Consider the following 144,179-nt stretch of genomic DNA (forward strand, 5'->3'; position numbering starts at 1 on the left):
AGATTAAACATACAAGACAGAAAGGTGTTACTTATGTTACAAATACATATTACATAGAGTTGTATCCAGTGCTGTTTTTCTAGAAAAAGAGGTGCTGGAATTCACCATGAACGCCTCCCTTGTTCTCTTCTAATGGCAATGGCACTCACCTGAGAGGTGCCAGAACTGAGTTCTGGTGAGATCCAGATGGGAAAAAAGGCCTGATTATATCTAAGACAAAAACTGTTAGACCAACCAACTCTGAGGCAGGCAGCAGCACAACAGAACAGATATACTGCTCAGCTGCTCTAACACAAAAGACTGTTAATACCTGCTCTGACTGTACCAACGGACATAACTGCCTCTGGCAGGAGCTGTATGACATCATTGTGAGCATTAACCCTTTGATTGGTATTTTGGATGCTTTCATCCCATAAAGGAGGTGTCAACTTGGCCCTATCCAGAGCTTTTCTCCAGTGGGAACTCACTAGAACTCAGTTCCGGCACATCTCAGATGGGCACCATTGCCATTCTAATAGCACTGGCCCTATCCATAAATTATTCTCCACATGCAGGGCTAACGTGCAGGACCATACCCTTTTGGCCATGCATGCAGTAATGTGACCGAACCTGTCATCCACATTGTGGACATGGATGCCTCCAAATGGGCCACCATACATTTTTATTGTACACATTTCTTTTGCCTAAAGCCTCACTTTCACTGGCTCCTGGAAAGATCATCCTTCCTTATAAAACTTGATGGACAGATGTTCATGCAGCTGGATTGATGCAAGTATGCAGTAAGGAATGCTTATCAGATTATGCTGACACCAAGAGGGATTTCAGTCCATGCTGTGATAGCAACACCACTTCAGCAAATATTCAAAATCTGGCTTTTGTTATACCACTTTCCTTGCATCCTCCTTTTCTATACTTAATTTTGTCCGGTCAGTGGGCAGGGTGGAGGCCAAGATGCATATGAATCAACTCAAAACTGATCCCTCCCCCAAATATATTTGCCATTATATGAGGAATATAGGCAAAAGGATAATGGACACTGAGTACACTCTGGCCTCAATTCACTGTTTGGGGATTTACTCTCCCTTTAGGATTTCCTCCCCTCTCCCACCCCAGGGATGGGCAACAACCAGGGGAAAGAAAGGCATAACATCTTACAAGGACAGGAAGAAACATTGCAGACAGAATAATTGCCACATACAGGAAGAAAAAGGATATCGTTTGAGTTACGCACTTGTAGTCTTATAAATCATTAAATGTGTCAGCACAAATAGAAGTTATCAATATTGCAGTTGTTGTATAAGGGATTATTATTATGACCGGAATGTAATGGAAAATAGTAAGATTTTGGGACGCAGAAATTAAGCAAATAATCAAGGCATTACATTTCCTTTGCTTCACTTCCTTTATCCGTCAGGAGGAAAGAAGTAACAATGTGTGAGGTGACAAAGTAATTCTGGGCATTGCCCTGAAATATTCGCTATTTACAGGTGTCTGCACAAACAAGAAGATTCCAATGACTTGTGACTTTCATAACATACACCATGCCTTACAGGAGTCCTTCTTATCACGGCTTATCACTCGCTGGATCATCACCTTGTTGTGGTGAGTGGGCTTGCATGCTACGTCCCTTGTAAGAGAAGCGGTCCAGAATCTCGCACTCCCAGCAGGGTCACCCAAGGCGGTAAGGTCAAAGGGAAGGAGCTAGACAAAGAATGATCCAAGAAGTCCTCAATGGCAGAACAAGCGGATGATAACAAGCGGTATGTTAAAATGGCTGTGAAGGCAGATGAAGGCTGCAGCAGATAAGAATCTACTGGTCATCGTGACTACTCATCCCACTGGAACAGAGCCTTACTGTGAAAACTGTGTGTTGGTCAGCGTGCACTGATCTACACACATAAAACAAATTCACGCACAGGTGTCTTCCAAAAACCCATCCCAAACCCAAACCACAATACAATGTTACCCGGCTATGAGTGATTGCCAAAGAAGATGATCACGGCTTATTCCTCATCCCCATAGCCCAAACTCATGTGATTCATCTCTCTCTCTCTGTTTCTTCCCCTCACGTTTGAAATATAATTGTGAGCTCCTTGGAGCAGAGGCCTCATGTTTGCTCATGCGACTATTTTTTTAAAAAAAATGTTTTTACAGAACTAATGAAATAAGATATAGTAGAATACAGTTAATGTCATTCAAGTATATGGAACTATATGTATACCTAAGTGTCACACACACAAACACACACAAACACACACACACACACACACACACACACACACACACTCTTAATGGTTTTCGTTTTCCCAAGTGCAACCAAACTGTTAGGACACTTTGCCTTGGAGGAATCAAAAGTTTGTGAAATTAAGCTTTATAGATTTCATTGCTTTTATTGCATCATGTGGAGTGTAATGTGGTGAGAGCTGCTTTGTAAATAAATATCATAAATATGTTGGGAGAGAGGGAGTTAAGCTTCAAATCACCAAAATGCTGTGAGTTGTTATTTTTAATCCCCAAAGCATTTGAAAATGGTGCATGTGGTTGACTCCACTTCGATCTCAGGCTAACAAATGCATTTCACATTGCCCTTGTTCCAGTCTTACATCCCTCCAGGATAGGCAGGTATTGAGGTTGTGAAGAATGAATGAGCAATATCGAGAAGCCAAAGGAGCCCATTGTACGAGCCAGAAGGTTCTTTATTCATTTACCAGTGGCTCATTCAGTAACTGTTTGTCCATTCTGGTGTTTCTGCAGTTCTCCTCCTCTCATATCCCATTCTCTTGCAGCTAGACCAGAAAATACCCAGATCCATGCCCATTCCCATGCCCAGTCCCTTGTATTTTCACTGCATTGCAAAGCAAATAATTGCACAGCAGCTACAGGATTCAAGACTGCACAGCAGCTGCTCAGCGTGTTTCCATAAGACAACGCTGGATTTATACTTCTCTCCCCCCTCCCTTTTACTGGAATTCTTTGTTGTTTGCTGATGATGATGGCTTTCATTTGCTTTTATTAGCTGCAGGTGTTTTCTGTTCTTCAGCTGCAAGCGCTTTCCCTTTTTCCCTGCCAATTCCAACCCCGGTTTGTGCCTTGGTCACCTTTTGGAATATGATGTGGAGAATGATGGAGATTTTTGCGGCTTCAGCAGATGCGCTCAACCTGCCTCGCTTTTGCCTCTCCCAGCCCCTCCCCACCAGTCGAAAACATAAGGAGGGAAAAGGAGGGGGAGATTAGGGATGGGACTCTGCACTGTGGCTCTGCTTGTTTAGCGCTCATGGTTCTCGTGCCACCATCTAAGTTTATTAATCTGCTTTAGCAGTATGGGCTTGGTCCACAGCAGGTATATTGACTGCAAACTTGACCTTGCTGCTGAGCGATCCAAAAATGTCAGGCTTTAGCTCAAAAATATAGTGACTGATTTTGACTCTAACGCAACCCCAGGGGACACTAGAATGGCACAGAGGCAAATGGTGTGTGTTTTTAAATTTTCATTCTATATTGTATATTCTATAATATGATATTGAGTTACTTTAAGGCTGTTAATATCCCCTCCACAAAAATGAATTGTATTGTTTTATTGTCACCCACACACTATCATCTATCTATCTATCTATCTATCTATCTATCTATCTATCTATCTAATCTATCATCTATCTATCTAATGTTATTTATTTGTTAATAATCACAAAAGTGAAAACCAAACAAAAAGAAAGAAAACAAAGAATCAAAAATTTAAACCATAAAGCACCACAACCTGGAAGGACAAATGTACAGTGCAGATCCAAAGGGATAATAAAGTATTATATTATATTATATTATATTATATTATATTATATTATATTATATTATATTATATTATATTATATTATATTATAAAAAGATTTCCTTTACAAATAATAAAGATTTATAAAATTTAAAGTATTCTCCACCTGTGAGTTCCATCATTATAGAGAATAAAGATTCTATACATCCTTAAATGAGCCAGACATTTGCATATACTGATAGCACCAAGTGATCATGTGACTCAATATTTGTATATTATTTTTATTCCCTGCCTCTCCAGTCCCCTTCACCTCAGCCAGCCATCTCACCAGTAGATCCTTCCTTTGCCTACTGGGCACAGACATCAGAGCAAAGAGCATTCATAGTTCCTCAATTTTGCCTTTTCTTCTTTGATAGGATTACATGGCAAATCAACCCCACCCACTGCCCCTACCCTATCTCCCCTGCTCAGACAAATTGCTTATCTCATTTATTTTCCGTCTTTAACAATGCATGCTGCTGATTGCTGACAGTCACATCACCAGTGGAGAGATCTGCATTTAAAAAATGCCAGTGTAATGCCAGTGCAAGGCACAGGATAATAAATCATCACCTAAATGTAACAGGCTGAGCACAGACAGTCCCAATACACATTTAATCACATCGTATTGTACAGGAACAGCAGAAACCGACAGTGAGTCAAGAGGAGTTACAAGCTTAAACCTGGAGATTGAGAACAGTGACAAGAATTTGGGGGTGAAAAGTTTATCAAACAAATCTATGTCAAAAATTGCTCACAAGTTCTCACATGTGAGACAAGTGAACAGTTTATGCACAAACGTACAAGGTCCATGGAAGCTCAGTCTTCTACTCACTTTTAATGAACTTTGTTACCATCCCTAGTGGAGATACAGATAAGCACAAAACAATTTCCCCGTGTGTGTGTGTGTGTGTGTGTGTGTGTGTGTTTTAGCGAAGTGCCTTGAAAAGGAGACAGGATTGCAACACAGTTGCACCCCAAATTCAATGTGTGTGTGTGTGTTTTAGCGAAGTGCCTTGAAAAGGAGACAGGATTGCAACACAGTTGCACCCCAAATTCAATCTCCAGTATCCTGAAGTAGGGCTGGAAAAGGCCCCCTTCTGAAAATATGGAGAGCCACTGCTGATCACTGTAAACTGGATGCCTCCCTGTCCCCCACCCAAATCTGTCAAGTGAGCAGAGCCACCCACCCATCAGTCACCTGACATAATAATATCAAGTGAAATCATTTTTTACATACGTGGTTGAAATCAAACTGTGTAGGCAAATGCACAGCCCACAAAACACCTTTCAAAGCACTCCACAATACCCAGGTGCTTGCCGTTTCTTACAAAGCACTAGCAAGGGACTTACGGTAATAAGTTGACCATTCGGGTCCTGTAAAGTCCATTGCAAAGCAGTCTGTAAGATGTGACAATCAGCCGGTTGCTGAGTGTTGCAAAGCCTTTGGTAGAAAGGTTTGCAAGCACTGACCAGCCGATTGGCAGAGCCTACAAATTCCTTTCTGCTGAGTCAGGTCTTTGCCTGCCCCGTACCTGACATCATATATTATGTCTGGTGTAAAGCAGGTGGGCGTGGCTGAGCTGAAATGGCCTCTCCGGCCAAATGGGGAGGCCTGGTGGGCCTAATTGGGCCAATGGGCCAGTAGCTCTTCATTCCTGGTGGAGATGATAATAAGCTAAATCAGAGTTGGGGAACCTGTGGTCTGGAAAAGAGACTGAGAACAGATATGACAGGCATCTTCAAAGTTCTGAAGGGCTTGGAGGAAGCTTGTTTTCTCCTGCTCTGGAGGGTACGGCTTAAAGCAAAATTACAAGAAAGGAGATTCTTACTAAACATTGGGAGGAACTAAGTAAAACTTAGTTGTCTACCACCCTTTGTGTTTGAGCATGATTTGATTCCCTTGCACAGTAAAGGCAGCACTGTAACATAATATTGGGAATAGGTGTGTTGAACAAGAAAAGATGGGTATTCTCTTTTCTCAATGAAGCATACCGTTACTTCTCACATTCTACCAACAGAGCACTGGGTCAGAAGAATCCCAATTTCCTATCTTTTGTTCTAAGAATGAGTTAAAAGAGAAATCAAATAACTCCCACTGATTTGCTTGTTTTATTTACTTGCGTGAGTGTCCAAACTGCACAGTGAACAGCGGGTGAAGTGATCCCATGGTGCAAGTAAGCACAAACATCAGTGAGTACACATTGATCGAATATTGGAGGAATCTAATTATGCATGTAGCAATAAAGCTGATACCTCTCAGGAGACACATTAAGTAACCCAAGCACTGTTGCTGTCTTCATCACAGCTTGCTCTGCTGCGTCTGCTTGTAGCCATGCAGAACACAGCTTTGTGGAGACCTAATTGGATTTACCATAGTGCAGAGAGGTTGAAGGAGAACTGGGCTGCAGCTGCAGCAGTTGTGAATCCACTATGCCCCCTAGCTCTCAGCATCACCATTGCACTAAGAAAGTCCTATTCATGCTCCAGTGTTGCAAAGGGAAGGCTTGCAGAAGGCAGATATTTTCAAGTTTGCTTCAAGCATATAATAAGAAGGGGGGGGGACAGTGAAAGGCACTGTCCTTTCTAGAATGCAAGAATGCTTTATGCTCTTTTAAACAGCAAGCAAAATGTGTATGGTCAGGGAAATTGCATGCTGCTTTTTCAACCAGGGTGTAAAGAGGATTATTGGAGACATCTTTGCAATTGTTTAATTGATCCCATATCTAAATTGTAGAGCTATCTCTTTTTTTTCCTCTGCAAAGAACAGGCTCGTTCCTGATGATAGTTTTAGGAGATGTTTGTACCAAGCCTGCAGGTTGGTACCTACATAAGGGCACAATATGTGGACCCAGAGCTCCAAAGAAGCAGAAGCAGAAGCAGCTCCCCTCACTCAGGATGCAGATCAAAGGGTTATCCCTGCACACCTGGAGCACCATGCACATATCAGAAAACCTCTTCAGCTTTGCATCACAGCCCATATAAATTGCTCTGTGCATCTGTGCAATTCAAAGAATGCATTTTAAGACCTTTCTAGACAATCAATAAATGCAAAGGTGTTAACCATCTGTATGTCTAGAGGTCTTTCCCTCTGAGCTATGTTTCTGTTGCATTGACACTCCAGTTTCCCAGGACTGGATGCGTAATATTTGCATACCTGGGAAATGCAGCTCTTCCCTGAGTTACTATCCCATGCTATTGGCAGCAAGACTCTCACCTCCCCACATTCCCATCCCGTTACTCCTCCTAGAACAGGACTAGCTATTCACTCTTAATCAGATGGCTTAGCCTGAAGCATTTTCAGAGATCTGGACACAGCGTTGCAAAGCAGTCGTTGCCAATAGCACACATTCATTTGTGTGTATAAATCCCATTATAATCTCTGGTCAAACCAGTTTTTGTGGCGCTTGAAGCAATAACCAGAAAGTCAAAAGTAGCCCCTAAGAAGCATGGCCTTGCAATAGACATGTGTACACTGCGGTAAGACATTATTCACATATTGACGCAAGCCTCAAGTTAACCCTTTCAGGTGGTCCATATAAAACAATGCAAAGCTACCTTTCATTTTCAGCCACGCTCCAATCTGCTGTTGTCCCTGTTAGATTTTCATTTAGGAGTTCAACTGGACTAGGCCAGAAGCTGCTTGTGTGATCTGGTCCAAATATCTTCACCATTCCCTTGACTTGCAAGAGACATGGGGAAGTGGCTGCAATCAGGGAAATTATATAATTTCCTCACCCTTTCCATGGCTCTTGTATAGTTATAAACAACTGTTAATGCTGGATCACAGCAATCAGTGTAGTGATAAGGAGGAAATTGCTCCCATTGCTTCGTATAAATAACTGTCTGCATACACTTCTGATGACCTTCAAAACAATACATGATTTGTGTTCCTTAGTTTGCAGGTGGGGGGGTGTGTGTCACATTAATTTGATATCCTTTAAATGTGACCTGGACTGAATGACTACATTTTGGCTACATCTCTCACAACACGCATTCACTGGTAAGAACAAGAGTGGCCGTCGTGATGCTCTACAGATGTTGTTAGACTCCAACTCCCATCAGCCATTGCCAGCATGGCCAGTGGTCAGGGATACTAGCCAACACACTGCCTTCCAGCTGTTGCTCATCTCTGGGTAAAAGGAGGATGCTCTATATATGAAACACCTTAAAACATTCATTAAACATCCCAAAAGGAAAGAAATTAAATACCATTTTGCTTGCTTTCTTTTTGCCCATTCATCAAGCTTAGCTAACTGATTCCAGTTGGCCAAGCCATTTTCTTATTTATTTTCTCCTGTCCTCATCCCCTCTTTCACCAGCACACACTGGCATTCTGCTCTGGCATTTCAGGGTGGAGAAATATAAATCCCCAGGGAACTTTAATCCTTGCCATTCTTTCTAATTGCATGAAAACTTATTCTTTCTTTTTCTTTGAGCTTGTAAAATTTAAGTTTCCTTAGCAAAACCTTTTAAAATATGGATTTATTATTATTTTTTCCATTTACCAAGCTAACTGGACAGAATCCCTTCCAGATAAAGCCAGTTCTTTATCCGTGAGTCATCCATTGGCCTGTCTGGGTGCCCCGCAATGAGTGTGATGTGTCCAGTGGCAGCAGAGTACACAAACCAGGCCAAACGGTCTAGAAGACATATGCTCTAGCCCTTCATCTCAAGTTTGGAAAGCTGACACTTTCATGCATTACAGCCTGGAGTTAGTTGTGGAGCCCAGAGCAGATGAGGTGTACTGAACATCAGCCATTTACCCATAGCTACAGCAATGAACAGACCATCTGTGATACAGAGTATGGTGAATGTGATATCAAATGCAGAATCTCATACCTTGTCCCAGGAACCTCACGAATCTACCTTTTTATGGTCACAAGAGGAATAAATTGTTGTCATGGGGAAAATAATGGTGAACGGAGGCCACATTCTCATGTCACTATAGCCTTGTGTTGCTGGCTTATCGCCATTTATGAGGAAAGAGCAGCGTACTGATGGTTGCAGCCTGCTTACTCCAGATTTGTTCCTTCCGCAGAGTGAATGGGGGAAGCAAAATGAGAAGCAGCAATTAAATGTGGCTTGTTGTGACATCCCAGCCCAGGATCCTGGGTTGTTTCTCCCTAACAAGTCTAGGTCACCATGGTTTGTTGCTGGCTTATGGATCCTGGCTTGTTTGACAAGCACAAGCCCTCCTTTGGATATCACAGCAAGCTGAGCTTAATTGTGGCTTTCTAGCTTGTTTCTTCTGCTCAGGAAGGTCGAAGTGGAAACTATGGGGCTGTGCACCCTGGACCAGCAGTCTTGGGTTTCATTACTTGTGTATGCAGCCCATATTAGCAGTTTCAACTTTCTATAAACTGGAAACAGTCAATGGACAATAGGTGCTTCAACAAACAGGATATCTCTCACTTCCTTCCCAGTTCCTAGATAGATAGATAGATAGATAGATAGATGATAGATGATAGTGAGAGAGTGAGTTCAGAGCTGTATTTAGGTACACAGCATCTGGACTTATGACCTAGGTGGTGGAGCTCAGGCATCTGGGTGGAAGAATGGGCTCGCAGTTAGGATTTCAAAATTGAACCGATTTAAAATGAGACAAATTTTGGATTGGTCTGTAGCCCTCTGCACTGTGCACCCATTCCACCACCACCACCTCAACATTCCCTCTGGTCCCTTGCAGAGAGAGTCCTGCCTTCCTTGCTCATGCTTGTCAAGGTGGCAAGCAAGTTTAAGAATTGTGGAAGCATCTAGGCTGCACTTGAAGCCTGTGGCTAATTTGAACGCAAACTCCATATGCTCTCCCCTGGGAAATTAGATAGAGATAGAGAGGGGCGCAGGGAATATAACAAAAGTAGGAGCCAAGGTTACCTTTGGATTGTATCCAGTGGTGGTTTTGCCTTAGTGGAAAGTGCTTCTGCTTATACAAGTCAGGGCACACACACACACCTTCTTCTTCTTTTTAGCATTCACTGATCCATGAGTCATCCATTAGCCTTTCTGGATACCTGACATAACTGTGATGTGTCAAGTGGCACCAGAATACACATGTCAAGCTAAACTGCTTGGAAGATATATGCTCTATCCCTACTGCTGCCGTCCATGCCATATCCATGCTATTCTGGAGGGAGACACACACAGCCCAACCTCAGCAGAGTGACCATGTGTCCTTCCCACTTTATGGAGAACAGTCTTCAGTTTGAAAGGTGGGCTGGTCCAAATCTGGTATAAAGAACTCTCAGAAAAGGAGAGGCAGGACCTTTCAGACCAAATGATGGTAACAATGACAGTGGCATATCCATGGTTTCTGAGCCATGAGGTGACTCACTCCATCCCTGCTGGGGTTCAGCTGCTTGGGTGGGCTAAGGAGGGGAGGGTCTCATAGCACAAAAGTGGGTCATTGTCAGGGTGGCCCTGTGTCCTCCTTTGGAAAGCAGCCCTCCATTCTGAAAGGCTGTCTGGTCAAAGTCTGGTTTAAAGATAAAAGTGCAGGGGCCTTGAAGTTCCCCATCCATAGATGGTACTTAGACAGAGGACTGAGCAGGTATGTGGGTCACCCAGCCACAGTCTTCCCCCACTATGGTGAGAAGTGGTGCATTTCTATTTACAGCATGGTGGTGGTGTGTGTTTTTATTTAAAAAATATACTGCTTAATACGTTTTTTTAAAAAATCTCTGTGGTTTACATAAAAACAATAAAAACACAACATTCAGTACAATTTCCTAAATACCCAACCAAAAATGAGATTAAAAACAAAATCCAACATTATATTGTAAACTAAAGCAAAAACTAAAAATCCATTAAAATTAAGAGTCAGAGTACAGGGGGGGAAATGAGTTTTTCAGAGGTATTTAAATGTCATTACTGTCTCTGCCTCACAAGTTACAACGGCGGAGGCATCCCCGAAGGTGGGTGCTATTGCTGAGAAGGCCCGCTTCTGCACTGTCATTGGCTGGTCCTGCTGGGACAACCTGTGAGGCCTCCTGCGAAGAGTTTAGATCGGCTTGTTCTGTACTGGGAAACAGCCTGCTGGGCATCTTGGTCTGAAACTGTATACAGATTTAAATATAAACAAAAACATTGATCTTCACTTGGTAGCTAATAGGCAGCCACTGCACCTCTTTAGAGGGAGGTGATGTTTAAGTGACCACCCAAAGCTCAGGAGCAGCTTTTGCAGCAGGGGGAGGGGGCTAATTGCAAAATATTGGGTGCCCTAAATTGCATCCAATTTGGCTGCTGTCTGCTAAGACCAAGCTGCCATGGCATACAGTGATTCTATGAATGTAAGTGCCTATCTTACAACAAGAACAAACAAACAAAAAACCCACCCATCATCTTTTATTTTTAAAAACCATATGGGCAACGTTTCTATTAAAAGAAATGCTTGAAGCAGCGTGCAATTAAAACAAAATATTAAAAGACAACAGTGCACTAGCATGGTATATATAGTCATATTAGAAGCCAGCTGTAGCAGAACGCCGATTTAAAACATACTGGCTATCCACAACATGGGCATTTCATCTATCTGCCTATGTCATCAAAATATTTCTGTTCTAAATTCTCACTTAAAATGTGACCATATTAGCTAGCAGAAGCCAAACATTCAAATCACAGAAGTAGAATATACCAATCAGAAATATAATAAATGAAAACACAGAAATATAAAGCAGCAAACAACCTCTGAAAGCCATTTATCTGCTGCCTCCTTCAAAGGCAGTTGCATAAACAAGATATCTGGCACTTTTTCCTACAGAAAAAGAAGAAGAGAATGTGGCTCCCTTTGCAGAGAGAATCCCAAAACCCAGGCACCATTATGTATTTATGGAGAATATTTGTTGGCTGCCAAATTAACCAAGACCTCTGAGTGGTTCATGGTACATTATGGTTTATTTATATACCTCTTTTTGGACCAAAGGCCACTGAAGAGTGAAAAAGGATGGAGGAAAAATTAGACTAACTTCACATTTATAGGCAAACTCACCTAATTTGTGTTTATCGAAACAATATGTGAAAACAGGGACTATATCTGGTGAATAAAGAATCTTAGTGAAGGCACCAAGTGGGTATCATTGGGAAAGGCATTCCATTATGAGGGTGCCACCACCAAAAAAGTCTTCTCTTTAGTAACCACCTGCTTTACACCTGGAGAAGGACTTCATCTCATGGTCTGGGCAGATATATACAGATGGACAGGCAATCTTTCAGGTATCCTACCCCCAAGCCAGTATGGAAAAATCCCTATTATGAGTGGAAGAACCTAGAACAGGTATGACTCCTGATGGTGATCTCAGCAGATTAGAGTATTCATATTCAAGCAGACTATCCTGTAGGCATCCTGAATTGCACCCAGAAAGCAAATGGAATTCAGTGATGTTCTTAATCACAGACATATTGTGTTCATTGAAATAAGCCGCAGGTAGCTATCTGGTTGCCTCACACTGGATGAGCTGTAGTTTCTGAACACTTTTCAAAGAGAGTCCCATGGAAAGCCTACTCTCTGTTATGGATGCATGGATGTTGGCAAATGATCATCCTTCTGCAGGTATGGGCTCAACTGGAACACTTACCAAAGCAGATTGTGGATCATGCTGCTTCTGATCATGGGTGGCACCTGAGAATCTAGGAGCAGAGCCAAAAGGAACGCCTAGGCTGCCCACCTGATCTCTAGAGGAAGCGGAGTGCACTTCCACCTAGGACAAGCCAAGCACCAACTCCAGAGTCAACTGCAGCAACAACACCTCAATCTTCTCTGGAATGCATTTCAGTTTGTTAGCCCTCGCCCTATCTATTACTGTTCATTTCCAGAACATATAACTCCTCACCTTGATTAGATGGGGATGGTGCTGAGGATCACTGATGAGCTTCCCTCAGTGGTTGGATATAAATCTCAAACAGCATGGGAGGCAAAGTGAAACCATGTGGGCACAGCCACATAGCAATTGCTGTCAGGTGAAGCCAAAAAATTTCAGCATTGCATTCTGAAAAATCCCCTAGGTACTAGAAACAGAACCAACACAATATGGTGCCTTCAGTTCTAAGCCCAGACAACCATCCCAGAAAGCTGTCCACAGATGCCACGGACAGTGCTGTTGAAAGCGGGAGCATGAAGAGTGTCACGTTTCCCATGCCTTTCTGCTGCCTTAGGTCATTCACTGGGTGTCAGGGACTGTGCTGAGGAGGGCTGCACTGAGGAGGAATGGTGGGAGCCTCCCTCTCCCCCTGCTCCTGGATCAGGATCCTAAATCTTCCCAGGAGCAGGAAGACAGTGTAGATTTGGAACAGTGGTTTGCAGAGGACGTAGTTCAGAAGGCAGAAGCTGGGAAGTACTGGATGGGGAAGAGAAGAACTGGGAGAGAGAGAGTTAACAGACTCACTTTCTCTGGAAAGTGTCCATCCACTGAGCCCAAGGTCAAGAAGAGCAGATAAGGTGGCAACATAGAAAGCACAGTGGTTGCAGATCAGGTTGCAAAATGTGGAAGTGACGTGGGTGACTAGGGAGGAAGTGGGTGGAACCCTTAATTGGGAGCACCTTCATTCCGAGGAAATGGATTCTTTGTTCTCTCACTGTGATCATTAAAGTTTCTAACTGGTAAGAGGACCCCTTTCCCTTTGTTCTGCATATTTACTGCCAAAGCAGGGAGGAAACCAATTCCCTGAAGCCTGACACTGGGGCAACCAAGACAGTCCTTCAAGCTGGTTGGAACCCAGGCTAAAATGTATCCAGATGCTCAGGGTCATCCAGGAGGTTCTGAATCTGGACCACACCAGAGGCTTCTGTAACTTACCCGAGGAAGAAATTTGAAAACAAAGTGGTAGCTGGATAGTTCCTCTCCGTTGCTCCCCCCTCCCTTTTGGAAATGGCATGAGAGAGAACTTAAGACAATCATTTAGCAGCTGGTACGAAGAGAATACAAGCAATGCCAGAAAAATAAGATCCTTGTTAGGAGTAAATTCTATTACAGCTAACAGAAGCTAATTGGTTGCAAACCAGTTTCTGGTTTCTGCTGTTTTAAAGTAAAACTGCTTCTTTGCTACTGGTGAGAGAAGCAAATTTGACAAAGAGAGCAGATGGGCACTGATGGGCTCGTTTCCATCACTAGTGGTGAGCAGGGGCACTTAGCCACAAATTGTACTCAAGTCTGTTTCTTCCAGTCCATCTCAATTTCACCTGTGTGATATTCTCAAGTCTGTTCTGTCGTTCGTGTGTGTGTGTGTTTTAAAAAAGCTCTGTATGAGAAGTCAGACTGAAATATATATTTAGAGTTGTACATAAACACACACACATATACACACACATATACAGTGGTACCTTGGTTTAAGAACAGCTTAGTTTATGAACAACTTGGATTAAGAAAGCTGCAAACCCAGAAGTTGGTGTTTTGGTCTGTGAACTTTGCCTTGGAATAAGAATATGTTTCGCTTCCTGTTGAGTGTGTTCCATTTGTAAATTGAGTCCCCCGCTGCTATGGGAAAGTGTGTCTTGGTTTAAGAACACTTTGGTTTAAGAACGGACTTCTGGAACGGATTAAGTTCATAAACCAAGGTACCACTGTATAACTCAAAATAATATGCATTTTAAAACATATTTTATCTCAATGCACACATTTCTGAATGTATTCTATCCTAAGATGCAGATTTTTAGGGCAAGAGTCATGACACAAAATTTGGAGAAGCATGAAATCCAAGGAATAGTTACATTCCAATCCATTTATTAGAAGTGCAAATTAAGGTCACTTTGTTTTAAAAACATGGGTCAAGTCAATTGCAAAAGCCTAGGCCCAGGGCAGGACTGCCAACTTTTAAAATAGCCCCTGCTCCTGTGCCTTTCTCAAGCAGCTTGATTTGCAGACATTAGAAAATGGTCGTGTTACCCTTGTGCCATGAAACGTTTCTTTTGCTGGTTTCTGCATTAGAGACACAAGAGCAGACCAGGCTGTCCTTCCTAGTGCCAGGCAAAGGGAGGGCTTTTTCAAATCTCTACTCATCCAGGAACTCTTTTGCTGGCTTTGAAAAAGTTACAGTCAGCCACATCTGCAAATAATGGAATATGAATAATCTTCCAGGATTTTATGAGGATAAATGAAGCTTCAAGTCCAAACACACTTCCCGAGAAGTAAGCTCTGTTGGTCACATCCACAACATACATCTAAAGTACATGGCTTCCGTCAAAGAATCCAGGAAGCTGCAGTTTGTCAAGAATGCTGGGAACTGGAGCTCTGTGAGGAGTGAACTACAGTTCCCAGGATCCTTTGTGGGAGACAGTGTGATTTAAGTGTGCATTAAGTGTGCTTTCAACGTATGGTGTAGATCTGCCCACAAGTGGGGCATATGTCTGAGGAGACAGCACCTGGTGCACAGCAGAACTACTAGTGTCACCAGTGGAGCATGTGTAGAGGGAGGGATTGCATACTATAAATTAGGGGGTGAAATTAGGGGTTGTAAAATAAGCTCTGTAGGAGATTTGTTAGTGAGAACTAACCCAGCCAATGTCCAGGGTGAAGGGTGCATTTTGCACCCAATACAGTTCCCATACACAAACATTGCAATGCATCCTTGGAGAAAGTTGTATCTGATGGATTTCCACCTGTCACACAGTGGCTAAAGACTCACCAGCTCTGCCAGCAGAGAAAAAAGGCTGTGAATCCCATATTTAAGTTAACCATCAACGGGGAGAGTATTCAATGAGCTTCTGCAAATTTCCCAGCATTCAGATTCTTTACTTAAAAGAGTATTTTGTGATGCTGGCAGCTCTTGGACATGTGAGAAACAGATCTCTCTAGGGTCTCTCTCTCTCTTTCTGTCTCTGGACTCCAATCGTCCCTCTGTTTGGTGTCAAGAAAGAAAATGTAAGACATTAAGTAGCCAGCACTAAAAACATTCAAGCAACGCCAGAAAGGGGTTAATATTTTTTTTAAGAAGAGGCCCAAGGACTTATCATAGATAAGGGTGCATTCTAGTGGCAAAAGCAATGCAATGCAGGCATTTTCAGCACAGTCAGGAGAACTGAAATCCACCTGGAAGAGGAAGAGGAGAGGCCCGGCCGCTCCTTGAGAATCTCCAATAAAAATTGATGGGTTGCTCTCAGACATAGCCCCCTCTCCCACCCACCCTACCCTGCTGCTTTCCTTTGTTGGAAGGAAACACCGACTTCTTAGTGGTTACTATATGCAGAAGGGGGAATTTCAGAACACCAGGCGGTGGTTCCATATCTCCTGTGTTTTCTTCAGAAGCCATGTTTGCATTTGAGCCACTGGGAAGGGTGGTGGTAGACATGCCCATCCCAACTACTGGCATCTTGACAGTTTGTGGCCTTTCAGCACCCATGAAAATAAGAGAAGGTCATTGGTTCTATAGCACGCAAGAGAAAAAAACCTTTTCTTTCCAGACATGGTTTTTTTTAATGTGTTTCAAGGTAACAGGTCAGAAGAGCACTGGGAAGGGTAGAAGAAATAAGGATGCTTATTTGATGTGGCTCTTTGATGTGGCAAAAGCCCTCTGATGATACAGCTAACTTTGTTTCTGGTTTCTGTTTAGGTTCCCTGCTTTTGCTGGTTTGTTTGGCTTTGCTCATGCTCTGGGTTTGCTTAAGCAATTGGTATTTGAGAGGTAAGGAGCTTTTGTCAGACACACACACACACATACACGCTGGCGGAGAGCCTCGCTGAACAAACCAAGCGCTGCAACTCCACACAGGTTATCGCCCTGCAGCGGTGATGTCATGCAAATGGGCACCTGCCATGTTAAAACCTGCAGGCGCGGTGCACGGTAACGGAATTGTCAGCCTAATCCTGCAAACAGCTCCTGGGGCCTGGAACGATGCCTCTCAACTGTGAAATGTCAGATTATACACAAAAGGAGCCACACCAGGCTGCGATAACCCACATTCTGTATACAAGCCTGATTTCATGAACACTCTTTGGCATGGAGCAGACCATGGCGATTAAGGTGATGGGAGCTACCACAAGGCAACACTTGCGTAGTGAGTGTTGCCAGCTGAGCGGAAACGATGCCTGGCCGGCTACCATTCAGCAATCACCAGGTAAAGATTTTTGACAGGGTCTGCTAGGCAGCAGCAATTCCACACTGAGCTGCTGTTAAGTGCACAGGAGCAGGGATCAATAAAAAAAGTTGGCAACTCCACAGGTACCCTTGTGCCTATGCAGAGTTACTCAGATCCGAAACCCCACTGAGGCTTGCTCCCAAATCATGGTGCACACACATAAGTCTAGCCTTGGGCATTTAATAAAACAAAAACATGACACCAATTTAGCCCAGAAACGCTGAGCTTTTTCCACTTTTCCCTGCAGTCTGGAGCATAGAGAACTTTATTCCTTCTTGTCCGGTATAAATGAGGCAATTGGATGCCTTTGGGGTGGCGTGTGTGTGTGTGTGTGTGTGTGTCTGCGAACAATAATGTGGCTGATCATTGCCAAGGGCTTTGGAAGCCTAGAAGTCAGAAGCTGCACAGCCCACCCCCACACACATTTGGAGTGTGCACTGATCTTGCCCTGGTTCCTGGCACCCATTCAGGCTGAGGTGTCATTGGGATCTCAGATTGCAGCGAGGGGCTGGCAGGCAGCCAGGGGCAGTCTATTTAAAAGACATGCCTGCTCGGCACTATTCAGTCTCTTTAGAAACTTCTCCAGGGGAAAAGTGTTGGGAGATCTACAAAGTGGAATTCTTTTTTTTTTCTCCTTCTTTTTTTCCCCCCTCCTCCCTCCTTCGTTCTCTTTCTACTGCCGACTTTGTAGAAATCCTCCAACTTTTACAGAAAACCTCTTTGTTGTTCTTAACCCAATCTAGGAAGAGGAGGATAAGGGGGGAGGAAAAAAATTGCAGCCAGTCCCATGCTAAATCTCTTCTTGACAAAGCCCAGCTCTACCTGCTTTAATGCTACTTCTCTCCAGGCGTTTTTTCATTTGCTGCAGATAATATCAGGACAGTCGAAAAGAAGCTGATTCCCTTCTCTGCTTCCTCCTCAGCCTCTCTTGCAGACGTTGCTTTTTTGAGTGAAGCCTGTGGATTATTATTATTATTTTTGTACCTCTCGGTGTGCAGCTTCACCAAAGCTCTCCTGGCTCTTCTCTTCCCCCCCTCCTTGACTCCCCTCCCCACCCTCCCCATTTCCAACCTGTTGCATGCGTAATTCTTGCAACTGCAGATTTTGACAGCCAGGTTTTGTTTTTGCATTCCGATCCTGAATCATTTCTGAGGTGGAAAAGCTCTTTTGGAATCTAAGGAAGGAGACACTTTTTTTCGTTCTTTCTTTTTGAAAAAGATTATTTTCCTATTTTTTTATATAGAAAAAAATTTTTTTGCAAAAAAAATTAAAAGAGGACAATCGATATTGCCTTGGGTGCCTGCCACGCTGCATGCCTGCCTGTGCCTTGAAGATGCTCCTGACCCAAGTTTTGCTCCTCTGCCTCTGCCTGGGGCTGTCCCAAGGGCTGGGCTCCTTTGTGCACTGTGAACTTTGCGATGAAAAAGCCCTTTCCATGTGCCCTCCCAGCCCGGTGGGCTGCGAGTTGGTGAAGGAGCCCGGCTGCGGATGCTGCATGACCTGCGCCCTGGCTGAAGGGCAGTCTTGCGGGGTGTACACCGAGCGCTGTGCCCAGGGCATGCGCTGCCTGCCGCGCCAAGGTGAGGAGAAGCCCTTGCACGCCCTGCTGCACGGCCGAGGGGTCTGCCTCAACGAGAAGAGCTACAGGGAGCAAGCCAAGAACGGTGAGTCCTGCCCCTGGGCCTTGGCTCTCGAGGGGGGGGGTGTCACGGGGCACCTCTTCATTTCGTTCCACTCTCTTGCCTCCGCGCATCCCTGTCCGCCACCTGCCATGCTCTCTAAGCGCCCTCTGAACATCTTTCCCTGCTGTCTCCTCGGATGCACCACCTATCCCATCAGGTCACCTTTCCAATCCGATTACGCCCAGGTCACCCCCACCCCACCCCGCTCACTTGCACCTCCCTTACCTTCCATGACACATAAACCTGTGCAACCTCCCCAGTGCTGCCCTATGTTCCTCCCTTGCAGCGCATCTTAACCTTGCTTCACCTGCAAGTGTGTTTTCCTTCTTTACCCAACTCTCACCTGGTCACTCTTCCCCTCCCCAAGCCTGGGCTCCTTATCTCCCATTGCATAACTTTCCCCCCATCCTTATTATTACATGCCTGGTTTCTCACTCAGATGAATTTTCCACCCCACCTGTTGCCTCCTCGACCATCGCTTCACACTTCCACCTTTCACACTCCCACCTCCTCCTTTGGTCCCTCCACGATCCCGTCACATTTTAGTAGCAGTCTATCTTCTCTGGTTTTTATTTTTAAAGCTCTGCATCTATTTGGCAAGAGCACTCAGACAGATACACCCCATCAAGTCCCGTTCAGTTCATGCTTCATACCTTGTGAGTGCAGCCCAGTCCCATCTCTGTCCAAACTTGAGAGTGGCTTTTTCCTTGTGATGCATCTGAATGTTTTGATGGGACATAGAAAGGAGCAGGTGCAAAAAAATGCCGAAGAAAAGATTACTTTTGAACAGGGAACTTTAATATACGTTTTAGGGGGGTGAAGATGCCAGCATTTCCTAACCTGTATTCCATTTGAGCCATTTCTTCTTTTTTGCACACCTGGATGCAAAAGAGAGCAACTCCCAAAGCAGCCATTGATTTGCCCCCCTTCTCTTTCCATCTTCTGCAAAAAAAAACAACACCACCAAAACAAACCAGGCATCTGCTTTCTGCCAGCACGCCTGTTGCATCCATACAGTGAAGATTTGCAGTTACAACTTCTCCTTCCCAACACCCCATAAATCTTCCTGCTTTTATGACAACTCCCCCCCTCTCCCCCCCCCAGAGCCTTTTCCTTTTCCTGCTGCTGCTTGAAAGCATTTGCTGGCTTTGGGTTGTCATCTCATCCAGCGGAGTGAAAATATCCTTAAGAAAACAAAAACAAGTTTCCAAAATGTCAGGTGCTTCATTTGGAAGAGGTGAAAGGCGAAGGCATTTTGCTTGGATCATTCCATAAAGAGGAACTAGTCTGTTAGGCGAGGAGGAGGAGGAGGAGGAGGAGGAGGAGGAGGAGGAGATACAACTTGATTTCCTGTCTTGGAACCCAGTAAACTCTGTAACAATCCACTCACACTAAAACTATGTGGAATATCCCCATTGCACGTCATCTACAGTGTGTGTGTGTGTGTGTGTGTGTGTGTGTGTGTGTGTTTGGTCAGTAATAGGAACAATATGGTTCAGTGCAAATACGACAGCATGCAGAGCAATACACTCTCCTCTTCCTTTGGAGTTGCAACAGTGCCACTTACAGACAGATGAGACCAGCAACAGTTTGACTTTTTCATTTAGTTTGAACGTGCCTGAGCGTTTTTCTCTTTCCATCCCCCTTTCTCACCCCTCCCCTTTCTCTCACGCTTTCGGATCCAGCTGTACAGCAGGTGCTCCAAAATTGTCTGTAAGAGGAATAGCCAACTTCTTAATTCTTGGGGGCCACTCTGCTCTTCAGACAGCAGTCCTGGGGCTCAAAGTATGTAGCTTGATGCACAAATAAACCAGGGGTTGTTGGGCATTGTTATAAAGTCTCAGATAAGCCATCAGCAGCACAAAAACCCAAACAGTGTTGAATCTAAATGTGGCCTCTCCCTCTCATGCATGCAGCCATTATATAATTATTTTTGTTTCCTGGGGAGGGCTAAAGTCCTTGCCATCCAGCAGTTGATCTCCTGGAGACCAGCAAGGAAGCATGATGATTGGTGGGTTGTGTCCAGTCTGCACATTTATAGCAGGCCATTCCTAGTCAATATGAATGGACTACTGTTTTTTAAAACTTTTCTTAAAGTTTCTTGCAAATTTTGTCTCTAAAAATGGGTGGAATCAAAAGGAGAAGAGAAAAAGGGAGAGAGAGGTCTAAAAATGGCAGCTCAACTACTCCCAGTGGATTGGCCATGAACCTATTTATTAGGCTGCTGGAGGCTTGTAGGTTAAAGGGTGAGAGTTTTTGAGGACTTTGGGGTCAGAAGGTGGACACTGATCAGAAACAGACCTTTGTTAGTTCTCAGTAAAATCAGTGCTATTTTTCTGGAAAAAGAGGTGCCAGAACTCACTATGAACACCTCCCTTGTTCTCTAATAATGGCAATGGCACCTACCTGAGAGGTGCCAGAACTGAGTTCTGGTGAGTTCTGGCTGGGGGGAAAAGCCCTGAGTAAAATTATCAGGAACTGTTGGCATGACTGCTAAACTGTATTTTTGCCGTTAAGTTAAAAGTTTCAGACATGGTGGATGCTGTGGATCCTAGGTGTGTGTCGTACTGCGGAAGTGTTGCTCTAGCACTCTGATGGGGCTGCAATGACATTTTCTTGCTGTCCACCTCATTCCTGTTTCCAAGACCTGCCAGTGAATTTCAAGGAGCCTCGTTTTGCTCCTTAGTTAAACTTTAATCCAATAAATGTAAAAAGCAGCCGTTGAAAATAATACCAAAGTCACCTTTTTCTGGAGATGGGCATGTGCTGGGAACAGATGACTTGCAGGCATAACTTTGTGGCTGCAGGAGCTTCATATATATATATATATATATATATATATACATACATACATACAGGAATTTCTGAGGGCAAGGCATAGGGAAAATAAAAGCTCTTGGCACCAGAACAGTAGAGTGTGAGAACGGAGAAGTATATTTTCATAGGCATGTTTCTAAGCAACTGGTGAAAAGGAAAAATGAAGTTTGACTTGAACTTGAAGGCTTCTGCCAGGTTGGCCAGAAATCCAAGGAGCAATCGCTTAGGAAGCCAGTCCCAGCAATGACCAAAATTGGCCCACAGCTGGAAACTGAAGAGAGTGGGGGGGAGTCAGGCCTGTATACAATAAATTAAACACTGGTGGGGAGAGATGGTTGATTCTTCCCTGTTCTTAAATGTTCTTCTGCCCATATTGGTTTTAAAGTAGGGTTTTCTCTCTCTCTCTCTCTCTCTCTCTCTCTCTCTCTCTCTCTCTCTCTCCCCCCCTCCCCCCCTGACTGTTTCCTCTTCTAGATGGGCTACAGTCGTCTAATAGACATCCTTTTGGAAACAGGAGCTAATCACTATACCTCTGCTTGTCCTTGCCCACTGATAAAATTGCATGACTAGCAAGTCAGGTAGAGTGAAGCAGTGGTCAAGCCCACTGAAAGTGGCTGCTCATTCTAATTGGCACTGCATGCCATGGGATGCTGTTGTTAATTACCCACACACCTGGTCCAGGGTAGTGCAGGGTAGTATGATGCTTTTATTTAGTTATTTGTTTTTTGGGCAGTCATTTCCCAGCTACCTTTCTAATCATTTGGTTATATGCTTATGCTTATGCTTCCATCATCTGTAAGCATCCAGTCATAGGAGCAGTCATAGGGAGCTCCCATATGCCAGGTCAGACCATTGGTCTATCTAGCTCTGTATTGTCTATATATCTATATTGACTGGCTGTGACTCTCTAAGATTTCAGATGCAGGTCTTTCTCAGCCCTACTTGGAGATGTGAACCTTCCTGCATACAAAGCAGATGCTCTGAGCAGATGCCTTCCCCCCCCCCCCAAAGTAGGCAGGTAGGCGCTGGCAGACCGCAGAATGAGGTTGGTGGGGCAGAGTCCTTCCAGAAAATCATGCAGCAGAAACATCATAGGGCCCATTCTTCCTGGGACCAAACCAAATTGGAATGCGGGGGCTTCATATAATTGAATACTTATCCATGTTCTGTTTAGTTTCAAAGGCCTTTCCTGCATGCAGAACATTGGCAGATCAGGAAGAAGACTGAGTTATACACCTTCTTCCTGACATGCTATCCTTTGCGGTTCCTCTTTTAAGATGGGAGAGCATTCAATCATTTGATCCCCTACCTGTGTTTTGAATGGTACACTAACCTGCTAGAAGTTCTTGAGAAGGGCATTCAGTCATCTCATTCCCTGCCAGCTTTTTGAAGTAGTATAATTCCCACCGAGCTTCCTTGTGTCATTCCAATGAACACAGTTGCTAACCTCAGACACCAGCCACACCCTCACAGCCCTACCTGAGTAATGAAGGCTTGCAGAGCAATATCCAGCTGCCACAGAAGCATCCCCTGGTGGCCACATGCAGAAACAACAGCGGCATTGTAGAAAATAATGACTAACAGAAAGATGGGTTGTGTGATAACAATTATATTGTTGGTGTGATTTCTTAAGGAACCAAGCAACAGGAACAAAATGGCCAAGGTATTTTCTGTTTTTATTTCTCAATTAAAGTCAATGTTTTTGAGAATAGAATGCCAGCAGATATGCTTCTTGGTCACCGAGAAAATATGGTGGTCACTTGGGGTGAACAGGCTACTGGATATTTGCATGCCTAGTTCAGAAACCTACAGCCAACCAACATGAATTCATTTTCTCAAAGAGGCCAATGAAATCACCTACAAAGAGAAAATGAGAAGTGTTGTTTATTATTCATGCCAGCATCACACATATATTCCTAGGATCAGTATATCCTTCATATACAGATGAGTGATCATATTCCTAGCAAATATTTGACTCATAGAATTGTAGAGTTGGAAGGGATCCCAGGGGACATCTAGTCCAACCCCCTGCAATGTAGGAATGTCCACTAAAGCATCCTTGACAGAGGGCCATCCAACCTCTGCTTAAAATCTTCCTAGGAAGGAGTGTCCACAACCTGCCAAGGGAGACTTTGGCCCTGTGACTTACTTGCAGGGGAATTGATGCAACAGTGAAGAAATGAAATGGCAATCATATTTAATATGGCTGTTCCAGATTTATCTGTTTTTATTTTAGAAATGTGACCACTTTTTTCCACCACTTTTTTCCCTCACCACATCACACAGGCATTTTTATTTTTCTGAGAGAAGGCAATTAGCAGCCCACTCTTTCCTAGGCATGTTTCTCCACCAGAAGACCCACTGTGGGCTCCTTTTGCACATTACATTTCCCCCACTTTTTTATTAATTGCTATTTAATGCAACACAAAAGTGGCACTCATTCACTTATAATTTTCCAGACAATTTGCACATTACATTTTTCATATGTGCATGCACATCAAAAGAGAAGGGACTGTGGCTCTGGGCCTGAGTACATCCTTGGCATGTAGAAGGTCACGTGGTCAGTTAATTCTCTCCCTGCTCCCTGCATCTTCACCCAAAGAAAGATGTCAGGCAGCACAGGGTTGCAAAGGGGCCTGCCTGTATCCTTGGAGAGGTCACCATAGCCTCAGATTAGACCGTGCAGAGTTAGAGGGATCTGACTCAGTCTTTGCTCAAGACTCCACACCACATCTTCTGACTTCATGTATTTGGTGCCTGCGATGTGTGAAGCATCCCAGAGAGGAATAGGACTCATGATTTGAAAAGCACGCAAGGGATTGCAGAGTTCAGGGGGCCCAAATAGTGTTTGCTACCCACATCCCCAAACCCGCTGGAAGGTGACACATTTCCTAGAACCCAAATGAAAGAAGAAGTACTTCTTCTTCACATATTGCATAGTAAAACTATAACATTTGCCCCCACAAGAGTAGTGATGGTCGCCAACTTGGATGGCTTTAAAAGAAGATTAGACAAATCCATGGGACTGGTTTCAACTACTTGATTCCATTAGTGGAAGCAGGATGCTGGACCAGTTGATATTTTGGCCGGATCCAGCCCAGCATGCCCTCCAACATTTCTCTGATGAAAATAGGGACATCCTAAGGAAAAGCGGGACATTCCAGGATCAAATCAGAAACCGGCATGACTGTAAATCCGGAACTGTCCCTGGAAAATAGGGGCATTTGGAGGGTCTGGCAGGGGTCTTCTAATGTCCTTATGTTGCTCTTCTAATGTTGCTCCAAAGTTCTCTGTTCTTCCCTTCCCTCATGCCCGTTTAAAAAAATCTGTGCTGAAGTAATGAGGAATGAGTTTATAAACTACTGATAGGCTTTCTTATGAGACCATGAGCCAATGACAGCTGTTACTAGGGAGGAGGAGAGAGTCTCGGAGGCTGGATTTTTTTAAAAAAACAAAAAGTTTTTGCTGTATCAGCTTTCACAAGACAGGAGAGAAGCGTCGACTTGAGCTTAAGTTTCCTGCGGCTAGTAGTAGATTTAATATTTTATCATTCCTTTGACATGCTTTCCCTTGCACTCCCCACTCAAATGAGTTTAACATGGGGCTGGGTATATAACAGACACACAACAGCTGCAGCAGGGTGTCTGGGATATAAAAGGGGGGCAGGTGCACAGCTAGGAATGGAGGAGGGAGGCCCTGGGTGAACTGGGGTTAGGGGGGTGAGGGTTGGGGCAAGGGTCATGGGAGCAGCCAGCTGTGTGTGCCTTTGACAATTGCCAGGATGCGCTGTCCATCCCAGGGTGTAACTGGCAACCCTTGGTGAACTGTTCTCTCCCTCTCTTCCTTTCCCTGCATGAAGCCAAGACAACATAAAAAAAAAACCCTCCAGACGTTAAAGCCAAGGCTAGTAGCAACAGGTCTGTGGCTCGCTCAGAAACTGGAAAAACGCCATTCTTTTTTCTTGCCCCCCCCCCATCTACAGGGATAGGGGGAAAGGGTGGGGGGAGAGCAAGATGTTTAAACTGTCAGTTCCAAGCAAGAAAGCTGAGTTTCTGTGAACTTTGGGGAAGACGGCAGACTGCTCCAGAGGGAAAAGGTGGCATGTGGATTTTGAAGTGGGAATGGGTTTAAGGAAGAGAAGCAAGTCAAACTCCAGAGAAACTCAGATTTGCAAAAGGGTGTGCGTGAAAAAGAGGAGTACAGGAAGCTTACTTTATGAAGTCAGGTTACCTTCTCATCTAACCTGACTTTATCTCCTCTGGCAGGCTTTGACTGGTGTTGAGCAGAGGACTTTTACATCACCTTCTGTCTGATCCTTTTTCTCTTGAGAAGCCAGGGTTTGGACCTGGGATCTTCCTGATTGTCTCTACCACTGAGCCATGGCCCCTTCCTGAGAAGAAGGATCTGTACAATGGAGGCAGAATTTTATCCGCAAAACTGATCAGTCAAAATTAGCTGATTCATGTGTTGGATTTTACATACATAAAGCTGTTTTCTAACACCACACCCCCACAGGAACATCAAGGGACACTGGAGGCAGGATAGGTGCACTGAATGAGCAGAGGTGACAGGCATGTCACCTTGCTCCCTTCCATATAATATGGGCCAGTATTATCTGACCTGGCCCCATACATGTATAGTGTTTACTGAATTGAAGCTGAGTATTATTTGTCCATGTGCTTTATGTTTGATGCTCCCCCCATCATTTGTATGACGATGTGTCCCAATTGTCCACATATGATAACATGCTTAAAAGGCAGGGCCATCAAAAAAGGAGACCATAGGCTGGAAGGGACACCAAGCATCATCCAGACTGACCCCCACCCCTGCAAAACCCACAAAAATATAGAATCATAGAATTGTAGAGTTGGAAGAGACCATGAGGGTCATCTGGTCCAACCCCTCACATTTGCCCAATGTGGAACCCACGACCCTGAGATCAAGAGTCTCATGCTCTACCGACTGAGCTATCCTTTGGTCTACATGTGATTTGATCCACTACAGCATTGCAGGATTTTGACACAATTTATGAAAGGCAGTCCTAGCAATTACCATTTACTCTGGCTTCAGTGCACTCCCGCTGCTAACTTTTGTATCCATTTGCACCAGTTACCCACAATGCAGAGCTAGTAGGTGGTTTTTTTCTTTGAGAAATACAGTAGACGCTTGGGTTGCAAACGTGATCTGTGCAGGAGGCACGTTCGCAACCTGCAGCGTTCGCAACCCGCAGCGCCATATCTGCGCACGCACAGGTTGTGATTCAGCACTTATGCGCAAAGCGTGATTTAGCGCTTCTGCACATGCGTGACTGCCGAATCCCAGAAGTAACCTGTTCCAGTACTTCCGGGTTTCGGTGTGTCCATAACCCAAAGAAACGCAATCTGAAGCGTCTTTAACTCAAGGTATGACTGTACCGCTATTTGGAGCATGTCCCCTTGAACCAGCATAAGCCACATTCACTTCAGAGTTAAGTGGAGGTGTGTACATTTGAGACAGCCATTGCACATGTGCAGATGACAGTTTCATGAACAGGAGGTGCTGGGGTAGCAGGGGCAGGGAAGCCAAGCAGGTAATGCACATCAGGTGAAGCTATTGTCTCTGTTGTGTACAACAGCATGCAAATGGAACTTAAAATGCAGCAGGGGAGGAAACAACCTCATTGTGTTTTAAACCCCCAAAGTGTATATAGCCTTGGAAAGCATTCCTTGACTGCAGCAATAGGTTGCTTAGTAAGTACATAGGGATGTCGGCATTCCTCTTGACCCTCTCTTTTGTTGCCTTCCGAAGAAGCAGAGCAGCAGAACATGAGCAGCTTTCTTTTCAAGTAGAGCCTGGGGATTTTGGCAGCATCCTCCTGGCCATGCTTAGCTTATCCAGAAGTAAGCCCTATTGAGGCCTGCTCTGTACATGTGGCAAAATAGGGTGGCAGAATACTGAAGGGACAGAATGGACGTTACCATTTCAGGCTACAAGAGAAGTACGTCACTTTAGAATGCTCACACATTCCATTCTGAGTAAAATTGTGACATAGCCAAGAAAAAGTTACAGTACTTTCTGGAATGCTCCTCACTCTGCTACTTTTCTACTTTCAGTTTTTCAAACCTGTGACGCCAACCCTTCTGCAGTCTGGAGTGATCCAGGGGTGGGGGACCTTTTTTCAGCCATGCATGGCTGATGGACAGTGACTTAAACTGTGCTTTCCATAGGGATCACCTGCACAATCAAGTTCTCCATGGGGAACTCAGTCGCGTGGCCAACTCAGCCGCACTTTCACCTGCCCTGTTGCATATGTTATCAGGTGTGGAGCAGGTGATCTTGGCCTCACAGGCCGAATTGGGACTTGTGGTGGGACACATTTGGCAATTCCCCATCCTTGTTGAGTGAAGACAGAATTCTGCCTCCTCCTTGCCGCATGAGTAGCAGATCTGGATTCAACAAGACTTAGTAAGAGGGTTTAGGATTACAGCCCAATCCTGTGCAGGCTCAGTTAAAATTAAATACCCATTGATTTCAATAGGGCATGCTACCAAGGATGTGTGCTAAGGCTGTAGCCTTAAACCAGGCTTCCTCAACCTCGACCCTCCAGATGTTTTGAGACTACAATTCCCATCATCCCTGACCACTGGTCCTGCTAGCTAGGGATCATGGGAGTTGTAGGCCAAAAACATCTGGAGGGCCGAGATTGAGGAATCCTGCCTTAAACATGTTTCCTTCTCTTCAAGTAGAAGCTGCTAAGGAATCACTAAAGAGAGATGCAAACTTCTACCCCCACTTTGTTTGCACCTTCTGTGTTTTTAATACCAGTATGACTTGGACATATTGGTCAATGATGAGGCTCATCTCCAAGCTCAACTTCCATCCTCCTCTGTTCCTTGGCTGTTGATGTTTTAAATAAGGACCATATAACACTTAAAGAGGTCTATATATGTAGTGCATACATGCCCACAAAGAGGGTCTGACAGTTGTTACATACGGATTCACAGCATTAATGTTTAGTATTAACTGAAGACCACCAACACTGAGAAGTTGACCTATATAAGGAATCCTTCCCACTCGGATGGGTGTGTGCGTGTATGCTCATTGGAATATCCTAGGAATTGCCTTTCCTTAATTTCATTGTACACAGGTTGTACATTGACAATAAAGGTATTATTATTAGCCCATCCTCTGCATGCAAAATCCACCTGCATTGTCTCTACTAAACTTAATCATTGTAATCCAAGCATCTCTGGCATTTCCACTGTTTGCAAGCCTTTGAATCATCCTAGGCTGTATTTTTCTGCATGATTATTGTTCTGGGTGGGGTTGATCTGATAGTTAAGAATGGCTGCTGGGGGTCCTGGCTTAGTGCAGAACCTTAGAAGAATAGTTGGCCATCATCAGAGGTTTCCCAGTCCCATAGTTTCCATGATTGCTGCTATCATTTCTGTGATTCTGTCATTCTGCCTGAACAAACTGAGATTCACAATTTCTCTTTGCAGAAGTTGTGATTAGCAAAACTTTAAAAAAAAAGAAAGGGAAAAAAAGCAAAAGGCTAGGTGAGGTTCCCTGAAACCCAGCAGTGTCTGTGCAGCAGTGAACCTGATCAGCTTTGCTATGGCAGAAGAGTTCACATCGAGAGTTTCAGTGACCAGGTTCCTTGCCAACTCTTGAAGCAGCTCCTGTAGCTCTCCCTTTAAAAACAGTCTTATCTACAGCAATTAGCAGCTGATAGTGCTTGACTCCATGCTCTGAAAAGCCTCACTGCTGATTCCTACAGATCAAACCTCTGCCAGAAGAGCAGGCCAGGCTGTTTGGTTTTCTGGATAGTTATTGAAGGTGGCATAAAAAGGCGGAGGTGTCATGTTCAGCCAGCAAAGGCAGACCTAGAAGATGTCTAATGCTCTTAACCATTGCAAAAAATATAAAAATATAAAAAATGTGAGGGTCCCCACCTGTCTTAGGGGCCTTCTGGGTCAAATCTAGACCTTTGAGGGGTACTCTTTGGCCTCATGGTTACCAACACTGGACAACAGATAAGCATACCAGAGCTGTTCTATATGGCCAATGGACTGAATAGCAGGCTCTTAGGGTGGGCAGGCTTGCTGCTCCCTGCCCCCTCACCAATTTCCTTGCTGGCAGCAGTCTTCTTCCAAAATTAATTGCTGATCAAAGTGATATGGCCTTGAAGACAAAAGGAAGAAATTGAGTAATTTCTCATTTTTCAATTTCCTCTCCTAACCTGTCAGAATATCACCTTGTTCACTTGCCAGAGAGAGAGAAAAAGTCTGGCAATTACTCTGGTGCTCTGACAGATGATAAAAGGACCCCTACCCCCATGAGCTGTGTCCCATATATTGCCCTTCCACTACATCACTGGGGGCAGCAGGAGGTGGAACTCTGGGAATTTTGAGCCTGGCTTTTGATCTGCATGTGGTTCCTGTTTTTGAGAGGAGGGAGCCAAGTGTCAGCACCACTGACAGCACTACTCATCAGCTGTGCAGTGGAGGTGGCTCTTTTTCTGACTCCTGAGCATAAGCAAATGGGCAGTTGTACTGGTACTTCTTTGCACAGCACACTGTGTTATGGAATGACAGCACAAATGACCATGGGAAGAAGGGAAATTAAGATTCCATTTCCTTTGCAGGGCACTATATGTATGGGGAAAGAAATAGCTTCCTTCTGCACAATATCCCTGGAAGGAAAGTGGAAATGTGCATTTCACAAATTTATTTTATTTTATTTTATTGCATTGCATTGCATTTCTATCCCACCTTTTCCTCCATGGAACTCAAGGTGGTGTGCATTGTTTTCCTTTTTCCATGTTATCCTCACTACAACCCTGTGAGGTAGATTGGGCTAAGAGAGAGTGCCAATGTGGAGAGCAGGGGCAGATCAGCTCTTGGCTTTTAAAGTAACTCTGCCACCACCCCAAAAGAAAGAGCATCACCAGCAACCTTGTCTCATATTTTTTAATTTAGAAAGGGTAATGTTGATGTGATAAATAAGTGGGAGCAGCTGGAGAGAAGCCGATTTTTAGAGCATGACTTGGATCGTCTGGGTGGGAAGTTAATTGGGAGTTATGGGTAAAATTCATGGAACTGAACTGAGTGGGGAGCAGATGAATTCAAAAAATTATTTGGGGTAGTTTGAAGAAGAAACTGATTGGCTTGCCTTCTGGGAAATGTAAATTTGAGTCGTTTTAAATTCGCACTTCTGCATCTAAATTAGCATATGTAAATTTGTGTGTTTCAACAGCGCCTCCTGTTGTAAAAATATTTAAGTACACTAGGTTGCAAGGGAGTCATATTAATTGTCAGGATTAGAAGTGAATAAAAGCCAAGCAGCTCACACAGGCATTAGAAGAACAGAATGCAACAAAATGTTTCACTATGAAATGCCAGCCAACCTTGCCTGCTTTGAGGGTATTCCATTCTGTTTTTCCCCTTCCCCTCACCCTGTTTGTTTGTATTCCCCCCCAACAGCACTCAGGACTCTTCATTGTGCTGTTTTGGGGTCCCTCGCAATAATTTCCCCCCTAAAATTGTTTTCCTCCCTTTGCTCTTGCATAAACCTTGGGGTTCCCCTAAGCCAAATGTGGGGAACCTCTGGCCCTCAGGATGCTTGGCCCATTGGCTGGTGCTGATGGGAGTTGCAGTTCATCAGCAGGGTTCCCAACTGCTGCCAGACCTAAGCCTTCCCTTTTGTGCCTAATGGTGTTGTTCTGAATACATACCAGATCAGCAATCAGAGAAGGCATTCACTATTGGTATAGGTAGGATCTGCCCACCAACATACTGCAAAAGTTCACTCTCCAAGGCTCCCCAATTTGCATCTAGGCGCTCCAGTTTGTGTATGCAAGCTGCAGGTGTTTGCATGTGCAAATAAGTACCACCCTAGACTTTCCAAAGGATGCAGGTGCCGGTGGGTGGCTTGAGAATTTAACCCCTTAGGAACTGGACTCTGTTAGACAATCCCTCCCATCTACCCACTGTGTGTTTTGTTTTGATTCTTTCTTTTCCTTCAGTTATACCTTGCAGCCCAGTGTGGTGTTCCCAAGGGGTCACCCATCCAAGCACTGACTTTAGCAAGATTCAGTACCATGTCCCTACAAACCATCTCCCCACCCATAATAGCAGCTACGGGGGGGGGGGGAGGATTAAACAGGATTAGACAGGATCACAACAGAGTGGGAGGAAAATTAACCCCCTTTCCCCCTTGTGCCATTTTGCTGATTAAAATCCCACCCCCCCAAGCTGCTGTTCACCCTAGGAGGGAGGGACTGCTTCCAGGTGTCACTTGGGTACCAATAAATTTTCCTCTGTAGGCTAAACACTGACTTTGGCATCAAGTGTGGGCAGGATTAGACTGCCCTTCTCCAGCACCAGTTAAGGGGCCCTAGAGCACAGTAGGTGTGGGGTGTTTTAAAGGAGACCCTAAACATAGATCTCCCACATCATGTCTAGCTTGATCCTGCATGAGTGTGGTCTTGGTCAGTCGCCTGGATGGGAAGCAATTGTGAGTGAGCTATAAGTACAATCAGTTAAAAATCCATCGAAAAACATGGAAATCCAATGGTGCCTGTTTCCCGGCTGCCGTGTGAACTGTTCAAGGTGCAGAACCTTCATCTGTGAGTGGGAATAATGCTGGCAACATGGCCCTTACAATTTGTGAGGACTCTTTTTGTGAGTTCTCCTCCTGGAGGAAGAAGGAAGGCTTCTGCAGAATGTGACACCTGGTTGTGAACCCTGCCAGGGCAAATTATTCAACAGCACTTTGTGGCTTTGTCGGGCCAGTCTATCCAGAGGCGGAGAGAAGGGTGGGGTTAGAGAAGAATTTGGAAAAGGGTGGGTGGGAAACAGGGTCCAGGAAAAACAATTTATTTGTTTGGCAAGCTTCTGAAGATGCTCCAAAGAATCCAGAGTTTCTGTTCCCTTACATTTTTCTAATTGCAAACACAAGCCAAAGGAGTTGATGTTGGGAGGTTTGGCAACTGCTTATTTCTAATGAGTAATCTCTAGGCTGTGGACCAATTACATACTAAAAGCAGATTTAGATGTTGTTTTCTCTTATTTATTTGTGCTCAAAAATACTACAATGTGAACACACACACACAAGTTCAATTCACCACTCTCAAGGGAGATCACTTGAGCTACTCTTTACTTAAGTTTACACTACTGTAAGCCTCCTCTAGTTCCTGGCAATGGTGCTCAGAGCAAAAGTAATATGAAGCACATAATTCTGGGACATGTGCAGACATCCAGTTGAACTGAGCATCTTGGTAACAGCAAGTACCATCATTCCTGGCCATTGGCTGGGGCTGGTGGGAGTTGAAGTCCAATGTGTAGTGTGTGTGTGTGTGTGTGTGTGTGTGTGTGTGTGTGTGTCTGTCTGTCTGTCTGTCTCTCTCTCTCTGTGTGTAGGGCTCACCTACAAAACTGATTAATGCTGCTTGGCTGGAGGGCTCCCAAAGTTGAATGAGCTTAAAACAGGGTCAGAGTTCAAAATTTTTACCAAAATTACCCAAGGGGAAACATCCACAATAGATAGTGTTTTTTTCTGTGTGTGCTCACTTGTCCTAACTAACACACATACACCTCGGTAGTCAATTCTTACCATATACACCAGGGATATTGTGCAGAAGAAGCTACCAGCCTTGCTGGTAGAGTGACCAGATGGCTCTGGCAAATCCAACCAATATTTTTAATTAATTGCCCCTGATCCATTGATAGGTTAATTGTGCTGATTAATCAAAGTAATGCTTTTAGACCTGGCAATTTCTGATTGATGGATGGCTTGGAAACCTCTCTGGCTCCCCCTCTGCCACCCCACCCACCTCCCTCCCCCTCCCCCAGCCAATCGAGGCAATTCTTCAGCTTTCAGTTGGGTAAAGGAGAAGGAAATAATGATTCTGCTATTCCTTTGAGACCAGGCCACGCTTTCTAAGGAGCTTACTGTTTCAAGTACCCACCTATCCATCACTCAACTCCCCCACCCCCCCACCCCTTTCCAGTGTTATGCCTTTCAGGGATCTTGTTGAAATCCCCCCTTTCAGCCAAAACACAAGGACAGAAATACATTGTGTAAACAAACAGAGCAAATAACATTGTGAATGGGTTTCCCTAAGTCACCAGGTGTTTGTCCTCCAAGCAGCTGCCCTGGGGGACCAATCCTGCTGAGCACTGAGAAGCAATGTTAAGAAGCGGGGGGGGGGGCATTGAGGGAGCTCAGAAACCTTGTGTGATTGAGATGTTGTTATGTTGGATCCTGGGCTGCCTTGTTTGATTTGTTTTAGCTGTAGGGCTGTTGATGGAGACAGCCAGTCTGTGTTTGCCATTGAAGGTAGCAAAGCAACCCAGGTGGAGGTTATCAAGGGAGCTGCTAATGTAGGGGTGGGCACTGGTTTAAAAGAGCCTTTTCTGCTTGCGATGGGAGGTTTCTTATAAAAACAGCTGAAATGGATGTCACGTTTTACATCCTCCCCATTTTCAAATCCAACATACTGTATCTATTTCAGAAATAATGTTACAAGAGTACAAGCTTCAACTTTTGGTGCAACAGTGTAATCCCACATGCACACCATATATTTAAAGTGCTAGTATGTGACTTTAAACAGCACCGGCCTCCCCCAAATAATTCTGGAAGCTGTAGCCTGCTAAGAGTGCTGAAAATTATTAGGAGACCCTTATTCCCTGCAAAGAGTTCCAGTTCTCAGGGTGCTTTAACAATCAATCCCTCTTCACAGAGAAATTGTAACTGTGAGGAGAATAGGGGCCTCCTCTCAGCACCCTTAACCAACTGCAAACTAGAACTTTTTGGGAGAGAGAAACCATGACTGTCTATTGTGGTATCATAGTGCTTTGAATGCATGGTGTGAATATGGTCTAAATCTAGGACAGCCTTCTCCAACCTACTGACCCAACCACAGATATTTTGGACAACAACTGCCATCAGCCCCAGCCAGCATGGGTACTTGTCAAGGAGGATGGGAAGTGCAATTCAAAAACATTTGGAAGGCACTTGGTTGGAGAAGACTGACTGAACAGTTTGTCTCAGAAGTGAGACCTATAGAGTCCAATGCAGGGCCAACCTACAAGGTGGGCTGAAGCAGACACCTCAGGCAGCAGAACCACAGCAGGCAGCACCCCACCCCACCCACGTCCTCCACTAGTGGAGAAGCAGCAGTAGCAACAACTTCCAACAAGATCTTGCTGCAATCTCATGTGTTCCCTAAGATCTTACAACAGCTCCACAAGGTCTCACTGAACCTTCTGCCTTTGACATTTCTTCACAGGTGCTGCCACATGACCCTGTGACCCTTAAGGTGTTGTTGGACTCCAACTCCCATCAGCCCCAGCCATCATGCTCAATAGTCAAGAATGATGAGGGCTGGAGTCCCACAACATCTAGACGGCCACAGGTTCCCCATCCCTGGTGTAGACAGTACTGAGGTGAAGGGACCAATGGTCTAACTTAATATAGGGCAGCTGCCTATGTTTCTATGTTTCTGGGCAGTGGTGCAGATTGGACCCAAAAGGATGGCGCAAGCAAGTGGCCTGTAGTGTCTGTGGCAAGGGAGAGAGGCTCAGTAAGGGTATCTTGCCTGAACACACACACACACACACACACACACACGTACACTGCCATCACCAAATAAAAATATGGAGTCAGTATTGTTGAAGTATAATCTGTAGCAAGAGACACTGGAGGAAAAGCAATCAATATGCAAGTGAGCAATCCTGTTTCATGGGCTGAGTGCTTGCCCACCTATTTAACAGATGGTTGGCATCGCTTGGTTTGTCACCATTGACTTGAGAGTGATAGACCCATAACATTCATAACACATGGTGCAACTTTATGGCTGTAAGATTCTGCTGTATCATCTACTGCTGGCAATTAAAATACTACCTTGTACAGCAAGCAAAGAGCAAACTTTGCAGAGGGACGGGAGTTGTGGTGAGGTCAAAAGGGAATTGCAGTTGTTGGCACCCTTCACTTGCCAGAGAGTATGTGTTGTTTGCTGAGTGTTTTGTCAGCTAAATTGTACTTCACATTTTTACTTCATTTTGGAATGTGGTGTGTGTGTAGAGTGAGAGCTATGTATTATTGCTTCAGGCATGGAAAAATGTACTTTTTCTGGTGCTGTGAGGAGCATGTGTGTGTGTGTGTAATCTCCCCAAGCTTTCTACAAAGTATTCAAGGCATCTAACAAGGACAAAATTAAAATAACATGATATATGTACATATGTATATATAAGTATATAAAGTATGGCAATAATGCAAACCCATAATGCGGCAGAATTAAACAAATCAAAACAAACAAAACAAAATCCTGAAGCAGTGGTGGAGATAAGCTACATTTCTGCTTGTCACACAGCTGTCAGGAGTCACCGGGGCTCTGCCAAATGAGAGAGAGAGAGAAGTTGGCAACCCTACACTTCACATACTGCATTCTTCACAACACGCCGGAGTGACTCAGCATAAACCAAGCAGATTCTTCAGAGCCTAAGTGGTCCCGTTAGAATGTCAGGAACGCTTTTGGTACTCAATATAGCACAGCACAGGCAGTGAAGTGCATTGTGGGATTTGTTTGGCTGGCTTTGAATTATTATAAAGTGGGTCACCGCTTCCCCAAGCTCACATCCCAGCAGAATCTGTGTCTTTAACAGCTGTATTATGGTCAAAGCTCAACAGGTACATATTTTTCCCATGTAGGGGAACTACACTTGTTGAATTTCTGCTTTTCAAGCAGCTGTTAAAGGCACAAGACTTCTGACTAGAAAATGGGGAGGGGCGAACCTGAGTTGTGTCAGTTACTTGATTGGTGCCATAATGTTTTCAAACTTTGCTATGCGATGGGTCTATCACATTGTCCGGTAGTGGCCACTAAAACCTCACAAAACACAGTATGAGGAAGTGGGTCTCATAGGTTTTTATAAAGTCAAGATGAGAAGATCAAAATCTGAAATGGAGGGCAATCCCAGACATAAGAGGTAAACCAGGAGAAATAGGCTAACTCGGTGCTCAAATTATAGATGGCTAGTGGGGCTGGCCATGCCCTTTTGGGGTCTTTTTATAATGGCTCCTACAGCTGCTGTTTTTAAGGATCGCAGAAGTAGCATGGTTTGGCAAAAATGGGGAGGGGTGTCAGAGGGTGGGGCTTGTAGATTTAATAAAGAGTTAATAGGTTAAGTCTTTATATAGCTTTATATTATGGAAAAGTGAGGAACCTCTGGCCCTCCAGATGTGGATGGATTAAAACTTCCATCATCTGGTGCTGATGAGCATTGAGAGTCCAGCAATATCTGGCCATTGCAGATAACTGCATTACAGTGCTATCTAGATTTAATAGCACTATCTATTCTGGAAGTGGGAGCAAAGTTTGAGAGTTCCAGGTGAACTTTGCTTGGATTCTCTCCAATCCTATCCTGTGTGCGGTTGTTATTACAAGACAGTATATTATCTTTCAGTGTACATGGAAACAATGCTTTCCTCGATTGAGATTTGCGGTTCTTGACTTACTTACTTTTAAAAAATCTTCTACGCGAGTATGATTTTGCATTGCTTTCCATTTTTAAGGATTTTTTTGAATGGGTTGGAGTTTAGGAACAGATGACTAGATCTGTGGTGGGATAAGCAGCCTACAGGGAAAATAGAATCTTAATCAGTTGGAGGGTTGGCATTCATCAGCGAGGCATCAATCAAAGGATGCTTTTAGGTGTGGGATATTCTGCCCTTGGGTAGAGACCCAACAGTGTCTCTTCCAGCTCTCTGATTCTAAGAACATTTTGCTTCACAGACATTGTCAAGTGTAGCGTGTGTCTTCCCTCCTTTAGATTCTTCTTTCAGACATTGCTATGCTGAATTTCCACTTGTGTGCATAGCAAATCCTCATGGCAGTGCCTCCTTTTGTAAAGTTTCAGCTCCTTCTCCTCCCCCTTCTATTGCATAAATCCTTCTTAATTCCACTTTGCAGGTCAAGAGGTATTTGCATGACTGGCCTTTTTCGGTCTGATAACCTGGGGATCAATATCTGCTGTTACATAGGGTCTCTGTGGTATGAGGACTGCAGAGGACAGGTCCTGTAAAATCAGCATATCGGAGCCCCGGCCCAGAAGGGATTTTGTCTTCACTCTTTTGTGCTTCTCCCTCGATCAGGAGACGCAGCATTTTCTTAAGATCACATCTCTTGTCTCCCGTGTGCACCTAGAAGGTATAAGCAGAGAGGGGGTGCAGTTTGCTACACAGACACTTGACCTCTAGGAACTGAACTGTGATGAATTCCCATACCCTTTTCCCCTTAGCTGGACACCAAACAGCTGTCCCCCGATAACAGCTTTCACTCACCACTCGCATGGCTGGGAGCCCAAGCCAGAGCCTTAGAAGAAAAAGATCCCTATCCAATTACCACCCCTTGGAGCTGATTCTAAACATGCATGTCTTCTCCTCCTCCCCTCACCCAGCCATTTTTAGCTAGCAGAGAGATACTTCTGGTGGGGATCCCATTCCATGGAATACATGCTTTCAAGTCTAGAGCATTGTTGATAATCTATACTGAAAATCCTAACAGGGAAAGTGGGGTTGTTGTTCTTTTTCCTTTCTGGGGAGCATACATAGGACATTATTGCAGTACCATGGAAGCACTGAGGCAGCATGGAGATCACAGGGGAGGGTCGTAGTGATGTAATCTCGTCAAGCTGGCCTGGCAGTTCCCAGGAGGAGGAGGAGGAGGGATACTGAATTCAAGAACAAGAGAGCATGATAATGACAGGTAGCTGAGCTGTGGAATGCAAGAATGCAATCCTAACATGTCCTTCCCCAAACTGGTGCCCTCCCAACATTGTTGGACTACAACTCCCAGCATTCCTGCGCATCAGGCCAAGCTGGCTGAGGCTGATGGGAGTCCAAAAAACATCTGGAGGGTTCCAGGTGCAGTCTTAAGCAATTATTAAATGTCAACACTGAGTCTCCAATAGGACTGCCAACCAACAGCGGGTGGGGAGGAGAAAGCTACCTGGCTAGATTTATTTTCAGACCAGTGAAAGTTAGTTGCAAGGCCAGCCTCCCCTGCCTCCTCCTTCAGTCCTTTTCTCTTAGAAGAAGTGGGACACATGTGAACAGGCAACTTTTGTGTTATGCTCCACCACCCGCAGGTTGGCTCTGCTGCTAGAATTGCTCAGGGTTCCACCCCCAGGTCTCACCCAGTAACAGAATTTTTGATTTTAAGAGTTGGCAACCCTAATCTCTGGAGCTTGCCAAGAACACATTAAGCAGTCAGCGAAGGCAGTTGCAACCTTACAATGGCCACACCAGATCTATGGGGTTATTATTAAACTAATCTAGACCAACCAGCATTTCGGATAGACTGAACAAGACAGGGGACATCATGTATATGAACAAGTTGACTTTAGATAATTTGAAGAAAGTATAGGCCTGAGGAAATCCTTTTGTTAGTAACTGGAACACTGGCTTTGCAGAACCTATCAATTAATGGTGTGCATTTTGATCTAATGACTGGAGTCCATTGATGAATGACTATCTTTATTTATTTCAATATTACAACAGTAAAGGATTCTTAAAATTAAAGATGAAAACAATAGAACAATATATTAGACTGGTACATGTTGCTCCTGCTGGGTGGGGCCCAGATCCTGAGAGATACCCAGGAGCAAGTTAAGGCTGAAATTCAAAACTCATTTACTAGGAAGCTAGTGAAGGAAAGAATCAAAATTCTACAAGCCCAGTTTGCTATAATAATAAATAGAGAGGTGGAATGGAACATTAAAAAACTAAGGCAAAAAAATTTTGAATTTGCGAATAAATCTAGCAAATGGCTTGCCTGGCAAATCAAAAAAAGGAAGGAGCAAGGTGCAATTAATAAAATAACAGTGGAGGGAGTAGAAAGAACCGACCCCAAAGGAATTAATAGCGAATTCCTCAGCTATTACAGGAATTTGTATAAAGATCAAGAGAAAGTTGGTTTAAAGAGGATAGAGAGATTCTTGAAGGATAAAAGGGTGCAAAAAATCTCAATAGAGGAAAAGCAACGTTTGAATACACCAATTGGAAATGAGGAAATAGAGGAGGCAATTAAAGATTTAAAGAGGGGTAAGGCACCAGGCCCTGACGGATTTACAGCCGGCTACTACAAAGAAATGAAATCTATTTTGGTGGGACCTCTAAAAACGATTATGAACAATATCTTAAAGAAAGGAGAAACCCCAGAGACCTGAAAAGAGGCATATATTACGTTTATCCCCAAACAGGATGCAGATCCAACCCAGGTTAAAAATTACAGACCAATTTCACTCCTAAACACAGATTATAAGATATTTGCAGGAATTCTGGCAAGAAGGCTGAAGATTTTGCTATCAGAAATTATTCACAGGGACCAGGCGGGATTCCTGCCAGGTCGGCAGATGAGAGATAACACAAGAAATATAATTAATATGCTAGAATACCTGTCTGTTAGGATTGACAAACAAGCTATAATGGTGTTTGTAGATGCCGAGAAGACATTCGATAACGTGATATGGAACTTTATGTTGAAGAACTTAGAACACATGGATGTGGGTAACGATTTCTTTAATGGGGTAAAAGCAATATACACATAGCAGAAGGCCAAATTGATCATAAACAATATGGTGACGGAGGAGATAAGGATACAGAAGGGAACAAGACAAGGATGTCCGCTTTCTCCATTACTATTTATAACTGTGTTAGAGGTCCTTATGAACTCAATAAGACAAAACGAGAATATAAAAGGAGTATCAGTAGGACAGAATGTTTATAAGACCAAAGCCTTCGCCGACGACTTAGTAATAATGACAGAAGAACCAGCAACGGCAATAGGGGAAATAATAAAGGAAATAGAACAATTTGGAGAAGTGGCAGGTTTCAAATTAAATAAGACAAAAACGAAAATGATAGGAAAAAACGTGGACCCAAAGATAATTGAAACAATCCAACAACAATCGCAGATAGAGATGGTCAAAAAAGTCAAATATCTCGGCATCTGGTTAACACCCAAAAACATAGACTTATTCAAAAATAATTATGAGCCGATGTGGAAGGAAATAAAGAAAGATTTAGAGAAATGGGAAGGGCTAAAATTGTCATTCTGGGGAAGGATTAATGTAATCAAGATGAATGTCTTATCAAGGTTGATGTTTCTATTCCAGACCATCCCTATAATCAAAGGGAGTCAAATCTTTAAGGAATGGCAAAGGATAGTCTCAAGATTTATATGGCAGGGCAAAAAACCCAGAATTCAGTTCAAATTACTGACAGACGTAAAGGAAAGAGGGGGCTTTGCCCTGCCGGATCTGAAACTGTACTATGAGGCATCATGCTTATGTTGGATAAAAGAATGGGTAAAATTGGTGAATACGGAGCTGCTCGACTTAGAGGGCTTCGATAATAGATTCGGGTGGCACGCGTATTTATGGAAGAACAAAAGGAAAGTGCACAAGGGGTTTGCAAATCACATTTTTAGAGGGCCGCTAATCGAAGTTTGGGAAAGATATCAAAATCTGTTAGAGTCGAAAACACCACATTGGCTTTCACCTCTCGAAGTAATGAGTATAAAAACCACTAATATGAGAAGCAATTGGGCAACTTATGATCAGCTACTAACTAAGGTTGAAGGGAAATGGAAGCTAAAACCGTATGAGCAAACAAAGGAACATGTTTATGATTGGCTACATCACCATCAGGTGAATCAGATGTTTAGTAAAGATATCAAAGAAAGAGGTTATGCAGATAAAGACTCAAAATTCCAGACAGAAATAATAAATAATAAAGTGAAAATTATATCTAAGATATATAGGATGCTGTTGGACTGGAATTTAGGCGACGAGGAAGTCAAATCGGTGATGATCCATTGGTCAAGGGATATAGGTCATAGTATACAGTTTGAGGATTGGGAGAAACTTTGGAAGGAGGGGGTAAACTTTACGGCGTGTACTTCGATAAGGGAAAACGTCATGAAGATGTTTTATAGGTGGTACTTGACACCCATGAAATTATCAAAAATGTATAAGGTGGATAATAAGTGCTGGAGATGTAAGGACATAGAGGGCTCCTTCTACCATATGTGGTGGGAGTGCAGAAGGGTGAAACAATTTTGGGAGAAAGTACACACTGAATTGAAGAAGATATTAAAGTACACGTTCATAAAGAAACCAGAAATCTTTCTTCTAGGGATATTAGGACAAGAGATAAAAAAGGAAGATCGCAGATTGGTATACTATGCGGTTACGGCAGCAAGGGTAGTATTAGCCCAGAAGTGGAAACTACGGGAAACCCCAACGGTGGAGGAGTGGAGATCTAAGTTGTCGGATTACGCAGAGTTGGATAGATTAACAGGAAAAGTTAGATACATAAGAGACCAAGTGTTCACCAAAGATTGGGAAAAGTATGTAGATTATCTGGAATGTATTAGTGAAGGGCAAATAACGCTAAAGGGATTTAGAGACGCACTGTGAAAGACTAAGAGTTATTGTGCAAAGCAAACAGGAATTAGGAATCAGTATAATGACAATATAAGTAATGAAACGTGTAATTTTATTTATTGCTTCGAATGATTTACGGACAGGCTGAAGGAAGTCCCATAAGAGACGACTATGTTATATGGATGATATGGAAATGATAATTGTTGTTTATTATTTTTAATTTTTCTTTTCTGTGTATTTTCTTTGTATTTGTGTGTTACCTTGTGTTTTTTTTGGAAATAACTAATAAAAAAGAATAAGGAAAAAAAAAAGAAATTCAAAACTCATTTACTAGGAAGCAAGCCTCCTTGGACACAGTGTGACTTACCGGTACTTAGGGGAAAACATGCATAGGATGGCACTGCAAGTAGTTCTTCTCTGCAAAAGACCAGTTGCCTACCGAAAGCTATGCTAAACGTGTTCCTTCGAGCAGAATCAAAGACATCCCAACTGCACATCTTGTAACACTTTGACTGTTGGGCTGACAAATGAAATAGTCTAGTGGAAGGTCCCCCCCCCATATTCTCTAATTTTTCTGACTTCACCTCTCACTTGTATTTCTAAAACTCCTCTGAGCACCTGTGAGTAATCTCACTTTGTGCCTACAACCTGCCAATATTTCAAGTTCATTAAGAATATTCATTGGTTTTCATCTTAACCTCCTCTAAGTGAATCAATGTCTTTTATATTATAAACAATAGGTTCATTGATAGTGGGAATTAAAGCGCCCCTTGAGCTGGGGGTGGGGAAGGGGTAGAAAATTGAAGCCTACAACAGCAGTCTTTCCCCCGCTAAGGGGTTATAGTGAGTTGCATAGTAGAAAATTAAGTGTGAATGTTTTTCATGGCTCCTTTGATATAATTTCATTTAAAAAGCAGCATTTTTTTCGACTAGTTGCAACATGAACTAAACATCCTAGTTGTTATAAGTATTACAATTGGGCTCCAATAATTTATCCCAAGCCTTACAAGTTCAAGCTTGCAGATGGAAATTTTTGATCCCCTTTTTATATCATTTTATGGTTAGTTTTTTTTATCATGCACGGCCAAGAATTGCTTTGACCTTTCCTGCAGCTCTGTCAAAACTGCCACAAACAAGAGGATTGTTCTCTTCTCATTGAATTTTGTGGTGTGTGTTTTTAAAATGATATTGTTCCTAGTGCATTGCTTGTTTGTGCTTCTTTGCAGTATGTTGTGTGATTCCTCCCAGTTCAGTGTTACCTGCCTCTGCAAGTGTTGTTCATTGGCCTAGTAATGGAAACAAGACCTTTGGTTTAGCCACTGGTCCATTCAACAGTTTGTTCAATGCAACAGCTTGTTCAACCTTCTTGAACACAGGGATATCAGAATGAAATTTAGTATAAGTGTTGAGGACACACTTCTTTGTTTCAGGCTCTGGTACCAGCTCAACTTCCAAACCTGTTTTCCAAAACTGTGAAGGTAAATAGAAAATACACTGTAATGTGATCGCTGCTTTCGAGACTGAGATAACCAGAATGAAAGTCAGTATACATGTTCAGGGCACCATTTTACACACCAAGTTCATACCCAATTCCACCAATCCCTGCTTCACAAGCTCTTAACAAGCGTTGACAACCAACATGTGAAAATATGACTAGCACCCAAAGCATTTTCCAACCCTTTGGGTATGAGCTGCTGCCCTCACTTAGAAGCCAAAAAGTCCCTGGGACTTGACCATAACTCATTCTTTGGCCTCGTGAGCTATGGCTTGGCAGTGAATTCAGCCTTGGCTTGGCAAGCTGGAAACTGACACTGATGCTCTTTTGGAAATTCAGAGGCGTTGACATCACCAGCTGACATCATCAGGGTGTGGGTCCCAAGCATGATCCTAAGATGTGATGGTTCTTCATGTTCTAACTGATCCATATTCAGCCTCCCGCTGTCTCTACATGGGCTTTCTCTTCTTGCCTCCAACTCAATGGCAACCGGAATCCTTGCTTCACCCCTTACTGCCTTAAGGGCTTCGTCTCACTTTCCAGACTGTCTAGAATGAGGCCTTTTGTTTGAAGGTATTATTATCCAGCTGTAAAGGCTCCCTTTCTTGGAGTCCAAAGGGACTGCAAATTTCAACCACTTACTGTATACTGCTTCCCAGTTAATTCAAGGATGAAAGTAAAGGTGGGTTTTTTAAATATATATTAAAAAACAAAAACGATGACGCACCTTCTCAGGCAAAATATTGCATGTAATTTAAATGAATTAATGAATTAACTTGGCGTATTTGGTAACAAGGTGAAGGTCCTTACATCACATAGTCACAGTTCTTGCTTGAGCTGGGTACAGCTTCTAGCTCCATCTCATTCAAGGAAGAAAGATTGCTTTCACCTTAATATTATCAATTTCAGCATGTTATTCTGCATGGCCCTGTGGGTAACTGAAATAGTCTTTGTGAGTATGGAGAAACATCATCCCTAGCAGGACATTTAAGCAGTTTGCTCAGAAATTATCCCATTAATCACAACTCTCCAGGGAGGCAATCTGAGCTCAAGGGATATCTATGAGCAGGTGATTTTGATGACCCATTTAGGCATAAAGTTTTCTTATGTATCTGCATAGGACATGGAGTAATAACCCACAGATCAGAAACTCATGAGGAATCTTCTGACTATCTAGTTCAGGGGTCTGCAACCTTTAAGACAAAAAGAGCCACTTGGATCCGTTTCCAAAGGAAAAAAAACTGGGAGCCGCAAAACTTGTCATTATAAAAATAACTTTTTTGTCACTTTTTTATTATTTCTTTGTTTGACCCCTCAGAATTACTCCTCCTCATAGAAATAAACATTAAATTAACAAGTTACCTTTTTGTGTGTGTGCGTTCTTCACTCCCCTTCAAAACAGCGACCAGCGTACATGCCCCTTACAATGTAGCGGGCGGGCGGGAAGGTGACGTCGGGACGGTTCGTGACTAACGCACGCACCACCCCCATGTGACGTCACAGCCAGTACAGCGCCTGCCACAGTGGGGAGTGTTGGGGCACACAATGTGCCTCCTCCCCTCGCTAGTATCCGCCCTGGAGCCGCGGGTTGCAGACCCCTGATCTAGTTGATAACTGTGCCACAACGTAGACTATATATGTAAACTTAGTCTCTGGATTAATTGTCTTATGGGGAGCCCTCTTTGACTGATAATGGCCTGGTTCATGCATCACAGCTTAGCAGAAATGTGTGCACTCTGAGAAAGGTGATCGTGGCTGCCTTGCTTCTCCCAAGTCATTCTGCTGATGGACTGTGGTTTGGCTTGGCTTGGTTTGGCTTGGCTTGGTGTAAAGCAGGGGTGGCCAACTCCCAAGAGACTGCAATCTACTTACAGAATTAAAAGCTGGCAGTGATCTACCCCTGTTTTTGGGGGGTTCAGGTCAAAGTTGTTGAGCTTTTTTAGGAAGGAGGAAAGCCCTGTTTTTAAGGGTTTCAGGGAAGAAAAATGAACAGCCATTCACCAACAGATCGCTGCAAAAACAAAGAGCCTCAATGAGTAAACTCCGCCTTCTCTTCTGCAGAGCATGCAACAATGGAGGGCAGAGTGAGGGTGACAGATTCTATTTTACCCAGCGATCGACCGCAATCTACCTAAACCTCCCAGGGAACTACGAGTAGATTGCAATCGACCTGTTGGACATCCCTGGTGTAAAGCAACTTGAATCAGTGGGTGGGTGATAGACAGAAATCCAACCTATTTGTCGCCTTGTTTATTCCTTCTTGAGTAACCACTCATTGTCATGTTGAGTGTGTCTCCTCAGACTTTACTTCTTCCTTCTTCTTGTTGCATTAGTATTACTTTCCTTTTTGTTAACCTCATGACTCCATGAAAGCCACATATTAACTTGTCCTCAGAATGGCTTTGTTTGCCAGGGATAATAAACCTTAAGTGGTCTTACCAAACTGTTTATTCCTGCAGTCAACTGCAATATATATACCAAATTCAATAGGTTTAGCATCTTGTCCACACCCAGGGAGTGTTTTTTGCCCCAGATGCCAAAGAACTTGACCAGACTTGAGTCACGTACGAGCCCTGACCAGGCGGGGAGAGGCACCATTGCTGTCCCACCTCAGAGGCATCCCCTCTTCTTTTGCCTGCAGCGCTGAATAATAAAATCCATGTTGCCTTTTTATACACCTCTCAAAGCCATTGCAGATTTCCTAGGGACTCTTCTTCCATCCAGGCTGGAGTGGCAAGAGGTTGGTGGTACATGGAGATTAACAGCAAAGTACCAAAGGAGAAGGGACGCGGGTGGCGCTGTGGGTAAAACCTCAGTGCCTAGGACTTGCTGACCGGAAGGTCGGCGGTTCGAATCCCCGCAGCAAGGTGAGCTCCCGTCGTTTGGTCCCAGCTCCTGCCCACCTAGCAGTTCAAAAGCACCCTTAAGTGCAAGTAGATAAATAGGTACCGCTTTATAGCGGGAAGGTAAAACGGAAGGTAAAGCGTGTGCGGCACTGGTGCTGGCTCATCAGTGCAACTTCGTCACACTGGCCACGTGACCCGGAAGTGTCTTCGGACGGTGCCGGCTCACGGCCTCTTGAGCAAGATGAGCGCACAACCCTAGAGTCGGTCACGACTGGCCGGTACGGGCAGGGGTACCTTTACCTTTACTTACTAAAGGAGAGGGGGACCTCATAGATTGTTTAGAAAACACTAATGTGTGGTTGACGCAGGTGGTGGATCCTGATTGCATCAAGTGAGCGTCGTGCGAAAGCCCAGCTGGAGGGGCAGCTCAGGTTCAGGCAGTTTGAGTGAGCTTCGAGAACCAGTCGGGGAATCAGGTATCAGCGCAATGCGGTATCGGTGACACAGCCCAGGCCGAGTGTGTGTGCTCCACCGGATGCAACCCGCTCCTCTGCATTCTAGCCGAGGGACACATGATCCCTGCATAATCCTACCAAGCTTCTGTGCAGGGAGAGGAAAGGAGAAGAGACCTCTGCCCTTCAGAATTCCAGCTCTCCGTTCCTTCAACTCCAGGCAGCCTTTAATATCTGAGTTTCTCCTCACCACCATCACCGCTACCCTTTTCCTCCCCCCCCCACCCCATTTCCACTATAAATGATAGAAGTCTCGTAGATTTTCCTACAGACAGAGACCACCAAGAGTTGCTAAGCCGGCTAAATTTCAACCAGTCGAACCAGTTTGCAGCTAAGTCTGCCACCTGGCTGAGGTTTCTTCTTGCTTTCAAAAGCTGACGCCTGCTCAGTGTATGCACAGAGATCCATGGAAAACTGCAGGATGTCCTTTGCTTGCGATCTCTCTTTCCCCCCTCCACTGGCAAGCTGCGTGAGGCAGGGATCCAAAAGAAAGGTTGAAACTGAATTTTGGCATCACCAATGCACGTGCAGATGCACACACATATACTCCTAGCAATAGCAACTAAAGTTGCCATTGCATCCAAATCTAATGCTTCGGCATACGGTGACTATGTGCTACCTTCAGGATCTTGCCTTTAAGTACCAGTTGCTGGGGGATGCAAGTGGGAGATGGCCATTGTGCTCACATCCTCCTTGTGGGCATCCCATGTGTGTCTAGTTGGCTATTGTGAAAACGAGGTGCTGGAGACAGATAGGCCTTTGGTCTGATTTAGCAGGGCTTTTCTTACAACTGAAAAAGCCAGCTTGATCAGGTTGCAAACCCCTATTCTTGCAAATCTCTATGCTTCCCCATATTTCTCTTTCTGAAATGCATTTTCTAAAAAAGTATCTACAACCTTTCCCTGTCTTTAGAGTGCTGAAATGCAGAAGAGAACAGAACTCCTGCATCTTTAATAGAATTTCCTGTAATTCTCTTTTCTGCACAACTAGTAAAGGTGCAGAAGCTCTGCTTTCTTTTTGCATCTGGCCACCCCTAGCACCACTGCATGGGGAGATTTAAAATGAACAGGTTGTTGTATGCTAATTGCATTTACTATGTGAAAAACCAGGAGTTTGAATCTCTTCCATACCCAGCCTAGATGAGGCAATTGTAATATTGCAGGGTCTAGATAAAGGACTGGGTCTACCCATGCAGCAGAATGACGTGAAGGGGCATCGGAATGGTAGAATGGAATGGAATTCAGCTGAAGGATCACGTCTGAGTCATCAACACTCAGCACCACAGCAAGTTAGAACTGCTGTCCTTGATGTAATAATTTTCTACTTGTGGGGAGTTTTTACATGGCAGGTGATATATTTGCCACCTGCAATGGGTAGTATACACTGCATTCTTCTGCCTCAGCTTTCTACCATTTCATTCTGAATTTTAAGACCAGCCCAAAGCCACTGTTGGTTTTCCCAGCAGTGGCTCTCTTGGTAGCTGCAGTGGGCATGACTTCTCATGCAGAGCTAGCCAAGACAGCGCTGCCTAGATATTGGTGGGCTCCACTTCCATCAGCCCCATCCAACACGGCAAGTAACCAGGGTTGGGGGGAGCTGCAGTCTAACTACATCTGCAGGCACCATATTGGCTACATCTGGTTGTACTGTAGCTACACTCACAAGGGAACCACTGGGCTAAATAATTTCCTTCTTGCACAGCCAGAGATCAAGTTTTTGGATGTGGGGAAAGAAGCGTCTGCCTAGCCATTGTTGCAATGAGATGCTGGAGTAGGTGGATCTTTGATTTGCACCAGCAGGGCCAGTCTTGTGTTCTTATGTTTGTGGTCACCCGGCTGCATGCTGGACTCAATGACTTGCCACCTGAGCATGGGGAAAGTGAAAGAAGATCTAAGACACACGAGGGGTGAATGAGAGATAGTGTGCTATATATTTCAGGGCATTAGTAACCTTCTCCCTACCACACTAGCACCCCCTTTCTGATCTTCTCCCCACTCACTGACCGCCCCTGTGGCTGCTCATATCTCCCCTCTGATTACCAAAAGGAATTAGAACCTGGCCAGCACTTTCCTGCCCTGGCTTGCTGACAAATTCCAGGTTTAAAGAATTGTTTATACTTTCTGTAATTTATAACTTAACTGTGTGCCCAGATTCTATTTCCCGGGCTGATACGTGCGCTGCTGGTGCCCTCTTCGGGGCAATGGATAATATTGCAGCCAAGGTGGAGAGATTACTTCTAGGCACTAGAAAAGGACTTACTTGGTAAAGGAATGTGACCATAGACACACCACAGCTCTGCATAAAGGAGGTGGTGCTTATAGCTGTGCTTCACTATTCCTATGCCACACCCATGGCAAAATAAAAAGCCTAACCTTTGGGCCTCCAAATGGTGCCCACCATTCCTGACCATCAGCCATGCTGGCCGGGGCTGATGAGAATCATAGTTCGACAATATCTGGAGAGCCACAGCTTAGCAACCCTTCCTCTACAGTGGTACCTTGGGTTACAGACGCTTCAGCTTACAGACTCCATTAACCCAGAAATAGTACCTCGGGTTAAGAACTTTGCTTCACGGTGGCAGCAACAGGAGGCCCCATTAGCTAAAGTGATACCTCAGGTTAAGAACAGTTTCAGGTTAAGAACGGACCTCCAGAACAAATTAAGTTCTTAACCTGAGGTACCACTGTACAGACAAGCAACAAGGAGCCTTAAGTATTTCGCCCCTTAGATGTGAGCTGAGGCTTTTTAAAAACACATGTCCATACGTTAAGCAGAAAAGCAGAATAATACACTGAACCAGTACTTTTGATTGGTCCTTTGTCCTCTGGAGACAGGAGCTGACAAGAATCTCGGGCCTAGTGCTGATATTGAAGTGATTGGTGAAGTTAAGACAGGTTCGAAGGAAACCCCTGATCCCTTCAGAAGCTGTTAGCCTCCAACTCCCATCAGCCCCAGTCAGCATGGCCAATAGTCAGGGCTGGAGCTGTAGTCCAGCAACATCTCCCATCCATGGGTTAAGGGGTAAAGGATTTTGATATGTATCCTTCATAGGACGAAGAGGGGAGGAAGCCAGGCAAAGGTACCTATTTCACCAAAGCAGGATGCACACCTGTTGCCCTGAGTAGTGTTTCTGCAGACCTGACGACAGATCTTTGGATCATGATGCTTCAACAGCATTTCCACCCACTTACTCTGGCTCCAGCTCGCTCCCACCGCTGGTGTTTGAAGTCATGTGCACATGACCTTAGCCACAATCCATAGCTGTCCTTTTTGATGCATTTTTCTTCAAACCAGCTTCCATCCGATTTGAAAATGAACACAATATTCACTTTGCTCTTAACCTGAGGTGTGCACATTTTTGGCAGCCATTGCATGTGTGCAGATAACAGCTTCATGAATAGGTGTTTGGGAGGGAGTTGCAGGTGTGGGTTAAAAAAAAAAGTTAATGAGCATTGAGTAAAGACATCCCCATCCCTCTCTCTGCAGCAATGTGGCTTAAAATGCAGCAGTGGATGAAACAACCTCACTGAGTATTAAGCCTCAAACATTACATGTCTTGGCCTGAGCTTCATCTCTATGTAACCTAAGTAGTGTTGTCTACTGAAGCAGCATGCATAGGGTCCATACAGGAGATGGTATGGATTGGATTGAATAGGTGAGGGAAGAAGCAAGAGGTGTGGCTCTCCAGATGTGCTTGGACCACCACTCCCATCAACTCTGACTGCTGGCCCTGCTGGCTGGGGCTCATGGGAGCTTGGGGGTCCAACAGCACCCAACAGGTTGCCCATCTCTACACAGCACTACCAACCAAAAGGAACATCTTAAATTTGCAGCAGAGTCAGAACCTCTATTTGGTGTGCTAGGAACAAAAATTGGTGTGATTTGTGTCAAGCAACAAAAAGATTAATAGCCTAATTCTAGGTAATTGTTCCAAAGCTCATTCCCATTGGGTTCAACTGAGCTGCAAGCTGTCAAATCGCAAGCTGGAGAACATGCTGAACCTCTGTGTCCCCATATGCAACAGGAGATGGGAGAGCTGCCTGCCCCACCCTCACCCCTGTCACCTCTCATCTCACAAGCAGGACCTGGGGTTCACGGTACAGCAGTGGGGGAAAGGGCAGGTGATGATGTTCACATGCAGCTGCCTCCTCTGCTCTATCAGGGTGCATTTGTGTTCTCAGGATACCAACTTGGTACCCCTCCAAGGACTTATTCCCTAGTCCTTATGTTTAGGACTGCATGGTAAAGTATGGAGTACTTTCCAGGAAGCCCTGTCTTTAACCAATGACACTTCACTTCTACATCTGGATAAGGATTTTTAAATATGGTGAGAGAGATCTGTTCTAGATTAAGTGCCCATAGATGGAGACTGGAGAGAGGGTCTACTTGGAAGAGGTGTAATAGTGGACTACCTTCTCCAGCAAGCTTGCCAACACAAGCTTAGCACCAAGTGGGTCATCTGTGACAGCTCAGATTCCAGGGTGATTTGAAGTTGTTGAAAGCTTTAAGGAGACTGGCTGCATCCTGGGTGCACACAAAGCCAAGCTTCTGCCCTTCCTTTCTTCCACTCTGTGCTTCCTTTTAATCGTTTTCCTGTGACCACCCGAATCTCTCAGCTGCCCTGGGTGGCCTGGTAGAAATGGGCAGTGCAGGATTCCATAGTCTCTGTGGGGTTAGGACTTTATTGAAATTTGGAGCTAAAAATAGCCTTCTTTTGCTCTAAGGGCTGTATTAAAGGTCACAAGTGAGCTAAGTATAGGCTGTCACCAAGTCGTTCCTATATATAACTGTGCTGGAGCTCTAAAAGCGACCATCTGTTAATAAGATCATATTGGCTAGGATCAGAGAGTTTGAACACACACAGAGTTTAGGAGGCAGGGTGGATTTTTTCTGGGGAATGCACTGCCACAAGAAGGTGGGAAAGGCCACATGCATAAATTGATGTCTGCAAGGATTAAATAAATGGAGGATAAATGAGTGGCTGCCACCCAGGCCCAAGATACCCTGAAAGGTAATTTTCATCACCTTTTGTGAACAGACACTGACGATTAATAGGGGATGGGTACCAGCAATTTTTTTTTTTTTTTTTTTTTTTTGAGGGACGTGGGTGGCGCTGTGGGTTAAACCACAGAGCCTAGGACTTGCTGATCGAAAGGTTGGCGGTTCGGATCCCCGCGACGGGGTGAGCTCCCGTCGTTCAGTCCTAGCTCCTGCCCACCTATCAGTTCAAAAGCACCCCTAAGTGCAAGTAGATAAATAGGGACCGCTTTCTAGCGGGAAGGTAAACAGCGTTTCCGTGTGCGGCGCTGGCGCTGGCTCGCCAGATGCAGCTTCGTCATGCTGGCCACGTGACCCGGAAGTGTCTTCGGACAGCGCCGGCTCCCGGCCTCTTGAGCGAGATGAGCGCGCAACCCTAGAGTCGGACACGACTGGCCCTGACGGGCAGGGGTACCTTTACCTTTTACAGTGGTGCCTCGCAAGACGAAATTAATTCGTTCCGCAAGTTTTTTCTTCTTGCGAGTTTTTCGTCTTGCGAAGCACGGTTTCCCATAGGAATGCATTGAAAATCAATTAATGCGTTCCTAGGGAGACCGCCTTCAGACCAGGTCCGGGGACAGTCTTTCCCCGGACCTCTTCTGAAGGCTGGGGGGGGAGGACTTTTCTCCCCACCGCCAGGCTTCAGAACAGCCTTCTGAAGGCTGGCGGTGGGAAGAAAAGCCCTTCTCCCACCGCCAGCCTTCAGAAGAGTTCCTGCAGGGCTGCCTAGGCTGTGAATAGCAGCCTGCTGCCGGGTGCGAGGGACGCTCTGAAGCAGAGCGCCCCTCGCCCGGGGCAGACATCTGCAGCTTGGGGAGCCCTGCAGGACTTCCCCACAGGGCTCTCCAAGCTGCGGATAGCAGCCTGCTGCCCCGCACGAGGGGCGCTCTTAAGCAGAGCGCCCCTCGGGCGGGGCAGACATCTGCAGCTTGGGGAGCCCTGCCGGACTTCCCCACAGGGCTCTCCAAGCTGCGGATAGCAGCCTGCTGCCCCGCACGAGGGACGCTCTTAAGCAGAGCGCCCCTCGCGCGCGGTAGACATTCACAGCTTGGGGAGCCCTGCGGGGAACTCTTCTGAAGGCTGGAGGCGGGAGAAGGGCTTTTCTTCCCACCGCCAGCCTTCAGAACAGCCTTCTGAATGTTGGCGGTGGGGAGGAAAAACCCTCCTCCCACCGCAAGCCCCGGGAAGAGAGGAGAAGCTGCGCGCCTTCTCCTCTGTTCCTGGACCTCCCACCGCAAGCCTTCAGGACAGGTCCGGGAACAGAGGGGAAGTCGCGCAGCTTCTCCTCTCTTCCCGGGGCTTGCGGTGGGAGGAGGGTTCCCCGCTGTCCCCGGAGATTTCCCTATGGGCTTTCGTTTTGCGAAGCAAGCCCATAGGGAAAGCCGCTAAAAAATCGGAAAACCCTTTCGTCTTGCAGGTTTTTCGTTTAGCGAGGCATTCGTCTTGCGGGGCACCACTGTACCAGCATTTTGCCTGCTTGTAAACTTTGTGAGACATCAGGTTGGCCACCATCACCTTCAATGTTTCTAGATAGCACTGATGACTCTTGACCGTTGCTCCTTTAATAGCAAACTTGAGTGGGGTGTGCAAATAAGATTGCAGCCAAAATGGGGCCACCAAGACAAGAAAATATTAGCATGTTTGAACACTATTTGAAGGTGTACAGAGATTTTTTTAAAAAATAAAAACTTAAGGGGGAAGTCTCAACCCCCCCACACACACACACACAAAAGTGGGAATTTGCACTTGACCCCTGTACATATATTTCAAAATTTTGGTGGAATTCAGACATTTGAAATGCTAGCAAACTGCTTGATTGGAAAGGAGAGGGGGAGATTTCCCCCTCCCACTCAGCTGCTTAATGTATGTCTGCATGTGAGGAGGAGACTACAAATGTCAAGACATTTGACTGCCATCAGCTTGCCTGAGGCTTAGTGACAGATTTCAGTATAGTCTGCTGCATGCAAACAACAGGGCACTTGCTGCCCCTGGGTATGTTTTTGCCCCTCACACAGTCTGCCAGAGTGTTTACTGCTGAGAGCTGAGAAGATCCGCTGTTACTGAGAGGATTCCAAACCACCCCTTGGAGAGTCCTTGCCAGGCAACAAATCTGCTACATCTCTTCACTCAGGGGACTATACCTTGTAATGTCTCTTTTGACCTTGTATGGAGCACCACAAGCTTTTCTTTAATGAGGGCCTCACTCTTCCACATTAAGTTCCAGAAGCAGCGCATTGTTGCTGCCCACTGAAAAGCAAATGACGCTTGCTTCTCCCAGGGCATATGTCAAGGAAACTCTTCTTGTGAACAAGCCTGAATGTGAGCCATCATGAGTAGGGAACTTTTTCAACCTGAGGGCCACATTCCTGTCAACCATCTGAGGGGTGGGCAGCACATGCTAGGGGTGGGCAGGGCCAGAGGCAAGTGGGTGGAGTAATGCAAGAGCCAGCGTGGTGTAGTGGTTAAGAGCGGTAGTCTCGTAATCTGGGGAACCGGGTTCGTGTCTCCGCTCCTCCACATGCAGCTGCTGGGTGACCTTGGGCCAGTCACACTTCTTTGAAGTCTCTCAGCCCAACTCACCCCACAGAGTGTTTGTTGTGGGGGAGGAAGGGAAAGGAGAATGTTAGCCGCTTTGAGACTCCTTAAAGGGAGTGAAAGGCGGGATATCAAATCCAAATTCTTCTTCTTCTTCTTCTCTTGGTACAGTAGGCTATATTCCTGCCATGCAGCAGTTGGAGAGTTCTTCGTTTGGATGCATTCAGTTTGGCACTTAATATAACCTTTCCACTAATAACTGTGGCAGTAGCAAGAGTTGGGAATTTATCAAATTTAGCACATTCCACCTCCAAAAAAATAACCCTGGGAACCCAGATTATCCTGTCTTCTGCTGTCTGATTCCTATTCTGGCAACAGGATCGTGGTACAATGTGCTGTAGTTTTGTCACCCTAGAAAAGCAACACTGTGTTCAGCAACCTTGGATTACAGCAGGTTGGGCTGTTATAATATCATTTAAACAGTTTCCTTTTTTTAATAACTTTTTTTATTCAAAATTAAAACAAAACATATTATCCAGAAACATATCATCCTTATTTCCCCCCCCCATTTTTCCTCCCTTTTTGCATCTCATTACCATATGATCCCACTCTTCACATATTTCTCCACTTTTCACCCACATGCTCCAACTAAAGATAACATTTCATGCACCTGCCAAAGTGGATTCTACCAGCTAGCCCATGAAAACTCTTCTCCTTTCAATGCCCGCCGGGTTCTGGGAGAAGAGGTATCTGGAATGTTTTCTAAAGACACTGAGTCTGTCAACTGTCTCTCCCCTGATGCTTCTTCCTCTTCCTGCTCCTCTCCCATTATTTACCAGCTTTTCACCTCATCTGCCTCTGAGCTACGACCTCCCAAAAGCCACTGTTGTAAATCTATACTGTCCTCCTCTAGAAGGGCCAGGCTGAGGAGGCGCTTCCCACCATTTCCCCTCTGTCCAGTCCCTGACAATATGTGAGGTTTCTCAGAATGTGGGCTTCATGTGTTCCACAAATACAGATGGTGCATTTTATGGATCTTGAGACTGCTGTTACGAAAGCAACGAGCAAAGAAGGACGCTGAGGCTCAAGGAAATGCATGGAAGTCCAAGAAGCAACTCTTTTTCTTGCTTTCTCCCATTCAGAACGAGAATCCCGAGAGCATGAGGACCCAACCACCTCAGAAATGGCAGAGGAGACCTACCCTTCCAAACCGCACAGGAACAAGGGACACGTGCGCCTCCCTGAGTCCAAGGTAGAGGCCCTGAGGAAGGATCGCAGGAAGAAGCTGACTTCATCCAAGTTCGTTGGTGGGGCAGAAAACACGGCACACCCTCGCGTTGCTGCCCCTGAGCTGAGGCCAGAGTTTGAACTGGTAAGTGTGGTCCTTCCCTGTACATGTGCCCTTGCCCTTGATTCTCTTGCTCCATGTCTTGTCTACTCCCCTCTTCCTACCATCTATGTTCCCACCATAACTGCCATGCTGGTAGAGGATGGTTAGAGAGGGATATTGATAAGTGGAAAACATGGAGCTGGCGGGCACAATTCTAGCTGCTGGTTTAAAGCCCATTCTGCATAGTGACTCTTCCCTCCACCCACCTTCATGTGCTCAGCCACCCACCACATAATGAAGCTGGTTTCCTCCAAGCAGTGCCAGTTCCAGGTTCTGCCAGGCTAAGATGCTCTGTGTGTGTGCCCATTGACTCACCACTATTACCACTACCAATGTGCTTGCCTCTTGGCTCAATCTGCACATCCTCACTGAGATAAGCATGCAGAAAACACTACTAATCTTAATGAATTCTGCTTAATCTGACCTTATCTTGGGAGTTCAGTGCTTCATCCTCCTCAGCACCTGATTGCTTTCTCTCCTCTTTTTTCAGGGCCCTTGCCGTAGACAGATGGAGGCATCGCTGCAGGAGCTCAAATCAAGCCAGCGCATGATCCCTCGTGCCGTCCACCTTCCCAACTGTGACAGGAAAGGCTTCTACAAGAGGAAACAGGTAGAAGCTCTGCTTGGAGTCAAGCTCTACCTTGTGGTCCAGGGGTACAGACAGCAGGGACTCTTCCCCATCAAACAGCTTCGAGTCAATTGACCCAGTCTCCTAACAGTTATTTCACCACAAAATCTAAACTGGTGTTCCTCAACCTTGGGCCCTCAAGGTGTTGTTGGGCAACAACTCCCATCATTCAAAGCTCACTTACCCATTAGGGCTGGCAGGAGGTGTTGTTGTGAGCTTTGAATGATGGGAGTTGTAGTCCAACAACGTCTGAGGATCCAAAGTTGAAGAACACTGGTCTGAACCAAGGTTGTGGCCTATGGATTTATGCTCTGTATGAGCCAAGCATTATGTGGCGCAGGAGGTGATTAAATGAATAAAAAAAATACGATTGCAAGTGACATCATTAGCATCATGTGTAGTTAGGATCCCAAGCAACCCTACAGGACAATTGCCCACATTTAATTGCCTTAACCTACATCTTGATCCACCAAAATTTGCAAGTGATGATGCTCATCATATCCATGCTGGAGAAAGTTTATTTCTTCAGATTAAGCTGCACTTAAAGGAGCAGGCTAGGCTGGTTTCCACCTCTCCCACACCTTTACCCAGGAGCAAACTGTGCTTATTTGGGGTTCTAGTCTAGTTAAGGCCTTAACCAACAGGCCAGCTGGTTAACTCCCAGGTTAACTTCCTCCAAGGTGGGCAGGGGATGTCTTCCTCTCAGGGGAGGTGTGACCATCCCAGACGTCCTCCACTCACTCTCCACCCTTTTCGTCCTCCTCTCTCCAGTGCAAGCCATCTCGGGGCCGAAAACGTGGACTGTGTTGGTGTGTGGATAAGTACGGACTGAAGCTGCCGGGAACGGATTACGTAGCCGGAGACCTCCAGTGTCACAACTTTGACAGTGCCAACACTGAGTGAATTATCCTTCTTTGCCTCTCCCTGCCAGAGCCCTTTCCCCCACCCACCCATTACCCACCCACACCTCACGACATGCCCAGGAGACTGATTCCTTTCATCTCATTTTAAGAAACTGAGGACCTCGGAATCTACGGTTATTATCATCAACTTCTCTCAATGGCAACGGCAGAGACTAAAGAAAAGGCAACACTTTGAAGCCAAATAAATGGATAAATAGAGAAGGAAGGAAGGAAGGAAGGAAGGAAGGAAGGAGGCAGAAGATGAAGATGACAAGGCAGCCACCACCTCCCTTGGGACATGGCTCTAAGATAACTCTGTAGGCCTCCATGCTTGAAAGTATCGTCATCCAGCCGCCCAGACAGCACCAATGTAGGAAGCTCTCAGAAGCACTTGAATTTTGTTTTTGTTTTCTTCCCCTCCCCCTTTTTTACTTTAGTGGGTTTGAAACCTTAAGATTTTGGGAAGTACCTAGTTTAACCAGCAGAATCCTAGGACAAACAGGCCACTCACTATTTCAATCCACACACACATAATATATATATTCTGTCAAGGTTCTTTTTTCAGGGTTGTCATTTCTCTACTCCTTCCCCCCAGGGCTAAGGTTTTATTTGCTCTCTCTCCCTTATTTTCGTTTCAAAAAAAAATCAAATGGATCAGAGAACATCAGAACCTACAGCAGGGTGAAGTGAAGCCATTGGTTAAAAATCAAAATTCTTCAGGGACTGTTTCCGTGGGCAGTTAAGTAAGAGGTTTGACCTGATTATTTGAGGTGTCATTGTCCATTCCTCTCCTGTGTAAATACAGCTGTGGTGCACATGTTTACTCTTTGTTGAACAAGTCCCCTTTCTTCCAAGAAGAGTCCTTTGACCTCCAATCACGTAAGAAGCCCCACAAACCTCTATGCAGCTTCTTGTGTAAATCAAAGGCATTCAGGTTTGTGTATTTGCAGGATCATGACCCAAGCTGAAGCAATAGCATGTCCGGTATCCTGCAGGCACTTAAAGCATATTTTTCTTGTTGTCAATTATGTAAACTGACCTGTGGATATCCACACAATGCTGAGCAATTATTATCACTCTCTACCCTTTAATGTAAAGGTGAGGACAGGGGAAATGACTCCTATTATTGTACTCGCATATACTAAATCATTGCCCTGAGCAAGGACAATACGAAGCAGTTAAAACATGATTCATAAAATCATGCACACTAGATTTGTAAATCTAGTCCACAGCTAAGGAAACTATTTTGCCATCTTTCAATGTCTATGAAGTGACTGAGAGTAGGTTGAGACCTTTTTTTCCTGAAAGAGACTCTGAAATTGCTGCATGGCGGGCAGAAATTCAGTACATACTAATTTGTCCCCATAAGTACATCTTTTGTGCTGGAAAAAAGCTGCACCTGCTTAATTTCTGCCTGTTGTGTCACTGTCAGTCTCCGCCAGGAAAGAAGCAGCTATGCAAACAAATAAAAAAATCACCCGCAGAATCCAGTAATTTGACAACTTTCATGTCCAGGCTTGGGCATGCCACTAAAGCCATTTAAAATATATATATATATATTGTTTAACATTTTTTAAACTCCTCAGTATGTCTCCATGGACACTGCCATGACAAGGATCTTTCCTGTGCTCAGGATGGTGAATGAGAATGCAAGAAAATGACAAGAGGGAGAGAGAGAAAGGATTACCCATCCAAAGTCACTAGCATTAGGGGGAAATAGTAGCCATTAAGAAACATGCAATCCACTTGAGGGTGCAGAAGAAATGGAATCCATGGTGATTTCCTGGAGGAGGACACAAAGGAGTCGAGGACACTGGTGTGGTGGGCTGCAAGCACTTCTGGACAACATACTAATCAGAAGCATGGAGAGAGACAGAGAGAGGACTGGGGTTTTTGCTTGCAGGCAGATGAGAAAGCCCACACTGCCTGCTGAGCATCAGAAAAGAGCGCTGTTGGTAGGAGAACCAGGAGGACACCCACAACATGCTACATGCACTACTAAGCACAGAAGAAAGGGAAATGAGGATTCATCCTGGCAGAATGGCTACAGCATGAAAGTGACTGTGGTGGGTTTTTCTTCTATCTATCACCCCCTTCACTGCCAGCAGTGTTCAGATCAGCTCTAAAACAAAGATGAAAGCCAACAAACCATTAGGGTCTTCCCAGAGATGTGAGAACTGGCCAAGAAAATCTGGATCAGGGAATCCACAGATTGGCTCTATGGAGATTTGATTTGTCTTCTATAGAAGAGAGCAGGGTGGGGAGATTTCTCCACATTTCTATGTGCAAACACCCATCCTTTTGTGCAGAGACAAGGAAATATGGAGATGGAAACACACATACATACACACACACACACACACACACACACACACACACATCCTTCCAAGGAAAAAAGTCTCATCATCTGGGTGGAATTCCTACCCCAAAATTCAACATTGCAAACAAAGCCCACTCCATCCTTTCACCTCCATCTTTGATCCAGATTTTCTGGAAAGTGTAAATGACTGCTAGATATTCTCCCCTCCCCTGGGCTTTGGCAGCAGTGGTGAGACTTTTACCCTTTCTCCTCCGAATCAAAGCTAAACCTACTACAAGCTCCTGTGTAACAGAAGGCCGAACTGTGCTTTGACTGGAACATTTGTTATCATGATGGGTGAGCCTAAGTCCCATTTTCCCCACAACCCTGATTTAGCATGTGGAAAGGTAGAAATGCCTTGTTGTTTACTACCTGCATTTGGGTTGGATTATTTGGCTGTGCCTCTTTCCTAAACTGGATAAGTCCTTGGATGCTCTGCTGACAATGCAATCTGAACAATATACCCCTAGTTAGGTAGCTCTTTCCCAGTTCCCTGGCAAAAAGATCATCTATGTCAGTCAAGAGAGCTTGTAGGACAGAAGGAGCATCATGGTCCCTTTTAGAAATTCTATACTTACCAAGGTGGTATAATTGTGCTTCTGTGTCAACAAGTGTGTGAACTGGGTATGGGAGCAAATCTGTGGTAATGATGGAAAGGAGGGGCAGTGCCCTTGTTGCCTTGCTATAGACGACCTGAGATGCTTCCCCCCCCCCCCCAGCAATGGCCATAATCCTGATCTCCATGAAGGGCACACGTGTGCAACATTTGGGCTGTCCCTGAAGTCTTCTACAAAGTAGAAGGACAGAAATTGTTTAAGCATTTCTTCTCAGGCTTTCAACATGGTTCATGCCTTTGGGCTGATAAATCACTTGTATTGGGACTTGGTTGGTAAACGAAAGGTCCTGACCGCATCTGTCCTTCCCCATAGAAGATTGTGTGGACAGCCCAAGTGGTGGGCATTGGTCCCTTAGGTGTTCACACTTGGGATTATGGCCAGTATTCCAAAAGGGGGAGACCTAAGGTAGCACCAAAAATAAAGCGTATCTTGAGAACGAACTACCATAATGGCCAAGCCAGTAGATCAGAAATGGGGAACCTGGGGCTCTCCAGATGTTGCTGGGCTACAACTCCAGTCATCTCTGACTGTTGGCCAGGCTGGCTGAAGCTCATGGGAACTGGAGGCCAGCAGCAACTGGAGGGCTGCATGGTACCTGTCCTTGCAACAGATTATATAAGGCTTTAATCTGGTCCTGACATTTCCAGGGGTAATTCATACAGGAGACTTCTCCATTCTAGCCATTACAGAGAGGGACAAAGTGGTCCTATGAAACCTGGTGATATCTATGCTACAGCAAAGCTCAGCATTGGCTTCTTATCTCTTTGGAAAAAATGAGGTTCAGTATGAACAAAGGCAAGAGGGAATTCTGTCATCTTCCAAAAGTGAGAACTGAATCCATTTTGCTTGCTCCAGGGCATGTATGGTGCACTTTCTCTAGGTCTAAAGAATACATGGGAAAGGTCCATGGTAGAATGACTATGGGTTGTGAAGAGGCTGATGAACTTAATCCCTTTGGATTTAAAAACAAATCTCTATTGTCAAAAGATTTACAAGGAGGAAAGGACAGTGGAGCAGAGTGCACATATAATCTACATAGCATATAAAGGGGCAGGAGATGTGCTGGGCACATAAGAAATTAGGGGAAATTTACACTACAAAGTTATGCTGATTTTGTACCAATTTAATTGTCATGGCTTTTGCCAAAGAAGCCTAAGGACTGTTCTTTTCTACAGTCCCTACGGTTCCCTGAAAGGAGGGAGTGATTCCTAAATCAGTGTAAGTGTGTGGTGTAAATATATATCTTTACAGGGCAATCCGTAACATGTCTACTCAGGAAGAAGTCTCGCTGAGATCAGAGGGACCTATTCCCAGGTAAATGGGTAAAGGATTGCAGCCTTAGTTGCATAAGATGAAAGAATGTTGCTAAAATCCTTTTCTCTCCCCAATTGGTAGAGTCAGTCTCTTGGTGCTCCTGGACTGGTTTCAACCAAAACCATCTTTTATCCTTCCTTCCTTCCTTCCTTCCTTCCTTCCTTCCTTCCTTCCTTCCTTCCAACTTCCTAACTTCCTTCCTAACTTCCTTCCTTCCTTCTTGATATGTATTTTTTTATTATTTCCTGAAACTTGAAAACCTTTCCCTATATAGAAAATAAGATCCCTTCTTACTCCGTAAACAGGGCATGGAGAGCCACTTCATCTCCCACTTCTCTTGGACACACACACTCACTCACTCACTCACTCACTCACTCACAGAGTACAGATACTGCAAGCAGGTGAGGGGGTTTGGAGTACATAATATTCCCACCTAACTGCCAGCTCACATTGTAAAAGGATTTTCTCATAAGCTCAAAGGATGCCTTTGAGGACAGTTCCATTACCTGGTTGCAAACTTTGCTGGCTACTGCAGTAGCAGAAACCATTCCAAGTGCATTGGCCACAGCTGATTTTCCAGGAGAGAGCACATCTTTCATCCTTGCTGCTTAAGTATGGAGAACCCAAAGCTGATGTAGACTTTCACCATTAGAAGATCAACCTTCATGGATTTCTTAAAGCAGCACTCAAAATCTCAGCTGAAAGGCAGGGAAGCAGCTGCCCCAGTCTCAATCCTACAAAGCCAGTGCTTTTCTTTTTGGTTAAAAAAAATGAGGTGCTAGTACCCATGCATGGATAAAAGTCCATGGGCAGCCCCCCCCCAAAAAAAAAACAGGTGTCAGTACTCTGTACTAGTGAATACTGTCACAAAAAGTTTCCAGTGTTCTCAGGGAGGAGGGGTTTTTAAAAATAGCACAACCCCTTTTCTTGACAGGCCCTGCAGAGCAGACCAGGGAATCTTCCCAAACCTGAGTGTCACTTCCATCAAAGGGAAAGCTCCCAAAGAGCCATGCTCCCATCAAATTGCTAAACTTGCCACCCTGGACCTTAAAAGTGGGTTGACATTTTTATGTGCCCTCAAGAGGCCTCGAGCTAAGCACTGGCATGACCTTTGCAGAGTTTGTATGATCACCTTTGCATGATCACCTCCTAAGAGCAGAGGGGAAACTGTGTTTGCAAACAGGCTGGTGACAACATTTGGGAAGTCCAAAGTCTGTAGAACATGGCTAGAAATAGGACTGAGAACTTGGGCTACTTTATCCATCATATTCATTCATTCATACCTAACAACAAACCTTCACGATCCTATAACTGTCAAAGGCAGAGGAACCTCTTTCCAACCTGTAGATGCCAAGGCACTATAGCATAAGAGACTATGGGGAAACAAAACCTGTTAGAAGAAAAGTCCTGAACCTCATTACTCTAATAGCACCTGCTATTAGAATAAGTCTTTGTTCTTTACCCCTCCTACTAGTCCTTCATTTCTATTAGCCTTTTGTGTTACATTGGTTACAGTGCCAAGTTCTGGCAAGCCGTTCTCAATAATCTCCCCCAACCATAAGCTACTGGTGAGTGACTCACATGACCCGCCATGTTTTTTGACACGTGCTCAATTCCATTATGTTATAAGCTTTAAAGATGGCATATTTGCCATTGAATGCACAGATCTCCCTCCTTCCCTTTGGCTGGCGACTCTGTGCCTGAATCGCTTTTCCTCTTCAGTTACCCATGATCCCCCATAAAGACTCCAGCTGCCATTGGTAGGAGATGAAAGTTATGCCACCTCAAGAGAAGGATACTATCTCCATTGTTGACCAAGGAGAAAAGGCTCGCCCAGTTTACTTCCTTTAAGAAAGAGCTTTCCTGCCAGAGTAGTGAATCAGGGTGGGAGGTGATGAGAAAAAAGATTTAAAAGACAACGCGGTGGGAGAGGCCCCTTCAGAGACATTGATCTCAGAGACTGTGCACAGGGAAAGTGTGGAGAACGTTTTGGAGGCAATTGGTGAGATACCTTTCATCTCCAAAGCAGCTTTCACTTTCGACCTTTGTGAGTGGGATTCAGGAGCATATAGAGATCTTTAAAGTCTTAGAAGGTCCCACTGCAGCTGATGCAGGTCACATGCATATCCTATGTTTGAATCACATGGCTTCCTGCAATCCTGGGAACGAAAGTTTCTTGTTCTCAGAGCTGCAATACTTAGCACTCAACTCTCTTGGGGGGTGGGGAGGAAACCACAGGCTTTAGACATGGTTTAAATATACGGTGTGGATGTCACCATAGCCTACGAACGACAATATCCAGGGGAGCAAAGACCTCCTTTCAAGCTGAGATATTCCTTGTCACTGTTGCAGATGACAGTTTTATTTTGAAACCACTAGTACAAGAGCATATTGCACTATTTCTCCACTTCATCTCTCTCTCTCTCTCTCTCTCTCTCTCTCTCTCTCTCTCTCTCTCTCTTTCTGTCTTTCAACAGAGCATCTATAACTTCAGCAGTTGACAGGTCACTGCAGTCCCAGGCCACCTTCCTGGTATGAGCATCCCAGATAATGCCCAGGGAGGAGAGGGGGGCTTGCAGCACTCCCAACTTCCAACTCCACCCACTCTCAGTCCCTCCCAAAACAACACTGGGACAGCTCTTCTACAATGCAGTTATTGCCCTCAGTAGCACAGTTAACAATACACACATGATTCCGAGTATCCTACCTGGTTTTTAATCATTACGCAGAATTATTCACTACACATTTTACAGTAGCTTTTAATAGCTTTACATACATACAGTAGCTCTGTGGATATTTTTTTTTCTTTTGCAGTAAACAAAAAATATTCATACTCTTACCGGTGGGGGGCGGGGGGGAGCAGTTTGTGAAAAAACTGACAATGGATGAGGAGTGTAATTGCTCTGTTTAGCATTTTGTACTTTAAAAAAAAAAAGAATCTCACATTTTATTAAAAAGTGAAGATTGCTGTATACTATTTATTCAACTTATAATTTATGTTACTCTTTGATCTTTGTCTTTTCTTATGACAAAGCATTTATTTAATAAAGTTATGCATTCAGTTAGCTTGTGTGCATGGCTTGGGGAATGTCTGTGTAGTGCACTTGTGCTGAATGAATGTGATTTGCCCATCTTCTATTAAGGGAGCCAGCTGAGAATCTTTCGACTTTACTTGAAAGTAGCAGAATGCCCATCGTGTGAACAGAAGCCTTGCAGATTGCAAGGAGATGTGGTGTTCCAGGCAGGTTTCGTCCTCACTGCAGCCCTTTACTTTTCTGCAGAGGAGACAATGGTGCCTATTCACTTACAAAGGGAATGGGGAAGGGCACAGCTGCATATATGACTAGGTGAGAGCTAAATCTACTTCATAATGAGCCAGGCACTGAGAATCAAGTTTGTGATGTGCAACACGGACCACTTCAGTCAGAGACCGTGTTCATTCAGCCCGACTCTGAATTCTGATGTAGGGAACTCACATTTATCAGCAGCGTTTTTATGCCTGGCAAATGTTACCCCTTCCCTCTTCCCCTCTCCATGAAGAGCAGTGGTTTTTGCTATTTCTGAAATAAAGTACTTCTGTTTTGCACAAAAGATGCAAATGTATCCTAAAATCAGGAAGCAGAGATGGCAACTGCAGGAGAAGTGCCACGCCTGCCAACACAATGGAAAGTACAATTTTGCTGTCCACACACTTATCAGTAGGGGAGCATTTCTCATTTTGTTCCTATTAAAAACAAGCAACCTACCACTTTTTCTTCATTTTTGCTCTCACAAGGGACATGTGCTTTTAAATTAGTCCTAGAGATGGATCTGGTGGTTCTCCTGGTTTCAATGGAAGAGCACCCATTTTTCCTTCACCTAGCATGCCTTGTAGCGACCCAAGATCTATTTTGCACTGGGCATGATGTTCCACAACCTGACTCCCTCCAGATGTTGTTGGGGCCTACAGCTCCCATAGACTCCAGCCAGCTTGGCTAACATAAAGGCGTATGCGATCTGTGGCCCAAAACATATGGAAAGTTCATGGGGAAAGAAAGCTCTGTCTAATTGAGGCTGCAATCCTATATCTGAGAGTAAGCCCCTAGAAGACCATGGAGCTTATTTCTGACAGACATATATAGGATTGTGCTGTTGAGACTGTAGGCCACATTCTCCATCCCATTGCAATATTGGCTAATTGACCGGAGTCGTTAGATGCCAACTACTAACATGAAACAGCCTCCAAGTGACTTATACCAGTGGCGTAGCGTGGGGGGTGCAGGGGGGGCCGGCCGCACTGGGCGCAACATCTGGGGGGGTGCGCTCGCACTCGCAGCTCTCTGCCCCTACCTGGCTCACTCACTCTCTCTCACTGCAGTGCTGGCTGTGCGAATCCGATCCGAGCCTCCGGGTCGCCACCCACTGTGGAGGGTGGGTGCCAGGCGTGCGGTTAGGGGGCACAATCCATGGGTTAGGGGGTGCAAATTACTTGCCTTGCCCCAGGTGCTGACAACCCACGCTACGCCGCTGACTTATACTATAATACAGCAATATAGTATACAAGGGGTTAAACCTCTTTGGGTTTTATTCTATGTAAGGCTATTTCCTGTTGCAACAGAACATGTCCATCCCTCTCCTGCCCCTGCAACTGTTCTAAGGGTTAGTCCAACCCTCCAGAGCAGATTTGGGGATAGCACAGGGGAAGTAGAGGTGGCAATCGCCTTGCACTAGCACCAATCCTTGCACTAGCACAAAAAAAACCTTGCTGAATATTGCCCTTTGTTCTCCCTCCCACCTTCCTGCCTGAAAGAAAGTGAACTTACCAGTAAAAGCTTGCTCACTTTATGAGTTCTCTGGCTGGTCCTCACAAATCTATCCATGTCACTGTTGCTGGCATAAGTCACTGCATTTTGTTGCACTGCAAAGAAGCCCGCAGAATCTCCAACACTGTGCAACTTGGTGCCATTCTTTAAAAGGGTCAGGAGCACATGGTGGGTAAAATAAAAACACACCGTGTTGATGCATCCCATGTTAAAACAAAATTAAAAATGGCAGCAGCTGCTATATTAATTCTCACCACACGAGGGAAGCACAGACCAGAGCTACTTTGGGAAAAAAAAACCTGAAATGTTTGTGGCCAAAAACGGCAATAAAGCAGGGACTCTGTATTGCACTGGTGCATCAAAAGCCTTATATAAAGATGAAAACCTTGTAAACAGTTACGTGATGATCTGAAGTTATCTTCCAATATCTCATCCGAAAAACAGCACACAGGAGGTATTGTGAGAAACTCCCTGGTGTGCCTGGATTTTCTTTTATCAAGAAGTAGTGAGTCTGTAGTGAGTCTAGCCCAGGGATGCGGAACCTTTGACCCTCCCGATTTTGCTGAACTATGACTCCTTGGCCATTAGCCATGCATTAGTCCAGCAACACTGAAGCACCAAAGGACTGAAATGTCCTGGAAGTCAGACCATTGAGACATCTAGCCCAGTAACCCATCAAGACCTCTGCTTGAGATATCAGAGGGCCCTGACCCAGGGTCTCTTCCCAGTCCTTCGCACTCACCCAGAGGAGCCAACTTCATCTAAGGCAGCATCAGACCTCTGCCGAAGGCCTTGGATGGGGATGAGAGATTCTTTAATTGCAGATACTGGGGGCTGAACCTGAGATCTTTCACATGCAAAGCATGAGCTATGGCCCCTCTCAAAGAAATGTGTTCCATACAAAGGCTGCCACTGTCCAAAGTATGCCTGGTTGCCAGGAATACCTCTCACTGAATTCAGTGGGATTTACTTCTGAGGAAGCATGTGTGGAAGCAGCCAGGAAGTATTAAATCAAATGGTCATTGTTTCAAGATAAGTGAACTTGGATAAGTGAACTAGAACTCTCCCCCCCCCCTTTGTCTACATGCTCTCAGGCAACAGGAGAACACCACTACAACCCAAACAATACACCGGACCCCACTCCCTCCAGAGCAGCTTGCATTGCTACCCGCAGGATCTGACAATTAGGACAGAAGGACAGAAAAAGGCTCCAGAGCGATGGGTGCTGTAATTGATGCATCTGATCAAATTGGCACTGGGTGACTCTCAATAAACCCTGCCAAGTGATCACAGCAGAAACACAGCGAAGGGATGTCCTGATCGTAACACCAGCTCAGCCCTTTGACTAAGGCAAGAACAAAAATGCTGGCAAGCTTTTCCAGCTGAAATCTCTCTCTACATTCCTGAAGACATTGTTTTGTGTGTCCTGGATTGTGTGTGCGTCTGTGTGTTTGGGTGGGAGGACGGAGTTGTCAAGCCAGACAGTGGAGACAGGACCATGGCAGAGCTTGTTCTCAAATTTTTCAGGTTAATAACAAGGACTTTTTTTATTTGAAAAGTACTCAAAATAATGGAATATTTCATTCTAGCCTTTTTAGGCTTTTCCAAAGGCACTTCTGTGCTTGCCAAGGCATATTTATTTATAACTCGTGGATTTGGTTTCAAGAATTTGCTCCATGACCCCTCTCTATTCCTTTGATTAAGTTATAGTATCAAGAGAAGAACATTTTCTTCTCCTTACAACAGCCATAAAACAATCTGTTTCACTGCCATTCTGAGAGACCTACCTAGATTCTGCCTGGTAGCTGCTCCACTACCTAGGAATCCAGAAAACAGACTATATCCCTTCATTCCATTCCATTCCATTCCATTCCATTCCATTCCATTCCACTTTGTTTCTGAATCGTTTCCTGTGCAACATCCCAAAGCCATCCACAAGAAGAACATCATAAAAAAGCATCAATAAAAACATCAACACTAGATACATGACATACACAAATGGGGAAACACCCACCCACCCAAAGAAACAACCCAACATGGATATTAAAAAGTCCTCCACTGGATGTTTCAAGAACTTGATTGTTCCATGATATAAATGCCACAGAAATTGCCACCTGCTGATTTGCCTTTCAGCAACTAGCTATAAATAAGGTGGAAGCATGCTCAAGAGTCTAGATCCAGACATTCATGGGAATGGGGTGAATAAGTCTCCAGTGACTACCCCTGATTTCTGCATGCTGCCTATGGCTGTATGGTGTTACAGTCAAAGTGATTGATGAAAGAAGGGTGGTTGCTCAGTAGCAGGCAGAAGGTCCCAGGTTCAATCCTGACATCTCCAGGTTGGTCTAGAAAAGAGTCTTGCCTGACCCCCTGCAGAGCCACCGCCACTCAGTTGTCAATAGTACTGAGTATATCCTAAAATCCAACCCTTCTGGACATCAATCATACCAGAACTACACAAAATAACTAAGCAAGTATTAGACCTCACCCCAGAACTGGCCCTATTAAACATCTTACAAGACAATAATGCCCACTTACATCACAAAGAGCTTATAACCCAGCCAGATGGGAGGGGTATAAATAATAAATAATAAATAATAAATTATCCATTATCCATTATCCATTATCCATTATTTAATAATAATAATAATAATAATAATAATAATAATAATAATAATAATTACTCTCAGCAGCCAGAAGCATCCTAGCCAGACACTGGAGAGACCTGTCAGGAGTAAGCATGGACCAGAGGTATCAAATAGTATGGGAAACAGCCTTATTAGAAAAACTAACAAATAAACTGAAACTGACACAGGGACAAATAGAAGAAGAAGTATGGTTCCCCTTTATCACATACACAGCCCAACAAGACAACAACCAGAATCCACCAATAGCATACGAATCAATCTGACTAACCTGATTCAAAAATACACACTCATACCCCGCTCAAAGAAAAAACAATTCTCACTACAGCCAACCAAAGACAACCCTAGGCCACCCCAACCTCTCTCACCCCCCAAAGAAATAAAGTGAATAATAAAGAGAACCGACACAAGTGACGCTGACACAAGACCCCACACATACACTAAGTAGAATACTGTAGAAGCATTGCCACCCAGCCCCAACCTCAATCACCATTCCTCCCCTCCCCCTCTTCCCCCCTTTTCTTCCTAATGTAAGACTAACGTCTCAACAAATGAAACTGATCTGTAGAAAACACAACTGGGGAAAAATAAACATTGCGCATACTTTTGTAAACTAAGAAATCTTTAATAAAAATATATTTTTAAAAAAATAGTGCTGAGAATAATGCGGCTTCCTGCATTAATGCATTTTATTTTGAGCTGGAAACATTAAATGTTTCTGAGATTACAAAATGGCAGAGTGAGAAATCTGCAGTGCTCTGCTTGGGTTAGACATCTCTGGAGAAAGTCTGCTTGTGCTTACTCAAGAACATAGGGACACCCTACCAAAGGGAAATGTGGCCCAACCGCTAAAATTTGCAGCGTCCTATAGAGGTTTCTTTTTTTAAAAAAACAAAAGTCCATGGAAATACACACCCAACTGCACATCATATGCCACATACAGTTTCAGCCATAGCTAGTGCAATGCTGGGTTATGTGCTACATTTTGTCTGGCATGTTCACAGACCCTTAGGTATATTGCATGTGCACCAAAGGAAAGAGGCACCTCTTCAGATATTTTCAATAAGGCTTGTGGTGTTGTGAATGATTTAAAGTGTATTCATGCACAAGTGCAAGTTGCCACTTGATGCTGCACCCATCAAGTGACAAACCTGCAAATCTGATCCGTCCCCGGTTCCCCTTTTTACTTTTTCCACTATATACCAAGTCAAAGCCATCCTCAGGCAGGACATTAGGATTATTCTTGGGAAGGAGGTTGGGTGGGTCAGCACATGGGATGATGTATCCACTCGGGTGAAGCAACCAGCCTCATGCCTTGGCCCTGCTCAGTTAGGCCCATTTCACTGCAGAACAGCCCAGCGCAGGAAATGGGAACAGAGTGACCTTTGAAAAGCAAGTCCTCCACTTGTGGGTAAATGGGTTCCATTAAAAGCGCCAGCTTCCCCATCTGTTGTATTTCAAACACTAGCAATGATTTAACATCCAAGAAGCAATGGAAGATGAAATGTTCCCTGGTAAGTTAGGTCCTCCGCCCTCAAAAAGATGGAAGGGAATGCCCTTGATAAACATTTTCAGTTAATAAATTCCATTTTTCCTTATAAAATTGTGTGTGCCAAGTCTTGAAGTGGGGAAAATATTTCACATAACTCTGAAATCTGTGTGTCTCCAACGTTTGCTATGGTCTGGGCTGAGCAAGTCTTTCCATAACCCTGGGCAGGACTGGAGAGAGACCATCCACCCCAGTCCTGAGGCATTTAGCTTTATTCTCTTTCACTACTTCATTTAAGTCTGTAGGAGTTATAATATATGCACATACCTATTCCAGCAGGCACATGAACTGGAATGCAAATGTGAAAAGTCCAAGTGTTTGCAATCAATTATAACTTTTCTGCAGTGTTCCTGTGATAGACTTCTTCTAAAGGCATTACATTTGCCATGGGATACCACCAAAAACAACCAACATATCTATTGGAGCCAAAAGGAAGTTTCTTTCAAGTCTAATTGCAGCAAGGAAGAGAGGGGAAATAGGGGGGAGTTGCAGATGGGGAGTGAAGAATAAATGCTTCCTAGCTGCATCCACCCAACCCCAACCCCACAAACAATTGCCCCTCCTCAGCTGCAAAGAGAATTTCCACCTTTCTATCCTAAGATGTACAAGGAGGACATTTTCTGCAGGAGAGTCGCTCCTGGTCAGGGGAGAGTTAACATTCCCCAGCCCAGCTGTGTTCCCATGGGTGAAATAATCCCTCACACTGCAAATAGACTTTAAAGACTTAAATTGCCTCCAAAGAAACAGGTTATAATATATGGGCCATATGGCTGATGAATAACAAATGGCAACCCAGTTTACAATTTGAAAATGTAAGCAGCAGTTAAGCTGAGGGTTGTACACCTGAAACATCCATTGCTCGTGTGCATGTACAGATGGCAACTTCATTGAATAGGAGCTCAGAGGGCTTGCAGGCACAGAGAAACAAAACGGGTAATGTTCATTGGGTGAAGGCATCCCCACCCCCTCTCTGGTTTGTGGGGCAACATAAAAATGTGACTTGAAACGCAGCAGGGGAGGTGTAAAGCAACATTGGTGTAGTTTACGCCACTAATGTGTATATAGCCTAAGAACTGAATCCAGAACAGCTCCAGCATTGATAGGACAGAATTGACTCTCTCTAGACACATCCCTAGAAAGATAGGCATTAGGGACGCGGGTGGCACTGTGGGTTAAACCACAGAGCCTAGGACTTGCCGATCAGAAGGTCAGCGGTTCGAATCCCCGCAACGGGGTGAGCTCCCATTGCTCGGTCCCTGCTCCTGCCAACCTAGCAGTTCGAAAGCATGTCAAAGTGCAAGTAGATAAATAGGTACCACTGGCGTGAAGGTAAACGGTGTTTCCATGCGCTGCTCTGGTTCGCCAGAAGTGGCTTAGTCATGCTGGCCACATGACCCGGAAGCTGTACACCGGCTCCCTCAGCCAATAAAGCGAGATGAGCACCGCAACCCCAGAGTCGGTCAAAACTGGACCTAATGGTCAGGGGTCCCTTTACCTTTACCTTAAAGGAGTGGCTACACAGCAGAAACGGACATGCTGCTTTGGAACTTGGCAAGTAGAATGCCATAATCTTGGCTCTTTCATAGGAGCAAAATCACAGGTTCTTTCCTCCAGTATCCCAGTTTTGCCATGATGGCATTTAAGGGCATTTTCCTTTATACCTTAATCCATTCAAACAGCAAACAGCTTTATGGGGGTGGGGTGGGGAGCCTAACAGGAAATCCTGGGGTGGTATTCAACAAAGTTTTACTCAGAATAGACACATTGATGTTAATGAACATGTCTAAGTTAGCTCCATTAATTTCAGTGGCTCTACTCAGCCTAAATCTCAGTTAAACACTACCCTTGGTGTCTTCTTACTGACTGTACAACTCTTTGATTCATTAGAATTTAAGCTAAGAGCAGAGAGCAGAGATATTTGCTAAATTATCCTCCTGGGCAGCAAACCAGTCTCCAAGCTGGTTCATTGATTTTGCAATGTAGTACACAGGAACCCCCACCCTGTGTGCAGCCACGCACGTACCAGCCGGGATCTAATTATTAATTTGCAGTTAGCTAGTAGCGCAGCACAATTGATGAACAGCAACATTGAAAAGAAAAAGAGAGCGTGTAAAAGCAACAATAACCAACCAACAAAGGTTTAAAGTTCTAGGGAAGGTCACCCTCCCTGTGCGTTACAATTCCTTGTATGCTAGACCACGCTGCAGAGTTTGTTGGCTAGCAATTTCACTATTAAAAGAGCTGGGCCTCCTCTTGTAATTCTTAAAGTGACCAAGCCTTTCCATTTCCAAACCTTACTGTTGAGGCTCCATCCGTATGTATATAAGAACTGCTGTGCCATGAAGGTCCAGCTAGTTCTGTGTTGTGCCTCCAGCACTAATCAGCCAGATGCCTATGAAAGCTCACTAACAGATTACTTTCCCTGATTGTTTGTCCCCAGAATCTTGTCCTCAGGAGTACACTGCCCCTAGCAGATGTTTAAGTTAGCTAAATAGCTAAATAGCTACCTTCTCTCCCCCCCCCCCCCCGGTTGGAATGCTCTCCCATCAGATGTCAAGGAAATAAACAACTATCTGACTTTCATAAGACATCTGAAAGCAGCCCTGTTTAGGGAAGTTTTTAATGTTTGATGTTTTAATTTGGTGGAAGCATCCCAGAGCAGCTGGGGCAACCCAGTCAAATGGTTGGCATATGAATAAAGTATTATTAGTATTAGTATTAGTATTAGTATTAGTATTAGTATTAGTAGTATTGTTGCCATGTAGATCTGCCAAAATGTATAACCATGAATGACTCTGGTGCCAAAGCATCACTGTAATACAATTAGGTTTTAAACAAATAAACAAACATCCACAAAACACAGATGACATCAGGCGGAGTTTGCCACTAGCCAAGGGCCAATGCACGCAGCCCATTGCTTCTTTGCTGCTTGGTGAGGACAAAGAGAGCTTCTGACTCGGGCAACGGTGATGGCTGCTTCCTCAAGGAACATCACTCACTGTTTTTTTTGTTCACTTGCTCTCGCTAGATGGCCCTGCTGTCCCCACTTTTTGCTTCTGAACCATCCAAGGAGAGAGAGGGCACGTGAGTACTTGACGTCTTCTAGAGGCAGAGGACAAGTGCGGGACCAGAGGCAGCAACAGCAAACATCACTTGTCCTGTCTTTGCTGTTGACCTCAATAGGAAGAAGCGAGGAGGCATTGCTGCTTCTCATTCAGCCTCTCTCACTTGATGGCATGGAAAGGAAGATGGAGCCCAGTCCTGTTCACCATTGTATGAAGTGGCTCCTCTTCCCATGACCACCCCTCTATGCAGCACCACCCAGAGAGACAGTTGCTCTCAATTTCCCTCTAGGTAGCACTGTGGACCCAATCTTCCCTGCTGAAAGGGTGAGCAAGAGAAAGTAAGAGCAGCTACTGCTTTCTCTTGTGTACATATGGCAGTGCCACTCATAGGAGCCAACTCGTAAGGGCTGACGTTTAAAATATGGGGGGGGGCTAGGCTTCCACAAAGTTGGTTTAAATTTCTGCACTATAAATGCACAATCTTTTCTGCACACCTGTTTCCCAAACGTAGAAATATGAGGTTGTAATCGTAAAACAAATAGCACTCAATGAATGGGTTTCCTTCACTGCATATAGTATTTATCACCAAAGGTTGCTTCCAGTGGACCTGTTTATTGAGCATTCATCTTGATTTATTTGCACAAAGTCTGCAGGGAGCTTAGACAATGTTGGCTACTTATTGGGCATTCATTCTAATTGTTTACAGGGATATTACATGATGTTGCGTCAAGCAATCATTATTCAACACTTTCCAGTCTTCCTCATCATGTTCCTCATCACATAAAGTCTAATTGAGGGGGGGCAGGTCTGTTGTGAAAAAGTGCCAAATCAGCTTCGATTGTACAGCCCTAATTTTCTATTATGTGATTCAATCCCACCCCAAAATAGCAGCTGTCTGAAGGCTCCCTGCATTTATCTTAGCAAGTTAATCAGAGTGTTCCTGGCTGCCTGTATGGATTTACAATTTGACTGGAGGACGTTCTGGTTTGTAGTTGTCATTGTTGTTGTTGCTGCTGTTAGCAGAAGTAGAAGTAGAACTAGCAGCTATTATTTGTATCATTTTTAAAATTGTCTTCCACTTTATAGAGAAAGGCCTCTGTTCTAATGGGTGGAAGTCAGTAAGGCCTATTTGCACCATAAACATCCAATGGTTTTATACCAGTTAAACCACCAAAATATTCTGGGAATTGTAGTCTGGTGAAGGTGCTAAGAATTCTCATCAAGATTTGGGCCTCACTCAGAAAAAGAACTACAGTTCCCAAGAATATTGTAGAAGGGGAATGAGTATGCAGTGTAGATATGTATGTAGATATGCAATAAGTATGCCATGTGGATATGCACTCACAAGGCAATGCTATGAAGTGTCTTCATATGCAGCTCATAGCTGTCAACGTTTCCCTTTTTTTAAGGGAAATTCCCTTATTCCAAATAGAAAAAGTTGACAGCTATGGTGCAGCTGTGTTACAAACATTGGCCTGCAGTACCACACCACACCACACAGCATCTTGTATTGAGCAAAGGAGTACAGGCATATAGCCTTGTCTCACTTCTTAGGCAAAGGCATGTACTACCCATCCACCCCCACAGTAACACAGGGGTGTCTTACCTGAGGCCCTGTGGATATTGCTGAACTACATCACCCATCAGCCCCCAGCCAGCATGTCTGTGGAGATTGGAGCAGTGACCTGGTTGCCCTGCAGAATCATAGACTTTGCTATGAAGAAAGTGACTGGGAAGTGTGGGATAACAATTTGAGTGATGCTACTTTGTATAACGGGACGTGAATGGTGCTGTGGGTTAAACCACAGAGCCTAGGACTTGCCAATCAGAAGGTTGGCAGTTTGAATCCCCATGACGGGGTGAGCTCCCATTGCTTGGTCCCTGCTCCTGCCAACCTAGCAGTTCAAAAGCACCTCAAAGTGCAAGTAGAGAAATAGGTACAACTCCAGCGGGGAGGTAAACGGCATTTCTGTGCACTGCTCTGGTTCGCCAGAAGCGGCTTAGTCATGCTGGCCACATGACCTGGAAGCTGTACGCCGGCTCCCTCGGCCAATAAAGCGAGATGAGTACCGCAACCCTGAGTCAGTCACGACTGGACCTAATGGCCAGGGGTACCTTTACCTTTACCTTACTTTGTATAACCTCCCCACATACAAATCAGAATGAATGCCGACATCCTCTAACCTCCCTGAAAACCTTTGCCCACCAAATCAGAATACAGGCTTAATAAACAGGTTGTCTGGAAGTGACCTTACACTAGCTGGGACAGGGTGGGAAATGGCCATTCCGTCTGACAAAACAACAGAAGAGATATTCAAACATCCAGACACAAGTAACGAATAAAGGAGACGCCCCAAAGGTCTCTCTTCCGGAACACTGTGATTGCCCAAAATGTTAAAACAGCAGGTTCTTGAGGACAGGGTCTGGAAAAAAGTATGACCTGCCAGTCATTTCTGGCCTAACATTTGCAAATCATTCGAGGGCACTGTTTCCAGCAATCAAAACTTGTCTCTTTGTTCCATGGAACCTTCTGGTTCGGAAACCATTCCCCAGAGATGACACAAAGTTTTGCTACTTTCCACCCAAGGCACTTCACTTTCTCCTCTTCTGTTGTCAAATAATGAATTTCTTAATCCCCATTTTAGTTTCATTCTTTCACTTTGTTGAAGGGCAGAAGCAGGGACTAGGTTTCTGCAAAATATCAATACACCTTTTGGGGGTTCCTCAGCTGTAAAAGGGTTGAAAATCCCTGATCTATAGAGTGCCTCGATATTCTGTTACTACAACCACAAACTTAATTGCTTAAAATCACACAGGATTGCCCCATCTGCTCTATATATTTAAACCAGTATCATACCACTTTAAACAGTGGTTGTTTTCCTCAAAGTATCCTGGGAAATGTAGTCTGTTAAGGGTGCTGAGAGTTGTTATCAGGAGAGCCCTTTTTTCCTCAAAGGGCTGCATTGCCTCTTCCCAGGGAACTTTGAGAATTGTAGCTCTGTGAGGGGAATAGGGGTCTCTCTCAGCACCTTGAAATACACTTTTAAAATGTCTTAAGATTTATTCAGAGTTCTAGCAAAAGCTCTCAGGCATATAAAATAAGAAGACTTGGTTAATGTTTGATACTCTGTTGTGTTTCTTTATACATATTCTGTTTGAAGTCCCCCAGAGTGACCGGAGCAATCCAGACAGATGGGCAGGGTGCAAGAAACAAATTCGTATCACCATTCTTATCATCATTATCATTATTGATTCAAAGCACCAGAGAAGAGATGGTGTCTTGAGATTTTGTGACATTTTGTTGTTTATTACGTGTGCGTGTGTGCGCGTGCACACACACACACACACACTTATTAGGCCTTCAATGCACCATTTACTCTTCCCTAAATGGATATTTCTTTTGACTCCTATTGTAATGACTCTTAAAAGAGAAAAGAATTATATCCCTTCTCACCCACATGGCAAAGTGAAGAAAGAATGTATACAACTCTGTCCACAAATCACATAATAGGGCAATTAAGACAAAGTCAGAGAGCTTCTATGGCGTCCTCCAACTCTTAGCAGGTTTTCTAATAAATGAACAGAAATAAAACTTTACACATACCAAAAAATGCCTGTGCAACTAGAATTAATGACATAAATTAGAAAAATCCCCATGACTTTCATAATTACATAATTCATCAAAATAATAAATTTATGGTTGCTTTCAAGCATAATATTCTATCCAGTGTCAGCCCCCTACCATCCTGTTAGTAAGTCTGAGCCAAGATACATTTCAAAAATAGCTTTAGACAAAAGGCAGACAAATTGTCCACTAGTATCAACTGATCTCCAACAATGAATAGGACATATTAACTAACACTTAAGAGGAAAGCATGACACATAAGCAATACTAGCAGCACACAACAATTATAGGAATGGCAAGGTGGGGTTTTTAATAATACAAAGGAAGAAAAACACATGAAAGGAAGAATTAAAATAGCATTTTATGTGGATTTAATCAATTTATTAGGTGAATTTTACAAAGTACCTAAGCAGAGCACAGAAACCACCAACCCAAATATTTAAAAAATCTGAACAGAAAGCCAGTCCCAACGCACAGCCAAACTGACTCAAAGAAAACCCAGAGTAATAGGAAAACCAACCATTTTTAGGCCAGCCCCCAAAACAGGAGATATCTTTTCCACCTTTGGCAAGCTGTGTGATCCAGTAACTAGAGTCACTTCCCCACCAAAAAACCCACAAAAATGATTCATTTCTTTTATGGTAGATTAGCCTGCCAGAAAATAGATTATTTCCCCACAGATTGCAATGGATGAAAAGCAGTTTTTAAAGAAATGCAGTTCAAAAACATTGTCTATAGCATAGAATGCCATAACTAGATAGATCTACAGAATAGACATCTGTAGCATAACTAGTTTTAAATATGATCAATTAGAGCATAGCATAGCTATATAGTTATTACAGCCAAATCTCAGCATTCTCTTCCATACAGTTTTCTCAACATGCTATCATCCCTGTTGTGATCAGTAAGAGCTGTTCGACAGTGGAATTTGCTGCCAAGGAGTGTGGTGGAGTCTCCTTCTTTGGAGGTCTTTAAGCAGAGGCTTGACAACCATGTCAGGAGTGCTCTGATGGTGTTTCCTGCTTGGCAGGGGGTTGGACTCAATGGCCCTTGTGGTCTCTTCCAACTCTATGATTCTATGATTCTGTAAGCATGATTAACAAAACAAATCCAGAGTGTACATCTGCAGTCAAAATATTGGAGGTATGTAAAAAAGACGGTGTGTGGCTCAGTTCTGGGTTGCTCCTATATATATTTCAACCGAGTGTGTATCCTTATGCAGTCAAAATGGCACTATCCAAGCACAAGGAGTGAAATATACTCAGAGTCGCAAAGTGATTTCATGCTCTTTATTCAGCTCATAGTGGTGAGGAGGAATGAATGAATGTCCCCTCAAAGTATCTGCTTTATATACATTATTTACACAATGGGCTGCACATGATTGGCTAATTCCAGAATTCTACTCTAAGCCAATCAGGTTGTGGACTCACTTCAATCTGGAGCATGATTGGGTGGTTTCTGCCAACCAATCATACTGCTGCATTGTTCTAGGACCAATCAGACTGCTGCATTCTGAATCCTATTGTTCTAGGACCAATCAGACTGCTGCCTTTTGGATCCTATTGTTCTAGGACCAATCAGACTGCTGCAGTTTGGATCCTATTCAACTCAGTACATAACAAGGAGACTTGGGAGAACCCCAAAGTTTGCAGAAGTGCAAAGCATATTTAGGGAGGAAAACCTAAAAGGGTAGCAACTTAACACAACCTACTGAGCATGCTCAGTAGACACCGAATGCTGACTGACTGCTGGGGCTAGTAGGGAACAAAAAAGCACAGAGAAGAATGGAGTTTCCTGAAAGAGAGCATTGCTGGCTGGTTAGCTAGCTGGAACCCTGGACAGGAGTTCTCCACACTTCATCATTTCTTGTTTTTGCAAGTCCCGCTAGTTGACTTTTATGGGACAAACTACCATGTTGCAGTCTAGGGCAGTGTTGAAAGGAGGCAGAATGTGTTTCTCATAAACAGGTGCTACCCCAGGGGTGACCCTGAAGGCGTGCCTTTGTTGTTGTTGTTGTTGTTGTTGTTGTTTAGTCGTGTCTGACTCTTCGTGACCAGAGCACGCTAGGCACTCCTGTCTTCCACTGCCTCCCGCAGTTTGGTTAAACTCATGTTAGTAGCTTTGAGGACACTGTCCAACCATCTCATCGTCTGTCATCCCCTTCTCCTTGTGCCCTCCATCTTTCCCAACATCAGGGTCTTTTCCAGAGAGTTTTCTCTTCTCATGAGGTGGCCAAAGTATTGGAGCCTCAGCTTCAGGATCTGTCCTTCCAGTGTGCACTCAGGGCTAATTTCCTTCAGAATGGATAGGTTTGATCTTCTAGCAGTCCATGGGACTCTCAAGAGTCTCCTCCAGCACAATTCAAAAGCATAAATTCTTCGGCGATCAGCCTTCTTTATGGTCCATGAAGGTGTGGCTCCCAAATAAACTGCCACTCAGTCCTGTGTAAAGCAAAATGCTGCATTTGTGGAAGAGACAAAATGTGCCCAGACTACATAACTCAGAATACCGACATTTGGGGTCTCATGGCTGGGATCAGTGTCTGCCCCTAAAGGCCACTTGAGGGTTTTAATATGCTTCCAGTGCCTTCTCACTCTCTCCTGCATACGAATGAGAGGAGTTCAAGAGGCACACTTACCTTCCAAGCAAAGTTTTTGGGTTGGGAGAGGATGGAAACTTAATTCCATTCATAGGAAACTGCCTTTAACCAGGTCAGAATATGAGTCCACCTGCTGGATGGCCTCTAGACCAGAACATTTTCCAATTCACTGTTACCTTGAAACTTTGGAACAGTGCAGCATGGATAGGTTTGGAAATGGAGAACTGTCCTGAAACCTTGCTCAGACATTAGTGATGGAGTGAGGAAACTATGTGTGGGTGGAAAGTGGAACTGGGGAAAGCTCTGGAACATGGCCTCTCTCTAAATTGCTCCTGAGTAGATGAACTTGTTCAATGTTTATAGCACTTCTAAAAAGAACAGAATTACTGCAGAAAAGCTTCTTTCTCCCAGCTTGGTTGACAAAGGACAGGTGGATGCTCCTATTAATATTATTATTATTATTATTATTATTATTATTATTATTATTATTATTATACCACATTATACTCACAGGTCTCAGGACGGTTCACAAGATAAAATCAGAATATAAAACCACAAAGAACATACTCAAAATAAAAAACAACAACAACCCAATAACACACCCCCCCCCAAAAAAGAGATGAGGATAATTTGTTATAGATTGTTGTTTACAGAGTGGGGGAATATCTACAGTTTTTAAATTAAAATATTACCATACTTCAGAATGCACCCAACATCCCCATTCAGTCAAGTCTTATTTTATATATGAAAGAATCGCAAACACCTCACACAGATTTATATACCATTCTTCAACGTGTTTCCAGGGGATTGGAGCTGCCGTTTCAGCTGTTTGCTCAGGTTGGCTTTATATGTGAGGTCAAGGCTATGTGGCCTAGTCCAAGGGAAGGTGCCAAAGGTGAAGATCCTCTTTGTTGGCCCCAGTGAGGCTGGAAAGCCTGTCTTGGCAAACTCCTTGTCAGAGAGCACCGAAGGCATTGGTAATTATCTCCCATCACATGCAGTAAGGACCCTAGAATACAAGAAGCCAGATTTCGGGGGAAATGGCAAAGGAGCAGGGTGTTGGATTGAACTGTGGGACTGTGGAGGGAATCAAAAATCCAAGACTTTCTGGCCAGTACTGATGAAAGATTCCCAGGGGATCACTATTGTTTTTAACCAAGGCTCGTCTGGCTGTGTGAAGGAGATTGGAATGTGGCACTCTTGTTTTATCCAGCAACAGCAGCTGCTGGAGAGCCAGTGCCTGCTCATTTCACATCATAAGCCAGGCAGCGCAATGAACCCGGGAGAATCTCACTTTGCCTCCACTGCTGAACTGGCTGCAGGTCGTCCACTCTGGCCTCAAAGAAGACCCTGAAGATTCCGGATGGAGTTTGTGAAGTCCCTCAGTGGCATTATTAAGTTGGGAAATGAGAACTGAGACAGAGAGATGCTGCTGATCACTTAAAAGCAGGATGAACGTTGCTGCAAAGAAATAAAAGAAATGCCCATTTAAACACACACACACAAATGTAGGTTTCCAGGGCAGCTCTCAACAAGTTAAAAATTTAGAAAAACAAAACAAAACATGAAAAACAAGAACATTAAAATTGCAAAACATAAGAGGCATATAAAAGCAGTCAATAGAATTTGTAAAAAAACACCAAGCAGCATAAAAGAAGCAAAGAAAGGGTTAATGACTTGAGCCCATCACCAATGTATCAGGTCTAACTGGAGCATATCAGTTTGGATGGCCAGAAGGTGGCAGTGCTTGCCTGTCCAATCTCCTTTCTCTTAAGATCTCCTTTCTATTAAGATGGCCTCATAGGAGTTTCCTCCCACACCCTTGTCTTTTTAGGATTACCACGCAACTTTTAACAACTTGGCCATCTGAGATAGATTTTGAGTCTTTTTGTGTGTGGAAGCAATGTTCAAAAGACAGCTGCAATCTCATTTTGCTGCCTGTGCTCCTTTCTATCCTTCATGGCTTCTCCTCCCAACCAACCCCAGTGATTACTTTTCCTTTCGATGAAGCCAGTAGCCTCAGTGTGGGATCTACGCTGCCTAAGAACAGCACTGCTGAACCAGGCCAAGGGTGCCCTCCACTTTAATTCCCATCCCTGAGTCAGCATGGCCAATGCCCTTTGGAGATGTACTCCAAAGGGACCGCATTGGCTATCACTAGTTCAGCATCCTTTTTCAGAAAAGCCCCGTCTGGCCCAGTGATGAGTCTGTGGCATCCATGGATCATGCTCTACTTGTCACCCTTCCCAGAAAATGCATTTTGTCTGCATTTCTTACCTGGGTATTGCTGCCGATTTTGCTCTTCTCTTGAGCACCATCTCATTGGCACACTGAGCAGTCACCTTTTCTTGAGCTGTTTCCCCCATGCAATCCTCATTGACCGCAGTTGTCATTTGAGCTGCAGCGGCAAGCTTCATGGTGCCTTCCAGTGACTGGATGTGCTGGAAAACGAAGTCATCCAGGCGCATGGGTAGGGTTAGATGTTTAAAGTGTGCATGTTTCAAGTCCTTGAAATAAGCCTTACTGGAAGCGCTGCTGGCTGTAACACCACCATATCCATAGAATGGAACCATCACAGCTGTCCACAGTGGAATCAAATGGGAAATTGTAAGTATGTCTCTTACTAAATCTGGAAGCATTTGACAGTTAGGCCTAGTTCCAGGAACAACACTGGTGGTGACAGTATGCCTTATTTCCTCCACCATGAGTGTGAAAGCATTGCCATTGCACTTTTCTATGGGACCAGCAGGAGGACATACTTCACTCCATTCTTCTTCCCTTGTATCTCCTGGAGGACAAAAACCTTCAATCCTTTGTAGAAGGATGTGTTTGCTTAGCTCACAATTTGTTGGCTGGCCTGTATCCTTGCCCTCTCCCTCAGTTTGACTCACGGCAACAGTGATGATGTGTCTCAGCAGAGACTTCACATCTTTTATATCCTGTGCTTGCGCCACCAGACCCAGAGACTTTAAGTAGAATTCACGAATTTGGGGATGCTGTCCCCGCAGACTAGGCCAACTTGCCACCAGGTTCATCATGTGCCCTACATCATTCCTGATGTAGCTATAGGGCAAATTCTTCAATCCCCGGTTGTCATTCAAAATCTTTGCACACTCATCCAGGTAGTCTGACAGCGATGGAAATGGTGTGAATGCCTGAATGCATGCCGACATGAGAGTTTGAGATGTGCTCACAACGACCTCCTTAGGCCTCTCTGCACCATCTCGGAGCCACATTTTCAACCAATATTGGACGGTCTCTGCATCATGTTGTTCAGACACCATGCTGCACACCGGATAGATTTTTTGGGCCTCCAGGTTTTGAACAACAGCACTATACAGAAGTATGTGACCAGATTTTTCACACGTTCCACCCCTATCAACCATTTGGACCAATCCTCCTGTTGCACCAATGCTCAGACTTGGAAGCCTGGCAGTGTTCATGTACCGATGGTAAACCTGGAGCTGTGCTGAGCTGTGATATCTTACAAACAGGTAATCATAGGACACCTGCCGAATAATACCCTCATATGGTGGTATGTTCATTGCAAGTGCAACAGCAAGGATGGGATCTTCATGCAAGTGAGTTCCCTTCAGAGCGTTGCACTTTGCCACAGCCGAGAGATTTGTCAAAGGCAGATAACTAGCTCCAAGATCACCAAATGTCATAGTGGCATCTGCAGATAGCTTTCTTTTCAGATCTGGTGGGTGAGGATCACTGAAGCGGCCCTTGTAAGAGCATTGCATTATTACTGGTGCTTCTGCTGATGGTGCTTCTGTAACGCATCCTATGAACTGTGACTTGCAAAATGTGCATTCTCCTTCCATTTTCAAATACTGCTGTGCCAGGTCTGACCTAGTGACCTTTCCTTCCCTGTATCTTATTTTACAGGGCCATTTCAAATGAGGCTGCACACGAAAGTTTAGCTTGTGCGTCCATACATGAGGTTCCGGCACATTTAAGATGCAAATCTCAGCCCATTCCTCTTTAGAAATTATGATTGTGAATTCCTTTCTCTCTAGAGTTTCATCCACATTTGTTTGTTTGCTCCAAAAGTATTCATCCTCTTTACTTTCTTCAAGGTTTCCCTCTGTTTTGTAGTCTTTGGACTCAGCAGAGGATAAAGTTGGTGAACGCTCATGATTTACCCTGTCAGAATCTGCAGGTTCTGTACAAATTCCCAATGCGCTGTGGAACTCATAGCGATTACCAATCACAGTCAAATAAAGGTTGCAGGGAGAAATGTTGATTTTCTTCTTTGCAAGTTTGTCACTAAGTCTTCTCCAAACAATGTGTTTTTTCCCAGAAATCTTTCCATTATTTTGCACTATTGCTTTCCGTTCTTCAATGAGTAAAGGCCTAACCTCAGAAACAGGAAATGTGCATGGTCTCGGCATTGTTTCATGTACTATGTGAAATATATGAGAAGCATAGCATTAATTTATTTCATAAAATTTATACACTGCTTGACTGTAAAAACAAAAACAAAAACACACCTCAAAGCAGTTTACAAAAGATAAAACAGTAAAATCAAGGGGGGAGGGAATCACACCTCTACTTCCAAACATACAAAAAATAATAATACTAAAGCATATTAAAATTCCCTCAACTTTCTGAGCATCTGGGTAGACTTGCCTAAACAAGAATTTTTAAGCAGGCACCAAAAAGTGTATGGAGGATGAATGGCCATCTGTCATGTATGATCTAGTTGAGATTCCTGAGTTGCAAGGGGTTGGACTAGATGATCCTCAGGATCCCTTACAACTTTACAATTCTATGATTCTATGAAGGCACCTACTTGATCCCATTAGGCAAGGAGTTCCAAAATGTAGGCCCTGCCAAGCTAAATGAGGCAGGATTCCAATTCCAATCTAACTTTCCTTTCACATTGCAGTACAGACTACAGTGGTGCCCCGCAAGACGAATGCCTCGCAAGACGAAAAACTCGCTAGACGAAAGAGTTTTCCGTCTTTTGAGTCATTCCGCAAGACGAATTTCCCTATGGGCTTGCTTCGCAAGACGAAACGTCTTGCGAGTTCTTGCGAGTTTTTTTCCTTTTTCTTAAAGCCGCTAAGCCACTAAGCCGCAAATAGCCGCTAAGCCGCTAATAGGCGTGCTTCGCAAGACGAAAAAACCGCTAGACAAAGAGACTCGCGGAACGGATTAATTTCGTCTTGCAAGGCACCACTGTACTGGTGTGATTGAAATTTAAAATAGCATAACATTATTAAAGATTCTAATGTGAGAAAACATAATTAGAAAACACAACAGAAGTGCAAGCTTTACAATCAGTAAAACTAACTGAAGAAACGCCACGTGTGAACGCAGCCATAGCCAACTCAACTTCCTGTCCATTTAGCTACAGATCTTAAAGTCATAAACATCAGGAATACAAAAGCATAACTTCAAAAAAAATCTCGGGATGGTACAGGACTCCAGTTAGACTAAAAAGAATAACAGCTTATAATTGTTTGTTGTAAAATCTGCTGTTATTATTTGAAACACCCATACACACACAAAATATACACACATATTTACACACGCAGACTCACAGACTCACAATACATATGAAGTAGGCTCTGGCTGACAAAAGTTTATGACATACTAAAAACAGTTCTTAAAGTCCCACAGACTATTTGTTGTTGTTTATTGATGGTGAATGAGAGGCAACCCCACCCCCACAACTGTTTCAAAGTGCTTATTGCCCCTGCAAAATATTCTGGAGATTTTATCTATGTTTAATATTATAGAGGTGCTTGACATACCTGTTTCAGTCTTCCTTTCAGCTTTGCAGTTGCTCCCAGGAAATTGGGTGGAGCGAGGGTTCATGACAAAGCATTGTGAAAGCTACAGGCCTCTCCGCAATTTATATGACTACTCTTGGGTGGGGTTTTGTTTTGGGCAATACCTGTGACTCTTGGTTTGAGTATCTGTTCTTCAGTTTGTAGGACGGAGCAAAACGCAAAGATCATGGTGCAAAACAGTTCAAAATTTTGGCAATGTCACAGTTAATGAAGGTCACATTGAGGTCAAGGCAAACAACTGTATTTTACCAGTGAATCTGAAGAAGTGTGCATGCACACAGAAGCTTATGCCAAGAACAAACTTAGTTGGTCTCTAAGGCGCCACTAGACAATTATTATTATTATTATTATTATTATTATTATTATTATTATTATTTTACCATTGTTAGACTAGTCTCACCCACACCAGCTATTTTTATTCACAGCCTCTGGACAAAGGAGGCTGCATTTAACAATGTTGGCTAATGGTCACTGATAGGTCTGCTATTCATGAATTTCTGTAATCCCCTATTAAAGCCATCTAAGTAAATGGCCACCACAATGATCTCGTGCTGACCAGCTCCAGTCAAAAGGGAGACAATGCTCCAAGGAATGCTGGTTCCAATCTCGCAAAGACATCAAACGCCCCCCCCCCCCCGAAATATTTCAGTGAAAACTGTGTAACACCCAGTCTCTATTCTTTGAGTTTTTCTCAGTTCCTCATCATTCTAAACCAGTGGCTATAGTATTACTGTAATGTGATCATTGCTGTCCGCATGCCATTGACTGTCTTTGGCAAATCTTTCATTTACATAAAACAAATTCCTTCCAGTAGCACCTTAAAGACCAACTAAGTCAGTTCTTGGTATGAGCTTTCGTGTGCATGCACACTTCTTCAGATTTCATTTACATTTTTACTTTACACATCCCACCGTTTTGTTTTGTTTTTCCTTGCTGAAATTGTTTGTATCCCAACTTCCAGGCCCTTCCAGGGGAGGAAGGTTCAAAAAGGCCACTTGTGCCATTGTTATGCAAAGCTAGCAAAGAGGTGCCACAATTTATTTTATTTCATTCAGTCATTTATTACATATATATACCAGTAGCTGAAGGCAACCACATGATTCTCCTCTCCTCCATTTTATCTTCACAACCACTTGGTGAGGGAAGTTAGGCTGAGAGGCAGTGACCAGCCCAAGGTCACCTGGTGAACTTGATGGCTGAGTGGAGATTTGAACCCTGGTCTCCCAGGGTCTAGTCCAACACCCACATCTACTGTTTTTCCTGAAACAGACTAAAGACTCAAAGTCTTAAAGGCTAACAAATGTATTATGGCATCAGCTTTTGTGGACTTGAGTCTTGTGTCTGATGCAGTGGATTTGAGACCGTGAACAATGTCATAAGAAATCTGTTCATATTTTGAAGCATTGCAAGTCTGTTTCTGAGGAGAGAGAGGGAACATTTGAAAATGTATGGAAATCTGGTCAGCAGCTATTTCTTCAGCAGGGGGTTTATCTGCGCAATCCTGGATCTGCACCCTGACTCACTCCTGCATTAGCTGAGACACCAGTGTGAACAGGCAACTGATGCACATAAGAAGAGGAGGTCTCTGACAAAGCCTCAGCTGATTTATAAGAATGAAGAACAAGAGGTTAGAGATCCTGTTATGTACTGAGTTGAATAGGATCCAAACTGCAGCAGTCTGATTGGTCCTAGAACAATAGGATCCAAAATGCAGCAGTCTGATTGGTCCTAGAACAATAGGATTCAGAATGCAGCCGTCTGATTGGTCCTAGAATAATAGGATTCAGAATGCAGCAGTCTGATTGGTCCAAGAACAATGCAGCAGTATGATTGGTTGGCAGGAACCACCCAATCATGCTCCAGATAGAAGTGAATCCACAACCTGATTGGCTTACAGTAGAATTCCGGAATTAGCCAATCATGTGCAGCCCATTGTGTAAATAATGTATATAAAGCAGATACTTTGAGGGGACTTTCATTCATTCCTCCTCACCACTATGAGCTGAATAAAGAGCATGAAATAACTTTGCAACTCTGAGTATATTTCAGATCCCTTTATTTATCAAGGGTCAGCCAACATGGACCCCCTCTTCAGAGGTTGTTTGACATCAGTTCCAGCCAGCATGGCCAATGATCAGGGAAGATGAAAGTGGTACCCCAACAACATCTATGCAGGGCCTGCATGTTAGTTAGTGGGAGACAAGGTAAAAAGGTAAAGGTAAAGGACCCCTGGATGAGTAAGTCCAGTCAAAGGCAACTATGGGGTGTGGCACTCATCTCGCTTTCAGGCTGAGGGAGCCGGCATTTGTCCACAGACAGCTTTCTGGGTCATGTGGCCAGCATGACTAAACCGCTACTGGAGCAACAGGGCACTGTGACAGAAACCAGAGTGCACAGAAATGCCATTTACCTTCCCACCCCAGGGATACCTATTTATTTACTTGCACTGGCATGCTTTTGAACTGCTAGGTTGGCAGGAGATGGGACAGAGCAGCAGGAGCTCACCCTGTTGTGGGGATTCAAACCGCCAACCTTCTGATCAGCAAGCCCAAGAGGCGTTTCTGATCAGCAAGCCCAAGAGGTGTTTTAGACCACAGTGCCACCCGCATCCCAAGGCAGCTGAGATGCATATTGAATCATTACTTAGTGTTAGGACCTATGTTGGGGCTGGACCAAATACTTCAGCTGCCAGTTGCCTACAAAAGACAACAGGTATGTATACTGTTGTGTGGACAAGGCTGGCATAGTCAGGACTGACATCAGATCGGCCAAGGCACACAGGCAACCTTTGAGCCCCTGATTCTGCTGCTCAGTCACACTCTTTGTTGTGATGGATCTTGCCCCACCAAAAGAAGATTATGCTAGGTGACCTTTGAAGTTATCACCAAACTACTGTTCTATGCTTCTATGATATCAAGGCAGTTTCTTTGATTTTGTGCCCAAATGAGGTTGAGGGATGATGGAGCCTCTTAACTAATTGCTTCATATGTGGAAAGTGCCTGCCTTGCCTTCTCTGGCTGCTTGTCGGAGGCATTGTTTTGGAGTGAATAGCTCCGCTAGAAAAGCCAGTGTTTTCCTAAGGCCATGACTTAAATCTAATGGGGCAGGGAGGGGAGGAGGGAGAGAGCATTGTGTAGACTCCCTTTATTATATGTACACAGAGACCCTTGTTCCTTCCTATGCCCGCCACATGCTGGGAACAGCTGACCCCCACCCTGATCCGTCCCCGGAATTAGAAGATGGAGAAGCTATTTATTAGGGGACCTTTTATCATTTGGCAAGGCTGAGCGGGACAGGCTAACAGGGAGCCAAAGGTTTTGTTTGTGTTTTGGTAAGAAGAGGAGGGAGGAGGCCTCAAAAGTCAGCTTAAATATGAGCTCAAGTCCATGGGGCATGGCTGGAATCCCAAAGCAGCATTATGCACTGCTTTACCCCAAATGAGTGGAACTGAGCAGGAGGAAATGCACTGCCTTACCGCCCTGAGACCTTATGATGAAGGGCAGTATACAAATCTTATTAAAAATAAAAATAAATAACTAATAATATTGGTATCCTAAGTTTAGCAGATGTAGCACAGTAGCTGAGAGTGTGGACACAGAGCACAGCAAGGTCACATCCACACCACAGAGTTAAAACACATTTCTACCACTTTAACAGTCGTTGCTTCCCCCAATGATTCCTGGGATTTGTAGTTCACCTCCTCACAGAGTTTCAGTTCCTGGCAACCTTAACAAAATACACTTCCCAGGATATGAGAATAAATGTCAGAAGAGGTGTGGTAGCAGAGGAACATAGATACATACATATTGGTCAGGTTTGAGCATATAACACCAATTGTTGGCTCAACCGCACAGGCTCCCAATGAGCTCCCAGGCTGAATTCGAAGTGCTGGTTTTCACCTATAAAGCCTTAAATAAGCTCAGGACCACAATACTTCAAGGATGCCTCTCTCTATGTGAACTAAATTGGCCCTGGCAATCAACATCTGAGGCCCTTCTTCGTGTGCTTCATCCATGTGAGGTCCGGAGGGTGGCAACACAAGAATGGGCCTTTTCTGTAGTGGCTCCCTGCTTCTGGAATGCTCTCCCCAGGGAGGCTTACCTAGCACCGTCATTACATATCAGGTTTTTAAAAATACCTTTTATTGGAGGTTCTTCATTACATATCATTAAGTGTGAGGCAAAAACTGTCCTCTTCTCCCAGATCTTTAGCTAATTAAATCTTTTAAACTGGGACATGGGGGGTAGGAGGGAAGGTGTAATTATTTTTGTTTGTTATTGTGTTATGTATTTTTGTGTTTTTACATTGTAAACCACCCTGTGCTCCTCGGATGTTGATGATGATGATTATAAAATGGTCATATCCAAAACAAGGATCCTCAGCTACATAATTACAAGGTATATGATCCCACAGAACCCATTTACCATTCTATTGCATTGCTTGGAGAAAGAAAATATTGCAAGAGTACAATGTGAAATTAGCAGGCCCTTTGTTAACAGCACCCAAGTTTCAACAGGTTCCACGATGGAAATGTCCGCAGGTACCACCTTCTAAGTAGTAGTTGACAAAGCATGGGAACTGGTTGCTGTTGGCATCCATCTGTCTCGAGAGACAATGGAGGAAGCCTCCAGGGGTGAAGTCATACTATGGCCATAAAGGTAAAGGTAAAGGTAAAGGGACCCCTGACCATTAGGTCCAGTCATGGCCGACTCTGGGGTTGCGGCACTCATCTCGCTTTATTGGCCAAGGGAGCCAGCGTACAGCTTCCGGGTCATGTGGCCAGCATGGCTAAGCCGCTTCTGGCAAACCAGAGCAGCGCACGGAAACGCCGTTTACCTTCCCACCAGAGCGGTACCTATTTATCTACTTGCACTTTGATGTGCTTTCAAACTGCTAGGTTGGCAGGAGCAGGGACCGAACAATGGGAGCTCACCCCGTCACGGGGATTCGAACTGCCAACCTTCTGATTGGCAAGTCCTAGGCTCTGTGGTTTAACCCACAGCGCCACCCGCGGTCATGGCAGCACCTAAATGACCTTCCCAGAGCACAAGCCTTGGCAGTGTGTATAGAGGTCCTGCGCTTCTCTCCACATCATGGGTAGAAACCGCCTACTTGACCATTAAACCCACTATTGGTCTCATCTGCTCCACTGGATGTAATTAATTAGATACTGTAGGTAAGACAGATAAAGGAAAAGAGTACGACAAGGCTGTATATTGTCTCCCAGCTTATTTAACTTATATGCAGAATTCATCATATGAAAGGCTGGGCTGGCTGAATCCCAAGCCGGAATTAAGATCACCGGAAGAAATATCAACAACCTCAGATATGCAGATGACACAACCTTGATGGCAGAAAGTGAGGAGGAATTAAAGAACCTTTTAATGAGGGTGAAAGAGGAAAGCGCAAAATATGGTCTGAAGCTCAACATCAAAAAAACAAAGATCATGGCCACTGGTCCCTCCTGGCAAATAGAAGGGGAAGAAATGGAGGCAGTGAGAGATTTTACTTTCTTAGGTTCCATGATCACTGCAAATGGTGACAGCAGTCATGAAATTAAAAGATACCTGCTTCTTGGGGTAAAAGCAATGACAAACCTAGACAACATCTTAAAAAGCAGAGACATTACCTTGCCGTCAAAGGTCCATATAGTTAAAGCTATGGTTTTCCCAGTAGTGATGTATGGAAGTGAGAGCTGGACCAGAAAGAAGGCTGTTTACTGAAGAATTGATGCTTTTGAATTATGGTGCTGGAGGAGACTCTTGAGAGTCCCATGGACTGCAAGAAGATCAAACCTATCCATTCTGAAGGAAATCAGCCCTGAGTGCTCACTGGAAGGACAGATCCTGAAGCTGAGGCTCCAATACTTTGGCCACATCATGAGAAGAGAAGATTCCCTGGAAAAGACCCTGATGTTGGGAAAGATTGAGGGCACAAGGAGAAGGGGATGACAGAGGACGAGATGGTTGGACAGTGTTCTTGAAGCTACCAACATGAGTTTGACCAAACTGAGGGAGGCAGTGGAAGACAGGAGCGCCTGGCGTGCTCTGGTCCATGGGGTCACGAAGAGTCAGATACGACTAAACAACAACAACAACAACAACTAGATAGACAGATGTGGGGAGTATATATGGACTCCAACCATGTTTTTGTGTTGTGTGTTATGTGCAATTTGACTATTTTATCTGTTTACAACATGGGACAAGGGAGAGAAAATATCTAAGAGTGCCACCTGAGAATGGGAGCAATGGGGAAAAGGTTGTGCTATGGGTGAAGTTTCATTCTTTATACTTGAGCAACCTATCCTGTGCAAAGAGAGGCTTGTTTTAAAGGTTTGGGAATGAGGAAGCTTTTACACCAGGGGGGGAAAAACTGTGCTGTTGCTGTTCCTTTTTGGGGGAAAAAGTACTTTTATTGAGAACAAATTGTTATTTATGAGCTATCTCAGCCATTACTTTTTCATTCCATCCTATTTTCTTTGGGATTCAGATGCTATTTTTGTGGATATTTCTTTTATTTAATTTTCCCTAGGTTGTCAAACTTGCACACCCAAACAGATGGCATTTCCAAAAAAGAAAAGAAGCCCTTGATCTTTTATTAGAAAGTGCTTGGAAAGCAAGTTGCATGAAGCGAACCACAGTGCTTTCAGGAGGATCCAGTGGGTCAAAAGTTAGAGATGTGCCCTTGAGGCTTAAATCAAAGGCAGAGTTGACAGGAAGCCAATCTTACCTTCCCCCCACCCCTACCCCCAGGACACTGCTGTCACCACAGGTCAGGGGAAAAGCTGACCCTTCTCAATTGTGTTCCACATTGCAGTCAATTCAAACAGCCTTTAGATGCATATCTCCACCCCAACCTCAACATCACCCCCGGCCACATTTCTTGGTCCGAATTACACCACTAGAAAGATATAGGAAGCTGTGATTTGGTGATGACATGCATCTGCATTTTCCGAGGACTGTAACTGTTTAAGAACGAGAGCGCCAAAGGCTCATCTGAGAGCCAATGTGGTGTAATGGTTAGAATGTTGGACTAGGACCTGGGAGACCAGGGTTCAAATTCCCATTCAGCCATGAAGCTCACTGGGTGACATTGGGCCAGTCACTGTCTCTTAGCCCACCCTACTTCACAGGATTATTGTGAGGGAGGGAAATGAGGAGGGGCAAACAATGTGTGTCGCCGCCTTGAGCTCCTTGGAGGAAAGGTAGTATAGAAATCTAATACATACAATTCATATATACATCTCATCCCGCACCCTACTTCTTCAGGGTGACCAATGAGGTGCCAGCATCTGAGGCCCTTCTTTGTGTGCCTCCTCTGTGAGAGGTCTGGAGGGCGGCAATATGAGAAGGGGCCTTTTCTGCGATGGCTCCCCACTCGTGGCATGCTCTGGTTAGGAGGGCTCACCCTTGTTACATATCTTTAGATGCCAGGCAAAAAAACTCCTCGTCTCCCAGGTCTTTGGCTAATTAAACCTTCTAAACTGAGGGGTATTGTTTTCCTTTATTATTATGATGGTATGTATTTTTGTGTTTTTATATTATAAACTGCCTTGTGGTATTCAGATGAATGTTGGTATAGAGAAATAACGACAACCACAATGATGATGCCTTTGAAAGAAAGCCAGCAAGGCAGGTCATGAAGACAATAGCTGATACTGCTCCCCTACAACTGGCTGATTGGAAGGTCGGCAGTTTGAATCCCCGCAACGGGGTGAGCTCCCATTGTTCTGTCCCAGTTGCTGCCTACCTAGCAGTTCAAAAGCACACCAAGGCAAGTAGATAAATGGGTACCACTTCAGCAGGAAGGTAAACAGTGTTTCTGTGCACTCTGGCTTCCGTCACGGTGTCCCGTTGCACCAGAAGTGGTTTAGTTATGCTGACCTCACGACCCGGAAAGCTGTCTGTGGATGAACGCTGGCTCCCTCAGCCTGAAGCGAGATGAGCACCGTACCCCATAGTCACCTTTGACTGGACTTAACCATCCAGGGGTCCTTTTCCATTTACCTTACAACTGGCAGTCAGTAGCATGCTGCCTCCATCTAAAGCAGGGCAAGGGATCTCAGGCCTGAGGGGCAAGGCATTAAAAAAACCACAAGACTATACAGAAATTACATTAAAATAAAAGTCAGTCCTGATAAAAACCATAAACAATAAAGCAACAGCATGACCAATACAACACTCCAACAGAAAGCCCTTCTAAATGTGATGGTTTTTAAAAGCTTTTTAAAATACTCCAACTCTAAGGGCCAACCACACATCCTTGGGGAAGTTCCATCACCTGAAGGCTACTACAGAGAAGGCTCTTTCTAGCCCCTGCCCATCTTCCAGGTGGGTCACTGAGCAGGGCCTCTGAAGGCAGGCATAGGCTCATGTGGGCGCAGCTGTTAAACCCATCAGCCTCCAAGCTGCCAGCTTTCCACAAGCTGCTGTGAGTAGTAAGCCCAAACATCTGGAGGGCACCAGGTTAGGGAAAGCTGGATTAAGACACTAAAGGTTTAAAAAGAAAACAGCACTTTGAATTGGATCCAAATATGTGCTGATAATCAGACATGACAGCACTATAAAATCATAGAACTGTAGAGTTGGCAGGGACCATAAGGGTCATCTAAGCCAAAGCCCTGCAATATAAAAATCTTGTTGCCTGACATGGGGCTCAAACCCATGACCCCAGGATTAAGAGTTGCTAACTCAACTGAGCTACCCCACAGGCACGGCTAAATGTTACAGGGGAGAAGCCCATAACTTGACAAGAAGTGTGATGTAGTAGATAGAGTGTCAGACTAGGAACTAGGGAGAGCAGGGTTCAAATCCCCACTCAACCATGAAGCTCACTGGGTGACTTTCGGCCAGTCACTGTCTCTCAGTCTAACCTACCTCACAGGCTTGTTGTGGGGATTGAACGAAGGAGGGAACCATATATGTCACCTTCAGCTTTTTGGAGAAAAAGGTGGGATGGAAATGCAATCAATCAGTTTCATATCTAGTTCTGCTCTATGGGGCATTAAGAGAATAACACACATCCAAGTTCTCCTAAATTATATCTCTCCCCACCCCCCTTAAAAACAACAACACAATAAGGTAAGGACATCCCAGTCCTTGGCGTCTCTTTTTTGCTTTGCCCATTTATTTTGCATAGTGCTTAATTGACAAAACAGAGCTGTAAAATAATCAATGGTAGATGTCTGTGGGAAAGTGCTGCTTTGAAAGAGAATACTTTTTAACAGACAATTGCAAGACCTCATGCCTCTGGGAGGAGGTGCAATCGCAGTCCTCCCTCCTTTTTGAACAAAAGCAGAACTCCCCTCCCTGCCTGAACAAGCCTACATCTGTTTGGCAATGCCACATTTTCTGGGGTAAAATAAAACCCTGACAACAAACAGCTCGACTTATATATGGAGGGTAACTGCTTAGGAACAGAGCCCTGCTTGTTAAAGCTTAAATCTGTCAGAAACCTGCCATTCTCCCCACCACCACCCCTTGGGAGTAATTGCAGCCTGCCGCTCACATGAACTGCATCCTGCTTTCTACACATCCCAGGGAGAAAGAAACTCGGAACAGCTGTAATCCCCGCCCCCAACAAATCAGGAATGACTGTGCTTTAGAAACAGGGGCTCCTTTCCATTTTGCGTATCTGCAGAGAAGCAACACATGTGTCATCTGAATCTGTCTAATTTGCTTCCACTATTATGGTTTCAGCTGGAAACAAAGAACCTCAAATGAATAAGAGTAGCAGACAATGGCTCAGGCAAGCACCGAGAGCCTCTGAACAAAGATTGCCCTTCCTTCCCACCACAGAACGATATTCAATTGCAAAAAGAAAGAAAAGTGACGTTAGCTCCTGAGCTAAGGCACAAAGTCAGAACAATGGATAGGCCCTAAGGAAGGAAATGAAAAGCTGAGCAATTCCTGCCCTCAGTGAACAATCTGGTCACTCTAGCAATAGTATAAAAGTGCAACAGTTGCTTTTGAAAAATGAGACTTTAGAGCCGGTTGTAAAGATGCCACACAGTGTAACAGCTCAATTCTATATGGGCCTCCTCAGATATAAACTTCACTGAGCTCAAGGGGATATACTTCCAGGTCCCCCAGGTGCTGCTGAACTACAGCTTCCATCAGCCTCAGCAAGCACAGCAAGGGCATCATACTGAAGGCTTAGGCAAGAGTTTTAAATAAACTGTTTCCTTTTCATCAGTTTATTTGGCTCAGACTCCCATTCCTGTGAATCTGAGGACATGCAGAAGTCTTAATGGCACAGGAACTTTTTGTAGTGTAGGGCTTGGTGGACAGGTTCCAGCTGGTGGGCTGGAGGTTCCCCAACCCTGATATAGGCAATGATATACTACACAATGGTGCAGGACACATGTAAGGTAAAGGTAAAGGGCCCCTGGACAGTTACGTCCAGTCAAAGGCAACTCTGGGGTGCAGCCCTCATCTCCCTTCAGGCCAAGGGAGCCAGCGTTTGTCCACAGACAGCTTTCCGGGTCATGTGGCCAGCATGACTAAACTGCATATGGCGCAATAGGGCACCATGATGGAATGTAGGGAACCTTTGGCTCAGCAGATGTTGCTGAAATACAACTCCCATCGTTCCTGCCCATTAGCTGTGCTTGCTGAGGCTGATGGAAGCTGTAGTTCAGCAGCACCTGGGGGACCAAAGGTTCCCCACCCCTCGCATAATGGGCCAGAGGACAGCAGTCACAATGCTAGTGAATGGCTGCAGCACCCAGCACAGTGAGGACATTGTTGGCCTATGTATGTTTTGTGGTATTTTATGAAGGGAGGTATACAAATTAAAAGTGAAATGAAATTCGCCTACTGCACACCTGAAAGGGGCCACCTTAGCTTCTCCCTACCTCTTCCACTGTCACCAAGCAGCAGTCCCTGCTAAAGGTGGTTTGGTTGGTCATTCACTCCCATCCTACCTCACCAGCCACTGCCCTTCATCTTCCATTGCCCACCCAAAAATGATGATAGTACCTTACAAGCGGGACATGGGTGGTGCTGTGGGTTAAACCATAGAGCCTAGGACTTGCCGATCAGAAGGTCGGTGGTTCAAATCTCTGCGACTGGGTGAGCTCCCGTTGCTCAGTCCCTGCTCCTGCCAACCTAGCAGTTCGAAAGCACCTCAAAGTGCAAGTAGATAAATAGGTACTGCTCCGGTGGGAAGGTAAATGGCGTTTCTGTGTGCTGCTCTGGTTCGCCAGAAGCTGCTAAGTCATGCTGGCCACATGACCCAGAAGTTGTACGCCAGCTCCCTCGACCAATAAAGTGAGATGAGCGCAACCCCAAAGTCGGTCACAACTGGACTTAATGGTCAGGGGTACCTTTACCTTTACCTTTACCTTTACCTTTACCTTTACCTTTACCTTTACCTTTACCTTTACCTTTACCTTTACCTTACAAGCACCAACAGGGATAAAACTCTTTGCAAATGAAAACCATTGTCAGATATACCAACAGCAAAAGGCTCTGAAACTGTAGAGTCATCCTGTCCCCCAGGAGACATCACTCAATGGCTCCTAAGGTCTCATCTAAGCAGTATTTGCATGATTTTGGACTGCATTCCTATACCCACTTATTCAGCACTAAGCCCCACTGAACTCAAAGGGACTTATTTTATAGGATCATTTTTAAGAAACCATTTAACAGGAACTGCTCCCTTTATCATTCAGACACCTAGCCAAATACTCCCCAGGGTGTTCTGGGGACATCAAGGCTGCAAAGTGAATGGCGGCTGACGAGATGCCACACCCCACTCATTAAAGTCATTCACTGTCTAACAACCCTTGCCCTCTGTGAGCTGAGATCAAGTCAGAAAATAACAGGCCAAAAAAAGTTGTAGGGGTGGAGGAAAATACCACTGTGGGTTTTTTTAAAAAAGAATTATGGTGAAAAAAGGAACACTAGAATTGCTCATAATCACGCCATCTCTTGAAGTCCTCTTTCCCTGAGCCCATACAAGCCTGTTCTTGCCTCCTGCAGAATGTGAGGTCAAAGCAATGAGCCATTCAAAGCTCACCCATCCGAATTATTTGCAGCCTTTCAGTATATATATGTATGCCCTGATGTTTGTCTATAACTCTTCCATAGAACACAGACACCTCTTCCTTCTGTTCTCCTTGCTTGTTCAACTTGGTCAGCTTACTGGTGCAAGGAAAAGGCAGGGAATGAGAGTCAGGTTCTGTCTCAAGGGACCAGGACTGCAAAGTTTGATTGATTACAGCACTGAATTAACCAATTACAAAAGTAAAGAGTTGATGGATTTACTTCTGAGTAGAGACGGTTAGGCTTGTGCTATAAGTGTGCACAGGATTGCAGTCAAAGTGTGAGTTTGGGTGGGGGTTCTTTAAGCAGAACACCAATAGTGAAGGCAAACTTGATTTATTACTACCAAAGAAGCAGGCAGGACATTATATCAAACAAGAGAGTGGCACAGAGACATCAGTGTATTTCTGTTTGTTGTTCACTTGATTCATAAAACTATTATACTTCAGTTTATTTATGGACATGTTGAAGAAGAGCAGAGGCAGAGAGGTGCATGCATGGTACCTTGGACAGAAGAAAGTCAGGCGAACTAATTCCAGTGTACTGGAAGAAGCAAAGATCACTAGTGTCGAAACAATGATTCTTCAACATTTCAGTCATCCCACAATGAGTTTGCATAGGACCACAAATCACAGGGCTAATGGCTATCTGTATCCACTCATAAAGCACTACTTTCCGCCCCAGAATCTGCAGCAGGCAGATCTAATACTAATGTAGTCCTCTTCGTTCCACCAAACTGTGTGCATTGTTGTCTTAGCACTTGACCCAGCTGCTTCAGTACCATTTTGTTAAGGTTTCTCCCACCCCCTTTTTCTTTTCTTTTTGCTTCGCTTGTCCAAAGGTCATTGAACTCAGTTAATGATAATATATAGGCAGGGCTTTTTCTCTCCCTCTTTCCCCGGCATTTGAATTAACCCTTTGGTCTATAACTGAGGGAACATGGGCTGCTTCCAGTGGTACCGGGAGCTCAAATTGGTTTCTGTACACTTAATAGGAGAAAGAAGCATCTACCATTTGCTATGTGTGTTTATATTCTGGGAAAAGTCCTATATCCCTCCTGGAGAACTAGCGTGTGAGAATTGCAAGCCTTCTGTTTGCTGTGGGTGGGTGTGCTAAGAAGTGTACTATTAATTTTAAGAATGCTTCCAAGCCATCATTCACACCAGTAAGGTGAAATTTGTAGAATTAGATTATATATCTATATATAAATATAGCATATTTATAGCTGGTGAGTTGTTGGGATTTTTTCTTAGTTCTCTAATAGGGCTTTAATTGATAAACTGCAGGTGTCTGATACATTAATTATAAGGCTCAGATATATTCCTTTTCAGATGATTTCCCCTAGTTTCTTTGGGGGGGGGGTCATAGAATATTGTTGTGTTTGCTTTTCTTTTTGAAAAATCATGACCATAGTATCTGCCAAGTTTGCTTTCAGTGCCCAGATATTGCAAAGATCTTTCAGAAGCTAAAATTTTATTTCTAATCCTTCATGTTGCTGATACTGTGATTAGGTCATCTGTGTGCAGCACATTCTGAACTTCTGAGTCATGTAGAGACAGACTTGTAATATTTCAAGTGAGTGAGGTATATAGAGTGAATGGTGTCATCAGAGATCTCAGTCAAGACCTAGGCTATGGTCTGAAGGCACATAAAGTCCACTCTCTTGCTGAAGCTAAGCAAGTTTGGATCTGGTCAGTGCCTGAACTTGTGGCTTCCTAGAAATTCCATGTATCACCAACTTAAGTTCCATGATGGAAGGTAAATCTCACTTCATTACCATATCAAGGCTTTAGAGGCCCCTCTGCTGAAACACAAGGGGGGGCGGAACGTTAAGACAGCTATTATGCTAGTGTCGTGTTATGATGTCATCACAGACGAATACAGCATCATGATATTTAGGATGGATACATTTACTCATAATTCTCTCCCTGCATTTGAGGCAACAAGTTCAACCCAATCTCACCCATGTCTAAGCAGAAACAATTCTCACTGGTTTTAATTTAAATTACTCTCAAGTAGGATTTCAGCCTTAAGGAGAACCATAAATTTATTTAAAGATTTTTTTCCCAATTACAAGAGTGCAATAAGTGCATTAACGAGCATCTCTCACACACACTCATTTTAAATGCAACCACCAATTTTCACTTTGGGTTATCAAAGAACAAACACAATCAGTATTTCACAGATTTGTATTATCTTTGCTATTACCTTCAAAACTTGATTTCTAAAAGGAAGAAAACTTGAGTCTAGCAGGCTTTTTAAACACCCACTTTTTAGAATCAACTTAAAAAAAAGAAACCCAGGAAATTTCCCCAAGAAATCATCTGTGAAATTAGGGTGTCCTTTTACAAGCAATTGTTGTGTCGATATATCCCTTAATACATGGTATGTTTATTTTTGTACCATTTTAGTCTGAAGCAGGTGTACAATAATAAAAAAGGAACCCACAGAAAATAAAACAAAATGCAGTTGATTAAACCAGAACTCTGCCCCATGCTCCTTTGGAAGAACAAGCAGGATATAAATTTAGCAAGAAATAAATCAATAATTTTCATGCTTCTTTAAAATAACAAGAAATGGAGAAACATTGGTAATCACATCTATAATAGCAGAGGGCTGAATACTGCCAGCCTCCTGATTCAGCTTCTAGCCAAGGTTGGTGCATGAAGCGGATAAAGCTTCATTCTCACTTGCTCTGGTTTGCTCCCCCTCCCTCAGGCACGCACCCCATGATTTTCATTGAGTACCTGTTGTAAATTTGCTGTTCAGGGATTCACAGGGTTATTTTCCTTTATTATAGCACAACAACCCTGTGAGTTCGGTCCTGAGAGCCTGCCCCTCGTTGTCAAGGCCATCACACCCAAACTCAAAGTGGTCCTCTCTTCGCAAGCTCTTTGGAGAGGAAAGCCAAGATACAAACTGCTGCCGGAAGAAAGCTGCACCTGTTGAACTGTTGCCTGTCACGCAACCGTTAACAGCAAGGGAAGCAGTGCCATAACCCTCAAATATTTTGGGGGGGGGGCAAAGGGATCTCATCCCCTAGAAGTTGGGGGTGCTTATATGATTTTTTTACTCCGAAGGAAGTCTGTGGTCTCCGTCGAGGCAGGCAGGGCAGAACGCGTCACCTTCTCTCTCTCTCTCTCTCTCTCTCTCTCTCTGTGTGTGTGTGTGTGTGTGTGTGTGTGTGAGAGAGAGAGAGAGAGAGAGAGAGAGAGAGAGAGAGAATGAATGTGTAAGAGAGAAAAAGTGGGGGGGGACTGTGAGTGTGTGAGAAAGAGAAAGAAGGTGTGAGTGAGTGAGTGAGTGAGTGAGTGAGTGAATGAATGTGTGTGTGTGTGTGTGTGAGAGAGAGAGAGAGAGAGAGAGAATGTGTGTGTGTGTGTGTGTGTGTGTGTGAGAGAGAGAGAGAGAGAGAGAGAGAGAGAGAGAGAGAGAGAGAGAGAGAGAGAGAGAGAGAGAGAAGAGAGGTGGAGCAGAGCGGAGCCCAGCTCCCTCCCCGAGCGCGCCTGCCTTTAGGACCCAGCGGCGCCGGCGCGCCCGCCCCTCTCTCGCCCCGCAGCACCTGCCCGGCCGGCGGGCGCTCTCTGGCAGGCTGGCTGGCTGGCTCACTCCGCGAAGCGCTGCTGCCACGATGGTGCAGTTGCTGTTGCAGCCGCGCGCCGGGCGCTGCTCCTTGTGGCTGGGCTTCGGGCTGGCGCTGTGGGCGTCTCTGCCGGCGGCCCGCGTGGCGCTGCCCGAGGTGCTGTTCATGTGCTCGCCCTGCACCGCCGAGCGCCTGGCCGCTTGCGCGCCGTCGCCGCCCGTCTCGTCGGGATCCGAGGGGGACGCGTGCCCGGAGCTGGTGCGGGAGCCCGGCTGCGGCTGCTGCCGGGTGTGCGCCCGCCTCGAGGGGGAGCCGTGCGGGGTCTACACGCCGCGCTGCGCCTCGGGGCTCCGCTGCTACCCGCGTCCCGGCGCCGAGCTGCCCCTGCAGGCGCTAGTGCAGGGCCAGGGCACCTGCGCCCGACGGAGCGACGCCGCCGAGTACGGCGCCGCCAGCGCCGAGCACCGAGCGACCGGTGAGTGGACGGGGCGCCGGTTCCGCGCGGGGGGCTTTGGGGGCAACTAGGGCGTCAAATGAACTCCCGCCCTCTGAGCATGTGCAGTGTGCTCCCCCTCTCTCCAATTCATTGTAGAGATCTATTTTATTGCTGCTATCTCCCACCTTTTCCCCCCGGAGAGCTCAGGGCGGCGCGCACGGCTCTCCCCCTCCCCATTTAGTCCCCCCAACAACCCTGTGAGGTAGGTTAGGCAGAGGGGCGGAGACTGGCCCCAGACATCCATTTGAGCTGAGTGGGGAGTCAAGCCGTGTTCCTACCCGACACTCTAACCACTACACTACCCTGACTCTACCCACTAGGCTTGAAAAGACGTCGGACTTACTTCGAACAAGGGGTGTCCCAGGTATTGTTATGAATCGACCTAATAACAATGTATTTAAGTGAGTGCTTTTGTCATCTCTGAGGATCCCGTGTGGGAAATTGGCTGGCCAGGGTAAACTAGCTGTTGGGGCAGCAAGCAGTAGAAGAATCTGGTGTGAAAGGATATCAAGAGTCAAGAGTTGAACTAGTGAGCAGACGCATTATTGTGCAGGGACGGGGAGGGAGGAAGGCACGGGTAGCAATGGGCGAACACAAACATTGGGGAATTTGATGTGGGGTGAATGGGAGAGGAAGGCCTTAGTTTGGGTGAATTTGACAGGTGTGGGGCTGGATCTGAGGAACAGACTTCCTATTGTATGCAAAATTAAAAGAGCCAATGTGCGGTATGTATTATGCAAAAATGAAGATACGGCAATAGAGTTCTGAACTATTAGTAACTTCATATTGATGTAACAATTTTAATATGTAACTGTGTTTTTGTAACTGTTTAAGATGTACATTGTTGCTTCGGTGTTTCGTACTCCACTTAGAAACATTTTTAACACATAGAAACTGAATAATCCACTCTACCCTATCAAGACTGTAAGTGAGATGCCTTCTATTTAACTACCGTACTTTCCTGCGTGAAAAGTTGCATGCAAGTGTGCTCACAAAAGCCTTCGTCAAACTTTCCAACATAGCACGCTGGCTTTTTAAAGGCAAGATAGTGGGGAGAGAGCAGCAGCAGCAACATTCCAAAATATGGTCCATCACAATTCTGCCTGTTGGTTCTGTGGCACAAAGATCCTCAAGAGCTACTTTACAGTCTTAAATTGCAGTCCTGGCTGCTGTGAGCGCACAGATATTACTCCGCTGTGTCTTGCGGGGTAAAATGTGAAGTGTGAATGAAAATTATATATCTTTTTTCATGCAGTGGACATGTGTTTAAGAGCTGTCCTCCTGTGGCACCCTGACTCATGTCCTTGGGAATGTTTAAGAACATGATTTGCCATTTTGATGTTTGTGATGTACCTGTGGCAGACATATGAAGCAGCCGGAGGCAACACTGCCTGAGTTTAACTTTCTTTGGTCATCAACTATTAACTTCCCTTGTCTAAGCAGCTAAAGCTATAGGCCAGGAATGGGAAACCACTCCACCAACTACATTCAGCATGACCAGTGGTTAGGGATGGTGGGAGTTCCTCAATTGGAGGAACAAAGGCTCCCCATTTCTGCTGTAGAATGAAATCCAATGTTACTCATTCTCAGAGCAGACCCACTGAAATCAGTGGAATAACTCAAGTCCATGGGTTTCAATGGGTCTACTTTTGAGTATGACTGAGTTGGATATCACCCATTATGTCCTGGGGGGTCCTGCAATTGATTGCTTATCAATTGATTGCAGTAGCTCCTACCCCTTGGCATAAGCAGCTAGTTGCAGTGACATTTTAACTCACGCTGACCAAAGTAGAGAATGAAGGGTTGCATGTGTGGGTCTGCATCTCTCATATTTATGGTTTGAGGTGGGAAGAAACTCTCCTAAAAACCAGTGTGTAAAATATAGGTATAAACACACAGCTTCTGTCTGACATAGGCCATCTTCACCTACAATAAGTACTTTGTCATAATCTGTTTCCATAATGAGTTGTTGACTGTATAATTATCTCAGACGTTTCTGAATATATATGTGTGGACTCACTTAACTTTTCACACACATACACCACACTCACAAGCCTTCCTGTTGGAAAAGTAAACTTTAAATTCAGCAGGACTCGCTGAGGGTAAATTATCATAGCTGAGTGCTAGGGGATCTGACTTGTGTTCAGAAGTTCTCAGGTCGAATCCCTGGTGTCTCAAAGTAGAGCTGCCAAAAACCCAGGAGAGCCTCTGCAAGCCAGAGTAGACAGTATTGAACTAGATGAATGAACCAATGGTCTTACTCGGAAACACAGGAAGCTCCCTTATGTTGTGTACTTAGTATTGCAGCATGAAACAAAATGAAACTTTTCTACCTGGGCTCTGCTCTGCATAGGGTTCAGAAAACGATGAGCCTTACGGAATAAAAGGAATGTGGAGTCAGAACAGTGGGGGATTGGATGAATGTGGATTTTGGATTGGACTATTTTTCAGCTATAATAAGTGGTTCACCTTAACACTTTGTTTCATTGGTGTTGCTCAAATTAGCTTCTTAAATCCTTTTGTAGCAGTTTCCCTGATAACACTTTCAAAAAGCACACTGACAGCTTTCTCCATGCACCTCAATATTGTCCCGAGAGATGGTAGATAGAAATGCAGGACATAACCATATTAGTGTAGTGATAAAAGTGAGGAACTCTGATATTTAAAACCGGAGAGGTCTAGGAAAGCAGCAAAACAAGCTCAAACCATTGAACCACAGAAAGCAGGACTCCCATCAGATAGGCTAAGATTGTAGTGAGTTTTTGGAAATGGTTTTAATCTTCGTTTAATTAAGTTAACTTTTCAACCGGGGGAAAAAAAACTTCACATAATGTTGTTTGTTCAGTATTGCATTCCAATACAATAAAAAATGAGTGTGTGATGGGAGGTTTTCCATGATAAACAGAGATGGCTAACTGGGGCAATTGGTCTTTGCTGAATTCAAGTGTGGAGAGAGGGGGGGGATAGCTTAAGATCATTCTCGGGAGCGCATGTGAAATTATTCTGAAACATACTCTGGCATGTTCTCATCTGTCAAAGAGCAGATTTTTAAAAATTTATTTGCACAGAGCAGGTTGGGGTAGAAAAATCCTTCTCTTGACTGGGGATTGGAATGCAAAACTTGTATGCAATTCCTAAATTAAGGGGTTGGCAACTTTTATTTTGTCCCTGATGAGAGTCAGGAAGGTTGCCCAAGTGAAACAAGGAATAAGACTGAGAATTCTCCTGCTGTGGGCTTCGGTATTGTTTAATCTTCCACTGAGGTCTGGGCTGCCAATCCAGAAAAGGCTGTAGGCAGAAAGAAATACAAATAATCCACAGCAAGAAACGGATGCTGTTGCTGATTGCAAAAAAGGCTGTGGGTATTCTGGGGAATGTTGGAATGAAAATATCAAGTCTGTGCAAATCAAACTGACGGGCCAAATAGAGCTGTACCCTTTTGGGGTCCAGTTTTATAAAGTCTTAAACCTTCACTTCTCCCCATGAAGTTACTCAGTGCCAATTAGATTGACTGAGGTAGTGTCTCGATGCTATTTTGAGTGGATTTCCTTCCTCACTTCTGCTAACAAGCAACTGCAGGCATGGGTAGATGCAACCAAGAGTCATTGCCAACTGTTTTCAGTACAGTGGTACCTCGGGTTACAGACGCCTCAGGTTACAGACTCTGCTAATCCAGAAATAGTACCTCAGGTTAAGAACTTTGCTTCAGGATGAGAACAGAAATCACCTTGTGGCGGCAGTGGGAGGCCGCATTAGCTAAAGTGGTACCTCAAGTTAAGAACAGTTTCAGGTTAAGAATGGACCTCCAGAATGAATTAAGTTCTTAACCCAAGGTACCACTGTATATTCTTCCAAATTCAATGTGTAAAGAGTCCATGGGTTTCATTCTAAGTTCCTGAATGATAAATATCCATTTGGCAATTGACCCCAGACCTCAAAGGACTGTCTGTAACTCTCATCCTTGCTGACATAAACACAACTTGCTGAATGAGGACCCGGCAATTTTTTATTTGAAGTTTCAGAGGCTAAAGGCTGCTGACTGCTTATTCTGTTAACTCATCAATGTAGGAGAATACTCATTTCTGAAAATAGACTAAAATATGTTGTGAAAACCAGGATACATGCACCTGGTTCCTGGAGAGAGCAACCAGGAACCAGGAGGAACTAGGAACTGAGGAAGCTGTGTAGCCTGGGAAGAGCTGCAAGGGCTAGACCTTTACTGGACAGAGGGGCCACATTTGTCACTCATATCTTGGATAAGCATGTGATTATCCTCAATTATCCTTGAGAATTCATGTGTTCAGTTGGGGGTTAGATCATTTTCATTAGAAGAAGAGGAGGAGGAGGAGGAGGAGGAGGAGGAGGAGGAGGAGGAGGAGGAATAGTTTGGATTTGATATCACGCTTTATCGCTACCCTAAGGAGTCTCAAAGCGGCTAACATTCTCCTTTCCCTTCCTCCCCCACAACAAACACTCTGTGAGGTGAGTGGGGCTGAGAGACTTCAAAGAAGTGTGACTGGCCCAAGGTCACCCAGCAGCTGCATGTGGAGGAGCGGAGATGCGAACCTGGTTCCCCAGATTACGAGACTACCACTCTTAACCACTACACCACACTGGCTACCTTTATGCAATGACCATTTTTGGTATCTTCAAACAGTAATGATAAGTTTGGCTACCATAGTCTCTATAGCAATAGCAAAGGTGAATGCTACCTGGGAGTTAGCCCCAATGAACTTGAAAAACCCTGAGTCACCTTTGTGGCTGTGGTAGGGACTAACTTTGCAATCCACAGCCAACTCCGCTCGTACTTTCAACAGACTTGCGAAAAATGAAGATGTTGCTTATTTATGTATTTACAATGTTTCTGTACCACCCATTAACGGGTGTTCTCTGGGTGATTCACAAAAGTTAAAGCCATGACGTACAGAAATGGAACATAGACATAGAACTGAGGAACAGCAGAAAGTCAATGGGCAGTGTCTAAACCCTTGCCAAAGGATGAATGAGTAGGGATAGGATGAGAAAAGAAGTTTAGCACTGTTGGTGGAGAGAAACCCAGCCAGGTGGTCAGTCTGTCCATCCTAGAGGTCCCTAGTCTGTCCATGGGAAGTGTCATGGTCTAATCTGGGGTGTCTTTTGGGTGGTCTTGAAACCCCTTGATCAAAAGCTGCCTTGTTTCCTTGTCAGTGTCCTGGCTCAGGACTCTTAACTACAACATCCTGAAGCTGGTGTAGTTAATTTTTCTCTCAGTGGACATTTGTTTGTTTGTTTGTTTTAAACTGCCTGCAAGGGGGAGGGAATAAAAAGTGCCCCCCACTTCTTCCTTGTCCAGAGCAGGCCAACAGAGCTTTGGAAGTTATTTATGTTTCGCCGCTTAAATCTCCATCTCACTTAGGATTGCTCTGCAAGGCAACTGGGTGAGAACTAAAATTAATGCAGTTTACACAAGCCAGTTCCCACAAAAGTTCATCAGCTAACATAACATTGAAAATGAGGAATGTGCACATCAGTAGGGGAACACTTCAGGGATCCTGAACTCTTCAGTTATTAGCCGTTGATATTGGATGCTGCAGAACTGGGCTCCATAAACCTATTTGACAGAATTTCTCAAGGTTTGAATAAAAGGATTGTATGTGGCAATTTTATTGTAAACCCCCCCCCCATCCCCAACCCCACACTTCCTTCCATTTGTTGCGGAAGTATTCTTGTTAGGTCCCCCCCCCTTTCCTGTTCTCTCACCTTGTTAACTTGATTGATCATCCTCTGTTCCTCCCTGGAGCACCTTCTTAGTGTGCTTTTACACATCTGATGTAATAAAGTGTTGCTGCAGATGTTCCAGAGGCAATAAATCAGCTAGTCCCCAAGAGATCATAGGACCATCACCTCCTAATGCACAGTATTTCTGTGGAGTGGATAGGGTGTTACAGCTTTTCGTTTGTAGGGTGTGTTTGAGTTGCCGTTCTGTCTCTGCTTTCAATGTTTCCCAAGTTATGGAGCACTGCTAACCGGTCAAGATCCTGGCAGTATTTTATTGCTATTGGAGCTGTCACTGAAATTGCCGCTATCACAGCCTGTTTTGCACTTTTCCAGGAGTAGCACTGGTGTAACAGAATTTTGGAATGGTGGGAAGACCTAGAACCATTTCTGACCATTCCACAGAGACTATCCTTAGAAAGACAATTCAGATGCTCCTTGATTTTGCAAAGGCAGAAAGAATTACAATGCTGGTTATTTAAAACTACAAGCGCAGCTAATAAATATCAAGCAAGCAACTAACTGAAATAAATAGAGGCTTTTTATTCATGTGGCTGTCTTTCTGTGTGGGTGCTATATAACTGTGGACTTTGGGAAAATATTTTGCAAGGCTTTAAACTTTTTTCTTGCCTTTTAGCAGATGTTCTGCTCTCTCCTTGTTTCAAACATGCCTTGCTTCCTTTTCTTCTAGATTGGAGGTGGGTGTTAACTGAACCTGGTATTGCCAAAGGGGGCTGTTGGAGCTTCTGGACTGTGGAAAACCATAAGCGGTTTGATGGGGCTTGAGTACAGACTAACAATTTGGGATGTGTTTGTGAGGAGTGTGAGATACAGAATGCATTTAAAATTAAATTCTGTAATAATAAAAACCTGCCAATCTGTGCTAGCACAGAGTCTGGAACAGCTATATCAGTTTTCCTTGCCAGACCTATAACATGACTTAAGACAGGGATGGGGAATCTGTCGTTGGACTCCTATAATTCCTGCTCATAGACCATTCAGGCTGGGATTGATAGGAGTCTGAAGGCCAGCAATATTGTGAGGACCACAGGTTAGCCACCCCTGCTGTAAGTGATGGTCCAAAGTTACCCAGTGTTTCCATGACTATGCTGGAAGTTTTATTCAGGTGTGTTAGTGCCATAATTCCATTTAGTCCAGTACTCTTATCTCCAGCAGTTGCTGAGCTTGGGAAGCTTACAAGTACAGGGCAATATTGCATAGTATGTGGATTTAAGTAAGACGAAGTAAATAAGAGGAAATAGAAATGCGAAGAAGATAGGAAATGTAATTAGAAAGCTATCTAGGGGGAAGGGAGGAAGGAGTAGACTCGAAAGAGTCAGAATATATGTGAGGATAAGAAATGTTGATGTTCTTTTTAATGAAATGGAAAACTAATAAATATTATTGGGGGAGGGGGGAATACAAGTCCAAGGCAATTAAAAACAGCCACTTCCTGATAGTTTGTCTCCAGCATCTGGTCACTAGAGATATATTTGATAATGGATGTTGCATTTATCTGTCATGGCTACTGCACCTATCTCATCCTTCCATGAGTTTGTCTAATCCCAAGCAATGTTATAGCACAAGATGCTTAGGATCTATGGCATCTTATTGATTAGTTATTGCTGTCCTAAGCAATGGGTTCTGCACTTTTGAAATGATCTGATTTGAGCAATTTGAGACCTTAAAAAAAATATTAAAGATTTTCTTGGTTTACAAAAGTACGTGCATTGTCTCTTTTTTCAGGTTGTATTTTCTACAGATCAGTTATATTTCTTTTGAGACATTAGTGTTGTACACAGTATAAGGTTGGGGAAGGAGGGGGGGGGTGGGATGGTAAAACTTATATTCTTTTACTTAGTGTGTGTGTGGAGTTTAGCTCTCCCCTGGTATGAAGAGGAGTTAAGAAGACTTGTGACCTTGCCTGGAATTTAGCCTTTGGCCTGATGCAACATTAGTTCAGTACAGACGGTTTTACAAGTTCTGCTAATGGAGATTTCAGTAATTGCAGTGCCCTGATCCATGGGGTTCATGTTACACGAGCATGTTTGGGCTAGGACGAGGCACAGGATCATCCTTCTCTTTGAAACGAGAACAACTTTTCAGGCATGAGAGAAAATCTGAAAAGCAAAGTGCCTTTTTTAAAAATAGAATTTGAAATTGATGCCGAAATGTGACACTAGAAAAACATAGATAGAATAGATGTTGCTTCATTTTATAATGCCCTGCTCAGATTTAACACATGTGGTGGCACTTCACAGAGACCAGTACTTTGATACCTAGCAGTACAGTTGCAAAAGGTTTGGATGTTTTTCCTGGACCTAAACATGGAGTACAGAGAGAGAAGTTTTGTGCCTGTTGTGGGGTTCTTCATCCTGTCTTGAAAATACTTATTTACCTTTAACCTTTCTATTCTCGTTATGCATCTTTGTTTTCCCTATCTAGTGCGGTTTTATAATCCACAAGAAACATGATTCTTTGTTCCCAGAAGCTTTCGCTTGAACCGGATCAATGCTGATGTGTGTGCCTGCTTGGTTTTGGAAGTTTCCATTCATACAAAATCTCTACATTGCAGAAATTTTGTGATTTTTTAAATAAACATTTTCTTAGAATCTAACAATATGACTGAACCACCCATTATAGCTAGAGACAGGTTTTCATTATTAATGACCTTGCCTTTATATGAATGACTCATTCAGTTGGTTATTGAACAACAATTATATATGTCACAGCTAAAAATTGGCCGCTGTTTCTTTAATGCTAAAAGAACTAAGCTGGTAGTGTTGATGTGTATACAGTTGGTCGGTCATTTCGCAGATAAAGACTTTTAAGAATAAAAGCAGAAAATACTCTTCAAGGATACTCTCTTTTATGCCAACAAGGGTCCAAGGACCAGGCTGAGGAGACAAAGGAAGTCAGGACCTTTGCTTTTTTCAAACACTGATAGGTTATGGGCCCAGAGTTTCTGAGCATGTACAGAGTACAAAACAACTGACAGCATCTCACAAGGGAGCTGGTGAGTTCTGGTGGTGGCCAGTGGCTGTGTGTTGGAGCAGTTGGTGGCAAGCTGTAACTGTCTGCAGTGACGCTGGAGCAGCTAGGATCTGAGGATCAGGAAAACTCTCAGCGTCAGCTACTGGAACAGTTTGAACTGCTAGAGGACCACAGTAGGTGACTCACAGAGCAGCTACATCGGTTGCAGAGCCAGGCGGGACCTGAGGGCCAACAGAGGTGGCAGCTAGAAGCCGGAGAGTGCCAGCCAGGAAAGTCCGGTCAGACTCTAAAGAGAGAGTCAGGAGAGATTGCTGGAAGCCCCACTGAAGGGGCTCAGCAAGCATCAGCAGAGATGGCAGATTTCCAGTCTTCCCAAGTTGTAATTACAGTGGTACCTCGGGTTACATACACTTTAGGTTACAGATGCTTCAGGTTACAGACTCTGCTAACCCAGAAATAGTGCTTCAGGTTAAGAACTTTGCTTCAGGATGAGAACAGAAATCGTGCTCCGGTGGCGTGGCAGCAGCGGGAGGCCCCATTAGCTAAAGTGGTGCTTCAGGTTAAGAACAGTTTCAGGTTAAGAACGGACCTCCGGAACGAATTAAGTACTTAACCCGAGGTACCACTGTATCGGGGGAGACATTTTTTTTTTTTACTTCTCTCAGAAAGCAACTGGCTGAGTTGGTCGATAAGAATGCAGCAGTTGCTAAGGAGAGATGGACTATGGGACTGTGTTGAGACTGAGGTGTTCATAACAGACTCTGCTGAGAAAAGACGGCTGGATGAAAGGGCTCGTGCCCAAATTATGCTGTGTTTGAGCAACTCTCAGTTATTGCATGTAGCAAATGCCAGCCCAGCGTTTGAGTGCTGGAATTTAGTAAGGGCAATGCATGTCAGAGACACTGCTGGAACCGTAATTTCTCTGACCAGAAGGCTGTTCAGGACTGTTATGAAAGAAGGTGAGAGTTTGGCAACTCATCTTCAAACGCTTAAATCTCTGTTTCTTCAACTACAGCAGAGAGGTAAGCATTATGATGAGACTGACCAAACATACATTATCCTTTCAAGTTTGCCTGAAAGTTGGTTGCCCGTGATTAACAGCATGGAGGGTATGAGTCCCCAAGATCTGACCCTTGAGTATGTGGTTTGAAGATTGACCGAAGAAGCAGAAAGGAGGTCAGATAGATAGGCTGAACTCCAAGAGTGGAGGAGTTACAGATAGATAGGCTGAACTCCAAGAGTGGAGGAGTTACAACGTTGAGCAGAAACTGCCAATGGAGCAACGCCAAGATTTGGACTTGGCCATGGCAGTGAGGAGATACTATAGATGCAGCCAACCCGGGCATCTCCAGTGTCAATGCAGGGCAAGACTTCCAGGAGACGACGTGGAGCAGAGACAGCAATAAACACAGAAACGTAAGCAGAAGGGGTTCTCTACAAGGAAGAAGAACACGTGTTCTGCTCAGCTTGTGTCTGCATTTTCTCAAGAGGAGAGGAAGATACCTTGAGGAACGTGGTTGCTGGACTCTGGCAGCAGCAGGATTATCTGCAACAGTCGGGAGGACTTTAAGACCCTGGAGAAGCCAGTTGAAGGAAAAGACTCGAACTATCTTGCTGATGGTCCTAGAAGCAAGATTGATGGCCAGGGAACATGTTTCCTGCAGTGCTTGAGCACTACTCTACCAGAGACTCCGTTTGTCAGCAGTTTGGACTATTGTTTACTGTCTGTAAGCTGTTTGAATAATGCAGGGTATAGTGTTAAGTTCACGCAGGATGGTTGTCTGATAAAGAATGGAACACAGATATGTAGCCATGCAAAGATGGAAAATGGGTTATATGTAATGCAGGACAAGCCTGTTAAACAGCCCAGGTGGTTCAGGAGAATTTGCCAGTTCATAAGGAGTGTGTACATGAACTACATAGAAAACCGGGTCATGCAAATTTTCATGTGCTTTCAGAGATGCCAAAGGTATGCAAGAACCTAAAAGTAAATAGCTGTAACTGTTTCCTAGATTGCAATGTATGTAAAATGGCCAAATCTAAGAGGAAGCCTGTGGCTTCTAAAAGTGACAGAGTATCTAAAGAGGTTTTAGAACTTGTCCTTTGTGACCCTTTTCCAAAGAAGACTGAAGGGGGCACCAGATATGCTTTTCTGGTAATAGTTGATAAATCATGTTTTAGTTGGTTGTTTTTGTTAAAGCAGAAATTTTGTTAAAGCAAAGTGTTTCCCCACATTCAGAGAATGGGTTGCCCAAGCCGAAAAGCTCTTCACTCGCCCTGTTGTGCAGTTGCAAACAGATGGGGTGGGGAATTTTTGAACAAACAGTTTGGGGCATGGTCGCGACGTAAGGGTGGTCAGTGTTAGTGTTGTGGTGTGGGTTGGTTGCTTGGTTAGAGAAAGTTGGTAGTGTTGATGTGTGTACAGTTGGTTGGTCGTTTTGCAGACAAAGACTTTGAAGAATAAAAGCAGAAAATACTCTGCAAGGACACTCTCCTCGTGGACTCTTTTATGCCGACAAGGGTCCGAGGACCAGGCTGAGGAGACAAAGGAAGTCAGGACCTTTCCTTTTTTCTAACATCTTGCACATATGTAAAGGGTTACAAAGGCCCCTTTCTGTAGGGTAGAACTAATGTCCTCCTGGGTATGCTGTCCTGAATTTCCATCAACTTTGAGGGAGCCAGATCCTAGTCTAATCACTAAAAATGTGATCCATTGATATTTCAGATAAAAGAGAGATTCCTGTAGCATTTACCCATTGACATGACATACTCACCCAGTTCTAATTATATCCTTGAGTTTGCAGCAGTCTCTCACAATTGCATACAAGTTTGTTCCTGTGCTGAAGCATTTCTAAACTCATTGGCAGTTCAGTGAAGCTTCCTTTATAGAATTGTTCCTATAAGCAGAAACATTTTAATACTGGGAAAGTTGAGGCAAATGTCTCTCTCTTTTTCTCTCTCTGAAAAAAATCTTACATTGAACTGAGCTCTGGCATCGAAAGAGAGTTCCAGTCATCTGTCCTGTGACTGAATCTTAGTGGTCCTTTTTTAAGAATTCAAACAATATGCAGTGGTACCTCAGTTTAAAAACAGTCCAGTTTAAGAACAATTTGATTTACAAACTCGGCAAAACTGGAAATAGTGTCTTGGTTTGAGAACTTGAATCCAAACAGTAGAAGAGCACCGGCAGTGTGAGGCCTCATTAGGGAAAGTGCGCCTCAGTTTAAGAACGGTCTTGGTTTAAGAATGGACTTCTGGAACGGATTAAGTTCGTAAACCGAGGTACCACTGTACCTGCATATGTAACTTGTGATGATAGCTCTGCACACACCTTTTGCCTTGAGGCTCACAAATTATGACATAAAGACTGTTTTCCATCTTACACTGTTGCTGCTTGATATAAATAACTGGTTCTAGCAACACCACAGAACAAGTTTTGAATATACTGATTCCCAAGTAATGTGAGTTTGTAGAGATTAGATAGATAGATGATAGATAGATAGACAAGCAGATAGTTGTGCTTTATTTCTGGCACAGGAAGCCCACGTGTGTGTGTGTGTGTGTGTGTGTGTGTGTGTGTGTGTGGCCAGCATGACCATTTTATCCCAGCCACATCCACCTGCCTTGCACCTGTTGACAGATGCAGACTAAGTAATGTTGTGGTTGTTACGGAATAATCAGTGCCAAATGCCATCCTCACTTTCTGTAGGAATCTTCCTTTGCATGTGCTGCTTGATTCAAGCTGCTCCTGCAAAGGAAGAAAGTGCACTCCTGATTTCTCTTCTGAAGTTATTTCACCTGCCCCCCTCCCCCGGTCAAAAGAGCTCACGATCCTGCCTGATAGCCAGATCCTGTTTCCCCGCCTCTGATCTATCTTGGTTCAATCTACCTCAGAGCTCAAGTGAGTGAAGAAGGAAAGTGACTTTGCATTTATGGAACACATGGCAAGCCTCCCACATGCCCCCTCCTCCTGAAAGGATGTGCTCACACCTTACTCCGTGTAGCTGGCTTTCCGCAGTTCCCCTCCATCTGGTGCTTTTCTATTCAGAGTCTGGCACAGGGCCACTGAAAAAGGCAACCCATAGCAACAGAAAAGGAATGTATAAAAAGACTTCTTTAACAACACCCCCAAATTGTTCTTGTAAAATCAGGCAATCTAGACTACTGTAACTTCTTCCCACCTTTGGTTTCCATTAAGGCATGTGGGAACAGGAAATGGCAAATCCCTAGCACATGCCTTATCAAAGTGGTTTCAGAATAATGTTAGACCATTGAGATTGCAAGCAAAGTCCTACTGGGTCAAGCCAAAGGCACATGTAACCCAGCATCCTGGGTTGGGTAGAATGCAGAAGGTCCCAGCTCCAGTTCCCATCATCTCCAAGTGAGACTGGGAGTGTCCCATGCTGGAAATCTTCAAGTGTTGTTGCCACTCTGTCAACAACATTGAGCCAGATGGGCCAATGGTCTGATCCAGCAGAAGATACTATCTATGTTTCTGTGTTGTCCTGGGGCCTATCAAAAGCCAAATGCAGGACCTGAGCACCACAGTGCTGAATCAGTAAGCATTACTGCAGAATTGGATTGAGCTACCAGAACTGAATAGCAGATTTCAAGCTTGTGGGGTGACCAGAATCCTAAGAACCAATTCCAAGAATTTTGCAGACCTAGAGATACAGTCATACCTTGGTTCTCGAATGCCTTGGTACGTGTATGTTTTGGCTCCCGAACACTGAAAACCTAGAAGTAAGTGTTCCGGTTTTCAAACGTTCTTTGGAAGCCGAATGTCCGATGAGGCTTCTGTGGCTCCCGATTGAGTACAGGAAGCTCTTGCAGCCAAGCGGAAGCTACACCTTGGTTTTTGAACAGTTCCGGGAGTCAAACAGACTCCCAGAACAGATTAAGTTTGACAACCAAGGTACCGCTGTAATGTCAACACTTCTTCCTGGTAGGAATCTTGATGCAACATGTCAAGAGTGTGATTTGGTTGGGACCCCATGCAATATCAGAGTGTGAGCCAGCCCAATATTATTTTTTTATTTTGTATACTGCCTTATACTCATGGGTCTATACCTGCAATAGGATTTTCTTATCCTTTAGCACATAGTGACGGACTGGCATAAATAAATGCCTTCAACTCCAATTCTGATATTAAAGAGTGGTGTCAACTAAAGAACACTTTGAGTGGACCTTTTTAGACTTGCCTGACCTTGTTGAGACTAGATCTTGGTGTCAAGATCAACAGAAATCCAGCTTAATTTCTGTAGCCGTTCTTGTTGTTAGTCACGTACATGAGCTGACCTTGTGCATGTCTCTGTACTAAAAATCACATGAAGGTGAATTTGTGGCTGAATTCTCCATGTAGTAGGCATGCCTGTATTGCAAAGACACACCCACTACAATAAGAACTCCTTCATAAGAGGATTGTGGAATTGGCTGCACCATTATAACTATGAAACTGCTTTCTACTGAGGGTGGCTGCAGAAGAAGAAGGGGAAGAGAATCGAAGCACAAAGCCTATTCACAGAGGCCAAGCCACAATCGAGCAATTGCATCTGAATCAGACTAAAGTTGCACAGTCCGGAGACCGCAGCGTGTCATCATATAGGGTTAGTAAACGGCAAGGGTCTCTCAGAGAAAAGTATTTCTAGTGATCATAATTTGGGGCGGAATTATCACTGATTATGGCAAGACATCATCTGGAATGTTATCCCACTCCATATAACGGGATCCAGTTTCCACCCAAGCAGATTTTGGCCAACCTGAGGAGCTAATAGTTATTCATTCTTTATTGGTCAACTTCACACAGTGTGGCTCTCACTCATCCACTGGAACAGAGGGAGGCAGAAGCAGCTCTACTACTTACAGAACAATGGAATGAAGCACCACACATTTTCTCTACTGTCTGTAGAACTGCAGACTTATCTCTTTTTCTTTTTTGGCCCCTACGAAAGAGAGCGAAGTACCAGTGGGCCAGTTAATTCCCTCAATGGGTGATGCACAGTATGTCTAGATTCTGGGTCAAACCCTGCTATCCAAAGAGTATGGTGATTCTACCTTTGGCAAATAGTATAGTTTATAGTATGGTTTTTGTTTGTTTGTGTGTGTATCATAAGAGAGGCAACCCAATCCCACTTGTGTGCTTACTTGCTAGTAAGCCAGTGGGACTTGCTCCTAAGAAACAGTGTTTAGGATTGCAAGTCCAGTGAAAATAATTTCTTTTAACAGAACAGTAATATTTTAAACTAAATTCTTTTGGGTTTAGGGAACGGAGAGAAGCACTGATGATTTCCCTGACTTGTGCTTGTTTCTATTATGTATTTTGCATTCTCATTTTGCATTTTTATATTGTGAATAGCCCTGTGATCTTCAGATGAAAGACAGTATATAAATTGAATCAACCAATCAATTAATTAATTATAATGGTGATGGTGATGATAACATCACCCAAGTGATGCACAACCACTTAAATTTATTGGGAAATTGTCTTCGCCTCAGACCACAGAACTCATTTTAACCCCTGTAATCTATGTTTGGCTGTTTCTTTAATTAAAAAGGAAAATAAGTCTTTTCTCACTTGCTTTCCCTCAGTCCTCCCTTTCCAGACAACATAAAATTACAAGCCCTTTACAATTTACCACTCCTGTTGCATCCTGGGGGATCTCTCTCCAGATGTTCCTGACCGCGGTTGCAGGGATGCTAAAAAAAGAAAAGGAGCTGCCCTCCCATAAACCTTTAATTGATCCTTTTATTCTTCTAACACATGTTGGAACAGGACTTTGAAAGAGTTTAGTCAGTACCGCATGACTGCCCATCCTGCGGGAAGATACAATCGGTGAAGCTCTTAGCTTATATGTGCTTAATTTATAGCAAAGGTGAGAGCGGCTTCACCTACCCTTCGGGCAACATCTTGCCTTGATGTAGACGAGCGAGATGAGTGTCTTCCTTGTGAATCTGCAGCTCAGAGCCATGATTCAGTGTAAAGTTATGTCTCTAATAAAAGAGAGGGCTGTTTTGTTTTGTTTTATCTTGGAGGTGCAATTACTTTAGAGGCTGATGGGGGTAAAAAACAGCCCACAGGTAATAGAATATATATGTTACTGTGGAATACTTCTGCACCTAGGAGGGAATTATGCCAGGTTCAGTCCAGGTAGGACAATACTGTGTTTGATTGGCTAATGGTCTGCCTCTGTATAAGATGGTGTTCTGTGTTCTTTGAACAGCTTGGGCAATTTCCCTGCATAGGGCATTGAGCCGAGGGGGACTAATAATAATAATAATAATAATAATAATAATAATAATAATAATAATAATACCTATATTTATATGGGTACCTACTCAAAGTGAGGGGGAACACAGTAAATTGTGCCCTTCCTCAGGGTGCCATATTACCAAAATCCACCCCTGCTGACAGTAACCTCATTAAGTGACTTATCTGATTTAACTTTCATAATTTTATGGCCCCTTGTGGGTTTCCAAATCTTTTCAGTTGTTGAAACTTTTGAATTATCAGCTCCAAGGTGTGTGTGGTGTGGGTGTTTAAACTGGGAGATTTCTCCCTTTCCTCCAGAGCAACAGCTTGTCTTTGAGCAGCAAAAATGTTCCAGCTGACTTCAAAAACAGCACAGGGGTAAAGAGAGAGAAAGAGGGTAAATGTTTAACTTTCATTTCTTCAGTAACAAAACAGGGTAGGATGTTAACTTAAACTACAGCCGTTCCCCTTCTCTCATATAATGAACTGCTGCTCCCTATGGGAAAGCAGACAAGGCTCTTGAGAAACATAAGCTTCTGATGCAGACATCGCTGTAACAATCCTCCACAAAATGCCATCAAGTGGGCTTATTGCAAAGGTAAATGGCCTTCATCTAGGTCTAATGAAGAAGGCTTTCATATACATTGGCTGTAATTTTCACATGCTAAAAGAGCCTTGTTGTGTTTGTGTTTTCATTCAGTATCAGCCACCCTGCGATGGCTATGGAAACACTGGATGGCACCAATGCCAGTCCTCAGAGCAGACATAGTGGAGTTAATAGACACGACTAAGTTCCATCCACTAATTTCAGCAGGCCTACTCTAAGTAGGATTTAGGAAATTTTGAGGGTTGCCCGAACTTCCCTTCATGTTTCTGCAGTGTGCTCAAGCTTGGGGACAAAGTACTTGCAAAGCTGCCACGGGATCCCAATCTAGGATGTGACCCTGACACTTTTCTACTAAAAACAGGGGGAGAGAACCTCTGTAAAAGTACAATTTGCTCCAAACAGCATCTTCGGGGCATATAGAGACCAGGGAAAAGGTGATATTTAAGCAGGAAACAGCCCTTGGGGCCCTGATCCAGATCCAGAACCTGTTCCAGATCAGAGCTCTGCAGCTGCTTTTTCCTCAAACGAAGAGGCTAAGTTTAAGCATCCCATTTTCAAATATGCCGACAACATAGGTAAAGGTAAAGGAACCCCTGACCATTAGGTCCAGTCGTGGCCAACTCTGGGGTTGCAGGGCTCATCTCGCTTTATTGGCCGAGGGAGCCGGCGTACAGCTTCCAGGTCATGTGGCCAGCATGACTAAGCCGCTTCTGGCGAACCAGAGCAACACACGGAAATGCCATTTACCTTCCTGCCAGAGCAGTACCTATTTATCTACTTGCACTTTGACGTGCTTTCGAACTGCTAGGTTGGCAGGAGCAGGGACCAAGCAACGGGAGCTCACCGCATCGTGGGGATTCGAACCGCCGACCTTCTGATCGGCAAGTCCTAGGCTCTGTGGTTTAACCCACAGCGCCACCCACATCCCATGCCGACAACATAAAGTATATTAAAAGAGCACAAGTAAGAGTCCTACTAGAACAGACCAAAGGCTTATCTATCTCAGACTCCTATTACCCACAGTGACCAGCCAGATGCCTATGGGAAGCCCACAAGCAGGACATGAAGAGGGCAATTGCCTCACCTGCTGCTGTTTTGCAGCAACTGGCGTTCAGAGACACAATGTCTCTGATTCTGGAGGTAGCATCTAGCTGTCATAACCAGTAGCTGCTGATAGCGTTATCCTTCATGAGTTTATCTAATCCCCTGTTCTGTGGCAGCAAATTCCATAGCTTTAACTATGCACTGTGTGAAGAAATACCTCCTTTCATCTTTCCTGAATCTGCCACCATGGATGTTTATTCGATAGCCCTGCATTCTAGAATTCGGAAAGGGGGGCTTATCTCTATCTTCTTTCCTCTCATGCATCGCTTTATAAACCTCTGTCATGTTTCCCATTACAGTACTCTAGAATCTGTCCTATGGGCTCACTAAAATAATAAATGCACAAAAATCTGAAATCTTCCTGCATTTTTAAGCATCAACGCCTGGAGGGGGCTTTCAACATAAACGGCACTTTCAATTGTGAGTTGTTCTGGGTTGTGGAGTAGGCTGAAAGTGTACAACCAATTCCAATTGGTAGGACATCACATGAACTGAACATGTCTATACTCATTGGTTAAATATGCTCCTTGACTAAAGCATAAAGTGTATACAGTCGTACCTTGGTTCTCGAACATAATCCATTCTGGAAGTCCGTTTGACTTCTGAAATGTTCAAAAACAGAGGCACGGCTTCCGATTGGCTGCAGCAGCTTCCTGCACTCAAGTGGAAGTTGTGTCGGATGTTCGGCTTCCAGAAAACATTCGAAAACTTCCGGTACTTCTGGGTTTTCAGCATTTGGGAGCCAAAATGTACGAGTACCAAGGCGTTCGAGAATCAAGGTACGACTGTATTTGGAATGTCAAAAGGTGGTTGCATGGTGGAGAAGGTGTAAGGGAGCCATGTACCTAAGATTGGTTTGCACTCCTCCCTTCCTCTTTTGTGCTCCAGTTAGCTTCCTGATTAGTGCAAACTATAGTCTTCTTCTTTGGCAATCACTCGTTGTTGAATAAGATTGTCTTCCATGAACACTATCTGAACCAGCAAGCTGTGATTCAAGCTTGCACTCCAGTCTAGAACATGTTTCTGTTTCTGGTTTGGAGGGAAGTACAAACCATTGTTTGTCAGTTTCTTATGTAACAGCAAATGATGGTTTGTACTAAGCATGAAGTAAGCAGATTGGAGCGCAGGATGGGAGAGGATGCAATACCCAATCACTTATGTGTTACCCAACCATGGTTGGCATTACAAGTGAACTGGCTTGTACTCACTATTTGTGTGTAATATTAGTTTAAACACCTTTGTCTCTACATCTTGCCTCTTACGCCAGACATATTATATGCAGCCCACCTTTTGGGCGGGAATCAAATAAGTATTGTACCCCCAGAATGCTGAAGGCAGCTGGAAAGAAGGGCCATTGTGTGCACACTTGTTCCTACATCTAGGCAAACAGGTTTGATGGGATTTTTTTCCAGTGGTTCAAAACCTGATTGATCACAGGTCAAAAGAAGTGTGACACGCACAAGCAAAGCACGGGAAATAACACATTTGGCTTTAAAACTGCCATCTGTTTCCAACCTCTATAAGAAACCATTGTATCCAAACCTCAGTTATTTGGAAGGTCATGTTCCATGAATTTCTTGAGCCACTATAAGCCTAGGTATACAGTAGCATTCTTGTTTTATCCTGTCTTATTACTCGCATGTTTTAAATACTTTTAAATACATGGGGCTGATGAGGTTATATTACATATGCTTCAATTTTCTTATACTGCAGATAAATTGTTATGCCCATGCTCAAAGTGTTCTAACAAGGGTGGTGTTCAGAAAGGGTTTTATTTATGTATTTGAAACAGATGTCTTCCCTTAAGTGAGTTTCCATAAATGGGCTTGGTGAAAAACAAGTGTGGTGATCACATGCTTCCTTGGAAATATATTCTATAGAGCCGCGTAGGGCCACTTCACCATTTCAAAATCAGTGGATACATCTGTGTTGTACCTTGCAGTGTGCATAAAGCAAGCTTGTTCCTTCTTTTAACTACATGTGCTAATATGTACTGGCCTTAAAGAGCTAGCTTGTGACTGGCCTCCATTCTCTTTTGGTGTGTACAATCATTGTAAGAGCACGCTGTGTACTTTTATCTGCAGAACCCTACTGGGTATGCTATGTGTACAAGCAACATACCTGCTCGTTTTGCAGCATGATGTAAGTCTGAGCTGGCAGCACCGGTGGACATCTTTTCATATCCAGAAAGTCAAGTTAGTTATGTATGTGCCCTTAAGGGAGAAAGTCTTATTTTTAATTTCAATGAGCTCAGTATGGTGGTGGAGTTGCAAGAAAATCTGATTGGAACACTAGGCTCCTTTTGAATGCAGTTTGTGTTAGTTCTGAGACTTGATAGCAAATATATTCCACAGTCATTTGAATATGGGCAGAAAGTTTGAAAGCAACTCTACATGTGTGATTCCTTTCTTATGTATGATCTTAATCTGCTAGGAGTCCCTAAAGGTGCAAATATACAGAATAACACAAATCCATTACATGTTTTCACAACAAAATTAATCAAACTATGGCTTTTAAGGCCTGCATGAATGTGTGGATTCTCAGAAAAGAAGTTGCAGCTGCTTTACTTCTCCCCAGTCTCTTTGGCTCCTGAGTCATGCTGAGCTAAGGCAAGATTTTGCTTGGTGTGTTGTCTGAACCAGGACTTGTGATTCAGCTCTCTCCTCACCATAACCACAAGCTGCAGCCAAGGTTTGTTCCTGTCTATGGCTTGTGGTTAAGCTCCCTCTTCACTAACTTTAGATGCAACTCATAGTTAGTGCGGAGATCTCTTAACCACAAGTTCCAGATCAGATGACACACCAAGCCAAACCTTGAATTAATGCAGTGCAGTACAGCAGTAAAAAAGACCAGGGAGGAGCAAAATGGCAGTGAGCTCTTCTCCAGGAGCCCACATATCTGTGCTAAGGCATACTTTGTGTCATGCAAACCAGGCCATAGAATAAGCAGGCAAGGGAGACCCATGTTGCTCTGTTCACTTTTCTGTGTTATGTAGAACATGTTTGGTTTTTATATCTTCAATATTCTTAACTTTGGGGAACTTGCGTAGAGTAGTGCAGGGGTCAGCAAACTTTTTCAGCAGTCTGTCCCTCAGACCTTGTGAGGGGCCGGACTATATTTTTTTTGGGGGGGGGGGAATGAATGAATTCCTATGCCACACAAATAACCCAGAGATGCATTTTAAATAAAATACTCATGTAAAAACACACTGATTCCCAGACCATCCGCAAGCCGGATTTAGAAGGCGATTGGGCCGGATCCGGGCCTTAGTTTGCCTACCCATGGAATAGAGCATTGTATTGGGCTGATATGGGTTTAAATACCTGGTCGCACATGAAGCAGGTGCCTAGCCTAGCTCCCACAAGGGTTGTTGCAAAGATAAAAGAGAAAGGGGGTGAACCCTTGTATAGGACCCTGAACTCCTTGGTGGGAAGATACTGAAATGGTTATAAACTGGTGCAAATTCTATTTCCTTGTTTGTTAGAACTTCTCTGGTTCACTTGGCTTAAACATCAGTGCAAAGTAGCACCTGCCCATGCCAGATAAGACTCCAGCCTTTTGTGTTTAGCTTGTTTACAATCTTGTGTGTGTTGCTTTCCTGCTCAGAATCTTTTGTCTGGCGAAGTGGTGCCCTTTTACTGGTGGCAAGGGATTTAGGGGAGTGGGGCAGATGATGGTTTTCCTTGTGCTTGAAAAAAATGATAATGAATTTTCCCCTCTTGCGCTAAACAAAACCAGGAAACAGTAAAAAGAAAATTGAGGAGGAAATGAGGAGTTTCTCCTGCTTCCATATGGGCACATGATGCCCACCATCTGGAAGAGCCATTCTTGGAGGGGGACCCCATTCGCTGTTCTCCACCCCACCCCCTCCCAAAAGGTATCAATGAAAGAAAATTAGGGCTCCTTCAGACTGGTGGTTTTCTGTGGGTGTATTCTGCAGCCTGCCAGTGATGCAGCAATAGTGCATTAGTACTGGATTTATACTTGACTGTCCACACATCATTCCATTTTGCTCTGTAATGCTTCCTCAGTGTTTTTGAATTATTATCATCCAGAGGGGCACTCCTGCACTATAGTGCAACAGAAGTGGAACAGTCAATAAATAGTGACATTTGTTCATATAATAAATAATAATTTGTGGCACAAAAGTTATAGTATTTCCACAGGACACTATGGGGCATGCACTGGTTGGAAGCAAAGCAATATGACCACCATAAACCTAATGTAGTTACAAACAATATTGAAAGCAGGATTGAATAAAACTGCCTTGTTCCACAAATAATCCTGAGCACGCCATAAAAAGGGAATCTGCAGAGGTCCTTAGACTTGAGTCTGTGCTTTGACTTGAATCTGTGTTTACAGTGGTACCTCGGGTTATATACGCTTCAGGTTACATAGGCTTCAGGTTACAGACTCCGCTAACCAAGAAATATTACCTCGGGTTAAGAACTTTGCTTCAGGATGAGAACAGAAATCGTGCAGCAGCAGCACAGCAACAGCAGGAGGCCCCATTAGCTAAAGTGGTGCTTCAAGTTAAGAACAGTTTCAGGTTAAGAACAGACCTCCAGAACGAATTAAGTTCTTAACCGAGGTACCACTGTACAAACATGGCACTCTGCTTTTCTGCTGTAGGTCACCTTTTGTGTGTACAGTGGTACCTCGGGTTAAGTACTTAATGTCAATGGCTAGTTGCAGGGGAAAGTGGGGAAGGGGAGAGAGCAGCAGTGGAAGTGCAGGTGAGGGGAGGTGTAGCCCTTTTCTCCTTGTCCCAACAAAAATTTGCACACACTTTCTCCCTCCCTCATTCACTCTCCTCTTTCTCACACCAGTGCCCCCCCCCACTGCATTGGGAGAGAAGCCTCATGGAGGATAAGGCTATGGTCAGATCACTTCCTGGTGCAACTGGACTTCTCTGCGACCCACCCCCTCTGCAGGGAGGTGGGACCTATTCGGATGGTCCGCCCCCACCACTTAATGGATCCAAATGGTTTCCAAAGAGTGGTAGGGGATGCTTTATCCCATGTTGATGGCCTTTCAGCTGATTCCCTGGTGGCCCGCTGGAATGCGGAGTTAACCAGGGCTATTGACTGTTTGGCTCCGAAGCACCCTCTCCGATTGCATGGAGCCCGGACAGCCCCGTGGTTTTCCACGGATCTGAGGGCAATGAAACAATCGTTGAGACAGCTAGAGCGCCGGTGGCGGATAACTCATTCCGAATCTGACCGGACACAGGTTAGAGCTCAACGTCGAGCCTACCAAGTGGCGATAGCGACGGCAAAGAAGAATTTCTTCACCGCCTCTATTGCATCTGCAGAAAACAGCAGCAGGAGACTTTTTCAGGTGGTTCACAATTTAGCGGAACCACCTGCAACATCGGGGCCCAGTATGGGCCACATGTTCTCCTGCAATGATTTTGCAAAGTTTTTTGCAGATAAAATCGCTCAGATTCGGGAAGAAGTAGACTCCACCGTGGGAGCAGGGCCGGGGCAGGAGAGTGCTAGAGTTCTGTCTAGTCAAGTTGAGTGGGATCAGTTCCAATCTGTTACCTCCAAGGATGTGGACGGGCTGCTTGGACGAGTGAAACCAACCACCTGTCTCCTGGATCCTTGCCCATCCTGGCTTATAAAAGCTAGCCGGGAAGGACTGGGCGATGGGCTTCGTGGGGTGGTGAATGCTTCCCTCCGTGAGGGAGCCTTCCCAGACCCACTGAAAGAGGCGGTTATTAAACCGCTTCTTAAAAAACCATCTTTAGATGCGGCCACGATGGCCAACTATCGCCCAGTCTCAAATCTTCCATTCTTGGGCAAGGTGATTGAGCGAGCGGTTGCTGAACAACTCCAGGCACGCCTGGAAGAAGCGGACCATTTGGATCCCTTCCAGTCGGGATTCAGGCCTCATCATGGGACTGAAACTGCCTTGGTCGCACTGGTTGGTGATCTCTGGCGGGCTAGGGACAAAGGTGAGAGCTGTTTCCTAGTTCTGCTGGATCTCTCAGCGGCGTTTGATACCATCGACCATAACATCCTTCTGGACCGTCTTGAGGGGCTAGGAAATGGGGGCACTGTCATACAGTGGTTCCGCTCCTTCCTTCTGGGCCGTGTTCAGAAAGTGGTGGGGGGGATGAGTGTTCAGACCCCTGGGCTCTCATTTGTGGGGTGCCTCAGGGTTCTGTCCTCTCCCCCATGCTTTTCAACATTTACATGCAGCCGCTGGGAGAGATCATCAGGAGGTTTGGGCTGGGTGTTCATCAGTATGCGGATGATACCCAGCTCTACCTCTCTTTTAAATCAGAACCAGTGAAGGCGGTGAAGGTCCTGTGTGAGTGTCTGGAGGCGGTTGGAGGATGGATGGCGGCTAACAGATTGAGGTTGAATCCTGACAAGACAGAAGTACTGTTTTGGGGGGACAGGAGGCGGGCAGGTGTGGAGGATTCCCTGGTCCTGAATGGGGTAACTGTGCCCCTGAAGGACCAGGTGCGCAGCCTGGGATTCATTTTGGACTCACAGCTGTCCATGGAGGCACAGGTCAAATCTGTATCCAGGGCAGCTGTTTACCAGCTCCATCTGGTACGTAGGCTGAGACCCTATCTGCCTGTGGACTGTCTCGCCAGAGTGGTGCATGCTCTGGTTATCTCCCGCTTGGACTACTGCAATGCACTCTACGTGGGGCTACCTTTGAAGGTGACTCGGAAACTACAACTAATCCAGAATGCGGCAGCTAGACTGGTGACTGGGGGCGGCCGCTGAGACCATATAACACCAGTCTTGAAAGACCTACATTGGCTCCCAGTACATTTCCAAGCACAATTCAAAGTGTTGGTGCTGACCTTTAAAGCCCTAAATGGCCTCGGTCCAGTATACCTGAAGGAGCGTCTCCACCCCCATCATTCTGCCCGGACGCTGAGGTCCAGCGCCGAGGGCCTTCTGGCAGTTCCCTCATTGCGAGAAGCAAACCTACAGGGAACCAGGCAGAGGGCCTTCTCGGCAGTGGCGCCCGCCCTGTGGAATGCCCTTCCAGCAGATGTCAAAGCGATAAACAACTACCTGACATTCAGAAGACACCTTAAGGCAGCCCTGTTCAGGGAAGTTTTTAACGTGTGATATTTTACTGTAGTTTTGGTTTCTATGGAAGCCACCCAGAGTGGCTGGGGAGGCCCAGCCAGATGGGTGGGGTTTAAATAATAAATTATTATTATTATTATTATTATTATTATTATTATTATTATTATTATTATGTTCTGCCCTCCACCATTGTAAGCGGTGTGCCTCTAATTGCCAGCTGCTGGGAATCACAAGCACAGGAGAGTGCTGCTGCAGTCAGGTCCTGCTTGTCCCCATCCATCAGCATCTGGCTGGCAGTGTGAGAACAGAATGTCGGACCAGGTGAGCCTTTGACCTGATCCAACAGGGATGCTCTTAGGCTGCACCAAGTCCTTGTAAACCTCAAGGCAGTTCTTCTACTGAAATTCAACTGAAGCCAGTAGAATTGTCCCACTAAACTTCCTTTTTATAGTAAAAGTATCCATAAAATATAGATAGTCTGGGTTAAGCAGACGTGGCTCATAGTTCCATGGTGGGCTGTAACATTCTCATTTCATATTTCTTCTATTTTCCATGGGAATAATATTTATTATTTTATGTAATGGGCTACCTCCTAGGTTGTTTTTATCAAAACTAGTTTTCTCGGATTGTGAGGAAGGAGACAGAGCTAGCTCTGTGAAATCCTTGAGGTACCTATTGGGTGGAGCTTCTGTCATTAGTGATGTGAAATACCAGCCTCCAAAATGCTTGCACAATTTTTAGCTGAAACTTTCTTAGTGGCCAAGCATTTCCCTAATAGCAAAGTATCACAGCACAGTGAGTGCAAACAAGGCACTCCTGCTCCACTTACTTTTTTGAATAGGGTTTTTTTAAAATCTAAGAGTGGCCAGCATGGTGCCCTTTTCCCTCAGAAAAAGTTTTGTTAGGTCACTGGGGGTGCCCAGCTGTCGATTTTCCTTCCTCTGCATGTCTGTAGGGTTATGTAAAATCCCCAGAGTTCAGATCTCTTGTCTGATGTGTTTTTTATTTGCATAAGACTGTTTTCAGTTCAAGGGCAAATGGCAGCATTGCCTTTGGGATTCACAACATTTCCTAGGATTGTGCAGTTTTCAGAGGACAGCAGACTTGCATAATCTCTGCAGTGGTTGTGTCGGTGACCGAGAACATGCTCATATTATTCTGCCGCTGCCCTTGTACCCAGTTAATGTTTGTGCATTCTTTCAGCATTTTCTTGGGAAGCTGTGATGTGCTTTGAAAATGATTGTGTGTGACTGTCATATCAACATATTCCGACCCCTTAATTTTGTCAGAATTTCAGATTCTAGAGTGTTTGTATACCGTGGAACCTCGGTGATCGAACACAATTTGTTCTGGAAGACTGTTCAACTTCCAGAACGTTCGACAACCAAGGCGCAATTGCCGGTCTGCAAATTCCTTTTAAAAAGTGGAGAAATGTGGAAGCTGTTCAACTTCCGAGGCACGTTCAGAAATTGAAGCATTCGCTTCTGGGTTGTTGGCATTCTGGTTCCGAATTGTTCGGCTTCTGAAGCTTCTGACAACCGAGGTTCCACTGTATTAAGTTTGGGGATAAATGGCAAAAGTCATGTCCACAAACTCAGAGCAAATTAGCAATGGTGCAAATGATATGCAATCACCCCATGGTACTGAACAGCATTTTTTTAAAAAAAAAACATTTATAAATAGCAACTTTATATAAAAGTAAAGTAAAAAGGAAATCAATTTTATGGTGAAGTTGGATTGCTCTGAAGGGTCTGTTTTCAAACTAAGTTGCACTAAAGCTATTGCATCTAAATTCAAAGCATCAGTTACTTCTGTGACAAAGCATCACTGATGGAAATTGATCAGAAATTAAATCTTACTGTGGCAAACTACCCACCCTACATTTAAAGCACACAACTTTCCCCCAAAAGACTTGATCCAAAACACCCACCCACCTCACTCACACACGAAAACAAAGATCACCACAGCCAATCACAAACAAACAATCACATCCTAGGCCAACCCCAACCTCTCTCACCACCAAAGGAACACAAGTGAACAACACAAGCACGCTGACACCAAACTACATACATTAAAGATAATAGAAACACCGCTACCCCACCCCACCCCCATCCATCTCCCCTCCTTCCACCCTCCTTTCTTCTTCTTTTTTTCTTTTCTTTTTTCATCTCCCCCTAATGCCTCAACAGATGAAATGGATTTGTAAAAATGTTACACAGGAAAAAAAAATACACGAGGCATTACACTTACACTGTAAAACAAGAAAACCCTTAATAAAATATATTTTTAAAAAATAATAATAATAATTGGAGGTAGAATACTGATACCAGGCAGGTGCCTTCCCTGTGTTATTTTCAGCACTTGCTAAAAACATACTTATTTAGACAAACCTACCTAGATGTTTAGGAAGTTTGTATGAGTTTTAATTTGTTTATTCTATTGTGGTTTTAACTTTCTGTATGTTTTAAATTATGGCTGTAATTTTTTAGTGATAACTTTATTGTTTTATCCTTTTTGTAAACCGCTTTGTGGGTTTTTTCCTGCAATCAAGTGGTATATAATTTTTTATTAACTAATAAATAAATAGGTTTCAAAAAAAAAAAAACTTTCCCCCAAAAGAATCCTGGGAATCGTTTACCCACACAGAGAAAGCAACAATTCTCAGCACCCATAAGCCACAGTTCCCAGAATTCTTTGGGGGAAGACATGTGTGGTGTATAAACAGTCTTCAACACTGAAAATGGGACAGCACATCTGAGGTCAGCAGGCTTGCTTAGAGGACTCTGGGTAAGCTCTGTAGCACACACAGCTCCATCCTCATTACTTCCCAGCATCTGCCTGAGGCGGCTGCCTCACTCTACCTAATGACAGGGCTGGCCCTGGTTTCAGGCCTTGCCTGCACATTAAAGCAAATGTCTGCTAATCATATCAGGTGGGTTGTTAAGTTGGGGGACAATTTTTATTGGAAGGATTCCTTCTCCAGCCAGGATCTCTTCCAACAAATTACCTCACATAGCAATTAGTCATATGGAGAAAAGTTCCCACTACTGTAGTTCTAGGATTGTGCTGTTTTCTTCTTTGTGGCAGTGGCAGGGATTAGCACCGCAATTCTCCTCCTCATCCTCTCTCCCCACTCCCACCCACCCCACGGTTATTCCAGAACGTTGCTGGCAGGTTTTAAGTGCTCTTTCAGTGAAAGGTAAGAATTCTGTAAAATCCAACGGGGGTGGTTTTATGCCCTCCCCATACACCTTTAAAAAAAGTTGGGGGGGGGGTTGTCTGTTGTTGTCCTAGGTCCTTTCCTGCTCTGTCGCAGTATGACCTCCCCCAGTTTCCATCATTAGATATTCACACCGGGATTGACCAATGTTGGAAATGGGATCTAGATTTCATACTTTAAAATTTTCATCTATATCTATCTATCTGGAGTGTGTGTGTGTGAGTGTGTGTGTGTGTTTGGTCAGAACTGGAATATAATATGCATAAATATAGGTTTGCCATATTTCAAAAAGTAAAAACCAGGACACCCCGATTTTTTTATTGACTTGCCTAAGATCCAGGACAAAGCGCTGCCTTTCAGAAATCTCCCCCACCTCCCTACCACCTCAGATGTCAATTCCACCTTTGAAATCCCGGTAACGTCTGGGAAAATCCAGACATATGGCAGCCCTATATAAATATCAGTTTACATATGTAAAATTAAAAACATTCTGCACCATACATAAGGCAATGAATGTAAAAGTAATTTTGTTATTATTAAAAGCCCTACTGTAAATGTGGATTGCAATAAAATCAGTATTGATAAAGAAGCTTTGAATTGTTTTGCTGACTTACTGAACATCCACCTACATAAACATGATGAGATGTCACCAAACTCATATTAAACACTACAGCCACAGTCCTATGGCATGCGAACAGCCTCTGAAGGAGACAGAATAGGCAGGCAGTGTGGAACATCCTCTTTGTTTTACCTTGATTTTTTAGGAAAATCTGATCACAAAGCAGGAAACTCAGTGGAGCAACTTTTGGATCTGATGCTCTTTCAGCTAGCACAAAGTTGATCTAATAAAGACACCCATCCCCTCACATTTATTTCTCTTGCATTAAGGCTGCACTTGTACTAAACTTATCTGACATGCTAAATAGTTCAAAGTTAAGAGCAAGTCCTCTTAATAAGTTATGGCAAACTCTTAAACCACCACCTTATTTAAATGTTACAAGTGAACTATTTTTAGATGTAGAGCATCAGTTTTGAGTGCAATTTGTCTTCCACCACCATCCAAACTAAGTATAAGGGGAGCGGGAGGCGGAAATCAACCTTCACTGGCAAAGGAAATACATGCTGACCTATTTTGCACACTTATTTATATTCAAGGTGCTTCTCTCTCTCTGTATAAGAAGCTGCTGTGACACAATATATTTTCTAAATTCTCTCTGCACTCTTGATTTGTGCTGATCTTTCTACTGTAGTATTGTCCTCGAAGTAAGAGGGTTAAGTATTCTAATGAATGTTTCTCTAGAATGAATCCAAATTTTACAAGACTAATTTGTTGAAATAATATTTTCTCTCTCTCTCTAAAAATATGTGGCTTTTAAAAATTCATTTGCAAGTACGCTCATATTTCTTGTGTAAAACAAATGCAAACAGTAATTTCACCCTGAAAATGTATGTGAAATTTAATTTGAAGTATTTCATTGCTCATCTGAAATACTAAATCTGCATAGTAGCCATGAGGAAATTATATATTTGTGAAACTTTTGTACTTCCATGTTCCATCAATCTTTAAACCATCTTTTGAAACCTTGCATGTTGGGTGGGGTTCATCTAGCGAGTCTCATCAGTGGAAGTCCTGCACAAGGACTTTGACTTGCACAACAGGACTTCCCTCCCTCCCTCTGGACACCCTCTATGCCCCCCTTTGCACTACCTGTTTGGTTTCCCCACACTTGCAATCCCTGCAAACTCCTATTCACAAATCTCTCATCTGCACATGTGCAATGGCTGTCTCAAAGGTATACACCTCAGCTTAAGTGAAAAGTGAATGTGGCTTACATTTTCAAATGGAATGGAAGCTGGAATGAGGGAGGAAAGCATTAAACAGCAGTATTTTTCAAGAAACTACAGAATAGATATAGATTGTGGCTAACATCATGTGTAGGGTAAAAGATAAAGGACCCCTGGACGGTTAAATCCAGTCAAAGGCGGCTATGGGATTGCGGTGCTCATCTTGCTTCAGGCTGAGGGAGCCGGTGTTTGTCCACAGACAGCTTTTCCGGGTCATGTGGCCAGCATGACTAAACCGCTTATGGCGCAACAGGACACAGTGAAGAGTGCCAGAGCACACGGAAATGCCATTTACCTTCCCGCCACAGTGGTACCTATTTATCTGCTTGCATGCTTTCGAACTGCTAGGTTAGCAGAAGCAGGGACAGAGCAACGGAAGCTCACTCCATCGCAGGGATTCGAATTGCCAACCTTCTGATCAGCAAGCCCAAGAGGCTCAGTGGTTTAGACCACAGCACCACCCGTGGCCCTAATGTACATCCCATGTACACAGCTTCAAATACCAGCAGTGAGAGTACAGTGGAGTCAGAGTAAATGATAATGTGTACACAGCCAGAGGGTTGAAAGAAAAGAGCTTTATTTTGGCTGGTAAATGAAGCTTTAATGCTATCAGAATGCCACTGAAGAAGAGCTCTGGTGGTTCTGTTTGCCGCTTTGCTCTCCATCCAATTCATGTCCTCACCTTCACCCTCTACTCCCACGCAATTACCCCAAGAAGACCCGTCAGCTGATGAATAAGTTTGTTTTTGGCTTTCTTCAGCTATCAGCTTTGTAGTGGAGCCTCTCGTCCATGGGTCAATGTCACAAGGCCAGGAGCATCCACTATTGCATTCCATCAATGTTTCGGGAGGAGGTGGAGGAGCAGCTGTTTCAGCAGAGCAATTGGCCATTTCAGCAAGACACTTGTTTAAAAATTAAGCTTTTGTTTTGCATCGGGAGATGGTATGTCTTAGGGCTTGACTTACGAAGGTGAACGTGCCCAGACAGTTCACAGAACTAAACCTGCCTACTGAAGGCGATGGCTACACCTCTAATTAGGATCTGTGTCTATAATTTCTTTCCCCATTCTGTGGTGACTGATGGGTCAAGTAAGAACTTGTATGATATGCTTTGTGATTTATTCTGGCACATTTATTTATGCTAAGCCAGAAAGAAATGTATAGAGTTCTACAGGGGCTTGGGAGCTGGCAAGTAAAAATTCATGAGTTGAAAATGACCTCTAGTATCATCTATTCCAGGGATAACCTGTATGAGGCCCTCCAGGTGTTGCTGGACTATAACTCCCATCATTTCTTATCATTGCCCATGCTGGAAGGGGCTGATGGGAGCTGGAGTCTAACAGCATTGGCTACCCCTGATCTAGCCCCAAACCAATTCTGCCAGCCCTTTGAGGGATTGGAATAGCTAAGCTCAAATCTTAATGTAGTTCTTCTGAATGTGTGAAGGCTATCTTTTCTGAAGAAATGAACAAGTTGTACCACACCCTTCCACAGCCAAGGAAGTGTATACAGGCAATTCAACTTATGCTGGGGTTACGTTCCGGGGATTGCGCCTAAGCCAAAATAATATTTAGTCAAAATACATAGGGGTCAATGGCAGGTGGGATTGCCAAACTCTTTTTTCCTGGATGCCCACCCCCTTAACACCCCCTTTTAGTTTGATTTTTTTTTTAAATTCTCCAAGTGTGTAAAGCTGAATGCTCACAAGTTAAATGTGCTTAAGTTGCACATTGGCTTTACTGAGCTATCCCATTATATTCCCATGATTAGACTGAGAGGTAGTCATTTGCGTAAGCGAGCTTCATAATGAAGTGGGGTCCCCCTCCCATCTCAGGCCCAGCATTCTGTCCCTTACATACACAGCCATGGCTTGGAGTCTGCTTTTTGAGGGCAGTTCCTGAACCTCTGTTTATCTCAGAATGTTAATGCAAGATCTGGGAAGGCATTTTACAGGGAAGTTTCAGAGTGTTAGAATTGTGATGCTTAACTCTTCTATTGTCTGACAGTTCTCCTGTGTGAGGCCTCCCTGGCTGTTTGGTCTTCCTCTTCTCTCATTCCCACCCCATCATCATGCCAAGGCTCTTAGCATCCATAGGTATATTGGAGTGGAAAATGTATGGTCCCTCCTCCATATGCTGTTGAACTACACTTCCTGGTCCCATCAGCTAGGATCATGGGAAATGATGGGAGCTGTCGTTCAGCAACATCTGAAAGGCCACAGAATCCCCATCCCTGATCTGCATGTAACTTGTGGACTTGCCCTTTTTCAGTCATACTCCTGCTTCCATTTTACTGTGTGCCTGGCATTGTGGTCATGGATCTTGGGTGCTATGTTTCTGTCTACATCCTTCCTAGCAGAGTTTGTTTTGCTTTGCCAAGACAAAAGCTGATGCATACGTCTCAATTTGAGGGAAGGTGTCTGATGGCACCTTGAAGATTAAATGCCTTATTGTGACATGAACTTCTTTGGGCAAGTGCTAAGTTGATCAGAAGCATGAAATCATCTGAGAACATGATGGTTGTATGTAAGGCAAGAACCTATGATAACTGCAAAGAGCACATTTGGGTTGCTTATTCACTCCCAAGATGCACCTGCCTATACATTTCCCCCAGTTCCAAACATTTTCCCCAGTTCTTGAAGGTGATTTCATGGGTTGAAACTCTGCAATTCGTGTGAAATGAACGTCTTCATTACATAGCTGACATGCCAGAGTTTCTTCCCAATAATCGATCTATTCAATAGACAACCACCATAAAGATATACATTGCCATCATGTCTTGCTTCTTGAACAGTGGAAAGGGCAAGAAGTGAGGAGTGAGGAGACAAAAAAGAAGCCTTTTTTATTATTGCCATCATGGCTTGGAAGAAAAAAGCAAGTTATGTAATTCTGTTTGGGAGCGGGAGCAGAAGTAGCATGGCATGGGGTTTTAGGATCATTGCTGAAATGTCTACAGGGATGGGCGAGAAGAATATGACTCACAAAAGATTGTTTTAAAAGTAATGCTTAATAAATGTCTTCTGGGGTGAAGAAGACTGCATTATGAATTATGCAAAAAATGGCACTGGAACGCTTTTTCTAATCTGAAGTGTGCTCCAGTCTTTTTCTACCTGCTGCTCCACTAATACCTCTACACCAGTGATGGCCAAACTTTGCCCTCCATCTGTTTTGGGATTACAATTCCCATCATCCCTAGCTAACAGGACCGGTGGTCAGGGATGATGGGAATTGTAGTCCCAAGACAGATGGAGGGCCAGGTTTGGCCATCACTGCTCTACACTGTCCACTCAGATAGGAGAGATACATTTCTCCAGTTGTTGCCACAGATTTGCCACCTGTGACTTTTTTTTACTTTAAGGTAAAGGTAAAGGGACCTCTGACCATTAGGTCTAGTCATGGACAACACTGGGGTTGCAGTGCTCATCTCACTTTACTGGCCGAGGGAGCTGGCGTACAGCTTCTGGGTGATGTGGCCAGCATGACTAAGCCCCTTCTGGCGAACCAGAGCAGCACACGGAGAAGCCGTTTACCTTCCTGTTGGAGCGGTACCTATTTATCTACTTGCACTTCGTGCTTTCGAACTGCTAGGTTGGCAGGAGCAGGGACCAAGCAATAGAAGCGCACCCCATCGTGGGAATTCAAACTGCCAACCTTCTGACCGGCAAGCCCTAGGCTCTGTGGTTTAACCCACAGATGTAATGATGGCCTGGGGATATTTTAAGGGCTTGTATAGAAAACCCAGCTGTGTGAGAGAGCCAATGGGAGTGTCACGAGTTAGCAGTGTGATTTCCTTAGCTGTATCAGCTGTTACACCAAGCTGAATGATACCATGTTCAAGACCACCTGTTTGAAGAGAATTGATGGTCTCCTTTCCCAGTGTTCCTGAGAGCATGTAGATGCTAAGCCTATAAAAGAGAAGAGCTCTATAGCTCAATGGTAGAGAGCCACTGCCATTGAGGCTAGCCTTCTCCATTCTGGTGCCTTTCAAACATTGTTGGACTACAGTCCTCATCCTCCCCGGCCATTGGCCATGCTGGGGCTGATGAGAGTTGTCCAACAGCATCTGGAAGGCAGCATGTAGAGAAAGATTGGCATAGACCAGGGGTCAGCAACCCGCGGCTCCGGAGCCGCATAGGGCTCTTTTACACCTTTGCCGTGGCTCCGGGGCAGATACTAGCGAGGGGAGGAGGCGCAGTGTGCGCCCCGACACTCCCCACTGTGGCGGGCACTGTACTGGCTGTGACGTCGCATGGGGGTGGTGCGTGCGTTAGTCATGCACCGTCCCGACGTCACCTTCCTGCCCGCTGTCAGATCGGAGGGCAGCGGTGCGCATGCTTTAAATGTCGCAATGGTTTTGCGGTTCCCAGGTTTTTTTCTTCGGAAACGTGTCCAAGTGGCTCTTTTTGTCTTAAAGGTTGCAGACCCCTGGCATAGACAATCCTGAACTAAATGGACCAATGCCCTGAGTATAAGTCAGATTCCTCTGTTCCTATGATACCAGTGCCTTTGTCTTTAATGCATGGGTAGGTAAACTAAGGCCCAGGGGTTGGATCCAGCCCAATCACCTTCTAAATCCGGCACGCAGTGAATCAGCATGTTTTTACCTGAGTAGAATGTGTGCTTTTATTTAAAATGCATCTCTGGGTTATTTGTGGGGCATAGGAATTCATTCATTCCCCCCCCCAAAAAAAATAGTCTTGCCCCTCACAAGTTCTGAGGGACAGTGGACCGGCCCCCTGCTGAAAAAGTTTGCTGACCCCTGCTTTAGTGCATAGGACTGTTGGCATTGATCAAGCACAGTTCCCATTGATCTCCATTGGTGCAGACACAGCCTCAGTATTCCCAGCAATGAGCACAAGTAGGATTTGTACAAATCAAATGAGGAAAGGGTGACAGCAAGTGACCAGTGGTGTTGGTAGCTCAATAGCCAGACGGACTGGTTTCTGTATGCAGAATGGGAGGAACTATTTTGGACCCCCTAGCTCTAACATCCTAGCTGATGTTATTGGTACCAGAAGCAACGTCTTAAAGAATCTAAAATACTATTGAGCTATGAACTAAAATAAGCAAATGAGGAAATGAACTAAATAATGTAAATGAATTAATCTGAATGGACATCAGTTTGAACAGAGGTCCCATCAGTTCACTGAGAAACCAAATCAGTTTCCATGGGAAGAATATGCATCACCTATAGAGAAATCAGTGCCACCCATTTCATGAAAAGTTTGTAAATGGGATGTGAAGACAGGGTCAATCAGTTCAACCTGGCCAGTTCAAGCAGCATAGAATACTCCTTGAATAGAAGGGTAGGAGCCTAACATGATTCTCCCAGTGTATTCACCCACTTTCCTATGAGTTTAATTCCTTATCTCCCAAATCCCTTTGAATCAGTTACTTGCAGTGGTTTTTTTCAGGGAGTACTGAAGGGTATGCAGTTCCGGCACCTCTTTTTGTTGTTATTAAAAAGTGTGGCATTTATTTTGACAACTATCATGGTGAGTAAAAGGTAAAGGGACCCCTGACCATTAGGTCCAGTCGTGGATGACTCTGGGGTTGCTGAGCTCATCTTGCTTTACTCGCCGAGGGAGCCGGCGTTCAGTTTCTGGAGAACCAGAGCAGCACACGGAAACACTGTTTACCTTCCCGCCGGAGCGCTACCTATTTATCTTTTTTTAAAAAAAAATAAATATTTATTACTTTTAAACCTTACAAAAAAGCAGCAAAAGACAAGAAAAAAAGAAGAAGCAAAAGAAAAAAAAACAATACAATACAATATATAAACAGTACACAACGCAACATTAACACATTAGACTAAACAAAACAAAGCAAAAACAATTTAAAAACATACATCATACCATTTCAATGCTTTATCTTTCATTCCCTTGTTTCATCGGCCTCCTCTCACCTCCCTTTTTGTATTCCACTTCTATTAATTGTTTCAGCAATTCCTTTCCATCTTTCTATATTTTCTGTCATATATTATTATTATTATTATTATTATTATTATTATTATTATTATTATATCATATATATTATTTTAACCTTATTTTCCATTAATACTATAATACTTATTTATGTTTAACTCCTTATAACATTTCTACTAAAGCCATATAATTTCATTCCAACATTTTTCTGACACTCAATAATTTTACAGTATTTCTATAAATAAACTTTAAACTTTTTCCAATCTTCTTCCACCTTCTCTTCTCCCTGGTCTCGGATTCTGCCAGTCATTTCCATCAATTCCATATAGTCCATCAACCTGGTGATCTTCTGTCCGAGGCTCTTAACTCTTTTCCAAGTCCCTTCTGCAACTCTTTTTCATATTTATACATGCAGTTTACTTTGTCGTCTGCTGATCTTGTTCTTAATTTCCTTCCTTTGATGCTGAAGAGTAGATCTCGGGGAAGCTCCGACCTAGCAATGTTTTTATTCCTTCTCGACAGGTCAGCCAAATCTCCGTAATTAAAACTAAAATCCAAAAGATATTTCAGGACGTGTTTCAAAATCCCTCCAAATCTGAAAGTCACCCCACGTCGCTCCGGATCCCCGAAACCGGGTCTCCCCATGAGTAGGGGAGGCGCAAAAGGTGCCAGCCGAATCCCACATTCACAGGCTTCTCCCACCTGTGATTTTTAGTGGGTCTCCGCCTTCGCCGTGGCGGCCAGACCCTGATTTCCACGGAGCAAATTCCTCCTGATCAGAGGAATTCCGCCATTGTCGGAGGCGCCAACCCGGAAGTCGCTACCTATTTATCTACTTGCACTTTGACGTGCTTTTGAACTGCTAGGTTGGCAGGAACAGGGACTGAGCAATGGAAGCTCACCCCGTCGCGGGGATTCGAACCGCCGACCTTCTGACCAGCAAGCCCTAGGCTCTGTGGTTTAGACCACAGCGCCACCCGCATCCCATCATGGTGAGTACCAGCGGCTATTTTTAAAAGGGGGCGGGAGTTGGTTACCTGAATGGCTTGGCCTTAGAATTAGGCCAATGGCAGGTTGAGGCAAAGTTTGTATAGCCACTGGGAAGCTAGCAAAGCATCAGATGGAAAGATGAAATGGGCCTGGTGGGTTTTCTGAACTTTCTCAGAGTGATTTTATCAGGAATTTCCCATCTACTACAGCCACTGTTTCAAAATTAATCACACATGTCTTTTTATTTAAAGTGACAGTAATGATATTCCCCAAAGAAAAGCTGTTTCTTCCCCAGGATCGCAGAGAAAAGTCACAGATAAGTGGGCAATTCAGTCTTCTATAAATATATCCCTCCATTGTGAGAGCTTAACAGAGTTAGGAAGTGTTCAATTTAAAATAGAGTCTAAGGGCTCCTGTTTCTTAGCTGAGGTCTTAGGGGTTGAGGGAAGCTATGGTTCTTTTGCAGAAACCTCTTTATTTTGAAAAGAATTATTCATGCCATTACGCAATCCATGCTGAATGTTTAATTTGTCACAGTGTCCCTTTCCCTTTTGTTTGCCAGCTCAAGTAGACTTCTACTGAGTCACTTTTCCTATTGATGGACTTTAGACGCAATAATGATCCATGGGCACAATTTGATTGGGAATTCTCCATGTGAGCAACGACTATGGTGGCAAATCCGAGGTCTTCGAGAAAGCAAATGTTAGCCAATCTGAAATTGCTTTCTATCACAAATTCTTGTCCCAGTTCACACAGTTGCCTGGCATCATGGCTCCCTCCCTCCCTCTCTCCCCTGACTCTGTGTGCAGAAACCAGCAGCAGCACTCAATAAGAAGTGGTCCTTGTTCCCTGCTTCAATATGGTTTTGAAAAATAAGACCTCTGTTACAGCCAGAAATTGGACATAGTGGACATCTGTGGGTGACGTGTTTTGGGGGTGATACCTGCAGTCTTTTCAATGATGAGGACTAAAGCTAATTTGACGAAGACCTTATTGCCATGTTGTAAGCTTCAGACATGAGTATAGAATGTATCTCTACCTAAGAAACTCATTTATTTATTTATGTAATTTATTTTTTGTGGGAAGCAGAGAGGAGGCAGTCCCAGCGGTGGAGCAAGGGAGTCTGGTGGCGGCGGACCGCCCCGGGTGTCACCACTGAGGGGGGTGACAAAATGCCGGGTGGCACTCACTCGTGGAAGAGACGAAGTTGCTTTGGTGCACGCAGGCTCTGTGCTGCCTCCACCTGCTGCCTCCTGCTCAGCTGTAGGGCGGCTGGGTGGGAGGACGCATGCAGACTCCCCGGAGGCCCAACAGAATGTCCTGGCCTGGCTGGCCCCACCCATGGGCGCCTCCCCAGGTACCCAATTGTAAGTTACCCGGTTGTAAGTTGGTTCTCACCTGTTCAAGACCAACGATCTAACCCTGTGCTCTTAAAATGCTTCTGAATTATGGGCTTGCATATCAGTGAACTAGGCTGCCCTTGGGTTTCCTTGCTATCCCTTCCACAAAAAAGGCACACATAGCCCATGAACCTTGTAAAGTTTAGCTATTAAGCAATCCAAAGATCGGGTTTCATTTATGTTTGAAAGTATACAAATAAACCAAGTTAAAAAACAGAAGCTGTCCAGTCTAGGTTTATTCTTCAAGAGAATGCATGAAAATACCGTATTTTTTGCTCTATAAGACTCACTTTTTCCCTCCTAAAAAGTAAGAGGAAATGTGTGTGCATTTTATGAAGCGAATGCCGGCTGCGCAGCTATCACAGAAGCCAGAACAGCAAGAGGGATCGCTGCTTTCACTGCACAGTGATCCCTCTTGCTGTTCTGGCTTCTGAGATTCAGAATATTTTTTTTCTTGTTTTCCTCCTCCAAAAACTAGGTGCGTCTTGTGGTCTGGTGCGTCTTATAGAGCGAAAAATACGGTGGGTAAGACCAACTTGGTCAACATGTCGGCTGAAATATGAATATATGGGGTTAAAACAGGGGTGCCCTTCTCAATTCTCCCACATTTGCACTTAAAAATGATGCTACCTAATCTACATGGACACAGCATTATCTGGTGACTTCACCAGTTTCCAGTGTAGCTTCTGCAGGTTGGCTACTGCTAAAAAAATTAAGGACGTAAGAAGAGCCGGCTGGATCGGGACAAGGACCCATCTGGCTCAGCATCCTGTTCTCACAGTGGCCAACCAGATGCCTGCCAGACACCCATAAGCAGGACCTGCACACAAGAATGCTCTCCCCACACACAGAGAGACAACTGTGGTTACCAGCAACTGGTATTCAGAGCCATTACTGCCTCCAGCTGTGGAGGCAGAGCAGAGCCACCGTTGCTCTTCTTTTAAAGCCACCCAAGAAGGTGGCCATCACTGCCTCCTGTGGGAGTGAGTTCCACAGTCTAACTATGTGCTGCGTGAAGGAGTACTTTATCTCCCAACATTCAGCTTTATTGGGTGACCACAAGTTCTAGTGGGAAAAGCTTCCCTCCATTCATTTTCTCCATGCCAAGCATAATTTTATGAACTACAACCATGTCACCTCCTACTCACCTTTTCTCTAAACTAAAAAGCCCCAAATGCTGCAACTTTTCTTCACTCCACCACCTTGATCATTTTGGTTGCCCTTTTCTGGTCCTTTTTCAACTCTACAGTACTCTTTTTTGAGGTGAGGAAACCAGAAAGGTAGCTAGCTGATTTGCAATTTCCTGCATTTCTTCAGCCAATCCCTTTTCTTTTTGTTGTTGTTATTTTCTAGCCCTCTGGTATGGAGGCTGATTTTAGGAACAAGTAATATGACTTTTAGGGATGCGGGTGGCGCTGTGGGTTAAACCACAGAGCCTAGGACTTGCTGATCAGAAGGTCAGCGGTTAGAATCCCCGTGACGGGGTGAGCTCCCGTTGCTCGGTCCCTGCTCCTGCCAACCTAGCAGTTCGAAAGCACATCAAAGTGCAAGTAGATAAATAGGTACCGCTCTGGCAGGAAGGTAAACGGCGTTTCTGTGTGCTGCTCTGGTTCACCAGAAGTGGCTTAGTCATGCTGGCCACATGACCCGGAAGCTGTACGCCGACTCCCTCAACCAGTAAAGAGAGATGAGCGCTGCAACCCCAGAGTCGGTCATGACTGGACCTAATGGTCAGGGGTCCCTTTACCTTTTAATATGACTTTTGTTATATCAGCAATTTCACGTTTGAGTTTTTCAAGCATTCTTAAGCAGATGCCGTTTGAACACTACAATTTGTCAACTTCAGTGTGTAGATAAGACCTAGAACTTAATCTTTCCAATGCCTGTTCTGCTGGGTGCTCTGAACCCCAAACCCAAAATGCCAAGAATATAGGTACAGTGGTACCTCAGGTTACAGACACTTCAGGTTACAGACTCCGCTAACCCAGAAATAGTACCTCGGGTTAAGAATTTTGCTTCAGGAAGAGAACAGAAATTGTGCTCCGGTGGCGTGGCGGCAGCAGGAGGCCCCATTAGCTAAAGTGGTACCTCAGGTTAAGAACAGTTTCAGGTTAAGAATGGACCTCTGGAACAAATTAAGTTCTTAACCCAAGGTACCGCTGTACTGCTTCTGGTTGATCCTTGGGGAGCATTCCCACTTTCAGAAACCCCCTCTGAAATAATTTGATAAGCTAACAGGTTGTAGAATTTCACCCCTGCCAGTAGCTTGAGGTTTGACAGCAGTACCCACTGGGCTTAGCACTTTGGGAAAAGAGGTCCCTAATCTCAAGTACAAGAAGAAAGTATTCATATAAATGCTATAGTCAGGAAATAGAAAAGTCAGCAGAGCAAGGTATTTAGCCTACATGCTATCAGTTCTTTTACTTTAAAAAAGCATCACATTCTTGGACAAACTGCAGAGGAAGCAAATTTCTGAGAACTATTTGAAATTGGCTTGCAAGAGAAAAGTATCCACTGTGAAGTGTAGAGAGTGTACTTAGTTTTGAATAGTGTCTTTAAACTCTGCTACCCAGTAATTTTAATACTCCGATATTACGCAGAACTGCAGTCGCCTAGGCTGATCGGCTTCCAGTGGGCTTTGATGTGCCTAATTTAGTAGACGATTGGGCAGCACGACATCTACAAAGGACACCCCTTATTTCTCCCCGATGTGATATGTCCTGTTGAATTTTAAACCCCTTCTGTTGTCCACCCCTCTTCAGCACAAGCTATAACCAGCACTGGAACCCCAGCTGCTGAGCATCACTCAGACTGTGTTGCAACCTCCCTGCCCCCTGCGCAAGGGCTGCTGACGTGCCTCTCCTTGCGTCTTTTGTGTGCTGTCCTCATCCTGACGCAGCTCTTTCCTTTCTTCTCCTCTTTTATAAGGGTTCAGGCTGGAGGCGTGACAGATTTTAGGCCTGTCAACCTTGACGGTGTCTGTTGGAAACTGCCCCGGCAGTAGAGTGGAAAACTTCACGGAGCGTTAGATATGCCGCCTGGCTTGACGGCCTCCCGGGTAAATGTGTCTGGACAGGGCGATATTTGCCCTTTTCACAAGCGCCTGATTGGAGGGAGCAGCTCCTTGCATGCAGAGACTGTCCCCAGGATCACGTCATTCTGCCCGTGGCGTCAAGCTGGGCCTCGTCAGCACTCCACTTTCAATTAGCTTTTTGTTTCGTTAATGAAATCACACGCACATTTATTCATGAGGTACGGGATTATTTTGCTTTGCATTCCCTCCCTCCTGGAGCTGCCAAGCTGGTGGGGATTCCCCATGTGGGCGCACTGACAAAATTCTGGAAAATGTGGAAATGCTTTTGCTTGGGAGGAGGACGTATCCTGGGGGTGGGGGGAGCTGCATTGTGTAGGAAGGTAGCAAAAAGCCCAGCCATCCCACTTTCTTTCCTCCTGTGTGGATGGAGCACATGCCTTGCATTCTGGAAGGTTCTGTGTTCAAATCCTCAGGTAAAAGGATCACATAGCAGATGATGCCCAAGACCCTCAAGAGCCAGCGCCTATCAAGTTAAGACCATACCAGGCTAGATGGCAAAACTTCTTGTGTATATTTCTTGTGCCGACTTCTTGTGTATATTTCATAGCTTGGTTCCTTGAGGGTGGGATAAGACTTGAAGGATCCAGACTGCCCAGTCTCTGCTGCCAGAGCACAAGGAAAGGGGAGACTCCTGTTGCACTCACATCCTACTTGTGAGCATCCCCTGGGCATCTCCTGAACTAGATAGACCCATCGGGCTCTAATTACCGGTACGTTCTTAAGTGATTGAGAATGGATAGGTTGGCAACACTGTGCTTCCAAAAAACAAAACAAAAAGCCCGCTGTGAAACATATTTGCCTGTCTCCATAGTTCCATGTTTATTTTCCTTTTCTGAAAAGTTAAGGAATGATCTTCAGGTCAATGCTTGCTTCCTCTTACAGACTTTTATGACCCTCCAATGAATGAACCATGCTACCCCTTTTTATAGCCAAAGGTAGCAGGTGGTAGTAGGCTGCAGGAAGGGCCTCTGCTGTGGTTTATTCCCCAGCCAGCTTTTAACTACTAACATGCTGCTTTAGGGTACCCTAAGCCTCTGACTGTGCAGCTGGCTATTGTCCTTTTGTTCCCCATGAATGGAAATGTTTCTCCGTCACTGGTGTTCTCTGCGGAAGGAGAATGTCCAGTATCATCTTGGCTGCCCCTGTGTCCATTGCAAAAATACAGCAAGACCCCAATCCCTCTTCCACAGCCTTCTTGCCATACTCTTAAGAGTGGTGGGGTCTTTTCTCAACACCTCACTTTTTCAGAGAAGGCAAGAGTGCTGCAAACCAAGTGACCAATGGCCAGCT

At 44.4% G+C, this 144,179-nt stretch overlaps 2 protein-coding genes, 2 long non-coding RNA genes and 1 pseudogene across 7 annotated transcripts in view; 3 read left to right on the forward strand and 2 right to left on the reverse strand.

Moving 5' to 3' along the window:
* Positions 1 to 10,531: 10,531 nt before the first annotated feature.
* LOC309337138 lies at positions 10,532 to 20,253 on the reverse strand. Its single transcript, XR_014154121.1, has 3 exons — positions 19,204 to 20,253; positions 12,631 to 12,750; positions 10,532 to 10,857 (listed from the first exon to the last, which is right to left on the reverse strand). It is a non-coding gene; the product is annotated as an uncharacterized lncRNA (long non-coding RNA).
* On the forward strand, positions 17,415 to 64,499 carry IGFBP5 (insulin like growth factor binding protein 5). Its single transcript, XM_081853425.1, has 4 exons — positions 17,415 to 18,532; positions 55,367 to 55,596; positions 56,105 to 56,224; positions 57,014 to 64,499. Exons 1-4 carry the CDS (start codon positions 18,181 to 18,183, stop codon positions 57,143 to 57,145), a joined length of 834 nt encoding a protein of 277 aa, XP_081709551.1. The 5' UTR covers positions 17,415 to 18,180; the 3' UTR covers positions 57,146 to 64,499.
* LOC309337072 lies at positions 23,027 to 27,339 on the reverse strand. 2 transcript variants are annotated; one of them, XR_014154102.1, is made up of 3 exons: positions 26,782 to 27,339; positions 25,598 to 25,771; positions 23,027 to 23,224 (listed from the first exon to the last, which is right to left on the reverse strand). It is a non-coding gene; the product is annotated as an uncharacterized lncRNA (long non-coding RNA). The 2 variants fall into 2 exon arrangements; XR_014154103.1 differs by having other exon boundaries at positions 25,580 to 25,771.
* A 15,025-nt stretch (positions 64,500 to 79,524) lies between the features above and the next one.
* On the forward strand, positions 79,525 to 81,174 carry LOC309331350 (intraflagellar transport protein 22 homolog pseudogene; annotated as a pseudogene). Its single transcript has 2 exons — positions 79,525 to 79,530; positions 80,471 to 81,174. The product of its transcript is annotated as an intraflagellar transport protein 22 homolog pseudogene (transcript).
* Positions 81,175 to 101,170: 19,996 nt separating this feature from the next.
* IGFBP2 (insulin like growth factor binding protein 2) overlaps positions 101,171 to 144,179 on the forward strand; it is a 69,054-nt gene continuing 26,045 nt past the window's right edge. Inside the window, exon 1 of one of the 2 annotated variants that reach the window (XM_081853313.1) lies at positions 101,171 to 101,628. In XM_081853313.1, coding sequence (XP_081709439.1) covers positions 101,202 to 101,628 — 427 coding nt within the window. In that variant the 5' untranslated portion in view covers positions 101,171 to 101,201. The remainder of the gene's footprint in view (positions 101,629 to 144,179) is intronic. The other variant, XM_081853314.1, reaches the window with a different exon arrangement.

This window comes from Podarcis erhardii, assembly GCF_964252035.2.
Source record: "Podarcis erhardii genome assembly, chromosome: 1".
In the NCBI taxonomy this organism is placed as follows: domain Eukaryota; kingdom Metazoa; phylum Chordata; class Lepidosauria; order Squamata; family Lacertidae; genus Podarcis; species Podarcis erhardii.

Excerpts from the sequence above, each read along its gene's own strand:
- IGFBP5 (XM_081853425.1), top strand. The coding sequence starts at position 18,181 with ATGCCTGCCTGTGCCTTGAAGATGCTCCTGACCCAAGTTTTGCTCCTC. Across the intron at positions 55,597-56,104 it reads TGAGGCCAGAGTTTGAACTG|GGCCCTTGCCGTAGACAGAT; the intron begins GTAAGTGTGGTC and ends CTCTTTTTTCAG. Across the intron at positions 56,225-57,013 it reads GCTTCTACAAGAGGAAACAG|TGCAAGCCATCTCGGGGCCG; the intron begins GTAGAAGCTCTG and ends TCCTCTCTCCAG.